The sequence below is a fragment of the Staurois parvus genome, unplaced genomic scaffold, assembly GCF_062004578.1.
Source record: "Staurois parvus isolate SC_StPar_1 unplaced genomic scaffold, SC_StPar_1.0 ptg000446l, whole genome shotgun sequence".
NCBI lineage: Eukaryota > Metazoa > Chordata > Amphibia > Anura > Ranidae > Staurois > Staurois parvus.
In genome coordinates, this window is record NW_028318242.1 from 646,366 (window position 1) to 761,707 (window position 115,342).

Genomic DNA, 115,342 nt, shown 5'->3' on the forward strand with positions numbered 1-115,342 from the left:
ACATTTTTTTAATAGGTCATGTTGGAAAATTTGCGGCCGATATTGACGATCGCCCGAATTTCCCGGCAGTGATGGGCAAATCGGCTGATCGTTTTACCGATTAAAAAATCTGCACATGAGCCATGACCTGCAAGAAGAAGAAGAAAAAAAGAAGAAGAAGAAGTAGAAGAAAAAGAAGAAGAAGAATCCTTCCTATGAACTGGAAGTCCAGTCCGCTATTATATTTTATATGAAAAAGTCTTGCGGTTGCAACAAATGTATCCATCTGTATCCAAATAACATTGTAATCCAAATAATGTATTTGTATTGCTGTCACTTTGTATGGTGTGCTCCCCTGTCTCTGCAAGGGGCAGAAGTTATGGGGTTAATGCCGGCCATAGACGGGTCAAAAATCGGACGATTTTTTTAACGTTGGTGGTAACACCGGCCAATCAAACAACCGATTTTTCGTTTTTTTTTTTTAAATTGGCCAATGTTCGAGCCATCTATGGCCTGCTTTAATGCATAAACCCTGTTATAATCAACTGTCTGCTGAACACCTGTTTAATGAGTAACTAGATTCACCTGTAGTTGAATTCTTGTTAATTAGGATTTTTTTGTCTAAAATTTAGCTTTGCTCCTAAGACTTTCATTGGGGTGTATTCATTTTTGCAACATGATCTTGAATGAATTTGTTAGGAAAAACACTTTTTTGTGTGTGCAAATGAACAAATCTTGTTTGCAATGAATGGCCTGCATTTGTGGGAGTACTTTGTAGTATAGTGTCCCATAGAAAATGTTGAATCTGAAAGGAAAGTAAAGGTATTCTGACAAATCTGACAATATATAATAAGGAAGATAGTGAGCGCTGCTATAAAACAGCCGCTAAAACACCAAAAAGGTACCAATATAAAACCGTCAATGTAAATAATAAGATATGGGTGTAGCGTTAAAATGAAAAAAAATAAAAATATATAAAACTAATATATGATTTGCCAGCACAAAAACAACCTGTGTGCATATAATATAATGAATGTCCGCTGATAAAGTTCAAATATAAATAAGAATAGATAAATAAATCCCAGGATATTAAAGAGAGAATCAGCAGCAGATTGACTCCAACCAATAGTTAAAGTGTGCACTCACCGAAAGCGCATGGATATTGCGCATGTAATATAAACCCTCAAGGTATCTGTAGATGGGCAGGATACTCAGGTGAACTTTTCCTCTATGGTGTAGTCATCAAGTCGTAGGGAATAACAAAGAAATCTGCTGGATCCAGAGGTCCCCTTAAGGATGGATTAGGTGCTTAGTCTGAGTACAGGGCTCCTTTGCCTCTGGTCACACTTGTATCTCTGGGGTAACCTGCAGGCTTAATAGCTCCATAACGGAGCCACAAAACAGGTGCCCATAGTGTAGTATGTTCAGTAAACTTTATTGAAATGACAATAGATAAAGCAGGGTATAGTAACATCCATAAATAGCAGGAATGTAAATCACTAACCCTGAGTTAACCCGGCGGCCATCTTAACTCATATAACATACTATTACTCTGATATAGTAGGTTGTTGAGCAAGAAAAGAAGGAAAAATTGCCCTAATGGCTCTCAGCAATAAAGAAAAAATGTGCTGATATGGTAAAAAATAAATAACCATATATGTACATACTGTGATTATTAGTTAGTCTCAGAGTTATAACTCAATATTTAATTAAATTAATGACTAGCACTAGTTCAGATGTTGCCGACTTGATAGAAAAGCAGGGGGACATGTGCACATGTAAAAAAAGCAAAAATAAAGTAGCACAAATAGATCATGATAGTGTAGCATAAATAGATCATGATAGTGTGGCATATTGAAACATTTATTAGCAGTTTTGTGCACCTATTGTGCTATGTTTTTTTTCACATAGTAGGTTACATAGTTACATAGTAAGGTTGAATAAAGCAAAGGGCAAGTTTACTGTCCTTCAGACTTTAAGGGGGCCAGACCAGAAAATGCCCCGGCATCAGTGGGAATAAACAATGCCCCATCTTTGGTGTTAGTGAGGAACAACTGCTGTGTCCCCATTGTGTAGAATAGCCTGCCTACACACAGCTCCAACCACATAAAAAAAAACACTGATTGACACTGCACAGGCCAGAGCACCCATGTGAATGAACCCCAAGACCTCATTCACACACAGAGCTTTGTTTATTACCCCAATACAGTTTTTTAGATTTAGCAGGAACGCTGTAAGTTATGTTGTGTTTGTGTCCACTAATAATGATTTTATTGTATTTTTAGTGAAAATATTGTTTTGATATTTGGGGGTTTGGGGGTCTCTGTCAGGTAGGCTGTACAGACCCCGTGATTTCTAACAGCAGTTCTAGTTGTGTCAGGTGGTGTTTTTTCAGGAAATAACTTCTTGGGGCCTCAAAGAATTTCAACAACTTTATGGTCCCAAAAACATGTGCAAATATTCTGAATTATGGGGAACTAGAGGGTTCCTTGAAGAAGAATTAAAGTTTTGTCACAAGCATATGTGTAAGAAAATAGATACATTTTGGCAAAAGGGTCATTTTAATTAAGTTGAAGCTGCCTGCAACAGGCAAAGGCAGCTTAGGTCACACCTGTAGTTTACTCTTAATAGTCTGCATTAGTGAACCAATGTTCTCTAAGATAGCCTTTGTAATGACAGTTTCCAGGCATTTAAAGGAAGAAACAATGTTGAGAGAAGGCTGAGGTGGTGTAGAGCAATGTTTCTCAACCACTGAGCCGTTACCCACTGCCTGGCTACAATGTCCTCCTGCCAGGCCCTGGCTTAACAGCTGTAAGGCTGTGGCCATCAGTGCCTACAATGTGGGCAATCATAGCTGCCACTCTATAACTTCTTATTATGTGTGCATTGATGTGTGCCCACATTGTATGTACTGACAGCTACAAGTTCACAGCTGCTGCTGTCACAGCATCTGTCTCCCTCCTATGTCATCCCTTCCAACGCTGCATTGACTTGACATCTGCTCATTCCTATACCTTCATACCATTTCAAACAACCCTCTGTTCCCTTCTCACCCCCAAACCAGCTCCATTTTTCTATCAGTGTCTTATTTTGTCCCACACTGCTGCCTCTCCCCTCCCCAGTCCTTGCCGGTGGTTCTGCCTTGCACTGCTGACTTGCACCACTCTTCCCTCTTCTTTCCCTCCATTCTGCCCCCACTGTCACATCTTTACAGCTTTCCAGATCATGTGCAACCACGTAATATGAATAACTTCCAACAAAAATAAGATGCATTCCACTTTAAGTATCTTTGTCATTTTTTTAATATTCAAACTTTGTTTCAGACTATCACTGTACTTCTGGAACTGTGACATGCGAACTGTGGCTTTCATATACAGAAGCTGCAGTGTTTTGGGTCCACCTACCACTCCCCTTGCCCATTCCCAGAATGCTTTGTATTCTGTGAACCATTCATAGAATACAAAGTGTTCTGTGAATGGGCAAGGGGAGAAGGGGGTGGACAAACAACATTGCGGCTTCCATGTATGAGAGCAACAGAGGCCTGAAAGTATGGCTAGAGCTACTCTATCTGGCACTACCTCATAATAGAAGCAATAGTAGGGTATGTATGACATTCTCTTCTACAATAAAACATATTCCACAATAAAGTATTATTATCCTGTTCTTTACAAATATTCCCCCCCCTAATAAAAAATGACAGTAAGCTTGACTCCCTGTTCTGAAAGGGGTTTGATAATAGATCTAGTCACTGAAGCTCTGGAGGCTAATAAATACCTGCACTGTGGTTAAACATTTACAGTCTTATCTAGTAGGCTAGTGAAAAAAAAATGATACAAGTTCACTTATCTTTAGCAAATAAAACATATTTATATTTTACATTATTTGCCTACAATACACTTATACTAGATTGCCTGCTTTGAGACACTTCTTTATGTGCAGAAGTATTGCACTATATTAAATAACCTGGGCCCATGAACAAACAGTGACGTTTTATCTTTGGGTGGTCATATTTTGTTTTAATCTCATTGTCAATTACAGATCAATAGGAAAAATGTACAAGACCAGCATGTGAACCTGACTTCTATCATGAAAGAGTCATAGCTCTTTCCTCTTTCTAGGCAAAATCAAGTTATGATGGGCAGGTATTACTGTATCACCTGATTGGAATATTAACTACAAAAAAATAAAGCAGAATCTTTTTTTGGCCATGACCAGGAGCAGGCAGAGAAAACACATTGTGCAGTATGGATTTCCTTCATAATGTTTTTTAATTATATGACTGTTCAATAAGTGCAAAATATTATGCATCCACTGGAACTGGAATATCTCATGGTCCCTGAATTTTGAAAAGAGAATGTTGACTACTATTCTAAACTGACTGATAAACCAGAGTATGGAAAATGCTGTATGTTTACCATAAATCAACGTCAATAAGTAAAATCGGGAATTGTATGGTATCACGGTATCACACCAAAGTACATATTTAGATTGCTAGTTTAGTGATTCACATATGTATTCATGTGATGTAATTCTTATGTAATTGTAAACTCTTAAAGCAGTACTACACTGCACCTGAGCACTACAAACCAAAAATGCTATTTAATTAATTTGTAATATTCAAAGCAAACTTCCCCACCCATCCATCCACTTTGAATAACACCCCCTAGCATTTCTGGTCATGGCCATGTTGAGTGTGGGCAGATGATTCATGTGGCATTTATTTCCTGGAATCCATCTGCCCTTAACTCAGGCATGCAGGCAGGAGGGTGTGCTTAGCTGAGAAAAATCCTCCTCCCTTCCTGAGAAAAGAGGGGGGATATAGCACAAGAGGTGTCACCATCCCTGAAAGCATACAGTATGATATGACCTATATATTTTGCTAGACAAATCCAGTGACACACTTAAAGGCATGAATACATTTGTTGAGCACTTGGTCTTTGAACGTTTTTGAATATCTTTGTTAATATTTTTGCTTTTTATAGGCAAACAATCCAGAAATGGTCTTTTCCTTTCCTTGAGAAACTCTCTTTGGAGTTTTTTGGAGTTAAGTCACCTTTACCCCCCTTTTTTCCCAGTAAGTGGATTTATAATTGCAAAACGATCAGTGATGCTTTATTCTTGTTGGCATATCTTTATTACCTTTATTACCCATACTTATATGTGTTATTATTTATTCAAACACAGCACCATCTCATCAGTATCCTTGTGCAGACCAATATCTGGTTTGCCACTGGTGTGGTTGGGCGGCGCCCCTCCAGGGGACGTTTGAACAGCTGCTATAATTTTCTTTCTCTGCGTTCTCTGATCATCATTGCTGTGAGAGGCTTCTGAATATCCTTGGCTGCATCCATGGAAATTAATGCTTTTTAATTCTCTAGCGGTTCATTTCTATTTTCCCTGCCCCCATTAGGGGCCATGAAAGTGTTTAACTACACTCCAAATTGAAAATATCTATATACAAAGACATATACTGATATATATATTTATTGCAGGCATCATGCCTTTTGAGCACCTCTGAGGAAGAGACGACTGGTCTCGAAACGCATCAGTTATAACACATGCATGACTGATCTTCCATTATCAGTACTAAGTCATCAATTCTTGATAATACCGCCACAATTTTTGTACTGCAACCTGTTATGTCCCTTTTCAAGATTGCATAAAATAAAAATTGATTGTCTTCTCTACTGTCTCCTCCCTTCCTGAAGACTTCTGGGATGTATGACATCATTTGCCTAAGCATGGAAACTAGGAAGTAACTGACAAAATGTAGAAAAACTTTAAAACGAGTAAATATAATATACTTCCCTATCCATTTACTAATGCTAGCAGCATAAGGATTCAAAATAATCAATGTTGATAGACAGAGTGAAGTTCCGCTTTAAGCTGGCCATACGCCAATAGTCACTTTCATTCAGCCTATACAGTGTTGATGAACTTATCACATGCTGTGCTCTTTGATTAGATGCAGGTGTTTTTGGGACATCTATTTTCTGCCTCTCTCCTTCAAGTTTTCAATCAAGGGATTTTGGGTGCAAAGCAGCTAATAGGGCTACCCGCTGAGAGTACAGTGTATGGCCAGCCTTAGCATTTTATGCAACCATTTCTGTGGTGCCTATGGAGCAACTGCTTTTTTGTTTTTGTCTGAACAAAGCAAAATTAAAGTCCGCAATACTTAACTCTGCTTCAAAGGTCTGATGCCTGCAAGGACCCTGCCCAGTGCTAGCACCTTCTCTCCAGGTGTCAGTCTTCGGCCATCTTGATTGGCTGGTGCAGGATAACATCCCTCCCATGTATGCACAGGAGTTATGTCACCCTGACATGCAGGCACTTTGTTGACCTATAAACTGAGCTGCTCATGCACAGCTCAGTGTACATTCTACAGAAGCAAGCAGGTAGCTTTATTTTATTATAGAATAAACATTGAGGTTTATTTACTAAAGCTGGATAGTGCAAAATCAAGTGCACTTCTGCATAGAAACCAATCAGCTTCCAGGTTTTATTGCCAAAGCTTAATTAAACAAGATGAGGTTAGAAACTGATTGGCTACCATGCACAGGTGCATCAGATTCTGAGCAAACCAGCTTTAGTAAATCCCCCATTGCATCTCTTTTGCAATAAAGAATCTGGCTGCTTGCAATTTTTTTATGTTTGATTTTAGTTCCACTTTACATTTTGCCTCTCTTATCTTTTAGGCAGTCTGCATTCTTGATTTTCATAAACATTTTGCTTTTAGTGGGCTGCTAATTTTAGGAGTGTGTGATGGTGTAGTTCAAGGTTTCTCAGCAAGTTTTCCATGGAACACTAGAGCTCCTCCAGAGGTTGCTAGGGGTTTCTTGAGCAATGAGCATTTTCTGCCTCTCAAAAAAAAATTCCCACTGACACCATTGGTCTTTTAAGTTATCTATATGGGGTAATCCTTCCCAATGACCATAAGTGTAAGGCGCATTCTTCCCAGTGACCATCACACTAATGTATCAGGAGTTGTAGGTTTAGTCATTTTTAGCAGGGTTTCCCTGAGACTGAAAGGTAATTTCAAGTGTTTCTCTGTGTTGAAAAGGTTGAGAAAGGCTGGTGTAGTTTGTTGAAAACGACAAAACTTTTCAATAAAAGCATATGAAATAAAAAAAAGTGATTTTTTTTTTCTGTAAGTTTTGTTTAAGTGGAAAAGTATCCTGTTATCAGTAATCCAGGATTGCCTTGAAAGGAGTCACTAGCTAGTGGTCACAGTCTGAGCCGTCAGCTGTGCAGTATGTAGAGTATTATATATAGCCCAGCACACACTGGGAATAGGTAGTAAGCAGCAGGCGTGACTGGCCTGCTATGGGAGGGAGGATCACAGTCCAGGGAGCAGTGGGGGAGTTGTCCAATTCAAGCTGTCAAAAGTTAGTCACAAAGTCACACAATATTCCTGAGCCTGTCACAGCGGTGTCACTGCCTCTGTCATGTGCCTGGCACAGCACTTTATCTTTGGACTCACAACAGTAGCTAGCCAGCAGCTTTTTCTTGGGGCAGCTTGATGAACTGGTAAGGACGACTAGTTTTTTCTTGCAAATGTTACTCCTCTCTGCATGTAGTGATATATTTAGCATACACAACACTTAGAAGGATAGCTGAAGATCACTAAAAGTCTTTTACTATAGCACCTAACCACTTATAGCAAATTAGAGTGGTACAGTTAAGAGTAGCTTCTTCAATGACAAAAGACTGGGACTCCCCTTTTTTAAGTCGGTGGACATTTTAAAGTATTGCCCAAAAAAAGTTAATTTTTTTTGTTTTGGATAGAGTAGGAAAGGGATCAAGCTCTATTAGGGTTACATTGCTGTCTGTAATGTCTGCTGTCACCTTCTCTATTTGTCCTTGTGACCATTGTTAAGGGTAAATTAACACTACAACGGACAACTACCAGAGCGATTTACCGCACTGGCAGCTGTACATTACCGGCTGTGTTTTGCACAAACTTCATGTGAAGTGTACAAAACGTACACGTCATTCATAGAGGTGTACAGCAATGCGATGCACTGTGGTGCTGTACATTGCCATGCGATTCAGCATGGTGCGCTGCGATCACAGCCTGCTTCAGCGCAGCTCTAGGTTGTGTTGCAGTGTGAATGGGACACACAGGAAACAATTGTTGCCTGTGTGTGCTTACAATGCAGTAAAATGTCTCTCTCCACAGTATGTGTGAATTCAGCCTTAACTGTTAAAAAATCTAAAAATTTAAAGTTGTCACTAAAACAAGAATACAGAGGAAAGCATCCGACAGACACAAAAGCAGTAAAGAACTATAAGGCACAGACAGCAAAAAAGGGGGGTTTTAACCTTTCTCAAATAAATAAATAAATAAGTTTGCCCTGTGAATATACTTTAACTGTTTCCATAGAGAGAGACCGATGTCCTTTCTAATTCCAAGAAAAATTGGAACACCTCTGTGCTGAGAGTAATACTAGGATATAATCCAATGTACCTTCTGCTGCTTCGTTATAAAGTTTCTGCATCGTCATGTTGGGAACTAATGCAGTATAAATACCCAGAGGGTGTGTTTAGAAGTGTTCTGATAGCTCTTTTATTGCTCAATACTTTGTGTAATCTCAGCGTTTGTATTACCTGTTTTTATTTTGCTTAGACACCATGAGCTGCTACAAAGACACCATGGACAGCACTGACAAGCCCTGCTTTGCAGAGAAATACCAGTACAGCTTGCCACTACTTAAACCCTTTCGCACTACCAAAAGGTAACTGTATTTGATTAATCTCAGTAAGAAACTGAGTGTGTGTGGCATTAATCTTTTGATTGATAGCTTCATAGTACGTACTTGCTTTTACAATCATTATTAGAGATTTGCTGTAAATCAGCTAACTCTTTCAAAGGCATTTTTTAAAGGTGCATTTACAATCTAAAAAAAAAAGGAATGTGTAAAAGAAAATTTGATTGATAGCTATATATTATATACTTGCTATTATAATCATTTTCAGGGTTTTGCTGCAAAACAGCAAACTCTTTTGGTGCTCTTTTTTTTAAAGGTGCACTTACTGTTTAAAGTAGAATTTCAAACACATATTTTAAAACTTATCTGGTTCAGTTATGGATTTTATTAACAATGTCAAATGTGTTTTAAGATAATTCTAGTGTATTAAAGAAAGACCTGTTTTGGTTTTACCCATCCATGATGCCTTGGATACCTAAGGCATCTTGCAAAGAAGGTATAAATCACCTATAGAGGGGAGATCTCAGAGTGCTGGGATAGGTCACCGACTCACCATAAGTTTAAGTGGTGGGGTCCTCGGAAGCTGGAGTCATATCAGGAAAAAATGTGTTGGGGACCAAGAGAGGCCACCTAAAAAAAGGCTTAAAGGAGAACCAACCATGGTGTAACCAAACCAAACAACTTTTTTGAGATCAAAATTAAATAAAATTAGGCCAAATGGCCAACAATCCTCAAATCACTGTTAAAATAAGGTTAGATAACATTATCACCTTAAAATACAAGCCCAGGCACCACACATCCACTCACATACACTGCAATGCATTAACTAGGTCTCATAGAGAGCATAAAATGACAGGCCAGCAGTCTCAAGACCGGCAGTCAGTGTATACTAGTAAGCGGTAAGCGGACTTAGCATGCTACCCAATCAACCAACATTCAAAGAGTGGTAAAGTGACTCCGGTCAGAGAGTGGTGGCCCATTCTGTGTGGAACAGCAACAACATCAAAAGCATAAGACATATCCATCCAAAACCTGATGTATAGTAATACGTTGCCACAATGGGGCCAGGTTTGGCAAAATTAACATATGGTAGTCCATATAAAACAACAAGACATCAGTAAGGGAAGGTACCCCAGTTCATATGGGGTGGTGGACTGACATGGTGGAATGCTGATGATAGGTTGGAGAAGCCCAAAACTTGGGCGTGATAGTCAAAGGTGAGCTGTATGATAATTTTACCGATGTATCCAGGTGCAAGCAATGCCCTATGCATATGTAGCTGTGTGTCGTGTACAGTCAATTAGACACCGGAGTGGTAATTAATAGTCTCCTGCAGGGTATCAATATAATGCAACCCTTACAGTGTAGTGGAGCCAATGACCGTATGGTCGGGTCTAGAGATGAAGATTTGCACAAATGGTGACGGCTGCATCTTTCACAAGGGGTGGACTCCATTTAGATCAGGGAGGGATCTGTCTGCTTATCCCCTTCCAATCAGAGCAGAGCGGGCGGATGAGCCATCCGTGTCCGCTCAGTTTATGTAGAGCAGACACAGACAGAGCCCGCTCTACTCTGTGTGGCCAGGAGTAAACTGACTTCACTGTCCATTTACACCCAACTGCCCTCCTATCTGTCTATGGCTAGACATACCACCTTTATTTTTTTTGCAGACTGGATTGAATTGGAGGTAGGTGGGTGTAAACAGACACAAGTCCATTCACATCAGCCGGTCCATAGGATCTGAAAAATTGACAGGTGGTCACTGATCAGACTCTTTGTGTGAAAATGGCCTAAGCCAATTTCTGTTATATTATTATATTGCTCATTTTACCTGTGCATAAAGCCCTGGATACCTAAAAACAATATCAGCATGCCATCCTCTATTACATTGTTAAAACATGCACAAAAATATATAAACTGTTGTGCTAACTTGTGAGCTGTTAAAGGATGAAGAATGTCCAAAAGTACAGTCTAAATCTCAATAGACCTTAATCATAACTTAATCGGTACAGTCGTATGGTGTCTGTCTTAAAGGTGGGGACATGCTGGATATGGTATTTTCTTGTGCTTTAGAACAGGATCTGCTGTACAATCAACGCAACATCCACAAAAAAAGCCACCTTGGGAAGGACCAGCCTCAGGATGAATAAGCAGAAAAAGCAGAGCACCGGGAGATGTTAGCAATTCTGTTCACTTTATTGAGATTAAAAGAGCATCCACTTACATTTAAAAACAGAGACATCCAGCTTGGGAAAGGGGCAGAGTGACCAATTCACAGGGTGCCACAACATAAGAGAACCAGACAGAGGAGAACCAAAATCCACATACAGCACAGGAGTGCAGTCTCTACAGAAAGACGGTAATTGTGAGCAGCTGGCAATGCCGTGTATAGGACACTCAGGACTGGAACTATGGAGCTGCAGGGGGGACACAGTGCCCATCATACACTGTTCCCCGGTGGTCTGGGATGCAGGCAACACGTTTCTGGGCTATTAGCCCCTTTCTCAAGCCTCCTTTGCTGTATTTGGATCCTGGCTCTCCTTCATCTGGATTTGTTATGCTTTGGAACCCTGTGAATTGGTGACTGCCCCTCTACCAGGCAGCATGTCTCAGTTTTTAAATGTAAGTGGATGCTTTTTTATTCTGAATGAAGTGAACAAAATTTCTGACATTGCTCTGTGCTCTGCTTTTTCTGCTTGTTCTATTACATTGTCAGATTGCTCAATTTACCCATTCATAATGTGCTGGATATCTAAAAAAACAGCAGAAACTTCCAAACTGTTAGACTCTGTTATTAGATAGCTCACTTTACCCATGCATAATGCCATGAATGCTTAAAAGAAGGTGGAGTCAGTCTCTATTACGTTATTACCTTGCTCACTGATATAACTCTGGGGTCTAGAGGGAAAGTGTTTCCACTTATTTACAGAAAGGAGGAGAATACCGAGAGCACCCCACCAAGTGGGTGATACTTATTCATAGTTCAAAGGACCAGGCTGGGAAATGTTGGGTGTAATGCGGAGCGTGGATGGCATTTCTGTCTGCAAGGTTCCTAGACATTGGGTCTACCAGCTTGTACATGCCAAACAGCTCATCCCATGTTGATAGGAGGGCATTGTGGAGCAGTGGAAGAATGTCCACTCCAGCTTGAGAGACTGGATCAACCTTGGGTGTTCTAAGAACACTGGGGTTCCATCCTCTTTTGTCTCTAATGCATTGCAAACAGAGGTCTTTATCACGTTTTCTGCTAAAAGAACATACATTGCCTGTGGGTTTATATTGTCATATCACTTTTCACCTGCAGGATACCACACCTGTGAATACAATACTCAAAATATTATTACATTTCAGACATCTTGTTAGATAATTTAGCCATTAAAATGTTTTAAGTAAAGAACAAGTATGACCTAGATTTGTGATCCTTTTCCATTGCTAACCAATGTCCATTATTAATGAAAAATCATAGAGGAAAACAACATGGTTGTAAAGAATATAACATGGTTTTGCCACCATCTTTTAAGCTTCAAGGCATTGACATGTGTAGGCAGGTGCAGTCTACATTTTCCACTACAGGTGGCACTCATCTAGAACGACAATGCAGCTGTAGGAGGAAGTCAAGAGAAACTGTGTTTCTCTATGATTCTTTATGATTCCCTTGGTCCCCTGTGGCAGCATTCAGGTTGGCTTTGCTGCTTCATGGTAACCCTGGGGGCCATCTTGGATCATGCAGACTCTCTGCCCCTGAATTTTGGTGCACAATTGTGAGTTGGCTAGTGTAGGGACAGCCAGGAGCGGACTGACAACTCATGGGGCCCCCGGGCAATAGGGGATCATAGGGCCCCTGTGTCCTTGCCCAAACTCAAAAAAGCCTATGAAAAAGGTACCAGGGGCATCTCATGGGGCCCCCTACTGACCCTGGCCCTTGGGCAGTGTCCGAGTTTCCAAATAGTCAGTCCGCCCTGGGGACAGCATAACCGTCGGTCAGGGACAGCACTAGCAGCAGGGAGAAGTTCCAGAGGAGGAGGGAAAGCTTGGGGACTATGTCTACATCGGAGAAAACTCCCTTTGGGTTGGACTTACAAGGCCCCACTCTGCTCCCCTAGACAAGTACTTTCTCCAGCCTGGGCCTATTCAATGCTGACTCTCTGCTCTGACTGTGAGGAATTCCTCAGTCGGGTGTGCCCCGGAAAGTTTTTATACTGTTTTGCAAGTTCTTCAATACATTGTTTTCTGCTATCCAGAACTCTGTGTGTTCACTACCGCCGCACAAAGCTACACCGACCTAACACGTGTACTGATATATCACCATGCAAAGAATTTATCCTAATCTGGATTGTATAAGAATGTTAACATATTCGGTGGCATAAATAAATAAAGAGTATGAGAATGCTGAAATACATACTGATGCAGGCTTTCTTAAGTGTTTTCTACATGTTACAAGGCCTGGGTACTTTGTCATTTGATCACTGCTTAAGGGAAAGACAAGCCAGACTGAGCCATATGTATAACCTTTAGCAGAGATCACATGAGCAATGAGCATTAAAAAAAAAACTGTGTGGGGGGTCCTCCCCCCAAAATCCATACCAGACCCTAATCCAGCAGTACAACTGGTCAGGAAAGGGGGGAGAGAACGAGCGACTGCCCCCCGAACCATACCAGGTCATATGCCCTCAACATGGAGGGGTGCTTTGGGGCAGGGGATCGCCTCCAGATCCTGCTCCCCCCCATGTGAATGAGTACCCCTACTCAAAAAAAAAGTGTAATGAAAATAAATACAGGAGGCTTTTTTTTCCCCAAGCTCTTTGTTTAAAAAACAAAAATAAAAAATAAAAGTCCCCTTAAGTAGATACAGTATCAATCACAAGCTGCTGCCCTGAAAAAAAAGAAAAAAAAGCTCCACATCTGCATTCTGACAGCTCTGCTCTCTAACAGCATTCCCTGTGTTGGTGACATCATAAGGGGTCTGGGACACCCTGGGACATCATGGCTGGTGGCTCTGCCCCTTAATTATTTAAGAACTGTTAGACAGCAGAGCTATCAGATGGTGGGAGCCTTCGGAAGATGACAAGCTCTTTTTTTTTTCTCAAGTCGGCGGCATCATTCATCATGATTGACATTGGACTCAAAAACTTCCTCCTGTTTTTATTTACACTACATTTTGTTTTGAGTGAATGAGTACTATGTACTCCTACTCATTCACATGGGGGGGCTGGAATCCGGGGGCCCGCTTGTAATGGGGACTTCCAGATTCTAATAGGCCCCACACACTCAGAGCCCCACAACCACCTGCCAGGGTTGTGGGGAAGAGGCTCTTGTCCCCATCAACAAGTCTCTGCTCTAATTCATCCCAAAGGTGTTCTGTCAGGTTGAGGTCAGGACTCTGTGCAGGCCAGTCAAATTCCTCCATCCCAAACTCACTCGTCCATGTCTTTATATAACTTGCTTTATGCACTGGTGCTCAGTCATGTTGGAACAGGAAGGGACCATCCCCAAACTGTTCCCACGAAGTTGGAAGCATAAAATTGTCCAAAATGTCTTGGTATGCTGACACCTTAAGAGTTCCCTTCACTGGAACTTAGGGGCCAAGCCCAACCCCTGAAAGACAACCCCACACCACAATCCCCCCTCCACCAAACTTTACACTTGGCACAATGCAGTCAGGCAAGTACCTTTCCCCTGGCAATTGCGAAACCCAGATGCGTCCATTGGATTGCCAGACAGAGAAGCATGATTTGTCACTCCAGAGAACACATCTCCACTGCTCTAAAGTCCAGTGGCTGCATGCTTTACACCACTGCATCTGACACTTTACATTACACTTGGAGATGTAAGGCTTGGATGCAGCTGCTCGGTCATGGAAACCCATTCCATTAAGCTCTCTAGGCACTGTTGTTGTGCTAACATGAAGGCCACATGAAGTTTTGAGGTGTTTAGCTGTTGACTCTGCAGACAGTTGGGACTTCTGTGCACTGTGCACTTCAGCATGCGCTGACCCCACTCTGTCATTTTACGTGGTCTACCACTTCGTGGCTGACATGCTGTTGTTCCCAGTTGCTTCCACTTTGTTATAATACCACTAACCATTGACCGTGGAATATTTAGTAACAAGGAAATTTCACAGTTGGACTTATTGCACAGGTGGCAACCTATCACAGTACCATGCTTGAATTCACTGAGCTCCTGAGAGCAACCCATTATTTCACAAATGTTTGTAGAAGCAGTCTGCATGCCTAGGTGCTTGATTTTATACACCTGTGGCTATGGAGGTGATTGCCACACCTGAGTCCAATGATTTAGAGGGGTTTCTCAATACTTTTGGCAATATAAAAAAAAAACACAACAAAAACACACACACAGACACAAAACCAGGCAGACTGGATGGACCACTTGGTTTTTTTATGTTGTCACTTTTATATGTTTCTATATAGTATATATACTCATCAGCCACTTTGTTAGGTACACCTGTTCAATTGCTTGGTAAAACAAATTGCTAATCAGCCAATCACATGGCAGCAACTCAAAGCATTTAGGCATCTAGATATGGTGAAGAGCTGAAGTTCGGTTTGCTGAAGTTCAAACCGAGCATCAGAATGGGAAAGAAAGGTGATTTGGAATGTGGCATGGTTGTTGGTGCCGGACAGGCTGGTCTAAGTATTTCAAAAACTGCTGATCTCTTGGGATTTTCACACACAACCCGAAAAATTGAAAATATCCAGTGAGCGACATTTGTGTGGGCAAAAATGCCTTGTTGATATCAGAGGTCAGAGGAGAATGGGTAGACTGGTTCGAGATGATAGAAAAGCAACAGTTACACATTTCAATATGGACCAAAATCTCTGAGGAATGTTTCCAACAACTTGTTGAATCTATGCCACAAAGAATTAAGGAAGTTCTGAAGGCAAAAGGGGGTCCAACCCTGGTCCTTTCTAATTTATTAAAATCACAAGTACAAGATGTCACCATTGAATGGGCTTTTGTTTTTATAGGTAAAGTTGATCCAGGGAATATCCTATTACCTCTCGGGGATCAGGAAGGAATTTTTCCCAGCAGGAGCAAATTGGATCATGCTTTGCTGGGTTTTTTTTGCCTTCCTCTGGATCAACTGTGGGTGTAGGATTATAACTTTTTTTTTTTTTAATGGTTGAACTGGATGGACTTTTGTCTTTTTTCAGCCAGACTAACCATGTAACTATGTAACTATATGCATTGTTAGTGCAGGCTAGACTGTAGCTAGAGTCAAACAAGACAAATCATTGTAGAGTTTTTATGATTTTCGGTGATTCTGATGGAAGATTTGCCACTGCAACTCAATCAATATGACTACTTGAACCTAGCCGTTCTTGTCACATGCAGAAGAGAATTCTCAATATTTTCCTATGGAGAATCCAGTGCAGGGTGGGTTACATAATTGCCAGCAACCCAACAGTTTTGCATTGACTTCTGCTCTAGATCCAGGCTTCCTATGATCTATACTATGCATGTGTCATCAGGTATTGACAGATTACAGAGCCTGCGTAATAAAGTTGCTCAATGTGAATGTTTGCAGTTAGTTGAGATTTAGTTTATTTACTTACTGAAGAAAGTGAGATGTAATTTGGTGTAATGCGAGTGGAGGCTCTGTTTAAAGCAGGTAAGAGGTAATTCTGTATTGGCAGGTGAGAAATGATTTCATAAAAATCAGACAAGGAGGTACTCTGGATAACAACAAGGTCAGATGGACATTTAGAAAGGCTACCAGCATTGCACAGGGGTGAATAAGATGTATTTTTCCCCCTGGCATTTGTACTTGATTTTATGTACTCCTGTTGAACACTTCCAAATCTCCTAAATCAATTGGATAGAGTAGGGAATTTTTTTGTTTTTTTGCTGTTTAGGTTCCGTCGGGAAGATAGGATATAAGAAAAAGGTGGAATTTTTGAGGTGAGGGAGAAACTCTTAGTTGTTCTGGAAAAGGTGTCCCAAGATTTCCATTCAAATCTGGTTCTGGTGACATAGGACAAATACAGATGGTGAATCTTGCCATCAGGAACACAAGGGAAAATAACAATAATATAATTTCCTCACTCTAGCTGAAAAAAATGCTTTTAGATATTTATTAGGTAAATGTAATGGTAACAACCTGAAACAGAGGTGTAGACAGGTGCAGTGTGTCCTCTATCCAGTAGGTGGTGCTGTGCCACTGTACAGATGGAGTGAAGGCTTTGAAGAAAATTGTTCCTGTGCAGACCCCATAGGTGTCTCAGAGGGAGCAGCTCTGGTGACCCTCAGCGGTCATCTTGGGTGAGGCAACCCTTTTTAATTTGGGTTCCTGCACTCATTTTGGCGTGTCTGGAGTGAGTAGGTAAGTGAGGGACACCTTACTTGGACAGTAGAAGCATAGGGGGAGGTTCCTATACAAAGAGGGACAGTGCAGGGATAGTGCTGAGTTAACATTCCAGATTTCCAGAGAAGCTTCTGGGAGGCCCCTTTACAGGACAGAGGTTCTACTTAATTATCCAGTCCGCCACCCCTTTTTCAGAAGCTGTCCTTGGGTAAAACAAGGCTCACCTGGATGAGTGACTTACTGAGTGAACTGCTAACACCAGTCATTGCAAGTAATCTGCTACTTTACCTCTGTGCCATTAATGGCTGTTACAGTATATTGTGTTGCCTTGTTAACTGCAATATGTTACCTAGATTCTAGGGCTAATTCTAGTTCCTTCATTTGACAACCACATGTTGGTTACTCTTACCAACAACATGCCCTCCTCTTCAACCCATGCACCCCTTTGTAGTAACTTCAGATCAGGCTTGAAGATTCAGCATAACAGTTCAGCAGCACAGCACACAATGCTGGAAGATTCCTAGTCCAGGGAGAACCCCAGCATGGTCACCCAGAAGAGAGCCACCTGCTCCAGTAGGACCACATGTTGCAGCAGGCCTCTGTAAGTCCCATATGGAATATAGAGCGAGCTGTGAACCCTCCCTCATATTTATGTTATACTTATAGCAGGGGGCAAGACTCAGAAACCCTGGGAAAAGAATCTATCACAGTTAAAGTGGCATTTTACCTACAAAATGTAAAAAAAAGTCAGCAGCTACAAAAACTGTAGCTGCTGACTTTTAAAATACAGACACTTACGTGTCCCTCGGTCCAGCAGTGTCCTCACCACAGCTGGTTTCACCGTCCGTCTTCTCTCCCTGGCGCAAGCATCTTCAGTGTGGGCACCTGGCTGTGACAGCTTGTGGCTTCACAGCCGGGTGCCCACTGTGCATGCGCACGAAGTGCTGTGCTTTGTGAGTGGCCCCTGGTCTTCTGGGACCTGTCACGTGTCCCAGAAGACTACGAGGAGGGAGGGGGGAGGACAACTTCCACTTCCAATCACCTAGGTTGATCGCAGTGGAAATGGGAGCGGGTACCTGTCAAATTCGGGTATCTGCTCCCCTCCCCACTCCCCAAAGATGCCAATCCTTAATGGGGAGCGGGGGACAAAGGCTTAAAGCGGAACTTCCCCTTTTGGGTGGAGTTCTGCTTTAACCCTTCCCATCCTGGGCGACTTGTAAGTGTCTGCATAACTACACAGTGCAAGACAAAGCACAGTAAAATAGAACTTAAAGTATTAGTAAAGTCATTTTTTCACTTGTACCTACAGGTAAGCCTATAAAGGCTGTAAATATCTCCTAAATGTGCACAATTCAGGAGATATTTACTTGTAAAATACACCAGCGCATGCGCTCTGAAGGAAGAGCTGTGTGCCGTAGAAAGTGACGTCATCGTGGCTCGGCCATTCAAGCCGTAGGAGCCCACGAACCCAGAAGAAGGACTGGGTGAAGATGGAAGCACTGACAGCGGTGACATCATGCCGCTGGAGGACTTCGTTTGAAGGTAGGTTTCACATAATATGCTAGTATGGGATGCATACTAGCACATTATGACATTGTCTTGCAGGTTTGTTTGTTTTTAAAGAAAATGTCGCCGTTTACTATGGCTTTAATCATGATTCACATCATAATGATAAGCAACATAAACTTCACATTATACACAGCAATAACAGCAATACAAAAATAAAGTTCTTTATTTTACTCCTGTAAGCACCAGCTTGTATGCAATTACCTTGTTAATTATAATACCCAATGCAAGATTTCTTTACACCACTTGGACTATATGTGTGTGCTCCCTTAAAACTGGGTACCCCTACCCCAGCCACTGGCCCCACCTACAGAAGATACGTTTAAGACAGCAAAAAATCATTTTTGTTTATTGCGTGTATTGATACAGGTAATTATATTTATATGTCTACATAAAACAATGGAATATATAGTGCTGTACATAAAATATACGGGAGATTGAAGACTACCTAAGCTCTGCATTTCCATGGCTGCGCTCTGTGCAAGTGTATATTATTAGCACTGATCACTGTATTTGTGTCACTGGAGATGTCAGTTGCAATTAGTTGCCACAATGTGTCAGTTAGTGTCAGATTGCCCGCCGTACTATCACAGTCCCGCTATAAGTCGCTCATCGCCTCCATTACTAGTAAAAAAATAAAGAAAAATTCCAGTATATATATCAAAGTTGGTAGACTCTGTAACTTTCATGCAAACCAATTAATATATGCTAATTGGGAATTTTTTTTAACCAAATATATGTAGTAGAATATATTTTTGCCTAAATTTATGAAGAAATTCGATTTTTAAATTTTTTGGGATATGTTTTTTTACGGAAGGTAAAAAATATTGTTTTGTTTTCCAAAATTTTTGGTCTTCTTTCATTATATATATAAAAAAAAAAAAATACAGTTATCAAATACCACCAAAGGAAAGCTCTATTTGTGTGAAAAAAAACATACAAATTTCATTTGTGTTGGATGACTGCACAAATGTCAATTAAAATAGCGCAGTGCTGAATGGCAAACAAATGGCCTGGTCAGGAAGGGGGGTAAAACCGTCCAGGGGCAAGTCATTAAACATGAGTGGCCTTCCTACACCGGTTTAGTTGTTCAATGAACTTAGGACAGCATGGTGGCTAAATGGTTAGCACTTCCACCTAGCAGTACTAGGGTCATTGGTTTGAATCCCAACCACAGCACCACCTGCCTGGAGTTTGCATGTTCTGCTTTTGTGGGTTTCCTCCTGGTACTCTAGTTTCCTCCCACACTCCAAAGACATGCTGATAGGTTAATTGGATCCTGTCCAAATTGTTCCTAGTATGTGTATGTTTGAATGTGAGCTGGGAACTTAGATTGTACACCCCTTGAGGGTTAGGGACTGATGTGAATGTACAATATATATGTAAAGCGCTGCGTAAATTGACAGTGCTATATAAGTACCTGAAATAAATAAATAACTCTACAGAAGCTCTGCCAGACAGCTTATATCATGGAAAGCCACACTCACAAACCTTCTGTGCGGTATGATTATTTATAATATCTGGGAAAAGGAATCAACATTAGCACATGCTAGTTCCTTTTTCCACTTGGTATTATAAATACATAATTTGAAGAGCAGCTTGATGAGCACAGCTTTCCATTATATAAAATGTCTTGGATGAGAGTGAGTGCACCTTTCTGATCTAAGAACATGTGTCCAGTGGCTCAATAAAACAACTAAAAACTTCCTATAGAAGTAAATTGTGAATATATTAAGCAGAGTTGTACACTTGGGCCACCTCCTCACTGCCTCTTTTAACCCTCAAGATGACGCACCATCACGATGCCACCGAATGCATTGCAGGGCAGTTGCAGCCCCATTTACTTTTGTCCTGTTTGGCAGCGAAACCAATGGCCGAAAATGACATGCCAGCAAACCTTTTCCACAACTGTGAAACAAGGCTTTGTGGCTGTGGCATGTGTACAGCCCTTAGTGGCTGCATGCCCTAGTTAAGATAGTTGGTTGAGGATGGAGTGGTGAAACCATGGCTCAACCCCCTAACATTAACTTCCAATGGCTGCTTGTTTGAATGAGCTCTTAGAGGGTACTCTCACTCTGGAGAGATTTTTTTGCTCACTTTTTACAGGACAAGAAATACAGGTACATCTCCCCAAGGTGGAATAGATGGCAACAGAATTTACAGTGGTTTTAACTTTAAAAATAGAACTCCGGGATAGGCAAACAAATCACCCATTAGTACACCCCCTACACAAAACATTAAACAGTTAATACATTTGTGAATTTGTTTACCATTGAAGAGGAAAGCCTAAGGAAGTAATCTCTGTAATTCAAACTATAACAGCATCTGCTCTGTCAAGGAGGAGGTGTAACAGCAGAGATTACATCATATCCTCTGCTCTCAGGAAACTACACTTCCCATCAACCTTTGGGTATTGCAGTGAGTGTGAGTGGGTACACTAGGCCTGTACATGATGAAAGTATACTCGTCCACTTCAACAGAAAACACATTCCCCAGCTGCCACTGCTATCCTCAAATTGCACCATCCAGTGCCAACAGAATATGAACTGATTGCCCTGACATTCTGTTTTCATTCCCAGAATATATATGACCACATGCCCAGAATTAGATTGCTTATCCACTGTTGTCTGCTGGAATTAATCACTGTCCCACTGCCCTATAGCAGATATACTGCTACAGGGCAGCAGGTGTGCGCAAAATCACGTCTTTAGATGTGATTTTGCATTTCTGGGTAGGGGGCGCATGTGAGCTGCCCATGCACCCTGCCTGTGCCGCCATTCGCGCACACAGCTGTCAATCACCGGGTCCCAGTTGGTGATTACCAGCCGGCGCCCAGTGATTACTGAGCAAAGGACCGTTTTGTTTACTAACAGTTCTCCTCCCTGTCAGCTCAGGTACACTGTTCTGGATGGCTGTGCACAGCACAGCCATCCAGAGCAGTGTGATTACAGTGAAGCACACAGACACGGCCCCCTAGTAAAACACTCCCTGCACACAGTAAACCTTTTGATCACCACTCATGTTAATCCCTTCCTGCCCAGTGCCATTAGTACAGTGTCATTGCTTTTTTTAATACTGATCACTGTATTGGTGTCACTGGGGATGTCAGTGACACCAAGTCAGTTCCCCCCAGTGTCAGAATGTCCGCCGCAGTCCTGGTATAAGTTGCTGTTCACCACCATTATTAGTAAAAAAAAATTCCAGTATATATGCCACCATTTGTAAACGCTATAACTTTCACATATGCCAATTAATTTGCACATATTGGGATTTTTTTTAGCAAAGACATGTAGCAGAATACATTTTGGCCTAAATTTATGTCGAAATTTGATTTTTAAAATTTTTTTACTGGACAAGTTTAATAGCAAAAAGTCAAAAATATTGTTTTTCTCTCTTTTTATCTGTGATTTTTGCCTCATTTTTACCCATGATTGTGCCCCACATTTACCTGTGATTTTGCTGCAATTTTACCCACAATTTTTCCTGGAATTTTTACACAGTTTTGCTGCGATTTTACCCACGATTTTGCAGTGATTTTACCCTGAAGTGCACCTCAATTTTGCCCAGCATTTTGCCACAATTTTGCTGTGATTTTACCTGCGATTTTCCCACCATTTTACCAGAGATTTTGCTGCGATTTTACCCAGGATTTTGCCATATTTAGGGTGCGCTTTTCATAGGTCATGTGACTCAAAAAACGCATCAAAACCACATCATGCGAGTTTTCAATGCAATTCAAGCCTGGTTCACACCAATGCAATTTGCATTTTGTCCATTTTGCAGTACTTTTGGCAGTGCATTATTTTTGCTACGATTTTGTGATGCCCAAAAAAGGTTTGAACCGTTTTTCGGTGTCGCGCGTCCCACAATTTTGTTTGCACGCTCGCTCCAAGTTTGCTGTGCAGAAAAATGCGCCAAGATTGCAGCAAAAACGGCCCACATTTTCAGGTGCCATTGAAATTAATGGCACCTGAACATGCGATTAAGCATTTTCACAGTGCGTTTTTCAGAATTGCCGCAATTCTGTCCATGATTTGAAACACTCTAGTGTGAATGGAGCCTTAATCTGCATTTTTTTAATCTACCCAGCAGCAAGTTGGGCAGAAAAAAAACATTCAAAAAACGCAAAACGCATCAAAATAAGCGCCAAAAGCACACATGCTAAATTGTGAAATGCACTGCAAAAAGCACTGCAACACAGAAAAAACCTAATTTTCAGCTTTCAGCGCTGTCGCGCTTTGAATGACAATTGCGCGGTCATGTAACACTGTACCCATATGAAATTGTTATTATTTTTTTCACACAAATAGAGCTTTCTTTTGGTGGTATTTAACCACCGCTGAGTTTTTTTTTTAAAAAAAACTTTTGAAAAAAAAATGCATTTTTCTTCATTTCTGTTATAAAATCTTGCATATAAATAAAATTTCTTCATAAATTTAGGTCAAAATGTATCCTGCTACATTTCTTTGGTGAAAATACCCCAAATTAGTGTATATTATTTAATCTGTAGGAAAGTTATAGAGTCCACAAACCAAGGTATATATATATCTGACAATTGATCAATCCTGATGTGCTGACAGCCCATATAATTTCTTGAGACTGAAAACGCCAGGATAGTATAAATACCCCCCAAATCACCCATTTTTGGAAAATAGGCAGTTCAAGGTATTTAGTAAGAGACATGATGAGTTTTTTGGAGGTTGTAATTTTTGTTACAATTTTTTGGAACATGCAGAAATTAAAAAAAAAAAAATCACAATTTTTTTTTACATATTGTCACCTGTCCAGTACAGTGTTATTATATAACTGGTGTGGAGGTGATAAGACACTGACTGGTGACAGTATGTAAAAAAAAAAAAATCATTTAATTTGTAATTTTTTTTCAAAATGTTCTATTTTTTTATGACATTATTTTTTATTTTTTTACTATTTTTTTTTCAACACACTGTTACCAATGCAATACAATGTTACCATAGTAACATTGAACTACTCTGGGCAACACATTATGAATACTAATACCAAAAAATTCCAATGTATTTCATTGATATTTGCAATCATTGTTACTGAATGAAACTAATTCATTCAGTCTTTTGTTGTGATTAGCTGTGATTGGGCAAAGCTCATCATATGATACAGATGGGCTGTGGTTGGCCCTGTCTGTATCATGTGACTGCTTTGACCTGTCACATAATTGTATACAATGGATGGAATGACAGGAAGCCATCCATTGTATACAATTGACATGTTTTGACAGTTTTAATGTGTCCTATACTTTGTTTGTAACAAAGGTCATGTTAAGAATTGAAGCTAAATCAGTGTTTTGTAATTTATTTATAGACATCGTCATCCTATAGATAATGCTGGTTTATTTTCCTTTATGACTTTAAACTGGATCACACCCCTTGCAAGGAAGGCTTACCAGCTCTCAGAACTTAATATCAGTGATCTCTGGGATCTTCCTTCTCATGATTCTGCAGAACAGAACTGCCAAAGGTAAACTATTCCCCTCTTCAATAAACAGTATTATGTTCATAGAGCGTCTAACATGATTAATCCTCTTCCTCCTTATTCCACACTGTTTAGTTGGATTATGGAGCTAATTTACAACTCATTTTTCCTTTTTGCATAACATATGCTGCATGTATATGCATGATGGCTATTAGTAAGGATTAAGATGTTGAGAATGTTTGTTTTTTTCTAGGTGAAATTGAGTAGATTGTAGGTATCAATTGTAAAGGACCGCCTTTGTTGGATGTTGGTACCGATGAAGTCAATATAGTATCCATTATAAATACTGTATAATAATATAATAATATGCAGCTTAAAGTGTTATTAAACCCCGGAACCTGCATTCACTATACCTAGTCTCCCACAATACACAGAACATGGAAGTGCAATTATTTTAGTAAATATAAACTGCTAAATACCTTTTCTCATCAGCAATTAGAGCAGTTTTCTGACCTCTATCAGTATCCAGCCAAGCACTGGTTAAAGCTTGTAGGAGGAGTTTTCATTCTCCTCTAGGAAGATGCAGGACCCCTTGGCCCTGTGCTGATCACATGCACCCTCCCAGAAAAAAAAAAACCTCTCTAGCAATACACACCAAAATGAGCATGTACAGAGTGACTCCAAACTTATGTTCTATAAGGAGATATTTAGGGGACAATGGAAGAAGGAGAGGATCAGAGAAGAGAGGATCAAACATCCTTTTTACATAATGTGGAGAATTAACCCCTTAGGTTCCACAGTGAGTATAACAAGCATGCTTTACTGCACACACAGGCTGCTTTCACTGTTATGGGTTTAGTAACATTTTAATACTTGATATCCTACACAGGCAATATTCATCTCATGAGACAGAACAATTTAAAAACCCAACTACAAACAAAACTCTTGTTTTCGACAGATTCAGAAAGAGTTACGGCATCTGTCAGGTTTTCATTGCAGCCTGTGGAGATTTCCCTATTCTTGTGTGGTAACAGGGACATTAAGCAAGGGAATTCTCTCCAAAGGAAATAACAGGAATTAAAGTACTTTCTTGATAAGTTCTCATTGCCAGTGTCTATATACTTCTATTATAGTCAACTAAAATATGTTGTAGGGTGCTTCTGTGGTTTGGAACCAATCACCCACTCCAGTGTTTAACATGATGTCCAATGCAGCCTTTACCAAAGGTTTCATCTCCTGCTGCTACACCATTCTGCAGGTGGACTTTCTGAAGTCATTTCCCTTGATGGTGGAGAGATAAACCTTGACCCTTTTATAGAGGACCAGTGGGAGGATGCTCTTCAAGCAGTGCCACTACTCTCTTAATGTGACACAAAAGCTTGTGTAATTGTACATAGTTCATAGGGCACACTACACTCCGACTAGGCTGCACAGGGTGGGTCTCCTAACCAAACCTACTTATAGTAAATGCAGCCGAGACCACGGCGACCTAATTCATCTACTATGGCGTTTCCCCCAAAGTGCACATATACTAAGCAGGGGTAGTGAATACAGTAAATGCCCCTTTTCAGATTTCTATTCCACTCAACCCTAAACTTTGACTATTGGGCATACTAAATGACCTCCAGCTACCAGCCCTCACTCGAGAAACAGTGGCTAGAGCCCTTTTTTAAAGCCCGTAGAGTCATTCTATGGCATTGGAAATCACTTGATCCCCCTTCCCATAAAGAATGGTTACAGTGTATGGGAGAAACTCTCAGGTTGGAGAAGTACATATACCAACACAGGGGATGTCCTCAAAAATATGAGAACATTTGGGGCCCATAGTTGGACAACCGGAGTTTGAGCCCGCTTGATCTAGTCATGGCTAGGCTCCTGATGGGTTAATGTATATTCCACTGGTTATTGAATTTACTCAAGTGGCTGGAAAACTAAGGAAGTTACCTCTGTTGTATATGTCTTTTATTTATTGTGCCGTTGGTATGATTTCTGATATACTTCTAACAATGATCTCTGATATACTTGCTGGTCTCTGTTGTGTGCAGTCTGTATCATTGCCTGATCTTGACTATAGAAGCTGATCTGCTCTGGAACTGCTGTATTTGTTTTTACTTGTCTTTTTCTGTTCAATAAAACCTTTCTTGAGTTGAAAAAAAGTACTTTTTTAGTGGAGTAGGGATAGAGTTTAGAACCTCTGTTAGGGTTCTACTTCTGTCCGTGTCCCCACAAGGTAGATTCTAATCACTTCCTGTGTGGTCACTGGGGCAGGAAGTGAAGAAAAATCTCTCAAATTAGTGCACATACAGAAATAAAAAATTAACATTAACTTACAGCCCTTTCACACTTTAAACTGATTACAAACACATCATTTGTAGGACATTCACTTCAGTGGGTTATATAGCATTAGGATAGGGATAAGGTTACTGTTAAGAAGGGTTACTGTTAAGAAGAGGTTAAATCCAACAGTAGAAAGAAATAATATCATTTGTATAGTTTACCACAAACAATTATAGTTTTTGATCTTGGCAATCACCTGTATAGATGAATATTTTTGGGAAATTAATTTTCAAAGTTCACAGCAGAGGCACAGAAATGTTTGCTTTTTCTGCAAAGAGTAGAATATTGGTAGCCTGCCAGACCTCTAATGTAAACACACAAAAGGTATTTCTACGCTGTTAGAAATTACTGATTGAGAATGAATAACTTCACATTACAAGCACCTAGAAAGGTGAACTGGTACTTGTTTGAAAGCTCTTTTACTGATTTTTAAGAATATGTAATAGTTAAATGTGCATAGTCTAGCACTTTGCAACTGTGCACTTTAAAATTCAATTAACTTTCTGTAATCCAATTGGTTAGCGTGGTTTATTACAGAAATTCTTATTATAAACACTATATTAAAATATTTCTAATCCCTATTTAATTTTATTCAATGTATTTACACTTTTAGCAGTCTTACTTGCTTACTGGTAAACTTAACAAAATGACCCACTTCAAATAGATCCGAATTTTTTCACTGCTAATTCTTCTGGCTTATTGTTGTTATATCTACTGTTCTCCCTTCTGTTCTTTTAACATAGGAAAACATATTTAGCTCAGAGCTACCATTCTGTACTATTCTTTTATACCAACAGTCCCAAAACATAGTTGTCTTTGCAGTGGTGCTACAAAAATATCTCAGCTCTGTTTAGACTCACAATATTCCAGTAATGCTTAGTATAAAATAACAGTTTTTGTGCTTATGAACTCTCACAAGTCACATACTGTTTTAAAAATGGAATAAAAGTCACAGAACATATAAATTGAACTGTTCAGTGCTTGTGTTTTCATTCTCAGGTGAAACATTTAAAAAAGGAAATGATCATTCCATTATTAATTTATAGTTTAGAAATCTTAAATTGCAACACCTCTTTGTTTCCTTTACTTTAGAATCCAGAGATCATATCACAGATGTATGTGTAGGTGCCAGTTGGCCAGGTCAACCATAATTGAGGTACCAATACAGAAATCTGAAATCTTTGGACTGAAGGCTAAAACTGCATAGCTTGTGTTACCATTAGCGCATCAAAGTAAATTATATGTAAAGTCTTAAGCCGACCATACATTTATTGAAATTTGGCCAGTAGAGCAGGGACTGGTCAAGATTCGATCCCTGCATGGGCATACTGCTTGCACAAGCAGCCTGGAAGATTTTTTTGCATTCGATTACTGCTGATGGCCATAGCTTGAAGATGACCGTAACCCCCCCTTCCCTTGGGAGAACAAAATAGCACTTTTGTTCTTTCAGCAGAGATGCTACAAGTCTGACTCAGGAAGGGGTACCTCTAAAAATAGACTACTGTTTTCACACAGAGAGCACGAGTCTTAATCTACTCAATATTCTCATGGGACAGGGTTTTTTTAGGCATTTAGGCTTAAGAATCACCTTTGTTTCGATGCACCTGGAATGTATTAAGCTAATTTATAATTAAAGTTCAAATAGGTTTTAAAACAGCTTTGAAATTCCATATAAATGATTGTAATTATTTATAAATAATATAGCACCATTACTGCTTTGTAAAATGTCACTAATGAGGTAAAGAAAAACATCAGAAAATGATAATTTAATATTCCATTGCAAACCATGTGCAGCAAAAGAAAATACAACAGAAGTTAGAGCTCAGTCCATATGTGTTTACAGTCTAAATGGCCAAGGGGGTGGTGGTTATGGCAGAAAGAATATAAAACAATCAAGTGCTTTTAGTATCAGTTCATGCCATTATTAAAGTTTATGGAGTACTGGAATTGTTATAGAGTAGTGATATTACATTTCTAATCCTCTCTTTTCCCTATTCAAAAAAGCATTATACTATACTCATAGAATGCACCATATATGTGTTCGTTTGTTATTGTTTGTGTAACATTGCAGACTTATTGGTTCCACTTGTTTCTGCATTCTTCTCAATGACAGGTTACATCGTCTTTGGGAAGCAGAGCTGAAGAAATGTGGGAAGAAAAAAGCATCCCTGAGAAAGGTGGTATGGCGGTTTTGTCAAACTAGATCCGTGTTGGCTTTCTTGTGTCTGATTATCACAATGATAGCAAACTTTATTGGCCCTGTAAGTTCCTGTTTATATACCTAATTAATTGTTATTGCATGAAAGGTACAGGCAGACACTGCTTTCATTTAAAAAAAACACATTTAATGATGAATTAATGTTTACAGAGTTGCATTAATTTGTGTCTTAGTGTTCTTTTTTAACAATCTGACAATATGCTACTACCAATGTTAACTTGAGGACAAGGTATTATTTTTTGGTTCTGTACACTAGACCTTTTCCTGTCTGGAAATTAAAATATGACTTTAGTGCTGAAACACACATTAATGTTGATCTTCAGATTCTAAGCCTTGTTTAAAGAAAAGTAGTAGTTTTGTGCCACACAAATAAATAGGTAGGACAGACATTTGTGCATGTTGAAATTACACATTACTGAGCAGACCCAGCTATGGACTCTATTTAAAAAGGAGATGAGAAAAAATATATACTGTATATTAATCACTTTATTTATTTTTTTTTTAAATGTGCTTCTGCTTGTTTTAAAGGCAATCTTCATCAGAGCACTACTTGAGTACTCAGAAGCAATGGAATCCAATCTTCTTTATGGATTGCTTCTTTCCTTTGGTATTTTTGCAGCAGAGCTCCTTAGGTCTTGGTCTTTTGCAATGAGCTGGGCAATGAACTACAGAACTGGAATTCGACTGAGGGGAGCAGTTTTAGCCTTGGCTTTTAGAAAGATCCTGAGACTTAAAGAAACAAAAGATGTAACAACTGGAGAGGTAAATTCACTGGCTAGTGTGCTTGGAGACAGTTAGCTACTGTTTTGTGATGAAATACTAATGGACTTTGTACTCAAGAGACTTATGGTTCTCTAAATATCACTCTTTCTGGGAGGGAACCTTTAAACGCCTTCATGGAAACACCACTTTGGCATTTGCTTCCGAATGTTTTGAGGGGAAATGGTGTGTAAAATATTTAACGTAAGAGGATCTCTTTCTGAAGCTGGTCATTGGTATGCAAAAAATTAGATTTCAAATTCTAAATTTGGGAGAATCAAGGAACTGTGTGCTGTTGCCCCAATAGAAATAAGGGAATATATTTTTCTATTTACATTCAAAACAATATGCAGCTTTTAATGCAAAAGGCTTGAATTAATAGTGCAAAGACTGTGTACAATAATAGTCAGATTTTAGTGTTTTGCATTCAAAGAAAGAAAAGCATAATCTGATTGATTGCTATGGGTTACTGCACTCCAATACTGTTTGTATTATCTTTTTAAATATGCTAGTAGACCTGAAATGATTTTATGTGCTTTTAGCTAAATTGCTCTTGAGAGGGATAGTCATGTCTATGTGTTTCTTTTCCAGGGCTTGTTGTCCATAAAGCTAAAATAGTTTACAACTGTGTTAAAAGCGCCTTCTGGGGAATACTCACTGTTAAAGAGGTGATACAATGGGTCCAGCCTCTTCTAGATATGACCAGTCTATTCTGGATGGGTCCAGTCCTAAGACTGGATATAGCTGGTTTACTGTACCCTGTTCATCTCTGTTAAATACTGTATTTGGAGGCTTCTGAATATTCAAGAATATGCTATGTTTGATGTGATACCTTACTAAATCAAAGTGATAACATAACAAACATTTAAACTATTTGATATTTTATTGCTGCATATTTGGGATATACATGCCTGTTGCTGGTTGAACTCCTGCTAAGAAATATTATGTAGTTCTAGGCTTTAGAGTCAGATGACCCCCATACCTGCCTATGGCAGGCAGGGGTCATAAGTGGCCACAAACACTCTTGCTAAGAGTGTTATGTAGTTCCAGGCTGTCAAGGTCCTACCTTTTCCCAGAGATTGTGCGGCTTCATGTACTGGCGTCCATCTTGGGTTTCTGCAGAGCATGGTGGGAGTCTTTTATGCCTTCAGGTCTCTGAAGTCCATCCCCCAGAGGGGTGTGGCTGAGTACATATAAGCCTGTGATCCGCACATGCTCTTTGCACTTGTGTCTTGTGTCTTTTTGTTGTTACAGCTCTGTGTATACTCTCGTGACTCTTCTGGTATCTGACTTGGCTTGTGACTAGACCATTCTCTGTGTTTTCCTTTGATCTGACCTTCCGTTGCTGAACCCGGCCCGTGACCTGTGATTCTTGTCTACTGTTCTGTACCGTTTTGTCCCGTTGTTGTCGACCCGGCCTGCCTGACTACGCTATTGTCATTCCTACCAGCTACATGCCATTGGCGGCATCCATTACCGCAGCCAGGGTGTCTCGGGGGCCGTGACCTGGTTCCTGGCTGTGTCAAGTCCATCCCCACCATCAGGGGCCCTGGTGAAGGTCAGCCTGGGACTTAGACTCCGCGCCCTGAGGAACTTCGGTCTGTTGGTGGTGGTTGTCATCAGTCAGTGCGTTACCCTGCCACTAAGCCTACCTGTCCATTCCACAGTCCTGCCCTGACACAGGCGTTTGACTCAGAAGACCTCCACACCTGCCTAGGGCAGGAAGGGGTCATAAGTAGCCACAAACTCTCCTGCTAAGAGTGTTACACAGTTCCAGGCTTTAGACTCAGATGACCTCCACACCTGCCTAGGGCAGACAGGGGTCATAAGTAGTCACAAACACTCCTGCTAAGAGTGTTACGTAGTTCCAAGCTTTAGACTCAAATGACCTCCACACCTGCCTGGGGTAGGCAGGGGTCATAAGTAGCCACAAACACTCAAAATCATATAGGAACAAGCAATGCACATAATAAGAATGGCTTTGTGGGCGGATTGTGATGGCCTGATTACATTGTACTCACAATGTCATTGTCTTGTATCCTTTATATGGTGTATTTTATCATTTGTTTAAAGAGTTGTGTATTTTATCTTGCAGCTTATTAATATGTGCTCTAGTGATGGTCATCGACTTTATGAAGCGGCCTCCATAGGCTGTATGTTAGCTGCTGGTCCTTTCATTGCTCTCATGGGACTACTATACACTGTGATGTTCCTTGGACCAACAGCATTGATAGGTTCTGCTGCATTCATTGTGTTTTATCCATTAATGGTAAGATGGACTTTCCTCTATATACTGCATATCAAAAAGTTTAAAACTTTAAAAAGCCATCATGCATGGTTTCATGATGGTAATGTAACAAATTCAAATTGGAGTACAATGCCACCAAAAATACATTATTTATTAATTATAAAGGCATTATATAGCTTAATATTGTAACTAAAAAGTAATAACAAGTTCAGTATTCTTTAATTATTATTGATGAATGCATTATAGGCCATTTATAGGTATTTTTATGGAGAACACTTGACAAGATGTATGGTTTAGTTGATGCATGTATTACATAAATAATGGTTTACCAATGTCTGCCTTTTGTTTCTGGAAACAGTGTTGGTAGAAATAGTACAATCCCATCCCATTGCCAGCTTGTGACAAGGTCACCTCAGAGACAGCTGTCTGAATTTAATCTACTGAGGTATGGGGACAGTTCTCTGCCACCTGCTTATTGTCATTTGACCCCACAGTGGGATCTCCTGTATAATACAAACATAAAACGTCTTATTGGTTTTCTCAATGATTGGTATTTTTGGCATTTTTAATAAAATATGGATACTGTTCTAATGTTTTCTATTTTTTCATTGTTGTGAGGTGTGTGTGAACTCTAAAATTAACATTCTGGTAAATGTTAATTTTATTTTCCATAATATTTTTGTGTTTAAAAACACAATTTTATAAAAAGTTGATCTGTTGTCCTCTTCATGTAATTGCAGTTTATGCATTAAAATGCCTTTTCCTTCCTCTAGATGTTGGCCTCAAAATTGACAGCTTACTTTAGGAAAAAGTGTATCAGAATCACAGATCAGAGAGTGAGAGCTATGAATGAAATTTTAACCAGCATTCGCTTTATTAAGATGTATGCATGGGAAAACACTTTCATGCGTAATATTCAAGGTGGGTGCATTTTAATTCTTATTGCCAGGCAAAAATATTGGTGTTAACTAATTGTTTTATGTAGTGGTGTATATACAGTTAGGTCCATATATATTTGGACAAAGGCACAATTTTAGATTTTTCAGGTATTCACCAAAACTTTTGGTCCCTTGAAAAAGGGGGGATGGCTACTCTTAAGAGCTGTAATTCCTAAACCCTTCCTCCAATTTGGATGTACATACCTTCAAATAAAACCTGAGAGTGTGCACTTTCAGCCATATACATTATATAACTATAGCTTGAATATGTTTTGGTAAATACCTGAAAAAAAACTAAAATTGTGTGTGTATGTGTATATATAGGTGTGTGTGTGTATGTATGTATGTATATATATATATATATATATATATATATTGCCTTGAAAAAGTATTCATACCCCTTGAAATTTTCCACATTTTGTCATGTTACAACCGAAAAACGTAAATGTATTTTATTGGGATTTTATGTGATAGACCAACACAAAGTGCCCACATGGAAGAAAAATATATTTGAAATATATTTTAAAAATATTCTTCCCAAATATATTGCCATATATTTTAAATACTACAATTTTCAAAATATATTTCAATAAACATATATATACATTGTTGAAAGAAAGCCATAAGAAGTCCAGTTTGCGGGAAGCCATGGGGGGACACAACAAACATGTGGAAGAAGGTGCTCTGGGATAGATGAGATCAAAATTGAACTTTTTGGCCTAAAAGCAAATCACTATGTGTAGCGGAAAACTAACACTGCACATCACTCTGAACCCCCACTGTGAAACATGGTAGTTCCAGCATCATGTTGCGGGGATGCTTTTCTTCAGCAGGGAGAGGGAAGCTGGTCATAGTTGATGGAAAGATGGATGGAGCCAAATACAGGGCAATGTTAGAAGAAAACCTGTTAGAGTCTGCAAAAGACTTGAGACTAGGGCGGAGGTTCACCTTCCAGCAGGACAACAACCTGAAACATACAGCCAGAGCTACAATGGGATGGTTTGGATCAAAGCATATTCATGTGTTAAAATGGCCCAGTTAAAGTCCAGACCTAAATCCAATTGAGAATCTGTGGCAAGACTTGAAAATTGCTATTCACAGATGCTCTCCATCTAATATGACAGAGCTTGAGCTATTTTGCAAAGAAGAATAGGAAAAAAATTTCATTCTCTAGTGCAAAGCTGGTAGAGACATACCCAAAAAGGGCTGAATACAAATGCATGCCACACTTTTAAGATATTTATTTGTAGAAAATTTTGAAAACCATTAATCATTTTCCTTCCACTTCACAACTATGTGCCACTTTGTGTTGGTCTATCACATAAAATCCCAATAAAATACAGTTACGTTTTTGGTTGTAACATGACAAAATTTCAAGAGGCATGAATACGTTTTACTTTTTCAAGGCACTATATATATATATATATATATATATATATATATATATATGATAAAAAGTTCAGTTACTTTGCAAAATAAACCAATAAGGCCAATAGTGACCTACACCAGGAAATCAGATCCCAGCTAACTGTTGTCAGGTATGTAAAAAAGGTATTCCTGTTGATTAGTGAGCATTAAGCATTACAAGTCATTACATTTTACACTTCTTTATTAAACGGTCAATTGACCCAAAGTGATTGTTCAGATTGGACTGGAGTCTCACTCTCTTAAAAACATGATGAGATCTTCTTGTCGGCTCTGCTCCTGCTTCGGACCTGGGTGTTTGCTCCAAATTTGGCAGGGTTCCTAAACCTCTTGTTGCAATCCCCATAGCATAAAATAAATTAACAATCTAGAAGGAACAGTGAGAACCCTTTACAATGGCTGGGAAGGTATGTGGAAATGGGAACTGCCATGCAGATATCACACCAAGAGTTGTAAGCAGCAGGTTGATTGTTCAAGAGTGCAGTATCTATATAAATGTGAAATATCACTTTTTGCTCAACTGGTGATTTAAATAAGCCAGTATATGCAAATATGAAGATATCATCATTTACATCAGGCACAGAGTTTCAGAAAAGCATCCTCCATGCTGTAGAAAAGAAAAAGTTGCTGCATTAAAAATTACAGCCTCCTCTGTAATGACAATTCTTTAAAAATATATTTTTTTTATTTCCCTTATTACTTCATCGCTATCTTGCCTTTTTAGCTATCAGAAATGCAGAGAAATCCTTTTTGGAGAAGGCAGGGTATGTGCAGAGTGTCACCACAGGAATAGCGCCAGTGGTGGTTGTGGTTGCTAGTGTATGCACATTTATATTACACATGGCCCTTGGATATGATCTGACAGCACCACAGGTAAGAAATGTGGCAATGGTAGATTGACATGAGTACAGTATGTCAATTTATATTTTGGAGTTAATGATATGAAAATGTTTTCAATTACCATCTCCACACTGCTATACACCCTTACATACATCCAGCAAATGTTTGCATAAAAATTAATGGTTCAATATCTTGCAATAAATGTTCAAGCTGGCCATCTGTGTCAAAATTACCCATTTTTAGTAATTCCCTACTCTTCTGTTTCAAATTCTTCCTTGTTTATAGTATGCTTTAATGGATAAATAGTGCCAATATTGGTTAAACTGAAACAGTTGGAGAAGAGATACAGACACAGGGCTGATCACTGGCCTACACTGTGCCATTGAGTTATGATTTTCTTTGATAAAATCCAGATAGCTTACATGCAGTATATAACATAAGAGATGCTAGAGGGGTGAGCCCATGTGCTAACACACAGAATTCTCAGCTAACACTGTGCACACTGCTATAGACCCTTCACACTTTGTATAAAAACAGGGATTCTTGGTTCAAATATAAATTGTAATACGTTGTACATGTCTAAGCTGGCCAACTGCATCAAAGTAGCCCTTCTATAGCCTATCCTTACTCTACTGTGCAAGAAGCCAATTAATTACTTGCTCATAGCATTCTTTAATGGATTTTAATCAATTATATTACATTTTAAACATTTTTACATATTATATCTTATGATCCAGATTGCCTCTTTCTCCTAAGGAAGTGGACAGCGAAACGCATTGAGAACACATCTTCCTTCGCTATACGCTATTTATGTTAATTGAACTTATACAATAAGTATTATTGTCATATTTTCACACTATATGAATGGAATTTGCAAGCACTCCCTGGTATAATTATGGGTGACTGAGAGGCAAATCAAATGATTAAATCTGCACTTAGGATGTTTGTGATATGGCCATTACAATTTAATTGTCCTTTAATGTTTGAGTAATTTCTACAGGCATTCACTGTCGTAACTGTATTCAACTCAATGACCTCCGCACTCAAAATGATTCCAATAGCTGTAAGAGCTGCTTCTGAAGCTTCCATTTCAATCTCCAGATTTCAGGTAGGTTTATAATGTTTTATGTGCTCTTATCCAGAGCTTCAGAACAAAGCAAAAGTTTCTAGGCACTGCAAAATGTGCAAGTAAAAAAAAATAGAAATGTCATCATTTCAGTTCAAATAGAATTGCTAAAGAACTAATAAGATACCTAAGTCACCCAGAAAGCGTGAAGTAGATGTAAACCCTAACTCAACGTCATTTAATTTGGTGAAGAAACTCTGTCACCTTTTACAAAAAATAAATTAAAAATAAAAATCTACAAATGAAAACTATTTATACTTGCGTATACCACTGCTCTTTTGCATAGCAAAACCCCCAGCAGAATCTTTTTGTTTTTATAAGTAAAACATTTTTATTAGGCGAGTCAACAGTATAAAAACCATTGCAGCATGCAAAGTCCAAGAAGTGCCAATACTGTGAGGGCAGGAATAGGTGACTTCCAATGTATATGAATTTCTCTGCCGGCATAAAATAGCATAGAAAATGAACATAAAAAATGCCCAATAGCAACACCTTATTGTCTTATCCAAGAGTAAGGTCATATACACAATGAATGTCTGTCACTACCTCAGTCCAGAAGGGGTGAATATTAGGAAAGGTCCATAGCATGTGGAGGAATGAGCCTTCCGCTGAATGACAGCGTGGGCAGGAAGGTCTGGCAAAGGGGTAAATATAAGCCAAACTTTGGGATGTTTTATAAGCCCTGTGTAGGAACTTCAGTTGCGAGACTCTATCCTTGGCCAAGACCATATTTGTGAAATAATTATGCACATAATCAGTCATCTTCCTCCAGGTCTAGCAGGTCATTCTTCTATTTCTGATAGGTATGTGTAGTGCACCCCTACAGGAGCCACTTGTGAATGCAGTCCCATGTCTTTTTATTGGGTACAGTGAACTTCGATAGGGAGAGGGAGCATGGGATATCTCAATAAACTGAAGAACTGAATAACTTGAGAACTCCTCAACTTTCTTGCTGCACAGTTTAAAAACAGAACGTCTCATAGGATCTCTATGTTGATGGTGACAAATACTCCTTCCAGAGTTTAAAAGCTACACACAGATTCTAAGTCTTCAGCACTAGAGTCACTAAAGCGCATAGCCACAGGTTCATCGGTTGCTTCCTGCCGATATCCACCAGGCTCTTACTAGTGAGAGAGATGAAGACTCACACCATCATAGGACAGCTTGGCTCTTTCCCTCCAACTTCCTCCTGGTCTCTCTCCAGTGAGCGTCACAAAACCCAACGTAGTTTCTGGATTCAAGCTTGCGAATAGGCCCTCCAGCTAAGCCTAGCTGGGACCTTGTTGTTTCCCTAATGGCTTCTTGTAGAAATCTACCCCAGGGCCCCCCCTTCACAGGGGTATCCTCCATCAGGACTGGACTCCGGAACTCTGCACCCTGCTGCTCAGGCCTCAGACTATTTTTGGGCTCTCTCACACCTTCCGAGGGATTGGCTGGGGTTCCATACATAGTCACGCTGCATGCCCTGTTCTTCCTCCCAGTATGATTCTAGAATCCTCTAGAAGACGGGGAAGTAGCAGAACAGAAGCCTGTGAGGCACTGAGCAGCCCTAATTAATCAACCCCTGCTCCTCTGATTACAGTGAAGCCAAATAAATTTACCTAGCAGCCTACTCTACTCTAGGAGAGTGCTACATTTGAGTTATTTTAGAAGCATAGGCAAGGGAGAGTCTGAGATAAATAGAAGATAGATATTTCTCCAGCACTCTTGAGGTAAGCAGCCTCTCAATAGGATCAAATTCAAGGGAAAGGGTGGTGGGGAACTACATGTGAAATGCATACAATAGAAGCTTTAATAACCAACACACTTTTGGGTGTGTCAAATGCCTGCGCATCCACCATACACTCTAATTCCATGGGGCCCTTACTTCGCTACTGTGTCCTGGCTTCTTTTGCATTTTTTTTTAACGCCAATAGAGTTACTGTTTATAGACAGTTGGCATGTTTTTTTAAATAACATAATTGTTTTCACCATTTTTTTCATTCTTCAATGCATCTCAGTATTGCTATTTATCCTGCAGGCTCTTTGTAGTCATTTCTTGTCCACATGCATGCTCTCCAGCAATGACCCTATGACATTGCTCATGGAATGTTATCCCACGGTGAAAAGAAAACAGAACACTGGATTTTGGCTGTGTAATGTGTGTTGCAATAACCACTTGTAGTCTCAATCAGAAGCCTATGTGAAAGAGGAAACAGGGTTAGAGTGCTGTCACCTTATAACAAACAGTGCCTGAACAAGGCATGACAAGTATTATTTTTTTAAGTAACGTAATAATAATATTACGCTACTACTCATTCAGGATATTGTCTCTTTAAGATTAGAGTCACCTATTATTAATACCATTATATGTAGGTTTTATTTTCACTTTTTATCTTTGTGCTTTTATACATTTTTTTATATGGATAATTGTCTTAATGCTGCCTTGGATTTTAAAATGACTCATTCTGCAGGCCTTTCTTTTACCTGTCTCCCATACCTACGCTTGTGTTTTATTCCATGTGCTTAGCTATTATCCATCCCCACTTCTTGCTTCTTTGGGTATCCAAACAGACATCCCATGAGCTTCCTTTTTGTTTCTGTATTCAATAAAAGCCTTTTACGCTTATGGAATGCTTGTAATTATACTTCAGTATACCATAGTAACATCTGACAAAAAGATCTAAAAACACTGAAGCAGCAGACTTTGTGAAAATTAATATTTGTGTCATTCACAAAACTTTTGGCCAGGGCTGTATTAACAGATTTAGATACAATACAAAATTGAAGACAAAGTCCAGCTCACACTGAAGTTACACAAGCAATTACAGCAACAGGTTTTTTTCTTTTGGGATAAAGGTTTTACACGAATAAATAAAAGCTGATCATTGTAAGCAGCAGGGGCGGACTGACCATTTGGAAACTTGGGCACTGCCCAAGGGCCCGGGGTCAGTAGGGGGCCCCATGAGATGCCCCTGGTACCTTTTTCATAGGCTCTTTTTGAGTTTGGGCAAGGATACAGGGGCCCCATGATCCCCTATTGCCCGGGGGCCCCATGAGTTGTCAGTCCGCCCCTGGAAAGCAGTGAAGTAAATGGTTTGTCTCATCACTCTAAACTACTACATTTGGAAGAGTGCTTGTTTTGTTGAAAAACAACAGACTTACTGGTTGGATCAACATATGAAAAATAAGAAAATAAAGGAAAGAAAGCCTTAAAAAGAAAACTAATGCAGCCATCACATCTAAGAATTGGTAAACTGCAATATAATAAATGTTTCCTTTGGGTTTATTAAAGCTTTGAACTATATAAAATAAAGGTACTTCCATAAGTTTCATTTTCAACTCAAATTAGTATTTCATGAAAATAAAAAGCAATCCTAATGTGCTAAAATGCATAAATGTGGCATACTACATATAACAATGTTCAAGAATATTAACAGTATCAAATAATAGATAAAACAGTGCAGCGCTAAAATTATTCAAAAAAGTATTGGACAACAAATTGATAGTAAAAGTTCAATATAAATGACAGTCTAGGTGACTAATAAGGTGCCAGGTGACTGGTTAAAACTAGATGGTGGTGCTCCGTAAAAATGGCAGAATTACGCACTCACCAGATGCGTAATAGTTATACGCATTAAGTATCACATCCAGAGGTTTCCTCATCGAATATCGGTCTGGTCAAGGCTTAGGTGGTCCTCCCTCAGGGTAGTAGTCAGCAAATGCCCAGTAACAAATTACTCGGATCCAGGTAACCAGAAGTCCCTTTAAGGGATAGGTAGAAGAGGCTGACTGCTTACAGGATAACTTCCTTCTCTGGGTAAGGTAACCTCCATGGCTACTCTTCAGCTTCTCGGGAATCATCTGCAAATGTTCATAATGAACTCTAAAAGTATTGTGAGCTGCCTCAAACTCTTCGGAGGACAGCATTCACACAGCTTTCTAGGGACAACAATATGCTCACGGGGACGCAGCGGGACTTTGGCTGTGGGGCCTGACCTCAGCACAGCTCCCACACAGCTTTCTAGGGACAACAGCAGCCTCACGGGGACTCAACAGGACTTTGGCTGTGGGACTTGGCCTCAGCACAGCTGCCACACATCTTTCTAGGGACATCAACATGCTCATGGGGACGCAGCATGACTTTGGCTGTGGGGCCTGACCTCAGCACAGCTCCCACACAGTTTTCTAGGGACAAAAGCAGCCTCATGGGGACTCAATGGGACTTTGGCTCTGGGGCCTGGCCTCAGCACAGCTCCCACACAACTTTCTAGGGACAACAACATGCTCACGGGGACGCAGCGGGACTTTGGCTGTGGGGCCTGACCTCAGCACAGCTCCCACACAGCTTTCTAGGGACAACAGCAGCCTCACGGGGACTCAACGGGACTTTGGCTTTGGGGCCTGACCTCAGCACAGCTCCCACACAGCTTTCTAGGGACAACAACATGCTCACGGGGATGCAGCGGCACTTTGGCTGTTGAGCCTTACCTCAGCACAGCTCCTACACAGCTTTCTAGGGACAACAGCAGCTCCACGGGGACTCAATGGGACTTTCATTGTGGGGCCTGGCCTCAGCACAGCTCCCACACAGCTTTCTAGGGACAACAACATGCTCAAGGGGACTCAGCGGGTAGCGATGGCGCAAGCACTCAGAGGGGCAGTCCAGGTAGCCATACTCCGGGCATGCTATGGGGCAGTTCAAACAAGGTTAGTCTGAGTGCACAATAGGGGCAGTTCATGACAAGGGTGGTCTGAGCGCACAATAGGGGCAGTTCATGACAAGGGTGGTCTGAGCGCACAATAGGGGCAGTTCAGGACAAGGGTGGTCTGAGCGCACAATAGGGGCAAGTCATGACAAGGGTGGCCTGAGCGCACAATAGGGGCAGTTCATGACAAGGGTGGTCTGAGCGCACAATAGGGCGGTTCATGGCAAGGGTGGTCTGGGCACATAATAGGGCACTCCAGGGCACTCCGCAACATGCGTCTTGTAGGGACACTCATGGTAGGCGGCTTGCACACATTCAGCAGCAGGCGGCTTGTAGGAACACTCAGCAACGGACAGCTTCCAGGGACACTCAGCAATGAACAACTTCCAGGGGCACTCAGCAATGGACAGCTCCCAGGGACACGCAGCAGCAGTCAGCGTGCAGAGACACTCAGTAGCGGCAGTGTGCAGGGACACTCACAGCGGTCAGCTTCCAAGGACACTCAGCAACGGACAGCTTCTAGGGACACTCAGCAACGGACAGCTTCCAGGGACACGCAGCAACGGACAGCTTCCAGGGACACGCAGCAGCAGTCAGCGTGCAGAGACACTCAGTAGCGGCAGTGTGCAGGGACACTCACAGCGGTCAGCTTCTAGGGACACTCAGCAACGGACAGCTTCTAGGGACACTCGGCAACGGACAGCTTCCAGGGACACTCAGCAATGGACAGCTTCCAGGGACACGCAGTAGCAATCAGCGTGCAGAGACACTCAGTAGCGGCAGTGTGCAGGGACACTCACAGCGGTCAGCTTCCAAGGACACTCGGCAATGGACAGCTTCTAGGGACACTCAGCAATGGACAGCTTCTAGGGACACTCAGCAACGGACAGCTTCCAGAGACACTCAGTAACGGACAGCTTCCAAGGACACTCAGCAACGGACAGCTTCCAGGGACACGCAGCAGCAGTCAGCGTGCAGAGACACTCAGTGGTGGCAGTGTGCAGGGACACTGACAGCGGTCAGCTTCCAAAGACACTCAGCAACGGAGAGCGTGTGGGGTCCCTCAGCAGCAGCTCCCAGGGCACTCAGCAGCGGACAGGGTGCAGGGGTGCTTAGTAGACAGGCTCGCAGGGTCTGGCAGGGTCTCGGCTGTAGGGTTTGGCCGCAACTCAGACCCCTCACAGCACTCTGCCCCGAGCAGGGGACAAACTACACGTGCGCCCTGGGGTCCCGCACCAGCCTTTTTAAGCCAGCGCAGGACACTTCCCTGTTGCCCCCGGCCCAGCGTTGGGTTGCCGGGGCAGCAAGGCACGCCCCTTGACAAGGGCCGCGCTCTCAAGAGCGCGGCCTTTGTCTCTGGCGTGGGAATCCTGGGGGGGGGGCACAGAGGCACCTTGGCGGCCCTTTGCCGGAGATTCTTGGTGGAGGGCCCGAGAGGTGCTGACCGCACCACAGGGGGCGTTTCCTCCTGTCCTGCACAGCCCTTTGATGTAGGCTGGCAGGACAGGAGGAATCTGCAAGGGGGGAGGGAGGGGTAAAGGGATAGGCAGAGGGACAGCAGGCAAAGGGGGGTGGGGGAGGCACTGGCATTTGCTAACTACTACCCTGAGGGAGGACCACCTAAGCCTTGACCAGACCTATATCTGATGAGGAAACCTCTGGATGTGATACTTAATGCATATAACTATTACGCATCTGGTGAGTGCGTAATTCTGCCATTTTTCATGGAGCACCACCATCTAGTTTTAACCAGTCACCTGCCACCTTATTAGTCAAATAGATTGTCATTTATATTGAACTTTTACTATCAGTTTGTCGTCCAATACTTTTTTGAATTATAATTTTAGCGCTGCACTGTTTTATCTATTCTATTGTAAGGTTTATGTTGGTTACCTTGAGTGCTTAGCTGCTGATTGGATAGCGCTCACTTCTACATTTTTATTATTAGTATCAAATAATAAAAATATTCTCATATTTACATATAAATATTTCAGATGCTGACTTAAACCAAATATATTTTACATCTGGGGAATTCTCACGCCATCAGAAATCAATAGCATAGCCGGAATGATTATCCCATTCACATCGAGTGTGTGGATGAGGGAGTCAAGTTATTTTTTTCATTATTGCCATGCCCATAGTTTGCTAAAAGAAGACATTATTTTAACTGGGAGTTAGTGTTTGAAATGACAACAGTGTGGGTAACCATTGTAACTAGACTCCACAGGATGGATTGAATTTATGTTCCAGACAAGCAGCTAAACATATTGTACAGCTGATCATGTAAATTTGCTATTTTACCTGTCAAAGGATTTGAAATTCTGGCCAGTCAGTCTTGTGATTTACAAACCTCTGCCACACTGTATGATTGCGTAGGCGACGCACATATTTCCTGGTTCAGCAACACTCAATGCCTGCTCAATGGACAATAAATTATTAATATGACTGTTATTATTATTATTATTACTACATTGCATATATTCCGTGAGCAGGGAGCTGACCCAGGAGACAGTAAATAAGTAAGTAGCAGAGTGATTATCCTGACTAGCAGATGTGTGTATCATCAGAGCAACCAACCAAAATTACAAACCTTAAGGCAGGCAAAATAATAACCATATATGCATATTACAAAGTGTATTTAACACTTTGCTTATATTTCTGCTATAAAGTGTAATGTATTTTCTGAAAAGTGTTTTATAACGTAAATGAATACTTCTTTTTTTGTAGCAATAATTGAGTTTGCCTTAAAAAATCTAATCTGTACACTGGTTGTTAAGGTTTTTCTTTCTGTTCTTGATTTGCATTTTTCTGCCTGATTGTAGAAGCTGCTCCTGACGGAGGAAAGAGCAATGAACAGCAGTGAAAATATAAACTCAGACTTCATTATTGAGTACCAGGGTGCTTACCTGGCATGGAATTCAGGAATTCTGATCTCAATGGAGAAGTATGAGGACCAGCAAAAGTACGCATCAAAGGATAATGCTAGGGAGAAGAAAAAAATTGAACAGTGTAGAACACCGTGTCTCCAGAAGGATCCATGTTTGGCAAATGGAAATCATAAACCAAAGCCAGACCCCAATAATTTCAATTTATCTATAATGGCGGGTTTACCTGTGCTTCAAAATATCAATTTCACCTTACAGAGAGTAAGTTTTCCAGTGCTTAGTTTAGTATTAGTTAACTTTTGTACTTGCCCATTTTGCTGTTCAATGCTTCTGATAAACATTCCCTTAATTAAAGAGCAGATAAAAAAAATCAATGCATGTATGTGTTCAATATGCAGGTATTTTCAAATGCAGCTAGTTGACTTGGTATCAGCCACCTGCTATTCCCTTACAGCAGAGCTCAGACTGGGGAATGGAGAAGAAACACAGGGAGACAATGGCTGTGGCCATTCTTTCCAGGACAGAAAGTGTTTAAAATTGTTAACAGAGCAGAAATAGATCAGGAATAGGAAATTGTTCTATCGACGCTTATTCTGGCAACAGCTGTTTAAGAGGGAATATCTCTTATTTTGGAGATACAGTATTTCCTCCTAATTTTCGTTGTGTCTAAGGAGCAGTGAAGTCAAATCTCTCCAGTAGGGCACAGATGGCAAAACAAATCTGACAGTGGTTTTCGCCATTGCTTACTTTTTCAAAACAAAAAACTGGCTTTGGATGAACTGGTGGAAATTTAGTATAACTAGAATATCAGAATCTGATCCAGCTGTGCATGGTAGCCAATCAGCATCTAACTTTGGTTTGTTTAATTAAGCTTTGACAAAAAAACCTGGAGGCTGATTGGTTTCTATATAATAAAATAAAATAAAATAAGTACAGCGCTAAAATGTGAGTAGTCCTGGTGGATAAAGGTATTGTGCGCAAAGGTATTGTGCAGTGTATAAATAAATGGAGGTCTGCCAATGGGTCCCTCTCAGGATGGAAACAGCCCGGGATGGATAGCGTAAGGATGAAATATTCAACCAGAGGTCCACTTTAAGTACACGGGTGCAGCCTCTTCAATGTAATGGGATAGTCACCAGGGGGAGCTCTAGGGGATTAAATGATCAATGTGCTCGCAACTTTGTGTCTCCACAGAGCCGGTATGAGCCCAGGGAAAAGTAGAAGAAGGGTCATGACATACCGACTCTGTGGAGACACAAAGTTGCGAGCACATTGAGCATTTAATCCCCTAGAGCTCCCCCTGGTAACTATCCCATTACATTGAAGAGGCTGCACCCGTGTACTTAAAGTGGACCTCTGGTTGAATATTTCATCCTCACGCTATCCATCCTTCCCGGGCTGTTTCCATCCTGAGAGAGACCCAGTGGCAGACCTCCATTTATTTATACACTGCGCAATACCTTTGAGCGTCTGGTGAGTGCGCATTTTATCCATACGTTGCCTCTCATCGATCTTTGAGGAGATGATGAATTGGGGATATTTGAAGTCACTTTGAGCTCTTTATATATATACATCTATGATGGACTTTTATCGTGTACATGAATTATATGTCCTTTATCCACCAGGACTACTCACATTTTAGCGCTGTACTTATTTTATTTTATATGTCGTTTTGTAGGTTTATGGTTTCCTTTATTGTGCATGGCTGCTTATTTATATTGAGCGCTCGCTGAGTTTTTATCTTTTTATGATTTGGTTTCTATGCTGAGCTGCACCAGATTTTGCACTCTCCGGTTTCAGTAAATCTCCCCCAAAGTATCTGCAGAACAGAAAACTTAGGTTACCAGAAAAAATTTAGCAGGTAGGTTTGGATTTTCCTAAGGGGCAAAGACAGGTTAGTTATGGGTTTTGTCTCAAAAAGGTAGAGGAATTTAGGTAAAATATCCATTTTAATAGTAGTCATATGACCAAACAGGGAAAGCTTATGAGTTTTCCATTTAGTGAGAGAAGCCTTGATGGAGGCATATAATGGGAGGAAGTTGACCTTTTAGAGTGTATCATATCATATCCTATGTATTGATGTAAGATTAAAGCCAAGGTATTTCAATGTAGAGAATTTCCTGATTGGGAACTGATTGGGATAGATAGTGTAAAGTCTGATGAGGCATGAGTATGGCATTTCTATATAATAAAACTGAAAAAATGGACAGCACAGTGGCTAAGTGGTTAGTACTTCCGGCTAGGAGCACTAGGGTTTTTGGTTAGAATCCCAACCATGGCACTACCTGTCTGGAAGGTGGGAGGAAACCCACACAAGCACAGGGAGAACATGCAAACTCCAAAGACATGCTGTTAGAGAAATTGGCCCTTGTTCTGTCTCTCCAATCTAAACATTGATAGTGTGATCTCTGTAACTTACAGTTGTGATGAGATAGCGATAACTTCAACCTCAGCTGGATACCACAGTCAGTGACTCAATCGATAAGACATCTTGTAAATCTTGTGAACTTTATTCCGTAAACTGAGAAAATCTTACAACAATGAACATTCGATAGGTCAAAAGATCATAATGTTTCCTGCTCCATGACATGAGGCTAGAGCTGCAATGCATTTCTGGGAAAGGGGGAGGGCTATCTATACAGCATTAACTAAACCAAAGGAAAAGGAGGAGCAGAAACAAAATCTAGAAACACTTAAAGGCATATGACAGTCATGTGAAACATGGCAGCCCTAGTATGTGTATGTATGCATGTGAAATTGGTTGCCTTGGATTTTAAGCTTCTTGAGGGCAGGGACTAGTGTAAATTGACAGCATTATTGAAATACCTGTAATAAAATAAATAAAAACTGTATAGAGCATTTAGTAGCAGACATGATCCTGGAAATGGAAGGTACATAGATGCTGGCCTTGATGACAGTTTAGGATTTTGTTTTTTAAAGTTTAAATTATACCTGTGGGTTATTCCAGTATTGTAAACTGGAACTGGAACAGGCAACTCCAAGTGATCCCTGGGAGCCCCAGATCTTGAGATACTCTATTAGGCCTCATTTACAACAGGCACACTACAGGTTACATCCATGGAGGGATGTGTTTACCCAAACAGGAGTTCCTTACATGACCATTCAGGCAGTTTTATTGATGTCATTTGGGGCACAGTGGATCGCCATGAGCATACGGTTTAGTACGCCCCATGTGAATGAGGCCTTAAAATTTGTGACTACAGTTTGGAAGGTCGTTTTCCGGTCTGTGTCCACCTGGCTCTGGTGCTTCCAGGTTGCTCACTTAATGTTTTGTATAGGGACAAGCCTGAGTGTGACTACGCAAGGTGTTTTGGGACTTTAAATGTAGTGCTACCCCCCAAGGAGCCGCTTGTATGTTTTCCACAGGCTCCCTTGTTTCGACTCGCAGCCAGGCACTGTGTATTTCTTCAGCCAAATACACTCACACACACTTCCGCTTGTTGCCTTCAATGACCAGTCTAAGGGATATTTTATTTCTGGAATTTATTGTAGAACTGGGGATAGGGATAGGGAATTGTAGTAGGATACACCAAAATCAGAACAATTCACAATGAGGGCATCTAGCTGAGCACTTATGAGGTCCTAGCTGACAGTAGATAGCAGACTTCCCTTTACTTTGTAGCAACAAGTAGTTTAGGAGTGAGCAAAGTCCTTTTTTGCAGTATTAGTAGTTACAGGGTTGAGCTCCTCAGGTATAAGCCAGTTACAACAGACTGTGATAGCCCAAAGGTAATGTAGCTGAGCAAAGTCCTTTGCAGCAGCAACACTTGGACACGCTCTTCAGAACACTAGCCATTGTTCCCTTGTTCCAGACCCATACTGACTATCAAGCACCAGGGGAGGTCGCAAGCACATGGTGTCCCCAAATTCTTCAATGTCAGTACTCACAAGACCCAAGGACAGAATGGTTGCCACCTTCCAATCTTCCAAGCAAAATCCTCCAGTGATACCAGCCAGAGCTTTGGCAGACAACTCTCCTCAGTCAGCTTACTTCAGAACTTTGGTCATTCTCTCTAACTTCAGGTCCTTAGGTTGACTTATCTGAGGCCACATGGCAGAAAGTGCCAGTTGAGGCAGCCTGCCTTCAGCCTGGCTTGGGACAATCCACTCCCGGGAAAGACACTGAACCCATGTGGTCTCAGAATATAAATACCACTCCCAGCATGCAATGGGACTGCCTTCCTCTGCAATTGGTCAGGGCTGTATCCATAGGGTGCTATATAAATAAACTCATGATTTGTGCAGGCATGTGCTCTGCAGTCCAGTGGTCAGTTTAGCATATTGGAATAACCAATTGTCTCTCTCCAAGCCCTGCATCCAAATTTATCTTACTTCAGTAGTAAGTGAAACGTTTGTCTGTGCTGACTTTGTTAATCAGTTTGATTTAGAAAAAAAGTAGTGTTTACTACGGGCAGGAACCATGATTTGCATTCCTTTCAATTGTGATACGTGATTTCAGTGACTTTGCTGTAGAACCATAATGTACAACATAATATAGATTCTAATCAAACCACTTTTTCCATCTGTAGGGTAAACTTGTTGGTGTTTGCGGAAGTGTTGGCTGCGGTAAAAGTTCCTTAATATTATCCATACTAGGTCAGGTATGTTGGGCTAACCTATGTGCATCTTTGACTACGCAGTACACTAACTCTTCCATGTTATTGAAAATTTAAAGTGCATGTTGCCTTAATTTTTTTTTCCTGTATAAACAACTCACTTATTGAAATGGTAATGTATAATTTAATGTAGACTGATATTCTGAGTGTAGGTTGTTAGGTGTGCACGAGAGCTGAACATAATATGCAGATGTGTTTTACATGATGAACCATACATTTAAAATTCCTCTTAGGGCTAATTTACACGTGTATTTGCGTGTTGACACACATGCACTAAGCTGCATTGTGTTTAGGCCAATTTTATGTATTTTGCTGTGTAAGGCAGCTTATTCAAATTAATGGCTGGAAAACCTTTTTTTATTTTTACATTCTTTATTTTGAATATAGGTTTATCTTCTCCAGCACTTCCAGCAATATATCACAAACAATACAGTGATATATTGTAGTTTGAATCTTGACAGTGGTTTTAACTATTGCCTGTGTTATTCAAATCTAAAAACATGGCTTTAGATGTTATACTTTAAAATTATACTTAAAATAAAATGAAAATCGGTATGTGCATAAAAAGTTATTATTATGATAATAACAACAACAATAATAATATTAATCATAATCCATCATCATCCCCACAATAATTATACATTTTTTTGTTCTGTAATTTTTACTTTATCCAGCTTTTTTTTTTCTATTTGGAAAATTATTGTTGTATGACAAAAAGAGGACTTGTTTAACTAGCTGTAACTTATTTCACAAATACACCTAACCTTTAACTTTCTTATCTACCAAACATGGCACAGCACAGCGAAACCGATCGCAGGCACACTCAGTACTGCAAAGTCATTCTGTAATCTTTCCTTCCAAGAACATATGAGCTAAACATAACAGATAGCTAAAGGTGGCCTCTGCCATTTAAAGTGATATTAAACCCAAAAGCAAACATTTATCATACTGATGAGCCAATTCTTCATGCGATAGCTGTATTAGTTTCCCTTTTTAGGCTTTTTTTTCTTTCATTTTCATCTGGTGATCTAGCCTGTAAGTCTGTTGTTTTTCAAAAGAATAAGCTTTCCAGCAGAATGTATCAGATACAGAGATAAGGCAAACCATTTAACACTAGCAGAGGTGCTTACAATGATCAACTTTCATAGATTTACAGTATGTAAAACCTTTATCCCAAAAGGAAAAAGTATTAGTGTATTTAAAGGAGAAGTACAGCCAAAGAACTTTTGGCTATACTTCTGTGAGTTCAGTTTGTTCTACACTCCTGTGACCCGTTTTCAGCTGATAGCAGGCTGATTTCCGCTGTTGTACTAATGTCACTGGGGAAAGATACCAACTTTAAGTTCAGGATCCACCCCAGAGTCTGGAGCAGCACCTGACTCAGCCTCTCAGCGAGGCACTGAAAGCCTGAGCCAGCCCCTCCCCCTCCACAGCTCAGCGCTCCAGTGAGCAGGGGGCATGGCAGAGCAGACAGAATCTCTGCTCACAGCGGCAGTGAGAACTCAGCGATCAGCGGTCATGTGATCACTGAGTTCTCACACTTAGAGCCGGCAGGGGATAGGTGCAGCACTGGACCGATGCTGCATCCACCTAGGTAAGTATAATTTGGGGGAAAAAAAAAACAACCCCAAACTGCTATTTTAAATCTGCTAGTACATGGAACAGTCCCCTCCCCCTAGACTGACAATGCCGCTGTCCAAAAGTGCCCCTGTGCTCCGTCATGCAGAGTGGGGGAACTCTAATACAAGAAGTATGTTACTGGCCAGTTCACCAGGTGAAAACAGAGGGGAAAAACTCTAAAAAAGAAAAGTAATGCAGCCATCATCTAATGATTGGTAAGCTGCAATATATATTTTTAGTTTGGGGTTTAATATTGCTTTAAACATGTTCCCCTGGTGTATTGAATGGGTGTAATATAAGGTTATTTCTCAAGTTAGCATAGAAAAGGAACTATGATAAGCATTGTTCTGATCTAACTAATCACACAACACCAATGCTGTTTCAGGAGAAAAATAATTATCTTCCTTTAAATTTAAAAGGCCATTAAATACAGGTTTTAAATGGTTACACACAGTGATTTGTAACTTTTTATTTGAAATCAGTTCTCTGCTGTTGTAAAGGTTTAAAAATCAAAATCACTCAATACTGAGATTTCAATACTGGACACATATAAGTATGCTAACGCACACATAAGCTGTTCATTTCTGTCTGGGACTCTATATTGGAGTTCCTAGTCCATTACATGCACACAGGACTTCCACTTTAATATATACTGTATGTATGGCTTGTATAATTACCCAAAATCTTTCTTTGTATTATCATACCATAATCCCTTGTACACTGAGAATCTGGTTGAGAATGTGAGGGCCAGAAAGCATAAAATATGGTGACATCCTCACATGTTTTAGGTACTGGGTCCTGCTATAGTATGTGTGTAGGCAGGCTTACAGGAAGAAGAGAACACAGGAGGAACTTTACTAGAGATATATTGAATAACTAATGCAGCCATACAGAATCTTAGCAAAGCTTTGGGGTTGATTTACTAAAACTGCATGGTGTAAAATCTGGTGTAGCTCTGCATTGAAACCAATCCGCTTCCAAGTTTTATTTTCAAAGCCTAATTGAACAAGCTGAAGTTTGAAGCTGATTGGCTACCATACACAGCTGCGCCTGATTTTGTACTTTCCAGTTTTAGTATATCAACCCCAGTGTTACATACAAATAATATCTGTGGGATGCACATTTGTGTCAAGGTCACCAGTTATTCTCTTAGCTGTGCAGAGCTAAGCCAATGGCACATTTCAACCCCTACAATTAATATTCTCTTCAAGAGGTGATCCTCCATGTCTTCTGAAAAGTAAACTGTTTTTGTCACTTATTGCTTGCAGAAAAATCATTAAAAGTATCTTTATATAATTTATTATTTAAAAAAAAAAAAATAAATAAAAAAAAAAAAAAAATATATATATATATATATATATATATATATATATATATATATATATATACACAGTTGTGTTAAAAATAATAGTAGTCAGACATCACTAACCTGATCAATCACTGTTTTTGGTAGAAATGATATTTCTACATGCCAAATAATTTACTAGCAGGTGTAGTAGAGTAATAGAAATCCAACAGACCCAACAGTCTTGACATGCATGCTGCTGATTCTGTGTAATTGAATCACTAATTGAAAGGGGCATGTTCAAAATAATAGCAGTTTGGAGTTCTATTAGTGAGGTCATTCATTCTTTGAAAAACAGGTGGCAATTATTGCCCTTATTTAAGGAAGGAAGGCAGCAAATGTTGTACATGCTGGTTACAGTGCATTTCTCTCTGAAATTCTGAGGAAAATGGGTCGTTCCAGATATTGTTCAGAACAGTGTACCTTAATTAAAAAGTTAATTGGAGACTGGAAAACATATAAAGAAATGAAGAAAATGATAGGCTGCTCAGCTAAAATGATCGCAAATGCTTTAAAATGGCAACCAAAACCTGAAAGACATGGAAGAAAGCGAAAAACTACCACTCAAATAGATAGAAGAATAGCCAAAATGGCAAGGACTCAGCCAACAATCAGCTCCAGGAAGATCAAAGAAGGTCTAAAGTTACCTGTGAGTACTGTTACAATTAGAAGACGCCTATGTGAAGCCAAGCTATTTGCAAGAAGCCCCGCAAAGTCCCACTGTTGAAAAAAAGACATGTGCTGAAGAGGTTACAATTTGCCAAAGAGAACATTGACTGGCCTAAAGAGAAATGGCGCAACATTTTGTGGACTGATGAAAGTAAAATTGTTCTTTTTGGGTCTAGTGGCCGGAGACGGTTTGTCAGACGACCCCCAAACACTGAATTCAAGCCACAGTACACTGTGAAGACCGTGAAGCATGGTTGCGCAAGCATCATGATATGGGGATGTTTCTCATACTACGGTGTTGGGCCTATTTATCGCATACCAGGGATCATGGATCAGTTTGAATACATCAGAATACTTGAAGAGGTCATGCTACCTTATGCTGAAGAGGAAATGCCCTTGAAATGGGTGTTCCAACAAGACAACGACCCCAAACACACCAGTAAACGTGCAACATCTTGGTTCCAGACCAACAAGATTGACGTTATGGAGTGGCCAGCCCAATCCCCGGATCTTAATCCAATAGAAAACTTGTGGGGTGACATCAAAAATCCAGCTTCTGAGGCAAAACCAAGAAATAGAGAAGAACTGTGGAATGTAGTCCAATCATCCTGGGCTGGAATACCTGTTCACAGGTGCCAGAAGTTGGTTGACTCCATGCAACACAGATGTACAGCAGTTCTCAGAAACAGTGCTTATACAACTAAATATTCATTAAGTGATTCAAAGGAAAGCAAAATCTTCAAACATGTTTCAGTTTATATAGTGAATGTTTGAGTTTGTAAAGAAGAATACAAACACTGCTATTTTTTTGAACAGTCTAATATTCAATTCAATTCTTCAATTTTTTTAGAGGAACAACACACATTTTGATATATTTTTCTTCATGTTTTGATTTGGAATAGAATGTGTAGTGTTCCCAATGCATTTGTGTATATAAATAAAAGCTATTAGAAGGATTTTGTGCTTTATTCACTTTTTTCAACACACTGCTATTATTTTGAATACAACTGTATATAATCTACATTGCTCAAAAAAAATAAAAGAACACTTTAAAAACACATCAGATCTCAATGAAGAAAAATATCATGCTGGATATCTATACTGATATGGACTGGGTAATGTGTTTGGAATGTAAGGATGCCCCATCGTTTGATGAAAATGATCAACCTACAGAGGACTGAATTCAAAGACACCCCGAAAAATCAAAGTGCAAAAATGATGCAGCAGGCTAGTCCATTTTGCTGAGATTTTATTGCAGCAACTCAAAATGGTACTCAGTAGTTTGTATGACCCCCCACGTGTTTGTAGGCATGCCTGACAACATCGGGGCATGCTCCTAATGAGACGACAGATGGTGTCCTGAGGTATTTCCTCCCAGATCTGGACCACGGCATCACTGAGCTCCTGGACAGTCTGAGCTGCAACCTGGCAGCGTTGGATGGACCGATACATGATATCCCAGAGGTCTTCTATTGGATTTAGGGAAGGAGAGCGTGAGGGCCATTCAGTGGTATCAATTCCTTCATCCTCCAGGAACTGCCTGCATACTCTCGCCACGTGAGGCTGGGCATTGTCGTGCACCAGGAGGAACCCAGGACCCACTGCACCAGCGTAGGGCCTGAAAATGGGTCCAATGATTTCATCCCGATACCCAAAGGCAGTCAGGGTGCCATTTTCTAACCTGTAGAGTTCTGTGCATCCCTCCATGGATATGCTTCCCAAGACCATCACTGATCCACCACAAAAACGGTCATGCTGAATGATGATACAGGCAGCATAACGTTCTCCATGGCTTCTTCAGACCCTGTCACGTCTGTCACATGTGCTTAGGGTGAACCTGCTCTCATCTGTGAAAAGCACAGGGTGCCAGTGGTGGACCCTCCAATTCTGGTGTTCAATGGCAAATGCCAATTGAGCTCTATGGTGCCGGGAAGTGAGCACAGGGACCACTAGAGGACGTTGGACCCTCAGGCCACTTAAAAACACTTCAAACATTTCAAAACACTTAAATTTGAAATAGAGCGCTAAGTTTGCACATCGCTGAGCAAAGTCGCAAAATCATTTTCAGTGTCTGATGACGAATTTCCCCACGAATCATCACTCAATTCTGCAAATGGTTCTAATTTACTATCGCTGTTCTCCAGCTGGTCTAAAACTGCTTTTGACCTAAAGGGACGCTTTTTGGACGCCATGGACATTTCTCAGTTTCCAGGCAGAAAGAACAGTAAAAATGCAGGCAGGGCACAGGACAAAACACTAGGGACAAAATGTATGTGAAATGCTTTGATACAGTAATGTTATACTAAGTCATTTTAGTGTATTTAGTGAATGTCACTTTTTGACATTTTTAAATTTCCCACTGGTTGCATCCCCTGTACGTTCCGACGTCCCAGGGAAAAAAACCCGGAAGACAGATGCTGGCATCGGCCGGAGGACATTACAGGGGACACTGCAGGAGGGACATCGCAGGAGCGAAGGACAAGGTAAGTGCAGAAGGGATCCCGGAGCAACGCTGCAACGTATTCCTGAGTGTAGCTCGGGGTTACCACTTGTGGTGCTGAAACTTTACCCCGAGCTACACTCGGGAATACCTCCAGGGAGGTTAAGTCTGTTTCTGATTGTTTGGTCAGAGACATTCACACCAGTGGCCTGCTGGAGGTCATTTTGTAGGGCTCTGGCAGTGCTCATTCTGTTCCTCCTTAGACAAAGGAGCAAATGCCGGTCCTGCTGATGGGTTAATGACCTTCTATGGCCCTGTCCTGCTCTCCTAGAGTAACTGCCTGTCTCTTGGAATCTCCACCATCTTGAGACTGTGCTGGGAGACATCGCAAACCTTCTGGCAATGGCATGTATGTGCCATCCTGGAGGAGTTAGACTGCCTGTGCAACCTCCGTAGGGTCCAGGTATCGCCTCATGCTACCAGTAGTGACACTGACCCTAGCCCAATGCAAAACTAGTGAACAGTCAGAAAATATGAGTAGGGAAAAAATGTCAGTGGCCATTCCTATTTTGGGGGTCGTCTCATTGTTGCCCATCTAGTGCACCTGTTGTTAATTTCATTAACACCAAAGCAGCTGAAACTGATTAACAACCCCCTCTGCTACTTAACTGACCAAATCAATATCACAGAAGTTTAATTGACTTGATGCTATAATCTGATTTAAAAGTGTTCCTTTAATTTTTTTGAGCAGTGTATAAAATATATTTATAATAATTTTTAAAATATGCAGACATATTTATATCATGTATTTGATTTTTTTTTTTTTTTAGCTAAAATGTATTTGCAGTATAATCTAATGGTACAGCAGATATATGTATAGTTACTAACATGCGATTGGCCTTTTAGGATTCTTAACTATGAAGCTCTTTGACTGTGGGGTAAAGGGTGAGTGTTATGAAACACACCTCGTAAAGTGGCTGTTCACTGTATTTTATCTAGATGACATTACTGGAGGGAACAGTGTCAGTGAATGGCAGCATCTCCTATGCAGCCCAGCAAGCCTGGATATTTAATGCATCCCTGAGAGAGAATATATTGTTTGGGGAAGACTACGAAGAAGAAAAGTAAGCTATGTTCTAGTTCACCTTCTAACTCACAGAGGTTATGTAAACTGTTGATTACAAAAGTGTCAGCTGTTTCATTAACTATTTCTTATCATTTTATATGTTAAATCTTGTTTTTACAATCAATAACCTGTTTCAGTGTGTGCAGTACATGCTGTGATGGCTAGTAAGAAAGTCCAGCACTAGCTTTACACTTGATGGCTGCTTCTGCAGATTGATGATCTAAATGCCCTGTTTCTACTTTTGGGCATTCTCATGGCAAAGAGTGCTGTTCACTTTCCAGTCATAGGGTGAGATCAAGAAAAGGACCTGTAAGCATTAGTGAACTTGGCTAAAAACAGGTCATATGTCCATCAGGATGGGGCTTGGCTGCGAGCCAGAGCTGTGTAAATCTCAGGACTGGAATTACAGAAATAAAAATCTAAATAAAAATCTTTGTGTCTAGCTGTTTTTTGTTAAAGTTCAACTTTAACAACAGCTAACAAATGGGGGAGAGATGTAGAATATGGGTGCTGGTGCTTGATCCTGTGCAAAATGGAATGCACAGAATTATGAAATTTGCACAGTCCTGACATGCAACACAACAAGTTTGGTGACCTGTATTTTCTCTGTTGCAGTCATAAAACAGAGCCTGGCCACCTCCTCATCCCATGTGTATTACTGGACACTGAAGGGACAGCAGAAGACTTATTAGCTGATCTCTTTGCTCACTTCTCCACTTAAAATACTTTTTTGCAAAGCCTGATCGGCTCCTAGTCCTGCCCTCTTTCCTCACAGTAGTGCTGCAGAGGGGCACAACGATGGATTTACACTGGCCATACATTATACCATTTTCTTTAGAATTTTGCTTTAAATTTACCAAAAACCATATAAGAGGTCAAACCTAAACAACACTTTCAATTGTGTCCAATTAGGCAGGCCCTTGCACTACATAGTTGAAGGTAAATCTAAAGGAAATTAGGCAGAAATTGGACAGAAAAATATTAAGAAAACTGTTAAGTGTATGGTCAGCCTAAGTGTGGAGGAAGGTTAATGTTTGGGGCCTGGGGAAGGATGACTGATAGCGGGGCATTTTCTTACCTTAATGCATAGAATGCATCAAGGTAGTTGTAAACCTCAGGCATAAAATATGAACAAAGCATATCCCTCTATAGTGTGTAGTTGTCTCAATTAAGTGTCATTTCTGTCTGCTGCTTTATTCCTCTGCTATCAGCATCAATCACTTCTGACAGGTTTTCCTGACACCAAGAGCAAAATGGTGACAGGGGAGGAACCTCAGCTCTGTTCCTGTGAGCTGTGTGAAGGAGGGGGTATCTCATCCCTCCAATCAGCTCTCAGAGTTTTCCTTAATGAGCACTGCAGAATGTAACTTCAGCTCTCCGCCCACTTTTTTCCAAACTTTCAGACAAGCTTTATAAATTCAGTACTTTGAACAGATGTAAGGGAGAGAAGACTGCAGATTGACAAGTAAAAGCTATGTAGAAGGATTTGTTTAACCACTTCCTGTCCGGACACTTTTACCCCCTTCCTGTCCAGGGCAATTTTCAGCTTTCAGCGCTATCACACTTTGAATGACAATTGCGCGGCCATGCAATACTGTACCCATATGAATTGTTTACCATTTTTTTGAGACAGATAAAGCTTTATTTTGGTGGTATTTATTCACCGCTGGGATTTTTATTTGTTTTACTATGTAAATGAAAAAGTCCAAAAATTTTGAAAACAGTGGTTTTTTTAATAAAATTTTGCAAATAAATAATGTTTAATCATAAATCTTGGCCAAAATTTATTCCGTTATTTTTTTAGTAAAAAAAAAATCCAAATTAGTTTATAACCAAAAATTATAATTTTTAAACATTTTTTTTTTTTTACATTTTTATTTTATTTTTTTTATATTATTTTTTATTTATTTTTTTTTTTTTTTACATACTGTCACCCTAGCAGTACAGTGTCACCATGGTGACACTGTACTACTTGTGGGCAGTGATGAAGATTTTTTTTTTCTTTTTTTACACTGATTGCTTTTACACCCATATAGGATGTAAAAGCAATCATTTCTCTTTCTCTCTGTCTGCATTCTTGCAGTCATTGAGAAGTACTGAGTGAGCTGTGATTGGTCACAGCTTGTCACATGGTACAAGGCTGTTGTGAATAGCCTTGTACCATTTCACACGTAGTAAGCAATGATGTCACAAGTGACATCTTGCTTACTACTTTGCATGTGATCACTGATTCGCCAATCAGTGATCACATGATCGGGACCTCGTACAGAGGTCCCGTCCGACGATCAGTATTTCACTGTGTCCTGAGGACACAGCGGGCACCGGATCGCGGTGCTGCCCGCTCCCAGGGAGCGCGCACAGCTAGAAAAGGCGGGTGCCGTTTATGAACGGCAACCCGCCCCTGGAGTGCCACCGCCCTGCCGTTTATCAACAGCAGGCGGACGGCAAGAGGTTAATCTCTGTGTATCACCTGAGGGCAGTCATTTCACTGGGTATATGTAAGGATTTACAACCACTTTAAGTTAAAAAATTCTTAGGCTTTAAAACGACTTTCAGTTCAGTTTAATTCAAACAGGGTTTTTAACAAACTTTTGCAAGTAGCAGAGTGCAAAGGGCAAATGGCAGTACCCATAGCAACCAATTAGGATCCAGCCCTGTACTGGTCTGTTTTTATTAGGAAAAATTCTGCTGGTTGCTGTGGGTGAATGCAATTTTCTTGTTGTGCTTTGCTCCTCGTTAAATGATCATATTAGGGCCTGTGTCAACAGGCTTTTGACTGCTTCAAGTGGGTTTTCCTTTCTGATATAGGTTTATGGGGATGATTTGCTAATGGCAAATAGACTGTTTACTTAGCAAGGGAAGTTTTACTTTGCATAGGAATTTTCCCCAAAGCTTGGTGAATGACATGAAACTCTGTTGATGTCCTTCATCTAAACATGTTCAAGGAAAAATGCTGTTTTTTCAAATTATCTCTGCACAAGATTGCGTATTCCGTGAAAAGTGAAATTGTATCACCTTCACTGATCTTTGGGGATAATTTCTATGCAAAGTGCTAACTGTCTTTGCTAAGTGAACAACCTATTTTTCTTTTGTAAATCAACCTTTACTAATGAGAATTAGTGGTGCACAGAAATGAAAATTCTGGTGCCAAAACCGATACTGAAAATTCAGAATATATATGGCCGAAAACAGAACCGAAACCGAAATGTCTGCGTATGTGGGGTTGAGGAGGCTCCAAATTTTTTTCTACTTTCATGTGTGTGTATATATATATATATATTTAACATGATTTTATTGCTATCACATACGGGATCAATTTTCTCCTATGTAATGGCATATGAGTGACAGGTCCTCTTTGTAGGGGGGCAGTATATACAGTGATGGATCTGTGTATACAGAGAGGCTCCCTCACTGGCTGTCACTATATGTCGGTGCCGATTTTTAAATGCAATTGCCTGCTTTTATTTATCTTCGCTATCGCTCACAGAATTAGCTGTCACTTTCCCCGGAGGTAAAGGAAACGTTGTTTCTTTTATCTTGGGAAAGAAACTAAAAGGAAACATTGTTTCTTTTAACTCGGGGAAATAAACGAAAAGGAAACTTTGTTTCTTTTAGCTGCGGGAAAGTGACAGCTGATTGCCTGAGCTATAGTGAAGAAAAACAAAAGCCGGTAATTACATTTAAAAACCGGCACTGACATATAGTGACAGCCAGTCACTGTATACACTTCTTCTCTCCTGCCTTTCTCTGCCACCCCCTCCTCACATCTGCAGTACACACAGTCCCCTGTATCGGCACCTGTATCGGCTACATTTTTCCTATCGGCAGAATGCTGATAGGGCTTTTTTTTGCCGATATGTTTCGGTGGCCGAAATTTCGGTGCATCCCTAATGAGAATGTAAAACCCACTTAGGTCAAATGCAGCTAAGAAAGAGGTTAGCTGCAGGTCGAATGCACCTGTCAATTAATATTGAATGATTCTATAATCTTGTCAAACTGATTCCATTGACAAAAGCTCAAAGCCAGATCACCTTAGTGCCTAGCCACTCTACATAGTTGTCACATAAGAATGCTGGGTTGATTTACTAAAGACAAATAAGCTGTTCCCTTTGCAAGTGGGTTTTCCCCAGAGCTTAGTGAATGAGGTGAAATGCTGCTAATTTCCATCATCATTATGTGCAAGCAAAGATATCACTGTTGCTTTTTATTTTTCCTTGCACATCATTGTTTTTTCTTTGCAAAGTGAATTTTCACTACATTGACTAAGCTAAGGGAAATTTCCCTTGCAAACATCACAGCCTATTTGCCTTTAGTAATCAACCCCCTAGTCTTACCCTAGGTTCACACCTAAGCATTTTCCACAGTGTTTTGCATTTTGTAGAAACATAGTACAATCCATTTAACATGATTTCTTATGCGACAGGTTCACATCTCTGCGTTTTCACCTGGTGCGTTTTTTGGAAAGTGTCAGGGACTTTTTTTAACTCAAAGTTGCATTTTTGGTTTTATAGACTTCAATGGAAAAGCTGCAGAAAAGCATGTAGTGCATTTTTGCTGTGCTTTTGATGCATTTTTACCACGTTTGCAATGTGTTTTGCATTTTAAATCTGCCTAGCAACAAGAAAATAAAAATGGAAAAAAAAGCAAAATGTATCAAAAACGCATCAAAAACGCAGGTGCAAAATGCAAAATGCAATGCAGAAATGGCTGAAACGCAACCTGCGTAGGTGTGAACTTAGCCTTACCTTTGGTTCACACCTAAGCGTTTTTTTCAGAAACGCAGTACAGTCCATTTAACATGATTTCTATGGGACAGGTTCACATCTCCGTGTTTTCACCCGGGCCATTTTTTGGAAAGGGTCAGGGACATTTTTGAATGCAAAACATTGCGTTTTTGGTTCTATAGACTTCAATGAGAAAGCTGCAGAAAAACATGTATTGCATTTTTGCGGCATTTTTTATGCGCTTTGCGTTTAAAATCTGCTTAGCAACAAGAAAATTTTGAAAAAATAAAAAAAAATGCGAAATGCATCAAAAACTCGTCAAAAACGCAACTGCAAAAATGCAAAACGCAACGCAGAAGCACATCATATGCAACCTGTATAGGTGTGAACCTAGACTTAAGCTGTTTTGCAGTTTTTGCTTTGCTAATTGTGTTCTGAGTGTAATGATGTTAATCACATTAATTAGCAGTTGTATTACTCTTTATTGTGGAAAGTGATGAGCTTTGGTTTAATTCACTTTACTGCTGACAGGTACAAAAAAGCTTTGGAAGCTTGTTGTCTCTACCCTGACATTGAATCTCTACCCACTGGAGACTTGACTGAGGTAAACTGCGTCCTCTTCTGAATATGACAGTCATATATTTCACACATAACTGATTTCTATTGACATACATGCATCTATGGAATCTACTAGTTTTGCATATAACAGCTATAACATTTGCTGATATTTGACATTTTCACTGGCTTCTATGTGACATATGGTGAGCAAACTGAAATGGTAGAAGCATATTTATACATACAATTAGACTTTATTTGTAAAAAATATCTAATAGGGAAATGATTAGTGTTACTCTATAGAAAGAGATCAAGCTCAGATTAAAATATGTTATAGTCTAGAGTTAAAGGAAAACAGATTGAATGGATTGGTTGCTGTAAGTAAAATGCACACTGTTCTAATATTGATTATTTTATTTATTAGGACCATTAGGGTTTACCCAAGAAAGATTTCATTTATGTATGATAATTGCTTTCCCTTTGAAGATAGGGGAACGCGGTGTTAACCTGAGTGGCGGACAGCGACAACGGATCAGCTTGGCACGATGCCTTTATAGTTCAAGCAGCCTCGTTCTTCTAGATGATCCTCTCAGCGCTGTAGATGTGTACGTGGGAGGAGAGTTATTTAACAAAGCGATTAAGAATGGAATGCAGAACAGGAGTGTCTTATTGGTCACGCATCAGTTGCAGGTACAGGTGTTCTGTAAGTACATATGAACATGCCCATGGTAATTAGTTTCATCTGTCCAATGGATCATGTTCTAAGAAATTAAATATAAAATAAACAGTGTGGGAGAGCCATGAGCATTTGTCAGCTCACATGTAAATAGGCCTGTGGACAGTTGGGACTAATATTAAGGCCTGACTACCAGGTAGGATGTGGACCTAAGGATGGAGGCTGTAAGAGGGGCTTTGCAATTGGCTAGTAATGGCACCAAGAGCACAAGACCCTGCCCCCACTCTTGTCCTTCTAGAACATTGCTCCTGTTGAAGCCGAACCCTCCACCATATTGTGCCCACTCTATGCCAGAGGCCTCCACATGACATTCCCGACCATTGACCTTTATATTACAAGGAAAGAATGTCTACACATGAATAGAATTGCTGCACTTTACTGTATTTAGGGAATGGCATAACAGTCACATTACATACATTCTGGAGTCACTTGACATTACATAGTCAATCACACTTAGTGGATGGTTCGTAGCAGTCACATGTGAAAGCATATGCAGCACTTTAGGCAGCCATTTTCCTCTAACAGTCTCTCCTTCCACCCAGGCTCATTAGTACTTACAAGACTAGTACTCTATAGGCACCCTCGATAGGCAACTTCTCACCTCTCCCGGGACCCTCCAAGGGAATAGCCTCACACAGGGAATTCTTGTCCAAGCTTAAGAGGCCTTTTGCAACCCACCCTAGCCCCCACCTCCATAAGGGTCAAAGTCTACAACTGGCTCTTCTGGGTGCAGGTCTTCTTATCCCTGCCTCAGCCAAGTGCTGGATACATCTGTGCTGGTGTTGATTGTTTGGCTCCCATTCCCCAAGTTCAACTAGGGCTCCTCCAAACTTGGCTTATATATGGGTGCTGCCTCACCCATGACATCACTGCAAGAGGGTTCTCCCTAAGAGGGGCCTAGCACATGATGATACTGCCTGCTGTGAACAGGCACTATTTTGGCACAGAGCCACATAGTGGCAGACTTGATAACTGCACCTGCCTACAAGGTATTATCCCACCCAAAACTTTACAAAGGCTCCAGGACCCATATGAGAACCTAACATTCTGAGAAAAAAAGATGTTTGCCCTTGAAGCCCCATGTGTATGTGAGCAACCTAGGTGACACATACACACCATTTACAATACTGGCAGCCAATGACTCCTGACACTATGTTAATGAAATTGTAAATTTCTATGTGGTGGCATGGATTTTTCCTTTTCTAAAATGTGTCAAAAATTGTTCTGAGTGTAAATACTAACTAGGTGTATTGATTTATTGTAGTACCTGACTGAGTGCAATGAGATTTTATTCATGAAAGATGGATATATTTCAGAGCAAGGAACTCATGAAGACCTAATGAAACTCAAGGGTGATTATGCTGTTTTATTTGACAGTATGCAGCAATCAGTGAGTATATCTGACCTAAATGAACCTTTCTTTCTCCTGCAGCATAAATCAGTACTGTATCACAATTCTAGTGTAACATTCAGCATTATTATATGCTGTCCTACTTACAGATAGCCAACAGATGGCTAACAAAACTGACAGAAGCAGGGTTGTGTTTCATTCCAAAACTGAATTTACTTCTGAGTTCTGTAAAACTGCAATACAATCACATAAACTAAAGTTACAATATGCTTGTAAACAAGTCTCTCATAAATGCCTATAATGAACACATTTCTTGCAAACTGCTACCTACAAATAACATGAAATACATTCAAATATGATATAGCTATGTATGTGACTTTAACAAACACAATTAATGAATTAACAGACATGTGTATCAAAAGGAGAAAGGGGACTTTCACTTTTGTGTTCTTCTGGAAGCTAGAGTGGAAGGGAAATATTTATTCTTAACAAACATGAGACACTTTCTGTTTTTTATTGATAAAAATACAAAAAGGGTGCCATTGCAGTGAATGACCAATATACAGTTCCCTATTCAACACAATGATATGAATACAGAACAATATGTTACATTGTTTTTTGTGTTATTTATCTGTAGGCACCACTGTCCAAAATTACTGAAAAAAAGTCCTACCTTAACCCCTTCCCGCCGACGCCTCCCGGCCCTTTAAGAGATTCAGACACCGGGAGGCGGGGCGGTTGGGGCGTGGTTTAGGAATCATGTGACCGCCGTGATGACGCGTCACGGCGGTCACATGATCGGGAAAGGTCCCGTTCGAAAGAGCGGACCGGGACCTTTCCGTGAGTACCACACATGTGCTGGGAGCGCGCAGGGCGCGCGCTCTCAGCACATATGTATTTAGTTACATGGACGCAAATGTGCGGCCGCTCGGCGTCTAGGCCCAGACGCCGGGAGGCCACACATTTGTGTGCGGCCGGCGCAAAGGGGTTAATATTATTGTTGATTATTTTAATGTCATTTTCTTTGCATTGTTGGCTCCTTAATTTGAATGACAGCAACTAAGCAATTCAAACATAGATTGTAGATTGCCTCTGATTAATACCTTTTTTGTCTCCTCTTCCTTCCATCATAGTTTAAAAAAATCCTTTCTTGATAACACATTTCTGCTGCTGTACTTTGTATTAATATGATTGGTGTTAAGGCAACCCATTTAAATGAATGGGTTGGCAACACACGGGGGTTGATTTACTAAAACTGGAGCGTGCAAACTCTGGTGCAGCTCAGCATAGAAATCATTCAGCTTCTAGGTTTCATTTGTCAAAGCTTAACTGAACAAACTGAAGTTAGAAGCTGATTGGTTACCATGCAAAGCTGCACCAGATTTTGCACTCTTCAGTTTTAGTAAATCAACCCCATTGCACGACATCACACAGCAGCATTTCTGTGTGTGTTGTGATGCACCACTCAGTGTTAGAGTTGCATTGCCTTAGTGCATTGGGGTGCAATTCAATATAATGTGACATGCATTACCGTACCAAGCATATTACCACAATGCACCTGATTGTAGAAGTGTAAACCCAGCTTTAATGAGTCTTACTTTCTCTACAATACGTTTTTTTGTTATCATAAAAGAAGATTTGCAGATATAAAATGATCTGCATCCTCTTCTGCAAAGTTGACCAGTTATACCCAGAAACATAAAACACATTAAACCAGTGCTAGATGTAGAATAGGATGAAGGATAAGATGTCACAGTGCATTCACATATATTCTTTTGTTTCTCCTCTGTAGTTGTGTTTTAATAGTTTAATTCCTGAAACCTGATTGACAAAGGGATCACTGAGCTATGAAAACTACTATTGCCCATAGAATTTAGTCAGAGTCCCTGTTTTAATTTTTATTACTGCAGTGGGCTGTTGTAAGAAATCTGAATTTCCACTCATAAGTTATTTTATTAGTGCAGCATTATTTTACAGGGAAAGGTGTGTGTCCTGTTACAAATGTTTTCTCCTGGTCAGTGAAGCAATGTCACTTGAGCCTGGGCTCACACTTGTGCGGTGCGGCATATCGCATATGATTTGCACAGGAACCGCACCTCATTCCTGTGCAAATTATGCGAATTCTGTGTGATGCGATTGGAGCCATACACAAATCGCACCACGTCCGCACCAAAAATGTGCAGGACCCTTTTTTTTGGTCCACACTAGAATCGGATCGCATGAGTATTCACACTCATGCTATCCGATTCTGCACATCACACCGTGTTTTGGAGACCGATTTCAGGGTATTGTTAACTTAACATACACACCCGCAGCAATTCGCATGATTGGGATGCGATTGTGATGCGGTGCGGTATTCACACAGAAACTGTTGCGAATTCCGCACCGCATCAGTGTGAACTCAGACTTGGTGTCAGGCTGTAACGTCCCCAGGGAGACTGACCTGCCTCCTGCCAAAGCACAGAGTTCAAAACTTGTATTTTATTTGGGTTGCTGGAAGAGAGTAAACCTGTCAAATAACAACCTTCTTTTTAGTGTCTAATCAGCACTGAAGCCAGGCAGGATATAGGATGACCTTACAGCCTGTCTGACAATAATAAAAATCAAGTAACGTGTTTCTTGTTATTTTACAATATATAAACATATTCTTGTATTTAGTAAAAAAATGGACATAATCTTTTTTTCTTTTTATCTTAACAGAATGTCATTAAGAGCAATGAGCATTGTTCCACAGAAAAGCAGGACAACAATATGCAAAGAAATACAGATACAGGTAATTGGGAATGAAGCTAATTTTAATTTGCATTATTTTGTAATTGCTATTAGTTGGAGTCGTTCAGAGCTTGCAGTGACAGTTTATGGAGAATATACAAGCTGGGGTGACATTAAAGCTGAACTCTAAGCAGATTAAACAAAACACCATTACATGCTAGGAGAATTACAATTTCAGTAAGTGTATCTTTTAAAGCAATTAGTATAAGTACCCCAATTTAAGGTGGACCTTTCAATATCATTACAAATCTGTATGAATAAATTCCTGACATCTCACTGTATTCAGCAAGAGTGTCATTTTTCTAAAAAGCTCCACCTTTCATCATAAAAAAGCCATCCATGAGCTTCAGTCAGTGACTTTACTCCCCACCTTCAATATGCTGCAGGCAGCAGGTAGCATTTCCTCAGTCTCCTCTGCCCCAAGTTATCACCTTGACTGTACATTGTGGGGTTTATAAAAGGCAATAAGACTGTTAACTTTGCAATGGAAGTTACACTTTTCCCCAGATCATAATGAATGAGTTGAAGCTCTGCTGACTTTCATTATCCAATCATTTGCAAGCAAAACTGCTGTTTTTTTTTATTTTCCTTGCACATAATTGGGAATTTTTTGCAAAGTGAAATATCACCACCTTCCTTGTAAAATGCAACTTCCCCTGTAAAGTAAAAAATGAGTAAATTAACCTTTTTTGATCACAAGACAAGAGGTTGATCAGTGTCAGACATTTGTAAACACAGTCAAGAACTGAACAGGCACAAGGATTTACATGATTGTGTCATATCTGAGCCAACATTTTAGTCCAGTAAGTAGATGGCGACACTTGATGATGCATTAACAAAGATGGCATTGTCAGGGGGAGTTCCGTAGACTCTGTGAGAGGTAATAAATATCTGAAAGATTTAGATTTTCACCTTATGTTGCATGCATGTGCCTAACATAGCATCAGATATATTTTTCTATGTCTACTGTAACTTGATATTAGCCTCCTGCAATCTCCTGCACTGCAGAACTCAGACTGTGATTCCCCCTTGAATACTCATCTTACACCCAAATCAACAATATCCAAGAGCATAAATGACTGGAAAGTCAGTAGCAACTCATAAACCTCAGTTATCAGCTGATAATTTCTTATATTTTCTTTCTCTGCCTCAATTGGTTGGTTGAAGCAGAACTAAGTTCCATATGTTGTGGCCTTTCCTGCTTTTTGATGTGTTTTCTGGTTTGGCCAAAACAAAGCAGAAATTGCTTAGGGTGAAGCTTGTGGTCATGTGCTAAAATAAAATAAAATGCCTATTGAGTTTTTTTCTGTTGACTGCCATTGAAGTCTATGGGGACAAACATGCACAATAGCACAACACACAGGTGTGAAGGGCCCCTTGGAAAAGAATAGAAATCCTCTTATTGTGCATTAACGTGATTTTGGCAATACGAGTTAAATTGCACCGTCTGTGCGTCAGACTTTTTTTTAACTGATACAACAAAACACAAGGCTTTGTACCTCATGCTTTGCTAATGTGTTGACCAATGCACAGCTGGGTAACTCCTTCTTTTACAGATTTGAGGAATAACGTGGAGGCCATAGACCATGCAGAAATGAGACTTCTGAAGGTGGATGCATTTGGGAATGAACTCTACAGAAGAGATGAAGGATTAAAACTACATAATACTGTGATCACAGTAGAGGGGGCAGGCACTAAGTCTTTTGACTGCTCAGGTCCTGAGAGGTCTTCAGGTCTTCTCAAAGGAGATAAAAATGTTGACCAAAATGATGATGACGCAAAATTACCTTTAAAAGAAAAAGAATTAACTGACCGACATAACAATGAAGAGGAGAACCAGGGTACGCCATAATCTCCGTTTAGATTTTAAAGTGTTGCTAAACCCACAACAGTAAAATCAGTCTGTATATATAGTAAAGCATACTTGTTATACTCACTGTGGAACCTAAGGGGTTAATCCTCATTGTGTGAAAAGGATGTTTTGATCCTGTCTTCTCTGATTCTCCCCTTCTTCCACAGTCCCCAATCCATCTGCTGATCAAACAGAGCCTTGGGAGCAAGCTGCACATGCTCAGCTTGGTGTGTATTGCTACAGAGGTGTTTTTTTTTCTTGGGAGAGTGCATGTGATCAGCACAGGGCCAATCAATGCTGTCCAGACAGAGGGTCAGGGGTCCTATAGCCTCATAGGACAATCAGGGGAGAACGAAAACTTTTCCTACAAGCTGTATCCAGCACTCACCTGTACACTGATAGAAGTCACAAGACAGCTATTCACTGTTTATTTATTTATTATTTCAGGTACTTATATAGCGCCGTCAATTTATGCAGCGCTTTACACATATATATTGTGCATTCACATCAGTCCCTAACCCTCAAGGGGCGTACAATCTAAGGTCCCTTAGTTATATTCATACATACACATATTAGGGCCAATTTAGACAGGAGCCAATTAACCTACCAGCATGTCTTTGGAGTGTGGGAGGAAACCGGAGAAAACCCACGCAGGCACAGGGAGAACATGCAAACTCCAGGCAGGTGGTGCCGTGGCTGGGATTCGAACCAACGACCCTAGAACTGCCAGGCGGAAGTGCTAACCATTTAGCCACTGTGCTGCCCATGTTGATAAATAAACGTACTCAGCAGTTTATATTTACTAAAATAATTGAATTTCCATGTTCGATATACTGTGGGAGACCAGATATAGTGAATGCAGGGTCCTGGGTTTAGTAACACTTTAAAATACTGTTGCTAGACATGTGTTTCCTTTTCTCTTTGTGGCTTAGCCAGCTTAAAACTCTGTACTAAAAAAGAAGTTAGAGTTAGACGTCTGCAGTGCTCTATGTAGATATAAAGCAGAAAACAATAAACCATCCTACACTATATTCAAAGTATATTGTTACATGGAGATGCACCCCTTGTACATGGATCCTTAATTAGTCTATGGTAAGGCACTCAGGGTGCACTCATACTGGCAGATTTATTTGTACTTGAGCATGGTTCACCCTCTTGGTTCAGGTCATGTAGTGTGAGTGCTCTGAACTATGCCCAGGACCACTTGCAGGAGGTGGTCCTGAGAACAGTTTACTTATGGTCCAAAACAGTTCACTTCAGTGTGAGGGAAACTCTCCATAGATCACTAACCACAGATGAAGGGATCACTGTGGTCTGAATGACGTAGGTGAAGCCCAGAAACACTTATTTTAAAATACAGTGTAAGTGAAGACCAGTGGGGAAGGGGGACAGTTGAATCTGGATTAAGTTCAACCATGTCCAGTGTGAATGCACCCTACCAAAATAGAACTTTGAAAATCCATTATTATCACAATGCTTTGCAACTAATAAAATTCCATGCATCTAAATCTCCATTGCTCCTTTACCATCCTACTGTTGTATGCCAGGATGTGTGTAAGGTTAGCCAACACAAAATACAGTTTATAGTGGATCTAATGATGTTCTCATTTTTTGTTCTGTTTGTTTTAATCCTTTTTTTATGGTCACATTTTTTACAGGCCTTATGCAGGCGGAAGAAAAAGGTGATGGTTCTGTGTCTTGGGCAGTTTATGGAGTGTACATCACGGCAGCTGGAGGAGTGTTGGTAGTCACCATCAATGCCATTCTCTTTGTATTAACCACAGGAAGTGCAGCATTCAGTAACTGGTGGCTGAGTTATTGGATTAAACAAGGCAGTGGGGTAAGGGGCATATTTTACAATGTGTATAGAAGACATTCAGTAAAGGATGGAGAAATATCTAGCAATATCCTTACTACATTATACATGTTTGTAAAGAGGAAGCTGGAAAAACATTATTAATTTACATACGATTGGCCCTTAGCCCATGGATTTAATAAATATTTGTAACGTATTCATGTGTTAGTCCCTGTGCTGACAGTTCAGAACTACCTCAGTTGAGTTAAAAAACCTCCCTATGCTTTAGAAAATATGCCTAAGAAATCACTACCAGTGTGTTTGCATCTAGTGAATACACAAACTCTTTCTAATTCTTTCATTGAATAAATCTGTATTCAGTATAGATTTTATAGACTATTATAGACCATAACTGAATTGAAAATGTCTAAAAAATAATGAATAATAGCATAGAACTGTGAATTAGTATAAACTCCTTGGTAAGTAAATTTTCACTTAGCAAACTACTATTCACTTTCAGGTCCATACCATGAAATGATGCTCTATAAAGTGTAAGCTATGACACAGTTTACTAAAATTCAGGAAATTCAGTTGGCCTACATATTTCAATTCCACAACCCTAATATTTATCTTCTGGGTTACATCGCCCACTTATTTCTATTAGTTCTTATAAAAAGTTTTCACCTTGGAAAGTTTTTTATATTTTATTGTTATAGGACATAAAAAAACATTGGATCAAGTTGCGTTCTTCTTAGATTTATATATCCCTGTGCAATGCCATTGGCTAGATATCCCCATCACTATTCAGTGACATCTTATGTTCCTATGTGGCAAATCTCACTGTTCAAATTTCTGACATCACTGATATAAGAAACAGCCAAGTATTTACCCATGGTTCCTTTTTAATTTGGTTCTAAATCTTAGACATGAAATATGAACGAAGCATATCCTTCTATAGTGTGTGCTTGTCTCAATAAAAAGTACTAAGTGTCATTTCTGTCTGCTGCCTCATTCCTCTGCTATCAGTGTGAATCACCTCTGACAAGTTTTCATGACACCAAAAGAAAAATGGTGATGGGGGAGGGAACTCCAACAGTTTGACTGCCTCAGCTCTGTTTCTGTGTGCTGTATGAAGGGAGGGTTGTCTCTTCCCTCCAATCAGCTCTGAGAACTCTCCTCACTGAGCTCTGCAGTGTGTAATTCCAGCTCCCTTTTTTTTCTGAACTCCCTGACAAGCTACTAATTCAGTACTTTGAATGGATTTAGAGAAGAGAAGACTGCAGATAGACAGGTACAACTTAGGTAGGATGATTTGTTTCATCTCTGTGTATCGCCTGAGGCTAGTCACTTCATTGTGTATATATAAGGGTTTACAACCACTTTAAGGCATGACCCCTAGATGCAAAGTGCATAAGGTATAACCCAAAATGTTTCCTATGCATCTATGTAAAAATAGCCCATACAGTTTAAATGATATACTAAATTTCTCCTAATCTCGCTGTCTGTTACACCTAGAATATTACAGTTGCAACACACAATATAACGTTGTCCAGGGGCAACATGAAGGACAACCCTGACCTGTACTTCTATATTCACATCTATGCTCTGTCTATGGTGGCTGTTCTCCTGCTGAGATTTCTCCGAGGATATGTCTTTGTAAAGGTAAGGTCCAACTACATTCTGCTTAACCTAGTTAGTTAAACTGGGATTACTTTCTCCTGAATTTAGTAATGTGTCACAGCTGTCACTTGACAGATGGCATTTCAACTGAAACTGCTACAACATGATGATACATTACACTATATGTTACAGACAAATGAGTTACTTAGTTCTAAAAATTGACTAGATGTAGAATCCACTATTTTCCATGCTAAGCAGTCCAGTAGTGTGACGGGGTCATAGACTCCTGGATGTCCTTGGAAAGACAGTTCAGTAATTGCTTATATCAGTGTCTTACTTAACAACATCAAAAAAATTTGGCTGAAAAAGAACTCGACTTTATTTTGTAAAGGAACAAGCGCACATTATAATAGGCAGATATGCATGCTGTACTTACCTTTCTCATGTTCCCCTTCCACCTCAATTCACTGTCTGTAATTCTACTGAGCACGTTTGTTAATTCGCAGATGCTGGTATTGAAGAGCAAGATGTGCTTCTCTTTCCTGATATGACCTAGTGGCTTTTCCTGAGCAATAGCAAAACTCTCTAGCTAAAGTGGTGCTGCTGATGGCTAGCACTTAGTAAATAGGCATCCCCACAGGTGGCTTATTTGCTAATCTACTCAAGGATTCGGAGAATAATCCAACCACAGTACCTGCAAACCAGAATTAGAAGATTCATGGTTGCACATTTTTAATAAATAAACCTTTTTAGCGTTTAGTTCAATTACCGTGTCAGGATGAATCAATACATAAAACTACAGAGTAGTAGCAGATATATTTTAATATATAGTTAATGAGGAACCTCACCATAAAAAGAGAAAACTCCTGCCTCACAATAAAATATAAACCTACTTATTAGAGCATTGAGTCCTGGGTTGTCTTGTATAAAGTCAAAGTTCTCTCTTTTGCTGTTCTATTCTCGCCACCATTATTAATGGTAATCTAGCCACTAGGAACTAGCAGAGACCCCCATGGTGTGTCTGTGCTAGCGCCAGATCTACTGTAAATGCGTAGACATGCCACAGGGGTCTCTGCCAGGTCTGTGCATATCTGTGCATGCGCAAAGTCACAAACTGCCTCCTGGGATGTCTATGCTGTTGGTTATGTGTTAGAGAAGACACTGGTAGCTTGTGATGAGGCAGAACTCTGTTTTACTTGTGTGGCTTAAGTTGCAAACCTACAGAACACATTTCAGCAGACATCTTGGGTTTTGAAGAGAGGGAGAAGGAGAACCAACAAGTTTTACACATATGCACAACTAGTAACCTTACTGTACAGTGCCATCTACTGGTCAAGTGATATTAACACACAATACTATATAGTACATGCTGTTGTATCTCCAACATATGCCACACATCCCAGGAAACAGTTTGTGAGACCTTGTGCATGCGCAGACACACCACGGTATCTCTACCTGGGACCTGACAGAAACCCATGGTGTGTCTCTGCTTGCGAGGGGCACAATACCATGCCCGTCTAGGCAAAGATTTAGCAAGAAAAAACTATTAATGTTTTTTTAAATGACTCTCTCAAGCAAACCCTAAGTCTTTTAAATATCTGTCCTCAACCCTTCAAAATATTTGCTATAAATAGAAATTGAGCCCAGCTTGGAAATTTACTAAAATATCTATAGTGTTTGAAGGGTGGGAGGATCATTCATATAATAATCATACTGTTACAGTATCACTAAAATCTGCTTCTGTACAACCAGGGGCTTGGTCCATCCTGTCCATGTTCAGCATGTCACAAGCATGTGAAAGCAAGGGCTTATGGTGATGGACTGTTGCACACATAGGCATACCCATTTTGGTAAGAGTGCATTAACATAAATCAGGGTGTGTGCATCAACATGCATTACAATACATCCCTAAGACTGGTTGTATGCACAGGCCAAGGAGGATATTTAGACTGCTTCCCTTATGGTGTCAGTGACGTCTTGCCAGCTTCCTTGATCATGAGAGTACCATTGTTCTGATTTGCTTATTACTTACCCAGATTGCCTGGCTCTGCTCTTATCTTGTGTCTCCATTGCTGGTGCATTCCTGTTTCTCTCTTGCCTGTCTCTTGCCTCGACTTCTGCCTTGAAACTGACTGCTCTTGTGCCAGCCATCAACCTTGATTTCTACTAGGACAATGACGTGTCTTGCTTGCTGCCTGTCTCAACCTCCACCTGAACCCTACCGTCTTGCAGTATTGCTATCCTCCACATTGTAGTCACTCTGTTCCTGTGACCTTTGGTTGGGGGATCCTGCAGAATGCAACCCGGTGTCATCTTGCAGCAAGGTAGCCTGGGGTCACAGTGTGCTCTGGTGAGGATCAAGGTACCACTTAGACAACATCTGCGAATGCACTTGTCATTGCATTGCCACCACTGATATCTTGGCCATTGGAAAGCCACGGATGATGTAACCTTGGCACATGCGCACTGAAGTTATATCACCCTGGGAACCTGACTGTATTCCTGGCATCTTACAGATACCAGGAATGAGCTTATGTGTACACTGCAATGCACTGCACATGTATACTAAATAGAAAACTGTTATAAGCAAGAAGCAGGTTTTTTTGGCAGGCAAAATATTCAACTTTGTAGCAGGTTTTTATTTTATTTTTTTCAGTTTACTTCCACTATATGTTCAAACCAACTGTAACACTCTATTGCTGTTAACATGGCCTAGATCAGTTAGATTGACTGAAAGCAGGGGCAGACTGACAACTCAAGGGGCCCCCGGGTAATAGGGGATCATGGGGCCCCTGTGTCCTTGCCCAAACTCAAAAAAGCCTATGAAAAAGGTAGCAGAGGCATCTCATGGGGCCTCCTACTGACCCCGGGCCCTCGGGCAGTGCCCGAGTTTCCAAATGGTCAGTCCGCCCCTGACTGAAAGCATATTCACTGATTTTCAGCCACTATGCACACGTAGCTACTCCTAATATTACGATCTACAGTATATTTGACATCATTTTTTTTTCAATACATTTTTATTGAATATTGACATAAAAAGAAAATAACTGTTGCAGTTACATATTATGAGTGAGCAGATTCACAGTATACAGAAGTATAAGGTAATAGTTGTGAATATGACATAATTTTTTCTTATGGATTTCCAGCCAGTACTTGAATCAGACTATGCTGTTAATGACTGCAGATCAGGGGCGGATTGACAACTCATGGGGCCCCCAGGCATAAGGGGATCATGGGGCCCCTGTGTCCTTGCCCAAACTCAAAAAAGCCTATGAAAAAGGTACCAGGGGCATCTCATGGGGCCCCCTACTGACCTCGGGCAGTGCCCGAGTTTCCAAATGGTCAGTCCGCCCCTGCTGCAGATGTATTATTTAATATTTCTAGTTAATATTTGGTCACAGTAATGCACATGACTGGAAGCATTTCACATTTTAAACAGGAATACAATCTTATATAATGATATACTGTATACATATTGTTTCTTTATTTATCAGAGTTCACTGAAAGCTTCAACAAAACTCCATGACCTTTTGTTTCAAAAAGTCCTCTGTAGCCCTGTGAAGCTGTTTGATACAACTCCCCTTGGTCGTATCCTAAACCGTTTCACCAAGGATGTGGATGAAGGTAAGTACATCAACAGAAATTGTTCAGTTTTACTTTAAAGGCGACTCCACTTTTATTAAAAACAGATATGCTATTTGGTTGAACTACATGGACTTGTGTCTTTTGTCAACCTGACTAACTATGCAACTTAATATATACAATAATTGTACAACCCCTTTGTAACTTGGTGTTAATAGCAATATCAGCTTCAATATCTCCATCCACACAGGTTCCCTTGAAGCAATTTTATTTTACTTTCACTTTTTTAATAGGTTCTTAGTGAAATGTACACAAGAAAATGGAAACACAAGCACAGGAGGGTGTCAGTGATACCAGTTTAATGAACAATAAAATACATCCACTTACACTTCAAACTGAATATAACGGCATATCGGCATAGCAACATGTAGCACTCCTTTTAACACAGCTTCAATAGGGTAGCAGAACAAAGCAAATATAGCAGTGATAGTGATAGTAAAGTGGTGGTGGTATAGCAGTGATCCAATGATTAGCGCCAGCTGACTGTCACAGACAAAGCAGACACTGGAATGCTAACAGAGAAGCTGCAGGGAAACAGCATGGAACACACCTGAGCGCACTGTGTGACTGAGCAACGCGTTTCTGGGTGATCTGTCCTTTTCTCAAGCCTGGACTAACAGTGGGTGGTATATAAGTGCTGGAGACAAACCAGGCTTGAAAAAGCGGTTCCCCTGCAGCTCCTCAGTGAGTGTTAGCCGATTCCATTGCACCGTGCCGGCTTTGTCTGTGACAGCCAGCAGCACTAAGCTCTGGATCGCTGCTACACCACTGCTGCTTTACTATAATTATCATTGCTGCATTTGATTTGTTCTGCTGCTTCCCATAGATTGAAATTCAAAGCTGTTTTGTATCCTTTCCATACTTCCTGTGTTATCGTAAGGAGTTCTTCCAGTTCTTTTCTTGCTCTACAGAACAATTATTCCTTAGACTGTAGAGATTACAAGAATGGTAAGCATTCAGCAGTTTATTAACAGAAAGCTGGGCAGGGCTGACAGCAAGTTTTGCAATTTAAGTCCACAAAAAGGCATGTAGTGTCATTTCACAAGCGGGAATTAGGAGCAGAGTGAATTTCTGTCAGATCAATAGGTATTTTTCTGTACTTTAAGGAACTTTAAGGAGATGAAATTGAGGGGGAATATAACTGTTTTGCAAAATCTACTGCATTTTTTAAATTTGGTCCTGACATACACTTTAAGTCAACATGACAGGGGAGAGTTACAGCACACATCATCTGTTTTAAATTATCTGTCTTATAGCAATGGTTTATCATATTATCAAATTCAATTGGTTATATTTATATATAGTAATAGTTTAGCTGCCATCAGTTTTGATCAGGGAAATACATTCCTTTGCGTTAATAACATGAAAAATGCAAAATGAGAAATATAGGAAAGGTTATTATATGATTCAAAAGAAATATTGATATTTAGGTGAAAAATAAAGTCACATAAATGATATTAAATTTGTAGTAAACCTCAGACATGAAATATGAACAAAACATATCTCTCTATAGTGTATACTTGTCTCTATCCAAAGCACTAAGTGTCATTTCTGTCTGCTGCTTCACTCCTCTGCTGTCAGCATGATTCCCTTCTGACAAGCTTTCCTGACACCAAGAGAAACATGATGACAGTGCAGTGACCTCCAGATTGATTGACAGCTTCAGCTTTGTTCTTGTGTGCTGTGTGAAGGGGGATGTGTCTCTTCCCTCCAATCAGCTCTCTTCAGTGAGCTCCGCAGAGGGTAATTTTAGGTCTCCACCCCCTTTATTCTGAACTCTCAAACAAGCTTTATAAATTCTGGACTTTGAATGTAGAGAAGAGAAGGCTGCAGATAAACAGGTGCAATTTATGAAGGGGGATTTGTTTAATCTCTGCATATCACCTGAGGCCAGTCACTTTACTGGGTATATGTGAGGGTTTACAACCACTATTAGGTAAAAAGCAAATATTTTTATTAATACATAAATTCCTAAAATTTGACCAGACTAGTCCTAACATAACACGGGAAGAGGGTTCCTCTAATATGTAAAGTAGGTAAAGTTGACCCAGGGAGTATTCCGATTGCCTCTTGGGGGATCAGGAAAGAAGTTTTTCCCCTGCATGAGCAAATTGTATCATGCTTTGCTGGGTTTTATGCCTTCCTCTGGAACAACTGTGGGTATAGAATTATAACTTTTTTTGTTTTTGTTTTTTTTATGGTTGAACTGGATGGGCTTTTGTATTTCTTCAGCCAGACTAACTATTTAACTATGTAACTATGTAAACATTATCTCATTGCAATGAGGACTACTGATGTATACATAACTATAATTTACAATAATAAGAGATATTTGCTAATATGCTACAGAGCAAATTGATTAAAGTGAAATAATAATAAAAAAAAAACATGTCAATCTTACCTGCTCACTGCAGTGGTTTTGCAAAGAGCAGCCCCGATCCTCCTCTTCTCTGGTTCCCTGCAAGCACTCCTGGCCCTTCCCTCCTGATGAGTGCCCCTAGAGCAAGCAGCTTGCTATGGTGGCACCCAAGCAGGCTCGCTCCTGAGCTGCTGCTCTGCATGTCCATTCACACACAGAGCCATGGCTTGGCCCTGCCCCCTCTCTTTCCTAGAATGCATGAAGGTAAAAAACCTTGTGTCTTTACAACCTCTTTATTATTCATATAATCACCTGTTCTGAACATATGTTCAAACTATTCATGTCTAATTGTCCAAATTTTAAATAAAATAATACCTTATTAGTACATAGCCTTGAGATTTTTTTTTTTTAGTATACTTTGTTTAAATTTACTTATTACAGGTACTGATATAGCACCATCAATTTACACATACAGTGGGGCAAAAAAGTATTTAGTCAGCCACCAATTGTGCAAGTTCTCCCACTTAAAAAGATGAGAGAGGCCTGTAATTGGCATCATAGGTAGACCTCAACTATGAGAGACAACATGAGAAAAAAATCCAGACAATCACATTGGCTGATTTGGAAAGAATTTATTTGCAAATTATGGTGGAAAGTAAGTATTTGGTCAATATCAAAAGTTCACCTCAATACTTTGTTATATATCCTTTGTTGGCAATGACAGAGGTCAAACGTTTCCTGTAAGTCTTCACAAGGTTGGCACACACTGTTGCTGGTATGTTGGCCCATTCCTCCATGCAGATCTCCTCTAGAGCAGTGATGTTTTGGGGCTGTTGCTGGGCAACACGGACTTTCAACTCCCTCCAAAGGTTTTCTATGGGGTTGAGATCTGGAGACTGGCTAGGCCACTCCAGGACCTTGAAATGCTTCTTACAAAGCCACTCCTTCGTTGCCCGGGCGGTATGTTTGGGATCATTGTCATGTTGAAAGACCCAGCCACGTTTCATCTTCAATGCCCTTGCTGATGGAAGGAGGTTTGCACTCAAAATCTCACGATACATGGCCCCATTCATTCTGTCCTGTACATGGATCAGTCGTCCTGGTCCCTTTGCGGAGAAAGAGCCCCAAAGCATGATGTTGCCACCCCCATGCTTCACAGTAGGTATGGTGTTCTTTGGATGCAACTCAGCATTCTCTCTCCTCCAAACACGACGAGTTGTGTTTCTACCAAACAGTTCTATTTTGGTTTCATCTGACCATATCACATTCTTCCAATCCTCTTCTGGATCATCCAAATGCTCTCTAGCAAACTTCAGATGGGCCCGGACATGTACTGTCTTCCCAGCCTGGTGCAGGTCCACAATTTTGTTTCTGGTGTCCTTCGATAGCTCTTTGGTCTTCACCATAGTGGAGTTTGGAGTGTGACTGTTTGAGGTTGTGGACAGGTGTCTTTTATACTGATAACAAGTTCAAGCAGGTGCCATTGATACAGGTAATGAATGCAGGACAGAGGAGCCTCTTAAAGAAGAAGGTACAGGTCTGTGAGAGACAGAAATCTTGCTTGTTTTTAGGTGACCAAATACTTATTTTCCACCATAATTTGCAAATAAATTCTTTCCAAATCTGCCAATGTGATTGTCTGGATTTTTTTTCTCATTTTGTCTCTCATAGTTGAGGTCTACCTATGATGCCGATTACAGGCCTCTCTCATCTTTTTAAGTGGGAGAACTTGCACAATTGGTGGCTGACTAAATACTTTTTTGCCCTACTATATATTGTACATTCACATCAGTCCCTGCCTTCAAGTAGCTTACAGTCTAAGTACCCTAACTCACATTCATACATACACATACTAGGGCCAATTAACCTATTAGCATGTCTTGGAGTGTGGGAGCAAACCAACGCAGGCACAGGGAGAACATGAAAACTCTGTGAAGTCGGTGCCGTGGTTGGGATTCAAACCAATAACCCTAGTGCTGCTAGGTTGAAATTCTAACCACTTAGCCACTGTGCTGTTTTAATGTTGTCTTCCTCTGGTATATTCTTTTCTTCTTCTTTATTTTTGGTATATTGGAAAGGGATTTGAAAGAGGTTAGGCTCCTTGGTATGCTTTGGATACCCCAGATATATACACATTTAGCCAAGTTGTTGGTTTGAGATTTTCTAAGATCTTCTAGGAGCTGAATGAGGTACTCTCTTAGACCCTTATGTTGGACCCTTGTGTTTCAAAGTACTTGATCCATGCACCCCATGTCTTCTCAAACTGTTCTTGCTAATCTTTTTAACATGCTTGCCATTTTCTCATGAGTTAATGTCCATTAGGGTTTAGTCCTAATTAAGTCAACCTTAGATTGTACACCCCTTGAGGGTTAGGGACTGATGTGAATGTACAATATATATATGTAAAGCGCTGCGTAAATGGACAGCGCTATATAAGTACCTGAAATAAATAAAATGAATAAATAAATAAAATGGATTTTCTGAGTTTTCCATGAGCTTGCATTGAAATGATTGCTAATAAGAAGGTAAGGAAAATGTAAGTTTGTAAGTGCTTTTAGATCCCTGGGAATAATTCATTCTGTAGATCATTGCACAGCTCTTTCTAACATTTTATATTAGTTGCTGTGTAAATGAGGGAATATAGTTTCATTCTGAATTTATTCAGTCATGGGCCTTGTCACCATAAATGGAACAAAGTTCCTTGGTATCCACATGAACAGAAGCATATAGAAGTGGTCTCTAGGAAGATTATAAATAGTCACACTGGGAGAAAGCACCATCTGGAGAGAAAGTTAAAATTAGCTTCTAATAATGTATTAAATTGAGAATATCTATAAAATGCAGTTTTCATATTTGTACTTAAAGAGAATCTGTCACCAACCTAAAAAAACTACAGGTAAAAGCATAGAAAAATTAACTATTTTTAAACACTTGCTAGTGTTTTCCTTTGCATAAATAATATATTATTCGTTTGCAACGTGACTTTGAATTTGCTTGAAAAATTCTCCAGCACGGACCCCCCTCTCTGCTTGCATGTCATAGTCCTCTCTTCTTCTGGGAGTGCCTAATTACTCTCTGTGCTGACCCAGATCCTTCCTTCACCTCTCTACATAATCTTTTATGTGGTTGCCTTGGATGGAGCAAAAGGCAATACTACAGAATGTCACTTGAGTCATCTCTGAGTCTACTGTAGCTGCTGACATCATATTCAAGATGGCGGCAGACAGGGTCAGACATCTGGATGTCAACAGAAGGAAGGCTTTACAAGTACATAACATACATAAAATACGTTAAATACATATACCATATAATCTTCAGGAAAGATTGTTGTTAAAATGAATGGTCTGTTTACAGGGTGTCTTTAAGTTTGTGGTCATATGATTACAATTGGTTCATTGTAAAACAGTGAGTTCAGTGTCATTGGCTATTATATGTAGTGTTTCCTATTCAATATTAGAAAGCAACATTCAGAAAAAAAAACTCATATTCATTGCTTTTGTGTTTTATTTTGATGAATGTTCTGTGTTTCAGTTGACGTGCGACTTCCAAACCAAATGGAACAGCTTATTCAGAATATGATCCTTGTTTTCTTCTGCCTTGGTGTAATCAGCTCAGTATTTCCATTCTTTCTCTTATCTGTGGTACCTTTAAGTGTGATCTTCTATTTGGTGAACCGTGCTTCAAGGTAAGTTACAAATCTGTTGGGGCAGTGAATTTATGTGGCATTGATAAAGTAACTGAACCAGACAGCATATTACATTTGCTGTGTTATATAGCTATATACATGGGGTTTATTTACTAAAGCTGGTTCACTCAGAATCTGGTGCAGCTGTGCATGGCAGCCAATCAGCTTCTAACCTCAGCTTGTTCAATTAAGCTTTAGCAATAAAACCTGGAAGCTGATTGGTTTCTTTGCAGTGCACAAGATTCTGAGTGAACCGGATTTAGTCAATAAACCCCACTATATGGCCAAAATTAGTAGACACCTGACCATTACCCCTACCTATATTACCAAAAGTATGTGGACAACCCTCAAAATTATTGAGTTTAGGTGTTTCTAGTGAAGGGTTCTGTTAATGCTACAAAATACAAAGACATTTAAACTATTGTATAAACTTCCAACAGTTTGGGGAAGATAATTTTCTGTTGCAGCAGGACCATGCTCTTGTGCACAAAGCCAACTCAATGAAGACATGCTCTAGCATGAACTTGAGTGGCCAGCACAGTGTTTCGAGTGAAAGACTGCACAAATTTGTGAAAAGAGAGTGTAGGCTGTTAACTGCAAAGGAGACTACTTCAATATTAATTTCCTTGGTTTTGGAATGGGATCTCCAAGTTCATATTAATGTGATAGTCAGGTGTCCAGAAATGTTGGCCATATATTGTACATTTTCTCATCAATGTGTAGATTTTATTGGTCAGTATAAGACTGTGAAAAAGAGGAGAAATGCTTCCAATTCAGAAACACAATAGTTAAGGTATTACTAAACCCAGGACCCTGCATTCACTATATCTGGTCTCTCACAGTACACACAACATGGAAATGCAATTATTTTAGTGAATGTAAACTGCTAAATATCTTTTCTCATCAGCAGTTAGAGCAGTCTTGTGACTTCAGCAGAGCACTGGGTAAAGCTTGTAGGAGGCGTTCTCTTTCTGCTCTAGAAGGATGCAAAACCCCTGACCCTTTGTCTGGACAGTGCTGATTGGCCCTGTGCTGATCACATGCACTCTCCCAAGAAAAAAAAACCTCTCTAGCAATACACACTAAACTGAGCGTGTGCATGTGGCTACGGGTTCAGTCTGTCCTATCAAGTGGACATCTGAACAAGAGGAGGGGCAGAGAAAACAGGATCAAATGGCCTTTTTACACAATGCAGAGGATTAACCCCTTAGGTTCCACAGTGAGTATAACAAGCAAGTTCCTCTTTAATTACTGGTCCCCCGCTCCCTATGAGGAATTGGCACCTTTGATGAGAGAGGGGGGAGCAGGGACCTGATTTTGACAGGTACCCGCTCCCACTTCCGCTGCAATCGCATAGGCTATCAGAAGTGGAAGTTGTCTTCCCCCATCTCTCCCCTTAGTCTTCTGGGACACTTGACAGGTCCCAGAAGACTATGGGACCATTCACAAGCGGCAGTGCTATTTGTGCATGCAGTGGGCACCCAAATGTGAAGTCACAAGCTGTTGTGTACACAAGTATCTCCTTGTTCGCTAAGACTGTGTGTGTCAGTATTATCCTTTATTTTACAGAGTGCTGATTCGTGAACTTAAACGTTTGGATAATATAAGCCAGTCTCCATTTATATCTCATATTACATCAACACTACAAGGAATAACAACCATCCAAGCCTTCAGTAAATCAAGTGACTGCATTCTTAAGTAGGTTTAAAAAGCCATATTATATAAGTTAATACTAATTCATGGTTTTAATTTTTGGGGCATCTGGTTACTTCCTTTGTTTAGATACTACATAGTGATCACCATCCAATCAATGATACAAAGTAAGGTGGGTGCATAGCTCACACTACAGTACTTTGTGGTGCCCCTATCATACAGAAAAAAAATGTTTCTGATGTTTATAAAGTATCTCTACACTTTAGAGAAAACATTTCATTTTAGGGTGTTTTAAACCACTGCTTGTACAGTGCACTAAGTTGCTGCACCCTTGTTTTTTTGAGGAGCCCTATACTGAGTTGAATATGCTCTTGAGCTCCAGAAGATTTTACTCTCTTCATGACTAGGCCATTTTTTCCTATGCTCTGAGCTAATTTAATTGGTAATTGCATGGTCATGCAACACTGTACTCAAACAAAATTTTTATAAGTTTTTTCACATAAATCAAGCTGTCTTTTGGTGGTATTTGATCACCACTGTGTTTTTTATTTTTTGCGATATAAACAAAAAAAGACAGAAAATTTTGAAAAAAAACCCCACTTTCTGCTATAACACATATCCAATAAAAAGATTTCAAAAATCAAATTTCTTCATAAATCTAGGCCAAAATGTATTCTGCTACATGTCTTTGGTGAGAAAAAAAATTCCTAAAAAGTGTATATTGATTGGTTTATGTGAATGTGGTATATATTAGAATTTTTATTTATTTATTTTTTTATACTACTAATAGCGGTGATCAGCAATATAAAATGGGACTGCGATAGTACGGCGGGCAACTAATACAGTGTTCAATGATAATACTATAGACTGTCACTGTACTAATGACACTGGCTGGGAAGTGGTTAACATCTAAGACAATCAAGGGGTTAAATGCGTGCCTAACAATGTGTAATGTTATGTGCTGCTTTTACTAAGGCATCCCTTTGTTTCTCATCCCTGGGGTGAGAAACAGAGAGATTGTTCCCTCTGTACAGAGCCCTGTGTTGATTGTTAACACAGAGCCCTGTGTTGATTGTTAACACAGGGCTCAGGTCTATGATTGGAGACAACCGATCAGCAGGTCCTGGCCATGAATCCTTGGATGGGACCTGCTGACAGATTCCACCTGTGTACAATCAAAGCGGGTGTTGTGGGGAGCGCATGCACATGCCCTAAACAAGGAAGCAGGCAGTGACATACCAGTACATTGGGGGTGCTCAGTTCGGAAGTGGATATGAAGACCATGCTCTTGCTGAATGACATGCAGATAATTATGTATTTTTGTAAGGTACTGTATATGGCTATAATTCTCCTACAGTGACTAACACATAAGGGTGAAATAAATGTAGTGCTACTTATGGATTTTGAAAAGTGACTGTTATCCATTATACTTTATATATATATATTGAATTTGGGCTTTGTGTTGCCAGTTGGTTTTAATACAATGTGCTGTTCTCTACTTGTTTCAGGTATCAGAAACTACTGGATGTGAACCAATCTCCATACTTTCTCTTTAGCTGTGCTATGCGATGGCTAGCAGTACGCCTGGATCTGATCAGCCTTGCTGTCATTACTGTAACTGCAGTATGTGTGGTGCTCATGCATGGAAAAATAGCTCCAGCTTATGCAGGCCTAGCTATGTCATATGCTGTACAGGTACTGCACTGAAGATTGTGATCTGCCTCTTGCTGTGTCTAGTGCATTCCAGTCTAGTCTAGTTTACTGAATAACTCCACTTTTGTTAAGAAAAAAACTATCTCCTCTGGGTGACCATTGTACATTGCAGGGATTTTAACATTGCTGAATCCTACTTGTTTCTGCTCAGAAGAAACCTGCTCTTTGTTTGACAGTGCCCTTTGCAGAATGATTCTGAATGAGAGTGACTGGTTCAATATAAGCAGCTAGAGCACGCACAGTGCTCTTATGACAAAAGTTGCAGTGTCTGCATCCCTTTAGAAGTAATTAACCCTTAGAGAGTACCTCACCAAAAAATTATTTTTCGTTGAAGAGGATGCCTAAAATCTGACTTGTGCAGAGTTTTTGAGACACAAACAGGAAATTACATTTTGGAGGCATTCTGTATACCAGTGGTCTCCAAACTGCGGCCTGTGGGCTCATTGGTCCTGACGAAGCTGAGTAAGATACGTCCATCAGTGAAATGCGTTGATGTCATACGTCAGTGACATCACGGCGGCCTACGCACATCGGTGCCACACACCCGATCTTGGGTGGGATACGGACACGGGATACGGAGCATTGTGCTCACATTTGGCGTCTACTGATCACCAACAGCACTGATTGACAGCGAAGCTGACTACCTTAGTTCCCGAAGTTGGCGGCTGCCAGACATGTAAGTTGGATATCGAAGGAATGCTATACTGGCAGTATCTGACCGTAAAGGTGGTGAGTGACATCCTTCTCACACCATAGGTCACATCATTGACAGGAATTAATATCCATGTCTGTCTGGCTGTAGCCTTATTGACTTTTCTCCTGTTACTACCTCACTACAGGATTGGGACAGTGCATTACGTCCAAGAGCCGGTGCATTGCACCCTGGTCATGCAGCAAGGAATTCTTGATCACTTTCACTGTCATCTCATCATCAGGGAGTGACACTACCATTGATTTCTGGTAGACCACCTAAGTATATTGGAGTATACACAAGCAGGGCTCTGCTTTTACAGTCTTACACGGCGGCAGCCTTGTGAACTTCTTTCTGTTCACCACTTCTACACTCATTACAAGTTTATGGCCATTACTCTACACAATTGTGTTGATCCATGTCCTTTAGGACCTGTTTATCATGCCCATTGTACTATGATGATTACCAACCTACTTCAGCTACCACCAGGACAGTGTTCCTATTGTTGTTACATGGCATTTGTTTACAGGAATATTAATATGGCTATTTCCTTCTGTCTCCATATTTGATTTATACTTAGTTACATGGTCATTCCAGTTCAGCTTCGCTGGTAACCTAGTAGGGCTCTTATGTCCACATTCTTGATGTTACATATGTGCTATTATAATGATTGGTATACAGCCAGTTTGCATTTTTGAATGTCCATTTCCCACCACTGTGGTGCACCCTGTTGTGCTTCTGCTGCTGATTCAAAAGACTAGCATGTTGTTGATCCAGCAGCATAGCATCATTTCAGGCCTGCCATGATGTCTCCTTGTTTTATTTTTATGTTTTAGGTTGTTTTGGGTTATGTCTTTATTGAGGTGATGGTGATCGCAGCTCTTACTTGAGTATTTTTCATGTGCAATTTTGCTAATAAAGCATATTTTTCAAGACTAATTCAGTATCGCATTGTCCTTTTTGTAGCCACTTTTTTTGTGAATTCTCCATTCACAATTTTCTTTTTTGTAGGTTTTTTTGGTTATTGGGCAAAACTATTGTGTAATTCATGCGATACTAACTATTGTTGGAGCCTCTGACCTTTACTGTTATTCAGGTGTAGCCCTTTGTCTGCCTTTATCTGGCCCCTGGGGCACTATTGCTTCCCCAAAACACTATTCTCAGTCTGACACCAACAATGGGGCACCATTCCTCCCATGAACACAATGATAGGACAATATTTCTTCCCCTGATATCAACAATTGACACTGTTCCTCCCACAGACACCAATGATGGGGCATAATTCCTTCCACTGACACCAACAATGGGGTACTATTCCTTCCACAGATACCAACATTTCACACTATTCCTTTCACTCATATGAATGATGAAGCATTGTTTACTCCCACTGAAGCAACAGCATTTTTTACTCACAACGGCAACAGTCCAGCCCCCCGAAAAGTCTGTAAGACAGTAAACTTGCCCTTTGTTTAGAAAGTTTGGAGACCCCTGCTGTATACCAGTGGTGTACATAACCCCTCCACGTTGTCAAATAGCATTGAATTGTGCAGAAAATTACAGCTACAGATTGAAAAGGAAAGGTACTTTTTAATAACAATAAATTACAATATAGCTTGTGTAGTAATTATATAGGCTTTAATATTTACTATATTTTATTTTCCAATAAAGTGGAGTTACCCTTTAAATTATTGTATGAAAAGACTAACTTCCAAGGTTTAGTAACCCCCTGCAACTAAAGTTTTGTTTAGTGCAGTTGGAATCATAAAAGACAAGTTCAAACTGGCTGCTGTAGACTAGAGCACCTACTGTTACATTGCTCTTACTACATACAGAACTTTTCATGTGACTGTGTGTTTTGATCTTTCAGCTTACAGGGCTCTTCCAATATACTGTTCGTTTAGTGACAGAAACAGAAGCCAGATTTACTTCAGTTGAAAGAATGAATTACTATATTAAGGTAATATATTATATTGTAAAGCACTGAGCCAACTGTTGGCGCTATATAAATCCTGTATAATAATAATAATTTTATTATAAAAGGTAATACTGTTAATGTATCTGGAATCAGGAAAATATTGAAATGATTAATACTAATAGTATTGATTTTTTTTAATCAATACTACTATTCTTTTGAATGTTGTATATTTTAGTTGCCATTGCTGTTGTAGCCCATAAGTGTAATAGATATTTCAGTAGTCTTTTTTTTTTATTGATTAGTGTTGACATTGCTGGCATTTGAAGAATACTGATGCCATACCTGTAGAAATAACATATACAATAATGTATATGAAAGGTGTAACACATATATCATTAGTGCAATGCTTTGAAATGCTTACCAATGCACTGCCACTTTAACATGTGATAAGTCCAGAAGTATAGCTAGTGTTTAATAAATGTAAACATCTGGGGAAAAGTAGAGATTGCCCATATCAACCAGGTTACTTGATTAATTATTCCAGTAAATAATAGGTGAAACCTATTGTAATGGGAAACCTGCTCAATTGTTTCCAGATTCATTTAGCCCAGTTTTTATTCACCAGCAATAAGTCTACTTACTCTGTTTCTAATAGACATGAACATAGTACAGGTACCCTCAAAGTAAAATAATGGTTGTTGAGTACTTCTGAAGCCTCTAATGTGCTGAACTTTCCTAGTAGTGGAGTTACTACTACTACTAATATTATTATTATTTTAGTTGCTTTGTATAATTGCAATTTTCAGGTGAATGTTTTTGGTACATCAACATCATCGGCATGACCATACGTCACACCTCACAGTGATTGCCCTTTGTAACATTTAACTGGAAAAGCCCCATTCTACAGGGTGTTCCCTGTAAATGTTTTAACTGGACTGGCACAGTCCAAATTCCACTACTACTACTGAGAAGTGCATGTTACATGAACTTTAAAGGTTTACGTAACTGTGATGTTACTGGTTTCCCAGGAAATAATCAGTTACACCAAAGTATGAACTTTTAGTAATCCTTATGTTTACTTTTCTACATGATACAACAATTCATTTACGTATTTGTTTTAGCTTTAGACTGTACAGCTTTTTTTTTCATCTGGATATGCCTGTTACACATGCCTTGTCCATTGGCAAGATTTAAACTCTAATTTCTTGAAACATGCCTTTCACAGCTTGTATTTCTACAGACCACTATCGGGAAATTACCTGCTATTACGTTAAACCCCTATGATTTATTAGAGCCACTTGTACAGATTCTTTAAAAAAAGCATGAATTTCCAGCTTCATTTTATGCCCTACAGAATGACTGCTAAACTCAGATTGGTTGTTTTAAGTACCAGCTAAATAAATACTTCTTCTAGCAGATTTTAATATATTTATAAACGATATAGGGTCTGGGATTAAAAATACCATTTCAGTCTTTGCAGATGACACCAAGCTGTGCAGTGGGATAATGTCCTTGGAAAAATCAGTATGTAAATGGATGAAAAACTGGCTAAAAGATCGTATTCAGAGAGTAGTGGTCAATGATTCTTACTCTGAATGGTCTAGGGTTGTTTTGACCCTTACTTTTTAATATATTTATAAACGATATAGGGTCTGGGATTATAAATCCCATTTCAGCCTTTGCAGATGACACCAAGCTGTCTGGTGGAATAACATCCTTACAGGATGTCTTCAATTTACAAGCCAACCTCAATGCACTGTTTAATTGGGCAACTATGTGGCAAATTACCCTTTATGTTGATAAATGTAAGGTTATGCACTTGGGGGCTAAGAATATGCATGCATCAGACATACTGGGGGCTGGGGGGGGAGGGTTACAACTGGGGGAATCAATGGTGGAGAAGGATCTGGGGGTTCTGGTAGATCACAAGCTTAATAATGGCATGCAATGCCAAGCTGCGGTTTCTAAAGCAAGCAAAATCCTCTCTTGCATTAAAAGACGTGTAGACTACAGAGAGAGAGATATCATATTACCCCTGTACAAATCATTAGTAAGACCTCATCTGGAATATGCAGTTCAATTTTGGGCACCAATTCATCAAAAACATTGGGGAACTGAAGAAAGTAAAGAGAAGGGCGACCAAACTGATAAGAGGCATGGAGGAGCTCAGCTATGAGGAAAGATTAGAGGAACTGAATTTATTCTCTCTTGAGAAGAGGAGATTAAGGGGGGATATGATCAACATGTATAAATACATCAGTGGTTCATATAGTTATTCACTTTGAGGTCATCAGAGAGGGCAAGGGGGCATTCTTTACATCTGGAGGAAAAGAAATGTAATCTCCAAATACAGAAAGGTTTCTTCACAGTAAGAGCTGTGAAAATGTGGAATAGACTCCCTCAAGAGTTGGTTCTGGCCAGCTCAGTGGATTTCTTTAAAAATGGCCTGGATTCTTTCTTGGATACACAGAATATAACTGGTTACTAACATTTATAGGTAAAGTTGATCCAGGGAATATCCAATTGCCTGTCGGGGGATCAGGAAGGAACTTTTTCCCCTGCAGGAACAAATTGGATCGTGCTTTGCTGGGTTTTTTGCCTTTCTCTGGCTCAACTGTGGGTATAGGATTATAACTTTTTTAATGGTTGAACTGGATAGACTTTTGTCTTTTTTCAGATTCATTAGAATCTTTCCTTAATAGACCAAATTAAACATTTCCTATGCTTTTCTGTCTGAAAAAGTCTATCTTAAAAGTTTCATTTGTTTATGAAGCTGTTCTAGGCTGTTTCTCCACTAATGTTTGCTAGAGTAGAGAAAATAAAGAACAATCCACTCTAACTATTTTGGGAATGTCCTCATTGTGCCAGTTCCTTTAATAGGCTATCTGTTTCCATTATCGTTTTACACTTACATTACATCTCTATATACAGGACTGTTATAAACTACACAAGGCAAACAAAATATGAATATAATGATTAAATAGGGTGAATTGTAATAAATGATAAAGCAGTTTTTAGCCGACCTTCATAGACTTACCTCTCAGACCTGATACGAGTTGTGGCAGAAAATGTGAGAATTGAAAAAAATATTGGAAATGGTCATATTTATTGGAGACACTGTTTTCTCTGAGCATAGATGGATTTAAGTGTGCGATCTATGCCATTCTGAATGTCCTAGCTAAATTAGTGACTGGTTGAATGTCTGATCTATTTTTAGTGAGTTGACATTTACTTTTTTGTTTGTCTACTTTAGACCCAAGGGTATAATGGTCTCAAAGTGGCATCAAAATGAAAGAAAAAATTGAGCACCTAAAGAAATCTAATTTTTTAAAAATTTAAACTTTGATTAGCAGTATAAAGCACACTTGAGCATTGTAAATAGAGTTCTAAAATAGACTACATTGCCAAATGTATTGGGACACCCCTCCGTATCATTGGATTCAGGTGTTCTAATCACCTCCATGGCCACAGGTGTATAAAATCAAACACCTAGGCATGCAGACTGCTTCTACAAACATTTGTGAAAGAATGGGTCGCTCTCAGGAGTGAATCCAAGCATGGTACCGTGATATGTTGCCACCTGTGCAATAAGTCCATCCGTGAAATTTCCTTGCTTCTAAATATTCCACAATCAACTGTTTGTGGTATTATAACAAAGTGGAAGCAACTGGGAACAACAGCAACTAAACCACGAAGTGGTAGGCCATGTATAATGACAGAGCGGGGTCAGCGCATGCTGAAGCGCACAGTGCGCAGAAGTCACCAACTGTCAGCAGAGTCAATAGCTAAAGACCTCCAAACTGCATGTGGCCTTCAGATTAGCACAACAACAATGCATAGGGAGCTTAATGCAATGGCTTTCCATGGGCGAGCAGCTGCATCAAAGCCTTACATCACCAAGTGCAATGCAAAGCATCAGATGCAGTGGTGTAAAGCACGCCGCCACGGCACACTAGAGCAGTGGAGACGTTCTCTGGAGTGATGAATTGCGCTTCTCTGTCTGGCAATCCAATGGACATGTCTGGGTTTTGCGTTTGCCAGGAGAACGGTACTTGCCTGACTGCACTGTGCCAAGTGTACAATTTGGTGGATGGGGATTATGGTATGGAGTTGTTTTTCAGGGGTTGGACTTGGCCCCTTAGTACCAGTGAAGGGAACTCTTAAGGAATCAGCATACCAAAACATTTTGGACAATTTCATGCTCCCAACTTTGTAGGAATTGTTTCGGGATGACCCCTTCCTGTTCCAACATGACTGCACACCAGTGCACAAAGCAAGGTCCATAAAGGCATGGATGAGCGAGTATGGGGTGGAGGAACTTGACTGGACTGCACAGAATCCTGACCTCAACATGATAGAACACCTTTAGGATGAATTAGAACGGAGACAGCGAGCCAGGCCTTCTCGTCTGAGATCAGTACCTGACCTTACAAATGCACTTCTGGAAGAATGGTCAAACATTCCCATAGACACACTCCTAAACCTTGTGGACAGCCTTCCCAAAAGAGTTGAAGCTGTTATAGCTGCAAAGGGTGAGCCAGCCGTATGGACTAAGACTGGGATGCCATTAAAGTTCATGTGCGTGTAAAGGCAGGCATCCCAATACTTTTGGCAATATAGTGTACATATCTATTTTACAATTTGAAACAAAACCTTTGTTTATCAGGGTAAATAGTTGACAGCTACAGTTCAATGGGTGAATTAATAGAGTTACAGGGCACCCCTTTTCCCCAAGACAAAATTCTGTATCAGGCCTAGAGGTAGCCATTATTGCACACCAGGTTGGAGGCCTGGAAGAACACGTTCCTAATGATTCTTTGTGGAGGCTAACAAGGCTAACCTTTGGTAATAGGTACATCATACATGTCTTGCCCTGGGGCCCTCAGTACTGTAGGTTGTGTATCCTACTAACTATACAGTATGCCAATGTATTAATCTGGAGATTTACATAAAGTCCTTTGTTTACTTTAATCAGTCATAAGTAGATACAGTCATCCAATAAGTCATAGAAAGTAGTAGAACAGAATCTATATGCTGGTGTGATCTTATTAAGCTTGTCACCTATAATGCAAACAGTCTTTTACTCTTTATTTTCCCAGAATCTGGAGTCAGAAGAAACTTGCCCTGAACCAATAAAGTCACCACCCAAAGAATGGCCTGAAAAAGGGGAAATAACATTTGAGAATGTTGATATGCGTTATCGTGACAACCTACCATTGGTGTTGAAGAAAATATCGTTCAATGTTAAACCAGAAGAAAAGATAGGAATAGTGGGGAGAACAGGATCAGGTTCGTCTTTACAAATGTGCATAATTAATCTTACACTGAAATAATAATTGTTGATTCACACTTCTCATTATGTCTAATATTATATAGCATTGATATACTCGTACTCAAATTACCAGGCAGACATGCTCAATGTTAAAACTTTTGCTAGCAGTGACCCCTATCAGCCAATATGCTGGGTCTGTTTCAAATAATCAGCTAGGGAACTCTGAAGCCAGGTATGAAAAAGACTGTTGCTACAACCTATGCAAATACATAGCTTTACAGATTATTCTGTACATAAACATTTGTTTATTGATCCAGCACCCTAAAATTGCAGTTTCCATAGGACTGCTTCATTGAATGAAATTCAAATGCAAGTACCCTTTGTAGGTGCTTTACTGGAAGGCCATAGAGCAGCAATGGGCAAACTACGGCCCGCGGACCGTATACGACCCGGCGGACCTTTTAATCTGGCCCGCGGAGCGTGGCAAACATCGGCTGTCAGAATGTGTGTAGGCGGGGCAGCGCGAGGAACGTGAGGGGAGCTAGGCTCCTCTCAGTCCGCCCTGAAGACCGGAACGGTGCGGGAACACGGCGAGAGGAACGCGTGGAGCAAAGGTAAGTAAATTGACACAGGGGGGACTTGGCTTACTACTTGGGGGGGAATAGTACTATGGGGGATGAAATACTATATGAGGGATGAATTAATATGGGGGATGAATTAATATGGGGAATGAATTACTATAGGGGGGATGAATTACTATAGGGGGGATGAATTACTATAGGGGGGATGAATTACTATGGGGGGGATGAATTACTATGGGGGATGAATTACTATGGGGGATGAAATACTATATGAGGGATGAATTAATATGAGGGATGAATTACTATAGGGGGGATGAATTACTATATGGGGGATGAATTACTATGGGGGATGAATTACTATATGGGGGATGAATTACTATATGGGGGATGAATTACTATGGGGGATGAATTACTATATGGGGGATGAATTACTATATGGGGGATGAATTACTATGGGGGATGAATTACTATATGGGGGATGAATTACTATATGGGGGATGAATTACTATGGGGGATGAATTACTATATGGGGGATGAATTACTATATGGGGGATGAATTACTATGGGGGATGAATTACTATATGGGGGATGAATTACTATGGGGGATGAATTACTATATGGGGGATGAATTACTATATGGGGGATGAATTACTATGGGGGATGAATTACTATATGGGGGATGAATTACTATATGGGGGATGAATTACTATGGGGGATGAATTACTATATGGGGGATGAATTACTATATGGGGGATTAATTACTATATGGGGGATTAATTACTATGCTTATTATGGGGGAATATTACTATACTTACTATGGATGACACATACACATCATTCATCTACTCTTGGTCCGGCCCCTGGGTCCAATATATGAACCCATTGCGGCCCTCAAGTCAAAAAGTTTGCCCACCCCTGCCATAGAGCCATGAGTTGCTCAGTCAGTATCTGTTTATTTTGACTGTATTAATATTTCAGGTGCTTAACTGTAATCAGAATTGGCTTACTGCTACATTGTTGTACTGTTTACCTTAGGATACAGTATTTCTCCATCTGAAGTAATACACGGACCACACAGATCATCTCAGAATCAGAATACTTTATTAATCCTAAAGGGAAATATATATATACATACGTATATATTCAGAATTATATTCAGAATTATTAAGATAAAGCCCCTTTTCACAGAACTCATAAAACCTCTACATATACTTTCTTAAAACAGTAACTCAGAGTATTACTGATGCATTGAATCATTTTTAAATAATATAGCTTTTCATCTATTCTATTAATTGAAATAAGGGTTAAATTAATTCCATATGCTTTATACAGTATCTTGCTAAACTATTTTCTTAAGGTTCGCATACCTTTGAGCTGTATGCATCCTTTTAGGACTTTACTGATTTTTATGTATTGAAATGGATAAAAAGATTTACTTTATAGAAAACAATGTAAGATTACAATTTCTCATTCAACCAGGGGGTTGAATGAAAAAAAAAACCTGACAGATCCCTGCATTAGTGCAAATGATGCTGATGCAGGGATCTCTCCAGCTAGGACATTGCAGTCTGACAGCGGGGACTCCCTCCAGCTAGATAACATGGATCAGTGTTTGCAGCCATTGGTTAGACTGGCTTGGTTGAACAGACAGTGGTATACATGGACAGAACGTTGGCTGCGTATACTGGGTTATACTGGGTATACTGGCAGGACCTGCAGTATAGTGATCTACATGATCCACCTTCATTCATTCTATGGATTTATCTCTTCTTTTTCTGATGTTAACCGAATCCTGTGCTCCTGCTGTCTCTGTATCTAGGGCATCACTACCTCTCCCACTGTCTGTTGATTGCTCCCACCAGTTTATTTCAGGTCATGGGGAGACTTTGCACAGAACAAAGAATGGTAAATTGGCCCTGGGGAAAAGATCAGCTGCAGGAATTCTATAGAGAATACTGATGGCTAATCCTTGGCCCCCTGCTAGACCTTTTTTCACCTAATTTTTTGTGTGTTGTTGGATTACAGGTCCCCAGTACATGGAATTGGGATGTTTTTACTGCATACTTGTTTTAGAATTTCTCACCAGAATTATTGGAGGATTAAAATTTTAGACTATTTTATTTTATGACTCAACAGGCAAATCATCCTTAGCAATGACAATCTTCAGACTGGTTGAACTGTCTGGAGGTTCAGTCAATATTGATAACATCTGCATTCATTCAATTGGACTGGAGGACCTGAGAAAAAAGCTTTCTATCATTCCACAAGAACCTGTTTTGTTTGTTGGAAGCATCAGGTGAGCTGAAAAACAGTATTACAATGTCTGAAATAGAATCTGCTTCAGTTTTAAAATGACAGATACAAAATAATTATATAGTCTGTTAGGGTTGATAGATATATGGAACCTATATAAGATAGGATTGCGAAGCGTGGTTCATAACTATTTGGATTGTTGTTGTGTCCCTTTTTGAGCAGTCATCCTTGCTATTTGTTCTAGTAACCATTGTCACCAAGACAGATGAGATACTTTTCAAAATGTTATGGTTATTATTGGCACAGAATACAAGAAAACTCTTCCAATGGGGACACCTGTTCTGGTGATGTGGTTGAGATTTACCCTCACTTTGGGCATCGTTCCATTCATTTCCTGCTGTGTCTCTGAAACAGAAAGTGAAGATAAATCTCCGGAATAGAGACACGCAGGGGTTTATTTACTAAAGCTGGAGAGTCCAAAATCAGACTCCCTTCTGCATAGAAACCAATCAGCTTCTAACCTCAGCTTGTTCAATGAAGCTTTGGCAATGAAACCTGGAAGCTGATTGGTTTGTATGCAGAAGGGAGTCTGATTTTGGACTCTCCAGCTTTAGTAAATAAACCCCATGGGTTCTGGCTCTTCCATTTTGTTCAAAACTGTAAAATTGACTGGGGCCCCACTTTAATTAGTCATGATTACATATTATTTAAAAGCAAAATATGAAAGATAAAAAAAAGTTAATAGATATAGTATGTAGGTGCATGTGTTCATTCCCACCAATGACTATTATTTATATACAGTATATATCATTACTTTCTGAAGTCTTACGTCAATGGTAGTATGCCAATTACTAATACCACATAGTGTTTTGAACATATACCAAAATAATAAATGCCAAATTATAGGTTGAATTTGGACCCAATGAATCAGTACACAGATGAAGAAGTGTGGAAAGCTTTAGAAAAAACCCACATGAAACAACACGTATGTATACTCACTGACTGATAACTTTAAGAATTTTTCTCTGTGCCTACATCTGAAGGTACCCACGTGTCCAAGCATGTTCATAAAATCCAATGGCTGCTGCCTGAATTGAATACCATTATATTCCTTGGTTTTTAGATTTGCAATGAAGAGCAATTACCTTTGTCCTCTATGATTCCACAGAATTGACTTTGGACATACTGCAAAATACTAATTCAAATACTATTAAATGACTGTGAAACATTTGATCATTATGTATGCACTGCCAATGTATTCTATCTTCAAACAGAAAATGGAAAGCTGAACTCTGGCCAGTCTTTAATAGTTACTTTCGGATGCCCTCTTTGAATAGTAAAAGTTGAATGCTTGATTACTATAGGGGAGAGGGTGTAAATTGGAGGAGTACTTGTCTTATTCCTTGGTTCTGCAGGATTCTCCCCTGCCAGTTTCCTGGATGGACAAATGGCCCTCTCGAAGCTTCTCTTCTTTGCTGTTGTTCAGCCATCCCCTCAAGAACCACATAAGTGGCCCTGCACTGTACATGAGGAAATTCAAGACCTGCTCACATTGTGGAGCCAATCTTATAAGTGCACTGGCTATCAGGAGAGCAAAGAATAATAAAAGTATTCTTCTACTTTACCTTCACCCAGAAAAAAGAAGAATTCTATCTTGCTGTGGACACCTAAAGGCCAACCAGAGTTTAGCTTTAACAATTTAATTGATGGAAGGACATGTATAGTCAGTATTTTTATTTAAAGCAGACTTAACAAAACTATACTCCCTATTATTTCAGAATTTATGTTTCACCACCAGTTTTACCACCTCATGCAGCCATTATTACTTTGTTTGCTGTAAGGCCAACAATAGCATTTAAAGGGAAACTATAATGGAGTTGGGCCATTTTTTTTTAAATTATGATTTCTGTTAGTTTTTTTTTTTAAATTTGATAGCTTCATTAGTTTTTTTTTTAGTACATTTTCTGCAAATATGGAATAATACATGTTGATCCTGTCAGAAGTGACATGCATAAGCGTTCCACCAATGGCCCTGGTGCTTTGGGTTGTGTTACTTCCATATCAAGCATACACAGTAATATTCGCAGCAACATAACCCCTGTGTTCACATACACTGAAATAGAGGGGTTAAATCTGCTCGATACGGAAGTAACACAACCCAAAGCACCAGGGCCATTGGTGGAACGCTTATGTGTGTCAAGCGCAGTGTGGTGACGTCGTGAAGGGGGAGGGATCATGTTTGAAAAGTTCCCGGTATACAACATCTGTATAGAGGAGCTGTGCCTGATAGAATCTGTGATTTAATGTGAGTACTGGGGAGCCGATCACACCGCCATTTAAGGTGGATACTTATCGTGTTTGGCATATCGATTTCCTGGTGAACGCAAATTAATAGGAGCAGTCCCTGTATGCTATGAGGGTCCGAGCTGTGAGGTCTGGAGTGCCTTTCCTGTGTGCGTTGTGTACCAGTGGAGCCCCCTATCCCCGCCAGTACCATGATGACCACCTTCCCAGATATTACATTACATGCGCATTAATATTGCACTTCCGGTGAGTGCAAGAACACTTAATTTCCTTACCACGGAAGGCACGAGCACCAATATTTGATGCATTTCTTCTGAGGACTGCTTGTATCCCAAGACACCAGATTTATGACACGATATTTTCGATTGTTACAATATTTATTGTTCTTTGCTTTAGCATCATTGGCCATTGGATATTAATCATGTTTATGTGTATACGTTTATGTGTCTATCATCCATTCACTTCTATCTTCGTCACTCATTGATGACACTTTTTGTCCCAGTGCTAGATTATTTAAGTGTTTGTAATCATCAGATATAAAATACTGTACGTACAAAGCATATCCCTCTATAGTGTGTAATTGTCTCAATCCAGAGCAGAAGTGGTTTTTTTTCTGTTTGCCGCTTCATTTCTCTGCTATCAGCATGAATCACTTCTGACACCAAGAGAAAAAAAGGTGATAGGGGAGGGAGCTCCAGCAGATTGATAGCCTGAGCTCTGGTCATGTGTGTTATGTGAAGGGGAGGGGGGTGTCCCCTCCCTCCAATCAGCTCTCAGAACTCTCTTTACTGAGCTCTGAAGTGTGTAATTTCAGATCTCCGCCCCCTTTTTGTTTTTTTTTGAAAGCCCAGACAGCTTTGTAAATTCTGGACTTTGAATGGTTGTAGAGAAGAGAAGACTGTGGACAACCAGGTACAACTTATGCACAATGATCTTTTTATCTCTGTGTTTCACCTGAGGGTAGTCACTTCAATGTGTGTGTGTAGGAGTTTACGACCAATTTAATATTGCTTGGAATTAATTTATTATCATAAAGCAAAATAACCTTGTGTAAAAAGCTTCAGATGGAAAACAGTTAACTGTGATGTATCATAAGAGGTATATAAGAAAGCAACAGGTGGTTTCACTCTCTTACAAAAAAATGACATGTCACTTTCTGGTGGTCCATGTTATTTAGAAACACAGTCTATTTTTAAAGAACAATACCTGTCCATCTGAGATTTTCTCTAAACTGATGTTTGTGCCCTGAAAGTTAAAAGAACATGCTTAGCTAGGTAGAAAACGTAACCTACGTATTGCTTATTGTAGTTTAGTGTGGCTCTGGGGGCTTATGTGAAATGTATTTATTTTAATATACCTTATAGGTAGCTCAGCTACAAGGACAGCTACATTTCCAAGTAGCAGAAAATGGCAGTAATTTCTCAGTCGGTGAGCGACAGCTGCTATGCATGGCACGGGCTTTACTTAGGAATAGTAAGGTATGTGGACAGTTTTACAATGTACTGCTTTTAATTAATGTAATTGCATGATTATGCAGTGAATATTTTCCTGCCTTGTCTGCTTCTGACACCCACACAGTGGACCTACTGGCCTGTATTTGATGGCACATTCAAAATAATAACATGTAAAAGAACTAGTCGGCTCTGATTTTGTCAGTTCAAACCATTAAAATCTATTATTGTTCGTTGGTTGCTAATAAATCTTTAACCAAGCAGATTTTCTATTCAAATTGAGATACACTATATTGCCAAAAGTACTGAGACACCCCTCTAAATCATTGGATTCAGGTGTTCCAATCACCTCCATTGCCACAGGTGTATAAAATCAAGCACCTAGGCATGCAGACTGCTTCTACAAACATTTGTGAAAGAATGGGTCACTCTCAGGAGCTCAGTGAATTCAAACGAGGTACCGTGATAGGTTGCCACCTGTGCAATAAGTCCATCCGTGAAATTTCCTTGCTACTAAATATTCCACGGTCAACTGTTTGTGGTATTATAACAACGTGGAAGCAACTGGGAACAACAGCAACTCAGCCACGAAGTGGTAGACCACTTAAAATGACAGAGTGGGGTCAGCGCATGCTGAAGCGCACAGTGCGCAGAAGTCGCCAACTGTCTGCAGAGTCGACAGCTAAAGACCTCCAAACTTCATGTGGCCTTGAGATTAGCACAACAGCAATGCGTAGAGAGCTTCATTGAATGGGTTTCCATGACTGAGCAGCTGCATCCAAGCCTTACATCTCCAAGTGCAATGTAAAGCATCGGCTGCAGTGGTGTAAAGCAAGCTGCCACTGGACTCTAGAGTAGAGGAGACGTGTTCTCTGCAGTGATGAATCACGCTTCTCTGTCTGGCAATCTAATGGACGTGTATGGGTTTGGCGGTTGCCAGGAGAACGGTTCTTGCCTGACTGCATTGTGCCAAGTGTAAAGTTTGGAGGGGGGATTATGGTGTGGAGTTGTTTTTCAGGGGTTGGACTTGGCCCCTTAGTTCCAGTGAAGGGAACTCTTAAGGAATCAACATACCAAGACATTTTGGACAATTTCATGCTCCCAGCTTTGTGGGAACAGTTTGGGGATGGCCTTCCTGTTCCAACAGGACTGCACACCAGTGCACAAAGCAAGGTCCTTAAAGACACGGATGAGCGAGTTTGGGGTGGAAGAACTTGACTGGCCTGGTTCTGACTGCAACCCGATAGAACATCTTTGGGATGAATTAGAGCAGAGACTGCGAGCCAGGCCTTCTTGTCTGAAATCAGTGCCTGACCCAAAAAAATGCGCTTCTGGAATATTGGTCAAACATTCCCATTGGGACCATCCTAAATCTTGTGGACAGCCTTCCCAAAAGAGTTGAAGCTGTTATAGCTGCAAAGAGTGGGCCATCTCAACATTCAATAAAGGCAGGCGTCCCGATACTCTTGGCAACATACAAGTGAAACTCGAAAAATTAGAATATCATGCAAAAGTTAATTTATTTCAGTAATGCAACTAATATATGAGATAGACTCATTACATGCAAAGCAAGATAGTTCAAGCCGTGATTTGTCATAATTGTGATGATTATGGCTTACAGCTCATGAAAACCCCAAATCCACAATCTCAGAAAATTAGAATATTACATGCAATCAATAAAACAAGGATTGTACATAGAACAATATTGGACCTCTGAAAAGTATAAGCATGCATATGTACTCAGTACTTGGTTTGGGCCCCTTTTGCAGCAATTACTGCCTCAATGCGGCGTGGCATGGAAGCTATCAGCCTGTGGCACTGCTGAGGTGTTATGGAAGACCAGGATGCTTCTATAGTGGCCTTCAGCTCTTCTGCATTGTTCAGTCTCATGTCTCTCATCTTTTTCTTGGCAATGCCCCATAGATTCTCTATGGGGTTCAGGTCAGGCGAGTTTGCTGGCCAATCAAGCCCAGTAATCCCACGGTCATTGAACCAGGTTTTGGTGCTTTTGGCAGTATGAGCAGGTGCCAAGTCCGGCTGGAAAATGAAGTCAGCATCCCCATAAAGCTCATCTGTGGAAGGAAGCATGAAGTGCTCCAAAATCTCCTGGTAGATGGCTGCATTGACCTTGGACTTAATGAAGCACAGTGGACCAACACCAGCAGATGACATGGCTCCCCAAATCAACACAGACTGTGGAAACTTCACACTGGACTTCAAGCATCTTGCAGTGTGTGCCTCTCCATTCTTCCTCCATACTCTGGGTCCTTGGTTTCCCAATGAGATGCAAAAGTTGCTCTCATCAGAAAAGAGGACTTTGGACCATTGAGCAACAGACCAGGTCTGTTTTTCTTTAGCCCAGGTAAGACGCTTCTGACGTTGTTTGTTGTTCAGGAGCGGCTTGTCAAGAGGAATACGACATTTGAAGCCCATGTCCAGGATCCATCTGTGTGTGGTGGCTCTTGATGCACTGACTCCAGCCTCAGTCCGCTCCTTGTGAAAGTCCCCAACACTTTTTAATGGCCTTTTCCTGACAATCCTCTCCAGGCTGCAGTCATCCCTACTGCTTGTGCACCTTTTGCTTCCACACTTTTCTCTTCCACATAACTTTCTATTAATGTGCTTTGATACAGCACTTTGGGAACATCCAACTTCTTTTGCAATTACCTTTTGAGGCTTTCCCTCCTTATGGAGGGTGTCAATGATGGTTTTCTGCACAACCGTCAGGTCAGCAGTCTTTCCCATGATTGTGATTCCTACTGAATCAGACTGAGAGACCATTTAAAGGCTCCGGAACCCTTTGCAGGTGTTATGGCTTAATTAGCTGATTAGAGTGGGACACTTTGAGCCGTGAATATTGCACCTTTTCACAATATTCTAATTTTCTGAGTTTTCTGGGGTTTTCATGAGCTGTAAGCCATAATCATCACAATTATGACAAATCACGGCTTGATCTATCTTGCTTTGCATGTAATGAGTCTATCTCATATATAAGTTTCACCTTTTAAGTTGCATTACTGAAATAAATGAACTTTTGCACGATATTCTAATTTTTCGAGTTTCACCTGTAGTGTATGTTGAGTCAGGACAACCAAAAAGCACAATAAGTATAAACAGGTTTTCAAGTCACATAACCAGGTTCCAAATTTACAAATTTTAAGTCATTTCTCACTTTACTGATTATGTAATATAGAAAAAGAGAGATTCTATGAGCAAATTTAAAAGAAAAGTAGAGCTTTTTCCCTTCCAATTCGGCATCATTCCCCAGCCTAGACTGGCTGAATGACATCAGCCAACAGCGGACTTCAGCTGAACACGGGTCACAGAAGTGCAGAATGAACTGCACTCCTGTGATCCATGGGAGAAGTACAGCCAAAAGAGCTTTGGCTGTACTTCTCCTTTAAGGGGCATAGGGGGTCAATTCACTAAAGATTACCATATGCGATAACATGGACACGTGACTCATTTGCATAAATTATTGCATACAATAAAAACATGTCAAATTCATAATAAAAAGTAATGATCATGCAGTATTTAACGCAGAATGAAAAGTGTGCCAGTAAATATTGCAAAAAAAATGCGGTAAGCTGTTAAGTCCAATTCACAAACAGAACAGAAAGTAAAAAAAAGATGAGATTTTTCACCAGGGTTTTGCTGGTGGTATCAAATGCGGTATTTTTTCAGATGCAGCATGGGGGTCCCCCCCCCAATCCTTATCAGGCCCTTTGGGTCTGGTATGGATTTTAAGGAGAACCCCATGCCAAAATTTTAAGAACAAATGGTGTGGGGTCCCCCCAAAATCCATAGCAGACCTAAGGGTTTTTTTTTTTTCATTTTGGGGTGGGGTTTTCCTTAAAATCAATACCAGACTGAAGGGGCCTTGTAGTTACCGCATGCATTATTTTACTGCATTACTCCTAATAATCTGAATGATCTCGACATTTGTAAAGTTACTTTGTGAAGATGCCCACACATTTAATCCCTTGAATTCTGTGACACTTATTCACTATATCCTGTGAATAGGCACTGCTAAATCACACATTTCACAGAGCCTGCCTTCTGAACTACAGAGGTGCTGAGAGGAGGAGTTTCAGGAGGTGGAGTCAGTATCATGGGACATGTAGTTCTTAGGCATTGAAAGTGAGCAGCAGAGGAGAAGCTGCAAAGGATGCAGTGAATCCAGGAAAGTGTGGAAAGAGATGGCCAGCAGACAGGCAGTGCTCACAACTTGAAAGTAGACTGGATTGTCAAAAATAGCTATTGTTTGTAATGCTAGTACAATGCTGGTGTTGTAAAATGAAGGTGTATGCTGTGATTATAGATCTCCTTTAATTTATTGCATGGGTGCATGATCTTTTTACCAAAGGGCAGAAAGAGAGAGGGTTATGTACCTGTATATAGTTTAGTAGCTACATGGGGAAGGGGATTTGTGTCTATTTTTATTACAAAAAGTCCACAGTGTCATTTCAAGAACATTTAATTTGACACCATAGACACTTTCAGTTGCCACACCACCGTTGCCTGACAGCAGATGCAAGAAGACGAGTGAGCAGTAATAGCAAAGTACAAGAGTAAGATAGTAATGGAGGCACATTCCACTTTTCTAGGTCTGGATACATTGAAAACTTTCAGCAACATGTAGTCTTCTGTACAGTCAGGTACTGTTATCACTTTTTGGTTGGATTGCCTGCCTTTCCCTTCACTGATGTCCTATAGTGTGCTTCCAAGAAAGAGCCTCTTCAGGAATGTGTCTAACAAACTTCCTAAAAATGAACTTGGGCACGTATACTACTGTGAAAGAATACAGGATTAGAAGAGTCTGAGAGGTTCTTGTACATAAAATATATATAATAAATATCCATATAACTTAAAGCCTAAATCCATGTTTTAGTGAACTTTAAATAATCATCCGCCAATCAGAGGAAGTTTTGTATTTATTCAGGAAATACAAAGCTTCCTGTGAATGGATGGGCAGTGTTCAGTCCAACTCAATTTTGTTCCAGGAGCAGGAAGGGAAATCCTTATCCCACTGCCAGAACACAGCTCTGTTTACTAAGTAGCTGAAGCTACATACAGTTCCTATAATGCTGACAAGCTGCTGTATCTGTTAGTGGAGGAAATCGTTTGTTTGGACTAGCTGAGTCCCGAAAAAACTAAAGTTCACTAAGCCCTGGTTCACACTGATGCAAATTATTTTTCGATTTAACCATTCAAATTGCATGACAAATCGCATCTAGTGATCGGCAATAGAACTTCTACAAAGTTGGAGTCACACCAATTTTAAAAGTAGTTCCTGCACTACTTTTGCCAATTTTGGGTGTGACATGAATAGACATCTGTGCATGAGGTCACAGAGATGTCTATCAAGTTGCACCTGAAGTCGCACCGCCATACGCCTGAAATCGTGTGACTTCAAGTGAAGTCAAACGATTTCAAAGTCAGAATCAGTGTGAACCGGGCTAAGACATGGAGTTAGACTTTAAGGGGACAGCTTCACACAGTGTGGTGTCAGAAGGACATATTTATATAGTGCCAAAACAAATAGACATACTGTACTTTTTGTTCTCATTACATACTTTCAGATAGCTGAACATTTAAAGTCACTCTAAAGCCTAAAGGTTTTTTTTCTTTTTTAGCCCAATGCATTCTCTGCATTAGGGTAAAAAAGCTTCTGTGCCACACGATTCTACACTCACCCCCTTTATACTTACCTGAGCTCGATCACAATCCAGCAATGTGAGTGAAAACAGCGACTCTCTCCAATCTATCCCTTCTCACAGGGGTTCCCCCCAATGGCTCCCACTGCTGTCAATCAAATTCTGTGATGAAGGAGCAGGGGCAGGGCGGAGCCACAGTCTGTGTCTATAGACGCACACAGGGCAGCTTGGGATCGAGCCCAAACGAGTGCCCCCATAGAAAGCGGTTTTCTATGGTGGGCACATCACCTTCTACTACTGCTCAAGGTAAGCCAGCAATTAACATCCACTTTCCAAACACAGGAAGGGTGCTAGCCCAGCATGCAGAGAAGGAGCCAGGAGCGCTTACGGCGGACCCCAGAAGAGGAAGATCGGGGCTGCTCTGTGCAAAACCATTGCGCTGAGCAAGTAAGTATGACATTATAATAATAAAAAAATTAAGTTTTACATCCACTTTAATGCTTGACATAAACAAAATATGGTTATATACATTTAGCAAACCATAGTTGTCATTCAGTTAAAGATATTAAAATCTTGATCTTGTTTTGAATTCATGGTCCATTGAGATTGTCCTGTTATATTATGTTGTTTATTATAACCTGGTATCATGTTTTTTTCTTATTAGATATTACTGTTAGATGAAGCTACGGCAGCAATTGATAATGAAACAGATGTGCTGATTCAAAAAACAATCAACGATGCATTTTGTAAATGCACTGTGCTCATTATAGCACATCGCCTCAATACTGTGTTCCACTGTGACAGGATCATGGTGATGGACCATGGAGAAGTAAGTAAGGAGAATGACTTCAAAGTGTTCAATGTAGGATTGACTCTAGGACAAATAACTAGTTATATTATAAATGAACAAACATATATATACAGTATATTGTGTTTGTAAGTAATGTTTACTACATGTTTAATACCTATGACACAAAATAGGGTTGTTGTAAATAGAGAGTCCTACAGAAGTGGTGCATATATTTAAAAAGGGGTCAAAATATTTACCATTTATAGACCTGTTAGTTTAACTTCTATAGTTGGGAAGATACTGGAGAGTTTAATAAAAGACCACATAGATGAATTCTTGCTGGAAAAAAATATTCTAAGCAACAGACAGCATGGATTCATGAAAGACAGAAGTTGTCAAACAAACCTGATTTCTTTTTATGAGGAGGTTAGCAAACCCTTGGACAGAGGGGTGGCGTTGGGCGTGGTTTTCTTGGATTTTGCAAAAGCGTTTGACACAGTTCCTCACACACAGCTAATGTGTAAGATGAAGTCTACAGGCTTGGAAAAATCCGTATGTAAATGGCTAGATAACTGGCTAAAAGATTGTATTCAGAGAGTAGTGGTTAATGATTCATACTCTGAATGGTCTAGGGTTGTCAGTGGTGTACCCCAGGGTTCAGTGTTGGGACCCTTACTTTTTACTTTATTTATAAACTATATAGGGTCTGGGATTAAAAATCCCATTTCAGTCTTTGCAGATGACACCAAGCTGTGCAGTGGAATAATGTCCTTACAGGATGTCTCCAATTTACAAGCCGACCTCAATGCACTGTTTAATTGGACAACTACAGTATGTGGCAAATGAGGTTTAATGTTGATAAATGTAAGGTTCTGCACTTGTGGGCTAAGAATATGCATGCATTATACATACTAGGTGGGGTACAACTGGGGGAATCAATGGTGGAGAAGGATCTGGGAGTTCTGGTAGATCACAAGCTTAATAATGGCATGCAATGCCAAGCTGCGGTTTCTAAAGCAATAAAAATCCTCTCTTGTATTAAAAGAGGTGTAGACTCCAGAGAGAGAGATATCATATTACCCCTGTACAAATCATTAGTAAGACCTCATCTGGAATATGCAGTTAAATTTTGGGCACCAATTCACAAAAAGAATATTGGGGAACTGGCGGAAGTACAGAGAAGGTCCAAACTGATAAAAGGCATGGAGAAGCTCAGCTATGAGGAAAGATTGGAGGAACTGAATTTATTCTCTCTTGAGAAGAGGAGATTAAGGGGGGATATGATAAACATGTATAAATACATCAGTGGTTCATATAGTGAACTCGGTGTAGAGCTCTTCACCCTGAGGTCATCACAGAGGACAAGGGGGCACTCTTTATGTCTGGTGAAAAAGAAATGTAATCTCCAAATATGGAAAGCTTTCTTCACAGTATAAATGTGGAATAGACTCCCTAAAAATTATAGGTAAACGTTTATAGGTAAAGTTGATCCAGGGAATATCCGATTGCCTCTCGGGGGATCAGGAAGGAATTTTTTTCCCCTGCAGGAGCAAATTAGCTCATGCTTTGCTGGTTTTTTTGCCTTCCTCTGGATCAACTGTGGGTTTAGGATTATAACTTTTTTTTTTATGGTTGAACTGGATGGACTTATGTCTTTTTTCAGTCAGACTAACTATGTTGCTATGTAAAAAGCTGTATGGCTGCAAAAAAGCTGAAAGGATTGGTAACATGTTGATCATTTTATGCCTTTAGATCAAGTGATCCTAACCATTGTGAAACAGATCTTTCTATTTGCTGTATGTAGGTTGATTTTTATATCCACGGTTTAAACACCTTAAGAAAAATTTGAGTACACAAGGACTGAATTTGTTTCCCACAGGTGAGCTGCACTGATCACAGCTCCCCTGCCTCCTGCATTGTAACACTGGTCATTTCCTCTCCAGTGGTGACCTGCAAACGTCTGGAGTGGAAGTGTAATAGAATCAGGGGATGAATGTTATTATAAGGAGGCTGCAATACTTATAGTATACATATTTTATTTACATAAATTCACTTTATTTATATATTTTCCATTTTTTATGCAGATTTTGGAGTTTGACAAACCATCGGTGCTTCTGTCTAATAAACAATCTACATTTCATGCCATGGCAGTTGCAGCAGAAAGAACAGTTTTTCCTGCATTTTGATAAATAGAAATCGAGGAAGGAACTGTATGCTAAATAAAGAAGAGTGCAAAATCCAAAACATAGGCCTTAATAAAGAGCAACGAGCCTTCTTAGCTTTATTTAGTCCTTCACAAGCAATACATGGGCCTACAACAACAGCAATGAAAACGTCTGCAATATAAAGGCATGTATATAGAACATAGCAGTACAGGGGCTCACAGATCTAGAATCTTAAGGTTCCTACAGGAAATAGATGGTGGTTGGACATGCTGGCGTGATCCAATCGTCTAAAGGTCTTTTGGTGTTAAAGCTCTTTCCATAAACATGCATGCTGGAATCTGTTAAGCATGTATGTTTTAATGCATAAAATTAGTATTTTTAATTTCATATTAGAACCAATGCAGTAACAAAATTTTTAAGACCGTATATATTTATGTTGATTAGTTATTATAATAACAATAAGTGATGCAATTTTGAAAATAATGGTACATCCATGAATGCACATGATCAATGTGAATGTACACGATCAATATAATGATAGGCAGTTAAAATAATGCATATGATCAATATAATGACAGGTACCTAGATATCTTGCTGTCATTAAATAAATCATCGCAGCCCTGGAGCCCACCCCAGTTCTTACCCAGCAGTGACAGCAGCACTGTGGTACGTGTGGTACCTTCTTTCCATACATTTTTCACGAAATGAAGGTTTAGGCCTGCTCCCTGATTTTCTAACTATTTAAAAAATCACCCTGTGCAATAAGTAGAGCCTTAGACTTCTAAATGTGCACATAACTGCCCTTTGGGAAAGCAGAAATGGTCAAATCATCTCAAACTATCACTGAGTACTGTTTGTGATAGTTTTTTTTATTTGAACTAACATCCACATTTTTAGGACAAACTTTTAGGGTGTACCCCTTCTTCAAGATCCAAGCAGTACTAATACACCTTGGATCCTAGATAAGGGAGTACACTCTGAAAGCTTATCCTGAAAATATGGATGTCAGTGCAAATAAAAAAAGTATCACAAACAGTACTCAATTTTTCTTGTTGCAATTGCACTAATATGGCTACAATCACCTTAAGCTCAATCAATTACTGAAATTGGGAGCATTGCTTTCCATTATCAGCTCATTTATGACTACCCTTTTTTTTACCAATGCTCAATTTACAATAGATACAGTGACAGGAGGCTGCAAAATAATATTCTGGGTTGAATAGGGCACAAATTAATAAGTCAACATGGAATCCAAAAGAAAACTCTCTAAAAGGGAGATCTGCCTGTAGCAAGGGAGTCACGGCCTGTCATTGAACTGTTTATAGGTGCAAATGGACAATTAAGGGACTTTAGCTTCTTGGGTTACCCAGCTAATGCCACTCTTCACTGGTGTACTGTAGATTTAGTAGAGTATAGTAAATCAGAAACATATCGGTAAATTGGATCATATTGCAATAATGCACTATAGCTATAACAACTTGGATATATGTCTTAAAATTACAGTACATTCAGAACAGCAGAATCTGTTCTGTATTATTATCTTTTCTTAGCCTTTGTACGCACACGTGGAAGCAGTCTCCATAGGAAAAGCAGAATGATAACTCCACTTAACAGAAATTTTCATATCGGATGTATCTAGATTTTTTGGAAATTCTGTCCCACGGACACAATAGGATGCATGAGGAAATCTCTTCAAAATGAGGAGAAATTCCCTCTGAAACACACACTATATTGCCAAAAGTATTAAGACACTCCTCCAAATCATTGGATTCAGGTGTTCCAATCACCTCCATGGCCACATGTGTATAAAATCAAGCACCTAGGCATGCAGACTACTTCTGCGAACATTTGTGAAAGAATGGGTCGCTCTCAGGAGATCAATGAATTCAAGCGTAGTACCGTGATAGGTTGCCACCTGTGCAAAAGGTCCAGCTGTGAAATTTCCTTAATAATAAATATTCCACGCTCAACTGTTAGTAGTATTATAACAAAGTGTAAGCAACTGGGAACAGCAACTCAGCCACGAAGTGGTAGGCCATGTAAAATGACAGAATGGGGTCAGCGCATGCTGAAGCACACAGTGCGCAGAAGTCGCCAACTATCTGCAGAATCAATAGCTAAAGTTCTCCAAACTTCGTGTGGCCTTCAGATTAGCACAACAACAGTGTGTAGAGAGCTTCATGGAATGGGTTTCCATGGCTGAGCAGCTGCATTCAAGCCTTACATCACCAAGTTCAATCCAAAGCGTTGGATGCAGTGGTGTAAAGCACGCTGCCACTGGACTCTAGAGTAGTGGAGATATGTTCTCTGGAGTGACGAATCACGCTTCTCTGTCTAGCAATCTGATGGAGGGTGGATTAGATGTGGAGTTGTTTTTCAGGGGTTGGGCTTGGCCCCTTCGTTCCAGTGAAGGGAGCTCTTAAGGCATCAGCATACCAAGACATTTTGGATAATTTCATGCTCCCAACTTTGTGGGAATAGTTTGGGAATGGTCCCTTCCTGTTCCAACATGACTGCGCACCAGTGCACAAAGCAAGGTCCATAAAGACATGGATGAGCGAGTTTGGGGTGGAGGAACTTGACTGGCCTGCACAGAGTCCTGACCACAACTCGATAGAGCACCTTTGAGATGAATTAGAGCGGAGACTGCGAGTCAGGCCTTCTAATACAACATCAGTGCTTGACCTCACAAATGTACTTCTGGAAAAATGGTCAAACATTCCCATAGACACACTCCTAAACCTTGTGGACAGCCTTCCCAGAAGAGTTGAAGCTGTTATAGCTGCAAAGGGCGGGCCAACTCAATATTGAACCCTACAGACTAAGACTGGGATGGCATTATAGTTCATGTGCATGTAAAGGCAGGCGTTCCCAATACTTTTGGCAGTACAGTGTATGTCACAAGAGTGGGTGTCCTCATTGTAAAAATGCAAGTGTACAATCCAAACTCACACGTTCTTGCATTAAAAATGGTTGTGTGTATAAGTTGGTGCTGCAGCGGCCATCAGCTGGAACCAAACAGAATCAGCAATGGAGAATGTCACCAGCACGCCAAGGATCACCAATATGGATCCAAACGTTTTAAAGAACGATCACATAGTTACAGCAAGGCAACATTTCTGAGTGTCAGAGGACCGCCTTCATCAGGCATGTGACAATCACATCGCTGATGAAGGGATCCTGCGACACTCTGAAACGTTGCCTTGCTGTAAATATGTGATCGTTCGTTAAAACGTTTGGAGCCATATTGGTGATCCTTGGCGTGCTGGTGACATTCTCCCTTGCTCATTGTAAGAATTCCCATCTGTCCCTGTTCAACTAACTATAAAACTTTGGATTTCTCCTCGCAGTGGTCAGTGACAGTGGTATTATGAAAAATAAATAGGGGTGTATCTAAATATATAGACAAGGCCAGAGCCTAGAGTAGAGTTTTATGTATATATTTTAAATGTATAAACAAAGAAATTTCTTCACAAACAAGCTTTTTAAAGACCACCTTCCTGCTAGTAGCTGCAGTTTTTTTTTATCTTTTTGCTCATATTTTCTGCACTGCTCCTGGTCTCAGGTAGGACTCCTGGCACCTGTAGTTTTCATTCCCTAGGAGACAAAACATTTTTTTGCCACAGAATCAGCATGTTTGGGACTGGATTAATTATTTTGTCGTGGGCACACAATCTCAGTGGAGATGGCAGTTGTGGGACCATATGCAACTAAGCCACTTCCTTTTTGTTTTAGTTTTTCACAATGTGTGTTTGTAAAGTATATAACTTATTCTAATGTTACAGTTTTATTGCATTGTAGAATTCAGTCATTTGTATTAGAATGGCACTGAATACTGCCTAAAAAATGCACTTTGGAGATTTTTATTCTTGGTATTATATAAAGACTGGTGCTGTTGCTAAATTATTTAAGATCAATGTATTTATGATGGCTAGATGAATAAACTAATATTTATTTCAACATGTTTTTTTTTCCTAAATGTATAAAAATGTGGATACAACATGGCAAATGTCTGTATTATATAGTGATAAGACATGTTGACGAACAAAAGATAAAACATTCAACTAACATTTTTACATTGCAATTGACTGGTATTATTAACCCCTTCACACCTAAGGGTAAAACAAATCTTAATGCCTAAGCACAATTTTGCAACATTGACATGTGTTAGTAAAACTGTACATATCATCACAACTACTTTGTACATCCAGGTGAATTACACCTTGTTTTTTTCAAGACAAATTGGGCTTTCATTTTGGTTTAAATTGTAATGGATATCTAATTTTTTTTATTATCAAAGGAAAACCGGCCCAAAATACTAAAAAAAAAATTTTTTTTTAAATTTAGCTGTGTGTTTCTTCTTACTACTATAACCCTACAACCAAAAAAACAACCCAAAATACATTTTCCAGCTCTCAGTGATACCATATATGTGTATGTTATTTGTTGTTTGTATCCGTAGTACAGCCCAGAAACAACAGTGCGCATTTTGTTTTTTGTTAAAACACACTGACGCAATTTTTTTTTAAATCCTGACCTTTGACCCTGACCCAAACACTTACCCTTACCAATGTTTTTACAAACATTTTTTCCCCCTCTATGCCAGGGGTTAGAGAGATATAATGTATCTCTCTCCTCCATTCATAGAGAGAGAAAAAAAACCAAGGGTGCCAGACTGTACAGTGACTGATCACTGTGATAGCCAATCAGAGGCTATCACAGCGATCATGTGACCCGGAATCGGGTTAGAATGCGACCCAAGGCTCTCAGTGACACCCCCGTCTTTGTGCTTGGAGCGCGCAGTGCGGCGCGCTCCCAGCACAAAGACAGGTGCGCAAATATGCGACCCCACGGAGAAAAACCCAGTTCTGTGAGGCCGCATATTTGTGTTACGTCAGTGTCAAGGGCTTAAAGGACTGCTGTAGTGAAAAATATTTAGTGAAATGCAACAAAGATGATATGATACTTTTTTTGGGCTGTATGGCCTCTTATTACGGCCTGCACCTAATTCAGGAAAGTCTTCCGACACATACTGCCATTAAGAATATTGGAATATTTTTGCTATGGCCCTAAGATTCCCTTATAAACAGCTGAAAGTAAACAAAGGGTTAGTAACACCATTGTCCAAATACCACCCACCAATTTGTTTACTTTCAGTTGTGGCTGAATGGGACCAGGCATGAGTCATCCATTGCTATGATGCTGTTGGGTACACAACCGACAGTGTCTTGGATAGCATGGAGCTGAAAATGCATCAAGGACAGAGTCTCCATGGTATCAACATTCCAACCTCAGTGCCACCCCTCTCCATGCGAGAGATTCATGTACCTGTTCCCAAATCTGTCACCCACAGCACATTTGTCATGTGGAGGAATGACAGAATTCTAAGAGTATCCATGTCACACAAGGAAGGGTTTTTCTTCACCCATGGAGTTAACTACAGACATTACAATGGGTCCCATTCTTTTTTTGTTGGATTGTTTGTTATGTAATTAAGCTGATTTACTAAATGATTTGAGAATCTTCACAAAAAAATGTGTAAATATCCATTCATAGTGAATAGTATCCAAACATGAGCAGGCATTCAAAGTGAACAGGAATCTGCATTTCATGCCCCCCCCAAGAAAAAAAAAAGAAGAGGTCCTTGACAGAGGTCATGATGACGAAGTGAAGTAGGCTGTCCTAGGATGGTTCAGATGTATTGCCAAATCTTTCTATGCTGAAACTTTCCAGGCATTAGCTTAAAGGATAAGTTCACCTTTTTACAAACAATAATAAAAGCACATTTTTGTGCATGTAAAAAAAATAGCATTTATTATTTTTTGTTTCTGGAGCCTCTAAAGCATTGTACTAGCCATCAGCAGAGCACTGGTGCCATGCAGGTCTCCTGCAAACCTTACATTATAAGATCTATGATCCTCTGCACGTTAGCTGGGCTCACTGCTACCTTACAATGACCTGGTCACATGCATTAACTCTTCCTGCTCCAGTAGCGATTTTGTGAGTACTTCTGTGGGCAGTCTCTCACTTTGTATGAGAATATTATTATTATAATAGTGTTAATATAGCTCCAGCAGTTTGCACAGCACTTTACAATATAAAGAGAGCCAGTACAGTAACAATAAAATTCAATACAAGAGAGTTAGGAGGGCCCTGCATACAGTCTAATAGGGAGGGGTAAATGGAACAAAGCATAATGAGGATAATGTGAGGAATGAGCTGATGGAAGAATTAAAAGATTCAGTTGTCAGCTGAAGGCTGGGTAGGCTTCCCTGGAGGGATGAGTTTTCAGGAAACGCATAATAGTAGACAGAGTAGAAGGATGGACCAATTGAGGTAGAGAGTTCCAGAAGATGAGAGAGGCTCTGGTGAAGTCCTGGAGATGAGCAAAAGAGGGAGGGGAAATGTAAATGACTTTGTATGATGTTGTTAGGATTTTTAATTTTATTTGTTTGGCAATGGGAAGCCAGTGGAGGGATTGGCAGAGATGGGCGGTGGACACTGAACAGTTAGTAAGGTGGATGAGCCTGGCAGCAGCATTCATGATAGACTGAAGGGGGAATAGCCTTTGTAGATATACTGTAGTCTTATGAGGATGGAGTTGCAATTGTCAGGGCAAGAGATAACAAGTTCCTTAGTGATTTCATTGGTTATAAAGGGGGTGTATTTTGGAGATGTTACAGAGGTGAAATCTACATGATTTTGACAGTGATTGGACTTGGGGCTGAAAGGGCAGGTCACAGTCCAGGATTATACCGAACACCTGGCATGAGGAAAGGGGACTGATAGATGTATTATTGATCATGATGGAGAAGTCAGGGGAGAGGACAAGGGTGGGGTGAATGAGTTCAGTTTTAGAAAGATTGAGCTTGAGGAAGTGGTGTGACTCCATAATGCTATGTCAGTTAATAAGTTAGTAATGCGAGTGGAGACTGAAGGGGTGAGGTTGGGGGTAGAGAGATAAATTTGGAGTTCATCAGCATAGAGATGGTTTTGGAAGCCATGGGAGTTTATCAAGTGACCAAGGGAGGGGGTGCATTTATAGGTCACTACAAGATTCACTTAGTTGTTGCCAACATCTCAAAGAAGTATATAGAAAGCTTTTTCTCCTTAGGCAAATTGTACTTTTAAGGCAAATAAACTGCTAAGTAGAAAAACATTTTATTACAATAATTAAGTTTGTTACAACACAAAAAAAAACACACATACAAGTTAAAAAACATGTAAAGGTGGCTGACGATACACTACAGGCTAAATGTGGATATAGATCATCCTTACTCAACCGCCAGAAGTGGAGCAGAGAGGAGACGTTTCTTCAGAAGAGTACCTGATGCCTTTCAGAACATCTTAATTCTTTCATCAGGGGTAACTGAAGAGGAAGGATGGCTGAATAGAGCTTCTACATAAATATAATATAGAGCAGCAAGAATCTGCACATATATAATTAAAAATGATATTGTTCTGCATTAGATTACACACAATCCAGTCATAATAATGATCTTTGCAACCACCAAGGAGTTAATTATCCACTGAAACCACCAGATGAAGACACAATACCACAGTCCCCAGGAAAAGGGGCCACAGAGGTCTCACACTGAAGTCACCCTGCAACATAGTAAGCCATATTGAGGTCTGCACTTCCAAAAAGAAAATATAAATACCATTACCGGGTGGGCTTGATATATGAACTTTAGTTGATTTTAAGAGAAATTCCAAACATTTATTATTGTAATTATTATTGTAATTCCGATATATATATATATATCAGAATTACAGCCGGTGGTTTGTCATGCGTGTGATGTCATTCCCCCCATAGTGGATGGGGTGGTGCTGCATGTTCAATCCAGGGGTTTGTTTCTCCAGCAACCAGGACTGGGTATGCGTGGTACACACTTTCTACTGCACATGTACCGGTGTCTGACGCTATATATATATATATATATATATATACACACATATATATATACATACACACACATAGTTCAAAAAAATTCAAGGAACGATTTTAATTAAACCGACCCGGTGGTGGAGCACAAAGAGGATTTGCACAAAGCAATTTATTGGGCACTGGAAGAATTTATAGAACTTTTGGCACACAAATTGGTGTGGGACCTTTATGGATTTAATGTACCAATTTGTATATATCACAGTTAAACACGTTATTTTTGTATAGTATGTAATGTATCGGTTGTTTATGTATGCATGTGAATCACTGAACCTTCTTTTCATTTTAAATATAAGTAACGGCTCTGGGCGACAACTGTGTTTAAATTAAGTGTGGCAGTCAAACTACAGCAATGCAAAGACAATAAATGCCAATAAAGCCAGAGATTCTCCCAACCAGCAAAACAAACTTCACGTCCTTACCAAAAACTGCACAGAAAGCCCCCAACTGAAGGAACAATATGCCTCTGGTGTTTATAGAAACAGTTTAAAATAGATAATTCACTGTGTACTAGCACTGCGGAGTTTAAACATGGC

At 40.0% G+C, this 115,342-nt stretch overlaps 1 protein-coding gene across 3 annotated transcripts; it reads left to right on the forward strand.

The window, feature by feature from the left end:
* Positions 1-7,374: 7,374 nt before the first annotated feature.
* LOC149453596 (ATP-binding cassette sub-family C member 5-like) lies at positions 7,375-106,974 on the forward strand. 3 transcript variants are annotated; one of them, XR_016314662.1, is made up of 30 exons: positions 7,375-7,506; positions 8,606-8,714; positions 23,914-24,069; positions 28,475-28,622; positions 29,108-29,341; positions 31,434-31,607; positions 32,360-32,507; positions 34,674-34,822; positions 35,790-35,897; positions 43,426-43,749; positions 48,039-48,110; positions 55,199-55,323; positions 60,581-60,653; positions 61,091-61,294; positions 62,605-62,730; positions 65,392-65,464; positions 67,020-67,304; positions 68,974-69,155; positions 70,626-70,772; positions 74,225-74,354; positions 80,263-80,416; positions 81,986-82,114; positions 83,578-83,764; positions 86,341-86,430; positions 91,488-91,677; positions 94,378-94,537; positions 95,401-95,479; positions 98,163-98,276; positions 104,249-104,353; positions 104,571-104,706. XR_016314662.1 is itself a non-coding variant. In XM_089688094.1 (30 exons), the coding sequence occupies exons 2-30, from the start codon at positions 8,611-8,613 to the stop codon at positions 106,880-106,882; spliced, it is 4,332 nt and encodes a 1,443-aa protein (XP_089544220.1). In that variant the 5' UTR covers positions 7,375-7,506; positions 8,606-8,610; the 3' UTR covers positions 106,883-106,974. The 3 variants fall into 3 exon arrangements, 2 of the variants coding, with proteins under 2 accessions (XP_089544220.1, XP_089544221.1); XM_089688094.1 differs by lacking the exon at positions 104,249-104,353 and adding an exon at positions 106,781-106,974 and having other exon boundaries at positions 104,571-104,735; XM_089688095.1 differs by lacking the exons at positions 7,375-7,506; positions 8,606-8,714; positions 23,914-24,069; ... (2 more) ...; positions 31,434-31,607; positions 104,249-104,353 and adding exons at positions 31,944-32,031; positions 106,781-106,974 and having other exon boundaries at positions 104,571-104,735.
* Positions 106,975-115,342: the final 8,368 nt, after the last annotated feature.

Coding starts and splice junctions, on each gene's coding strand:
- LOC149453596 (XM_089688094.1), top strand. CDS start 8,611: ATGAGCTGCTACAAAGACACCATGGACAGCACTGACAAGCCCTGCTTT. Junction 29,342..31,433: donor AAGATGTAACAACTGGAGAG/GTAAATTCACTG, acceptor TTTATCTTGCAG/CTTATTAATATGTGCTCTAG. Junction 55,324..60,580: donor GAAGACTACGAAGAAGAAAA/GTAAGCTATGTT, acceptor TACTGCTGACAG/GTACAAAAAAGCTTTGGAAG.